This window comes from Saimiri boliviensis, chromosome 3 (genome assembly GCF_048565385.1).
Source record: "Saimiri boliviensis isolate mSaiBol1 chromosome 3, mSaiBol1.pri, whole genome shotgun sequence".
Lineage (NCBI taxonomy): Eukaryota > Metazoa > Chordata > Mammalia > Primates > Cebidae > Saimiri > Saimiri boliviensis.
Genome location: NC_133451.1, coordinates 1,696,749 through 1,818,945, shown reverse-complemented (window position 1 = coordinate 1,818,945; position 122,197 = coordinate 1,696,749). Strand labels below are relative to the sequence as shown.

At 57.2% G+C, this 122,197-nt stretch overlaps 3 protein-coding genes, 1 long non-coding RNA gene and 1 other non-coding gene across 6 annotated transcripts; 3 read left to right on the top strand and 2 right to left on the bottom strand.

Moving 5' to 3' along the window:
• Positions 1-44,709: 44,709 nt before the first annotated feature.
• Positions 44,710-66,997, bottom strand: TACC3 (transforming acidic coiled-coil containing protein 3). 2 transcript variants are annotated; one of them, XM_039468127.2, is made up of 16 exons: positions 66,690-66,997; positions 64,917-65,079; positions 64,632-64,774; positions 58,160-59,161; positions 57,302-57,377; positions 56,976-57,105; positions 52,657-52,709; positions 52,212-52,315; positions 50,745-50,832; positions 50,413-50,517; positions 49,226-49,302; positions 49,095-49,138; positions 48,450-48,610; positions 45,224-45,330; positions 45,005-45,125; positions 44,710-44,921 (listed from the first exon to the last, which is right to left on the bottom strand). In XM_039468127.2, exons 2-16 carry the CDS (start codon positions 65,076-65,078, stop codon positions 44,856-44,858), a joined length of 2,439 nt encoding a protein of 812 aa, XP_039324061.2. In that variant the 5' UTR covers position 65,079; positions 66,690-66,997; the 3' UTR covers positions 44,710-44,855. The 2 variants fall into 2 exon arrangements, with proteins under 2 accessions (XP_039324061.2, XP_074251872.1); XM_074395771.1 differs by lacking the exon at positions 66,690-66,997 and having other exon boundaries at positions 64,917-65,743.
• Positions 46,972-47,078, bottom strand: LOC120363735 (U6 spliceosomal RNA). The gene has a single exon (XR_005579188.1). It is a non-coding gene; the product is annotated as a U6 spliceosomal RNA (small nuclear RNA).
• Positions 66,961-71,927, top strand: TMEM129 (transmembrane protein 129, E3 ubiquitin ligase). Its single transcript, XM_039468129.2, has 4 exons — positions 66,961-67,594; positions 69,310-69,784; positions 70,230-70,389; positions 70,469-71,927. The coding sequence occupies exons 1-4, from the start codon at positions 67,054-67,056 to the stop codon at positions 70,715-70,717; spliced, it is 1,425 nt and encodes a 474-aa protein (XP_039324063.2). The 5' UTR covers positions 66,961-67,053; the 3' UTR covers positions 70,718-71,927.
• A 2,531-nt stretch (positions 71,928-74,458) lies between these two features.
• On the top strand, positions 74,459-95,395 carry SLBP (stem-loop histone mRNA binding protein). Its single transcript, XM_039468131.2, has 8 exons — positions 74,459-74,614; positions 74,723-74,839; positions 81,684-81,788; positions 85,597-85,656; positions 85,962-86,099; positions 89,012-89,161; positions 90,459-90,525; positions 94,476-95,395. Exons 1-8 carry the CDS (start codon positions 74,556-74,558, stop codon positions 94,590-94,592), a joined length of 813 nt encoding a protein of 270 aa, XP_039324065.2. The 5' UTR covers positions 74,459-74,555; the 3' UTR covers positions 94,593-95,395.
• An 8,665-nt stretch (positions 95,396-104,060) lies between these two features.
• On the top strand, positions 104,061-110,626 carry LOC141583965 (uncharacterized). The gene is made up of 3 exons (XR_012516792.1): positions 104,061-104,392; positions 105,690-105,756; positions 109,707-110,626. It is a non-coding gene; the product is annotated as an uncharacterized LOC141583965 (long non-coding RNA).
• Positions 110,627-122,197: the final 11,571 nt, after the last annotated feature.

The window sequence follows — 122,197 nt, the reverse complement described above, 5'->3', positions numbered from 1 at the left end:
TCAGAGGGGAGGTCTCGGCGGGGGTCGGGATGCCAGGAGGGTGAACCCTGCGGCCTGAGCTGGAATTCCGCCGGTGGAGGAGGCAGGACCGCATTCCAGGCCCAGCCTCCGGTGTTCGCCAGGCCCGGGGCAGCCCGGGCGGCCCTGCCTACCTGACGAGGTGCAGAAGCTGCGTCGACTGACCTGGGCCTCCAGCAGCTGAGCCGCCTGAGTTCCCCGCCCGTGGGGCCCCTTTTCCCACCCCCAAGGAGGACACGGGCCTAGGGCTGCCCTTCCGGCCGGCCTAGAATGCAGAGCAGGGGCCGGGGACCCGTGGCTCGGGGAGCACAGCCCGGCTCTGAGGCAGGATGACGGGGAGCTGCTGGTTGAGCCTGAGCTGGCCAGAGGTTCTGGGCTCCAGAGGAAGGGCGCGGAGTCCAGCTGAGGAGTGTTGGGACTTGGGACAGGAGGGGAAGTGCTGCCCTGCGGGGCACGCTGGGGTTGTGTGGGCCCCCTCATCCCACGTGACTGTGGTCCACCTTCACAAGGAAAAAGCCATCTGCTCCCACCTCCAGGCAAGCCTAAGGAGGTTCAGGGCCCATGGGAGCCAGTGAGGGGCAGGGAGGGCCGGCTGGGTCTGCTGCCCTGCCCGGCTTGTGGCATCCAGGACTCACTGTGCTTGTGAGGAAAAAGGGTGCTGAAAGCCCCCCAGTGAGTGGCTGCTTGCGGACCCCACCCAGCCCATGCACAGCCCCACCCTGCAGCTCCCAGAGGCCAAGGTGTCCCCGGGCTTACCTCGGGGCCTTAAAAGGGCCCACTTCCAGAGAGCCCTCATGCCCACCCCTCTGTGCCCATTTGTGGCACAACACCTGTCCTCAGCCACCCTTGATTCCTGCTCTGGCCAAGCCCGTGTCCCCAGATCATCTTGGTGCCTAGGCTCCCCAAGGTGCACTGTCCAGCCCCTCAGGTGCCCAGCGCCAGGCTGCTGCCAGCCAGGCCCCCCCAGGACACCATTACCTGGGCACAGCAGTACATTTGCCCTGCTAGCTCTTTCTCTCTTTTGGAGACAGAGTCTTGCTCTGTTACCCAGACTGGAGTGCAGTGGGGCAGTCTTGGCTCGCGCACCCTCCATCTCCGTGTTTGAAGCGGTTCTCCTGCCTTAGCCTTCCAAGTAGCTGGGATTACAGGTGCGCCCCCACCACGCTTAGCTAATTTTTATATGGTTAATAGAGATGGGGTTTCGCCATCCTGGCCAGGCTGGTCTTGAACTCCTGACCTCAAGTAATCTGCCTACCTTGGCTTCCCCAAGCTCTGGGATTGCAGGTGTGAGCCACCACACCTGGCCTTAGCTCTCTTAACCAGCTAAGTCATCAGGTTCTGAAAGTACCAGGATGAGTGTGGGCCCAGACCGTCTTGCCTCTTCCCCTGGGGGGCTGGATGGGATTGTGGGAAGGAGCTGGTGGCTGGGGCAGGTCCCCCTCAGGGGCCAGCTGCTGAACAGGGTTCCTCCTGTGGACAGAAGGCCTCAGTGCACCTCTAGGCTCTTTTCCCGGTACCTTCAAGGACTGACTCTCTCTGCACGCACGGTCACTGATTTCCGGGAGGGGAGCATCTGGGCATCTGTGGGCACAGAGTTTTCTTCTTCCTTCCTCGCCACGATCCTCTCCTTGGCCGAGATGCCCAGTTGGGGGGCTGTTCCCATGTGTCCCTGAAAGCCTGACTCTGCAGACCACACCTCTCAGGGGCCCTTGCTCTTCAGCTTCTGGGTGGGTTTGGCCCGTGGGCAGCACTGGCAGGAGGAAGGACTGGGGACGGGGCACTTTCAAGACATGCTCCCTCCCTTCGGCCCTGCAGCCTTGGCCCCGGCCCAGCCCCCTCTCCTTCCAGTAGCAGCCCGGGACTCCTTCGTTCAGTAGCACCCTGTATCTCCAGGCTGCTCTCACAAATCACTGCACACTGGTTGACTTAAATTTACTTTCTCTTAGTCTGGAAGACCCGATGTCTGGAATCAAAGTGTGGGCAGGGCTGCACTCCCTCCCAAGGCCCTCAGGAGGCTCTTTCCTGCCGTGTCCAGCTCCTGGGGGCTCCTGGTGTCCCTGGGCTCGTGGCCGCATGGCTCCGGCCTCTGCTTCCCGCTCCGCCATCTTGCCTTCCGTCTCTTATAAGGATACGTGTTGTCGTGTATAGGACCCACGTGGATAACCCAGATGATCTCCCCATCTCAGGATCCTTACCTTAATTACACCTGCAGAGACCGTTTCTCCAGATACGGTCACATTCACAGGTTGCAGGGGAAGGATGTCACCATGTGCTTTAGGGGTCACCGTTCTGCCCGCTACGCCCTGCGTGGCCAATGCCTCCTCTAGCGCCTTCACATTCTGAGTGGCTTCTCCAGTGGCGCTGTCTGGGAGCAGTTAGGTCAAAGGGCAGGAGCATTTCTGGGCTCTGCTCATTTTGCCAAATTGTTTCCCAAGGGTCCTAGAGCCGCCCGTGGCCACCAGCAAGAAGTTGCTGCCCACTCTGCCCCAGGGCCGCCAGGGCCAGGGGAGGCTTGCCCGAAAGCCAGGTTTATTATTATTAGAATAATTGTGTTGTTCAGATGGATCGTTTCCAAGCCCACAGGTGCAGGTGGCATTCCTCCGACACTCGGGTGAGGCCAGGCCTGCTGCTCTGCTCCTGAGTCTCAGCGACAGCCTGCACGTCAGTGTCCCTAGCCACTGTTTTATCACAGCGCCCTTGTCCAGGCATTCATTTCCACGGACAGACACTTTGCAATATTACCCGGCTTCATCCTCCTGGCACCTGATTAGGTGGGCCCTTCTGGGGCCCTTGGGGCCAGGGGGCAGGCAAGGACTGGGAGAGCCTGCTGAGGGTCTCATTCACCTCCAAGCAGGTGCCAGGCAGACAGGAACGTCCCATCTGCTGGCCTCATGTTGACACTTACCTCCCACTCCCGCTGCACCCCCACCCAGCTCCTGAGGCCCACACCCAGGGGTCCTCCCGAAGGTGAATGTGGGAAGCAGGGGCCAAGGCAAGCGCCGTGTGGGGCTGACAGCCCGGCCCAGCCCAGCCCTGGCGGTGACTCAGAGCTGGGCGGCCTGGCTTGCTGGGGCCTGTGTGGGTGAGCGGCAGAGGGTGCCTGGGAGGGAGGCCCATCCTGGGTGCGGGGCCTGGGCAGGCTGCCCATGGCCCAGCTCACACCTGCCTCTCCTGTGCCTCCCCTGAAAATGCCAGGAAAATGGCAAAAGAGCTTTCGGCCGAGGCCACGCTCCAGGCACAGACTCCACACCACCTGCTCGGCACAGTGCTCGGGGGCAGGCAGCTGCCGCCGTTCCCAACAGGGAGGCAGGCAGGGAGTCCGAGGCGTGGGGACCTGGAACCCAGGGCAGGGAAGCCCCAGAGATAGCCTCCTGCCCAGCTCGCCTCTGCGATCAGAGCCTGGCCTAGGTCTGGGGCTGCTCGGGGGAGCTTCCCTCCGCTCTGCCATGAGGCCGAGTGGAAGGACGGGACACGGACTCCCGAGGGGACATGTCTTCTGCCCGTGGGATCCCCTGGAAGCTCCCCACCTCCTACCACCTTTCCCAGAACCACCACTGCCCCTGAACACTGGCAGGGCACAGGGCGGGGTGCCAGGGGTCAGAACTGGCCACCGTGGGGTGGAGGAAGTGGGGCCCTTGGGTGTCCCTGTGAGCTGGGCTGGGCTGGGAGTGGGGCCACAGCTGCCATAGTTTAGGGGTAGTTACTGGCTTCTATTTTGTTTTTGAGACAAGTTCTTGTGATCTCGGCTCGCGTTCACACTTAGCTCTTAGGCTGGTCTTAAACTCCTGGGCTCAAGCACTCTTCCCACCTCAGCCTCCCCAGTGAGGTATGGGCACCATGCCTCACTGCCCTTCAGATTTATTCTCAGAGAATTTAAAGAGTGTTAAAATAAAAACAAAAAAAACGTTGAAATCCTCATTATAACAAATGGAATTTTAAAGAACATGAAGAAGAAAAAATATTCCAGAATCCCTCAGCCAACACTAGCTACTGTGCAAGATCCTTAATTTTAGCTCTGAGCTTCCTGGCAGGCTGAGGAAAAAGGGTAACACCATGAATCATGAGCTGCTGGGAGCCTGCCGTCTTGGATATGCTGGGACAGTCCCAGTTCAAACACTTTGGCCTTTTTGCCATTTGGTTCACTCAGACCACTAGACCTCAAGTTCTGACTTTGGTTTGGAAAACGTGGCTGCTCCCAGATGAGCAAAGAAAGGAAACCAGAGCTGTCTGCAGACACAGGAGAGAGGTGTCAAGTTGGGGGGTGGACACTCAGGCTCCCGCAGGCTCCTGCCCAGCCTGGGGGTGTGGGGCCCCAGTTCCCTGCCTGTAGTCTGCACAGGAGGGCTCCCCAAACAGTGCAGAAGTAGCAGGAGATGGTGGTGAAGTCCCCCATGGGGGTGGGTGGGGCGGGCAGCAGAGTGCTGGCCAGGGAGGGGTTAAGACTGAGAAGCTCCCAGGATGGCGGGGGCCAGGCCGGTAGCCGCTGAGCAGCTCTGAATCTATTTTCCTAAGCACTTGGCATTTGCTTGAAACCTCAAGTGTATTTTCCCTAAGTTTTATTTTTTCTTTGACCCCAAACTCTGGTAAATTTAAGGGAAATTTAATCATGGTGTTTTGGGTCCATTTACACTTAAACCCTCTCAGCATTTTTTCCAAGGCCCTTTTGGAGTTCAGCACGCCTTGGGAGCCTTCTAAATGAGCGTTTTTATTATTATTATTTTTTGTAAAGGCCTCACTCCCCACTTCTGCCCCCCCAGCACCAGCCTTTCTGCCAAGAATAAACAGGCCCCGACTCCACAGGCTCCGGCTGAATTAGGAATCCAGGCCTCGGGGCCGCTGGGCCAACCCCACGTCACACCCTCCTTCCTCCCCACAGCCTCCGCCCGCCTCAGGATGCCCCTTCCTCTCAGCCCTGCCTGCCACTCTGGGTGTCACCAGGGCCGTCCTCGGCCAGAGCGCCCCTTCTCAGGGCCTCACCCAGCCACCCGCTGCCCGCCCCTCCCCGAACCATGGACAACGTCAGTCATGCTTCCGGCCAGGGCCCGAGAGTCCGGGGTGGCCAGCTGGGCCCAGCAGGCAGCTGCTCATGAGAGGCTAGAGACCCCATCCAGCCCAACCAGGGCATGGGGATGACCCCCCACCCCCACAGATGGCTTGGCTTGGGGCAACCCACACCCTGTGTGGCTGGGAATGACTGGATGGCGAGGTGCGGGGTGCCGGTGGCTCCCGACGGGATCTTCACGCCAGCCACAACCTCCACTTGACAGGAGGGGAAACTGAGGCACAGAGCCGCAGGCAGCGGGAGGCGCTCAGTGACCTGATGCGACAGCCCCGCTCCAGGGAGGTTTCAGCTGAGCTTGGGAAGGGTGGGGTGTTCGCCACAGTATTCAGGGAGACCCGAGAGTGGGCCAGACCCCCACCCCAGGCCAGGGGCCCAGCAGCCTGAGGGGGAGGGCAGCCGCGCTCCACCCCCAGCTGCTGCAGAACCCTGGCCCCCAAGGGCTGCGTGGGGCTGATTAGAGGAGGCAGCTGTTTGGCTGCGGCTCTCAGGGTGGCCTCGGGGGCCTCCAGGTGCAGCCTCCAGCCAGGTCCCCACGCGGCACGTTCAGCAGGGGCGCAGGGCCCTGACACTAGGCCCTGGAACCCAGCAAATGGTGGCAGAGGCTGCGGCCAGAGGCCCTTGGCCTGGGAGTGGGAAGTGGAGGCTCAGATTGAAAATGCAAAGCCTGATGTCTGAGGCCAGTCCTGGTGGCCCCAGTGCCTCACCCCTTTCCGAGGTCTTGGGTAAGCGGCACCTACTGGGGCCCCCTCAGTCTCCCAAGATATGCGGGGCTTTATCTGCGCCTGCTCAGAGGGCAGCGGGGAGAGCAGGGGCAGACTCCACAGGTGCCCCTAAGGGCCCCGGAGGAGGTGGCCCGGGTGCCTGCGCTTGCCAGGGTCGGGGAAGTGGCCCTAGGGACTCCAACTCTGGGGGAATCTGGGAGAGGTGGCCTTGCCGGGCCCTGCTGATCCCAGACCCCAGCCCCTGTCGCCAGCCTGCTCCAGCCCCCAGGAAGTAGGGCACGGCTGGTTGCCGGAGACCCCCCTAGCCCAACTGTTGGCCTTTCTGTCAGAAGCAGAGCAGGGGCTGCCTCTTATCCAGGAGAGGGCCCCTTGCTGGGGTTTGTGTGGGGCCCTGTCTGCCCGGATCTGGCAGGGCAGGCGGGCTGATGGCCGAAACCTAGGCTCCTGCAAGAAGCCTGCCCTGGCCTCAGCCTCCCAGGGACGAGGGGCTTCTGTGGGTCCCCCAGCCCTTGTGCTTCATGCCACCTGCTCCCACAGAAGCCCTCCTGCCACCCCAGCTCAGCCGAGGGCATGGGGGAGGGGGGCCTGCTGAAACCACAGGGCTGCCCATTGTACAACTGGGAAACTGAGGCACCGTGTTGCAAAGCACACCGTGAAGCACTGCTGAGGGGCTGAGCAGTGTCCCCAGCGCTTTCCCTCAGCTGGGAGATGCCACGGGTGCCTTAGGAGGCCGGAAGGCCCGGATGCCAGCGCCCGCGACACCTCATCCCTGCACAGCCCCCAGCCATGCTCCAACCCTCCCTGACCACCCGTGGCCAGCCCCATGCTCTGGGATCCTCCACCCACGGGCCCGCTCTTCCAGGGACCCAGCCCCAAGACTGATGGGGCCCTGATGGACAGCCCACCCCTTTCTGCCCCGAGCCAGGGCCACCTCTGCCTCCAGCTCCCGAGGCCACCGGGCTGGCCGGGACAGTGGAAGCAAGGTCTGCAGCCCCTAATGAAGACATCTCCGCCTCCTGAGGCCTCCACCCCTGCCACGCCTGCCTGCCTCCCCACTCCGGGCTGCTGACAGCTTCATTGTCCTCTGACCTGGGCAGGGAGGGACGGAGAGCATGGGGTGCTCACAGGCACCAGGCAGAGGTGGGCACCAGGGAGAAGGTGCCTGGGCAGGGCACACCCACCCCAAATGTAACTGGTGCCCATACCTGTGCCCACACCTGGGACACATTAGAGCCCTGGTCAGACAGGGCTGCCCAAAGGGCCTCGAACCTGGTGAGCCCCAGCTGGGGAGTGGTGGCCGCAGGGGGCCTCCCAGGGCAGGGTGAAGGGGGTGGGAACTGCGGGGCGGGGGAGGTGCCCCTCCCAACCAGAGGGACCAGAGAGCTGGACACAGAGGCCGGGGCTGGGGGAGCTTTGAGGGCAGAGTGAGGACCGGCAGGTCCTGGGGTGGGGGCACATGGAGTGCCCGCCAGGCCTGGGCTCAGACCGCACCCACCCAGCTTGCAGCTGAGTGAGGACCAGTCACTGTCAGGGCCAGTGTCCGCCCAGGCCTGGAGGGCAGGGCCGGGCACACTCGGGAAGGCCGGTTGGCCAGAGCCCCAGTCCCGGGGCCAGGGTTCTCTCAGGAAGGGGGTCTGTGTTGCCTCAGTGCAGATCAAAGGGGCGGCTTATCGGGCTGGCCAGGCCAGGGCTGGCTTCCCACGGCCGCCCTTCCGCCCGCCCGGCTCCCTCCCTGCTCCCAGCAGCCTCTGCTCCCCGCGCCTCCCTGCCCGTGGGGACCTTCCACCCTCCCTCCTCTGGGAGGCTTCTGAGGCCTGCCCCGGCCCTGTGGCTCTGAGGCTTAGCTCCAAATCCAGCCCTGAAGGAGCTGGCCCCAAGACTGGCCCTCAGGAGTGGGCAGGGAAGCAGCCTGCAGGTCTGTGGTGGAGGACCACGAGGATGGGTCCCCAGATGACAGGTCCGTCCGTCTGCAGACAGAAGGCAGGGCAGGCAGAGCGCATTCAGGCAGCAGCAGCTGTGTGCCCGTGAGCATGGGGCAACTTCTCTCTTTGTCCTGGCTTCCAGGCAGCTCAGACCAAGCCAAGGTGCCCACGAGTGGGCACCTCCCTCCACAGAAGTTCTTCCTTACCCACTTCCTCTCTGGACCACCTGTAGAAGGCAGGGGGCCTGACACTGTCTCCAGGGTGTGAATCTGCTGGGGCTGGGTGGTCACATCCAGGGAGGGGCACCCACCCTTCAGAGGACATACCCAGGGCACATGGAGCCAGCCAGGTGCCCCCACGGAGCTGCTTTGGGCTCAGGGCACCGGGGTTGCCAAAGAGAAGCTCTGGAGCCCCCACTCCAGTGCCGCCCGCCTGCCTGGGCATGGAAAACTGGGTCAGAGCAAGGCTGGGCAGGCTCCCTGTGCCAAGGCCACCGCCTTGCCGCACCCAGCCAAATGGGCGTCCACAGCCAGGGCAGGGGCTTCAGATGGCAGTACGGCCTGGGGCCCAGACCGTGCCTGCATGCGCACATGGTCACATGTGCGTGTGGCCTCACGTGTGACTGTCCCAGGGGCACAGGACGAGTCAGAGGCTTCGGCTGATAGCCTCTGCTCACGGCTCTCCCCAGCCCCACGTACCCCAACCTGGCTCCTGACAACCTGTTGCCAGTCTGGTGTCCAGGATAACCCAGTTCCAGGCTAGCCCACAAAGGCCGTGTGCCCCAAGTACCCTGGCCAGCTCTGGCCAGCCCAGGAAAGGGCCCCTCCCTGAGATCCTTGTATCTCCGGGGCTCAGGGAGATGAGTGGGTCAGAAGCCAGGTGAAGCAGCTCAGCGCCATGAGGGCAGCCCCTGCCCTGGGCGCACAGCAAATCGAGCAGAGCCCCTCCCTGGCAGACCACCTCAGAACTGCCCATCAAGTGCTCTCCCTTGAGTCAAGCTCATCCTCCCTCCCAAGCAATTCCCGCTTGCTGTACCAGGACACATTGCTGCCTCTGAGAAGCTGCCAGGGTTGCACAAGGGCTGTGCCTGTGGCCTTGGGGCTGGCCCCAGCCACACAGGGCTCATTAGGTCTCGAGGCTCACCCTCCTGGCCGTGCAGGGACTGTAGGCCATTGCCACGGGCACTTCTGGACTGAAGCCTACGTCCCCAGACTCCTGCCCAGCCTCTAACCTGGTTCCTGGAGGGTAGGGGCTGCAGAGAGGGACAGGCTGCAGGTGCCCCCGACCCTAGATGCCAAGGGTAGAGGCCGAGCCCTCCCTCTGCCCGTAGAACGCCGCTGCACAGTCTCTCCTGAGCACGGGGTACCTTCTTTCTTTCTTTGCTCTGGCTTCCAGGCAGCTCAGACCAAGCCAAGGGTCCAAGGGCGGGCACCTCCCTCCACAGAGGCTCCTTCTTCCCCACTTCCTCCCTGGTTCCACAGAGGCCTGGGTTCACCTGGGCTTCCAGCCCATCTGTGCCTGCTGGGCAGGGTCAGTCCACCAGCCGCTGCTGGCTCCCCAGTCCTCCCCGATCCTTCCCACTCACGGGCAGGGGGAGGGGGCGAATCTCCAAAACCAGTGGCTGGTGAGTCTCAAAGAGACCCCATCCCACCCCATCCCACCGCCCCTCACTGCTGGGAGACCCTTAGCTTCCACCAGGACAAAATGGTTCTGCCCAGGGGTCACAGAGAGGCGGCCGGACCTCCCCACCCTGCCACAGTGACACGGCAGGCCCCACCACAGCATGGCAGGACCCTTAGCAGCCCCACAGCCTTCGCCTAAGGACGGCCCTTCACTCAAGATGCCCGGCTGGCTCATGAAAGCCTGAGAAGGGTGCAGACATGGCACTCAGCCCGGAGATCTTAAAGGACCCACTGCTTGCTGCTGTGGAGCTCACGGAACTTGTAGTGCCAGAAATTGGCTCGGGCAGGTGGAGACTCGACGGCCAGCCTGTTCCCTGGGGACTCTCTGTTCAGCCTCTCCCCAGCCGCCACGTGCCCCCCAACCTGTCTCCACTGCCTTCAGATGAGGGGCTGGAGGCACCTGCCTTCAAGGCCACATCTGTGGTATAGCACTGGACACCTGCTGGCCCCGTGTCCCCTGACAGACCCAGCAGGTCCTCTGGCCCGCTTTCCTGGGTCCCCTACGCTCTGCTCTGAACGTCGTGGGCTTCTGGCTCCCTCCCAGGGCCCTGCTGTCAGCCCGACCCCACCCTAACCTGGCTCTGAATGCCACGCCGGCCCTCTCCTCAGCCCTCCCCTTGGCCACTGCCCACCTCCTGGCCACGCATCCCAGCTCTAGCCAGTCCTGGCTGGAGGCCTGGGCTCCCTGCGTGTCGTGGGCTCGTCCCTGCAGCCATTCCTGGAGTGGGGACAATAAGGCTGCGACTGGCCCTGCTACGAGAGGCCTCAGTGTCTGCAGACTTCTGGAAGGCAGTGGGCCGATATTGCTTGGCCATTGCCTCGGGCTGCCCTCAGCTCCTGGAGCCGCGGCCCAGCAGGCAGACATGTGGGGCCCCAGGCTCAGGCGAGGCGGCAGGAAGCCCCGGGCCTGCTGTGTGGCTCTCGGGCAGTAGAGGGCACCCAGGCTTGACCGGGGACTGTGACAGCCAGAGCTGCTCCAGTCCAACAGCGGACAGCTGCTCTCCATGAGCACAGGGGCCCAGCTCAGGGCTGCCCCACCCCCAGTCCAGCCCTGCAGGGCAGATCTGGGCGGTGGCTCCTCGGGGCTGGGGCTGCAGTGGAGAGGGGGAGGGGGAGGGAGAGGGGGTGCTGGATGGGCGCTGAGTCCTCTCCTGCTAGCCAGGCCGCGGGGCTGGGACAGCCACATGTGCCCTGCACAGCTTTGGCACAGTTGGAGCTTTGGGCTTCTGTTTTTCCTTTTTTTTACTTTCTTCTCGAGACAGGATCAGGCTCGGTCGCTCAGGCTGGAGTGTAGTAGTGCGATCTCAGCTCACTGCAGCCTCCTGAGTAGCTGGGACTACAGGTGAGTGCCACCGCACCCAGCTACTTTTTGCATTTTTTGTAGAGATGGGGTTTTGCTATGTTGCCCAGGCTGGACTCAAACTCCTGAGCTCAAGCCATCTGCCCATCTTGGCCTCTCAAAATGTGAGCCACCATCCCCAGCTGGAGCTTTAAGTTTCTGAGAAGACACAGCTCTTTTTTTTTTTTTTTTTTTTTTTTTTTTTTAAGAGATGGGGTTTCACCATGTTGGCCAGGCTGGTCTTGAACCCCCGACCTCAGGTGATCCGCGTGCCTCAGCCTCCCAAAGTGCTGGGATTACAGGTGTGAGCCACTGCACCCGGCCGACACAGCTTTTATACATCAGATTTATTTAGGTCAAGAAAATAAAAATATTTCAGAATCTGGGGAGGGAGAATTACTGCCCTTGGGCCCTTGGCTTGGTCTGAGCTGCCTGGCAGGCAGGGCAAAGAGAGAAAGAAGGTGCCCCATGCTTAGGAGAGAGCAGTGCTTCCACCCTTGGCATCTGTGCCCATGTTCCCTTCCAGGACTGAGACTCTGGCCTCCACCCTGCAGGTGTGCCCATAACCAGCTCTGGGCCAGATGCCACACCAGCCAAGGGACTCCAGAGCTGAGGAACCTTGAGCAGGGCCACCTGGCCTGGAGGAGCTGGCACAGCCCAGGCCCCAGGGAGTGCAGCGAGGCTGTGGTGGGTCCAGCCCTGCTCACAGCGCGCCTAGAGCTGTGTTTCTTCAAAAGCCCCTTGAGGCCAGGACCCTGCCACTCGACACTGGACATCCGATGCCCTCTCGCACAGCCTCACCATGGTGTCTGTTCCTCGGTCCCTTCTCCCAGGCCGTCCATAGCCTGTGGAAACCTGCTCGGGACTTTTTTTGAGATGGAGCCTCACCCTGCTGCCCAGGCTGGAGTGCAGCGCCACCATCTTGGCTCACTGCGACCTCCAACTCCTGGGTTCAAGCAATTCTCCCACCTCAACCTCCTGCCTGCTCGGGGCTCAGGAATCCCGGGCTCCCGGCCAGCTCGGCACAGTGAGGGCTTCCTAGGGACCTCTCTGACCACCTGGCTCCCCATCCTCCCCGGGCCACTCCTAGACCTGCTGTGCACCGGCCCCCAAAGCTGAACCTCACCCTTCAGGGCTCTTCTGTCCACTCTCCCTGTCCACTCTCTGGCCAGAGGGCACAGCCCTCACACAGGCCTGGAGGCATCAATGACCCCGTGGGCTTGGGGAGGAGGCGGAAAGGCAGCAGCCGCTTGGGGCACTTGAGCTCCAAGGGCGGGACCCGGGCCTGAGTTCCCAGAGGAGCCTCCACAGCTGTCCTTGACCCTGGGGCCTGGCCACGGGCCCTGCCCCACCGCAAACCCAGCCATGAGATATGGAGACTGAGGTGGACAGAGGGCCTGCCCCAGGCCTGTGTCCCCAAACCCTGGGCAGTGAGGGCCAGGCTTGGGGACCTCACAGGTCTGTACTGTGGGCCCCTGCCCAGGACGGATTCTTGGGACTCAGGAGCCTGCCTTTCCTTCTTCACGAATTCATTCAGTCCACAGCCTCCCAGCAAGCCCGTCCTAGGTGTCTGTGCTGCCCTCGCCGGCCGGCCACATGGTGGCTAGGTCCTGGGGTGGGGATCTCCTGAGGGCTTTGTGCAGGGGGGCTGGTGCCTCCGGCCTGCAGGGGGCCTGCTCACGAGGGGGGGCAGGCTGGGCCTGGGCTGGTCGGTATAGCTGCAGCCTGGGTGGCGCTGCCCAAGCCCGTGCCCCATTCCCTGGGAGCACTCGGAAGCCCGGCCCTGCCCCTCAGCCCATCACCCGGCCTGTCTTCGGTTCCTGCCACCTGTCGGGGGAGGTGGCAGGGCCGGCAGGCTGCCCATTCCAGTCGTGGGTGCCTCCATCTCCCCGTGCCAGCACACCCTCCACCGAGGTGGTCAGGGGACAGGGCAGGAGCCCCTTTCCCAGCGGAGTGGAAGGCGGTGGTCAGGTGCCCCCTCCACGCTTGTCCCTCGGGCGTGGTGCCAGCCTCCCCCAGCTCCAAGCTCTCCCCCAGGCAAGGCCTTTGTGCTTCCTCGTCACCCGCCGGCCCGGGGACTGCCCCATCCCAGGCCAGGCTCCCTGGCATCTTCCTGACATGCACCTGCCCAGGCACAGCGAGGACGGAGCAAAGCGTGCTGGGCCGGCCGAGCTCGGGGCTGGCAGGGACCCTGTCTGGGTGGGGGATGGATACATGGGCCCTGGTCTGTGGCAGGCATCTCGGAACCGAGGAGAGAGGGAGACCCAGGCGCAAAGGTGGGGTGCAGGCGCCGGGGGCCTGGGCTGGCCTCTTGGCATGAGCCTCCGACCACAGAGCTCAGCGTGTCAGGACCAGTGGCCAGGGGCCACTGCTACGCCTCCTTCACCCTCAGCTCCAACAGGCTGCCTGAGGGCATGACGCCCTGAGGTCTTGGGTCAAGATGCACGAAAACCTTGACTCCTCAAATCCCCAAACCCCGGCAGGTGTCTCCGAGTGCCAGGCTCGAGACAGGCCCTGGACAGAGCAGGGAAAGGGGTCTTTTCCTCTGGGGCTGGCAAGGGTGGGCGGCGGCTGGGCAAAGCCTCTTGGGTGCCACAGGACAGGGCTGGGCGGGAGGAAGGCCAAGCAGGGCAGGGGACTGTGGCCTCTGACACCTGTGGGCATCGGGGAACCCAGAGGCTTTAGGGGGGAGAGAGGTGTGACTCAGCGAAGGCTTTCGGGGGAGCCCCTCTGCTGCCAGGTGGTGAGGGCACCCGAGGTGGAGGCCAGTGGTCGGTCAGACAGCTCCAGGCCCGCGCTTGCTCAGGGCCCAGCCCAGGAGGGTATCAGCAGGGTCCCGGAGCAGCTGACACCAGGAACGCGGTGGGGGGGGAGGGGCGGGGACAGAAGAGGGGTCCGGAGTTGGGGGCTCTGACGGCTCAATCCTGCCCGTCACCGCTCAATGGGCCCTTGTCCCAAGCCATTGAGCGCCGCATTCCCGGCCCCCTGGCGACGGCCCTGGCCACGGCCATCTCCGGGGAGGCAGGAATGTGGCGGGCGGGGCTCGGGCTGGGGGTGGGGGCTCCCGTTCTCACGCCCGCGGCCACTCTGGCTGACTCAATTGGAATTTAAATGCCGGCCATTGTTGTCCCCAGAATGGCCAGGAGTCAGCGCTGCCCTGGGGGCTTGGCCGGGCGGGACTGGAGTGGCCAACCCAGCTTCTCATCAGGCCCAGCCCCTCTCTAGGCCTTTTCCCCAGCCCCTGCTTCCAGGCAGTCCTCCTGGATCTCGCCAGCCCGCTTTCCTGGCTGCCCAGCTCACATTCTTTCTGGTGATTTCTTTCCTGGAGAAAAAGACGGTGGCTCGCCCCTACGTGGTCCCTGCATGCGCTAGGACCTGACTGGGGAGCCACACACATGGCCTGCCGTCTCCCAGACCAGCTGGTCCTGTCCCATCTGAGGGGAGCAGCCCTCACCCTCCCAGGGGCTGTGCTACAGCCACCAAGGGCCCAGGGCGGGCGGGAGCAGAAGGAGCTCAGGGCTGCAGTCAAGGTTTCTGGGTACCCTGACCCCCTTGGTGGAGGAGGCTGGGGTAGGACGCTGGGCCCACCCTGGGGCATCCTCAGGCCCAGGCTGAGGGCAGCACAGGGTTCTAAAGGGGCCTGACCCAGGCAGGGCTGGGAGGAGCCTCCTGGGGCACGTGTCCCCCTGAACTCTGGCCTTGTAGAGTTGGGGGATCCCAGGAAGAGAGGTGAAACTCTAGCCTCCCACGTGGAAGGCAGCTCATGGGAGCCCCCAAATTCAGATCACATACTGTGGAGCTCAGATGCACTGGTTGGATTACTCCCCCGGACTAAGGGTGGTCCCTGGGTCTGAGTCCAAGCAGAAACCCCAGGAAGGGGAATGTAGAGATGTACCCAGCTTCTAGGACACACGGGGACCTGCCACCCCACCGTTGCCTGGCCCGGGCCTGAAGCCTCTGAGTCTATCCTCCCACAGAGGCCAGGATGTGTCACGGGGCACCCCAACTCCATGTAGGGCCTGCCTCACCTTTGCAGGAGCATTCGAAACCCCCATCTCCCATTCTCATACCCCAAACCCCCCAAACACAGCTCCAGCCCCAGGTAGGGCCCATCCCTTGATGCCCTGGGCTGTCTGCCCAGCTCAGGCGCCCTCTGAGGGCCAGGCCAGCCGCAGGAGGTACCGGCCTTCTCCCCAGTCTACCCCACACCCCTTCCTCCGCCAGGGCTTCATTCATTTATTTATTTGCTGAACCTCTGACATGTCTGAAAGGGGCCTTTGTCTTCGCAGACAATCAATGGCACAAATGGAAATGGATTCGTGTTTGGGGAGAGTCTGGTGTGTGTGTTTGTGGGTGGGGGGCCGGGCCGGAGACCCACGGAGTGGACTGTAGGCACTGCCGCCCACCCTGCCACACCGCCCAGGCCCAAGCTGTGTGCCCTCCAGGAGTGGCAGATGCCCGTGAGCAGGCATCAGCCCGGCCCAGCCCGGACGAGCGCGGTGCTCACGTGGCAGCCAGGCCCAGGCCACCTGCACCGTGGCCAGTGAGGGCGGGGCTGAGAGACACCCAGTGACAGCTAGGCTGCGCCACGCGGGCCCAGGGGACAGCTGGCAAGGGCCCTGAGGCCAGGGTAGAGATTGAGGACCGCAGGGCGAGCTCCCAGCCGAGTTGACCCTCAGATGGGAGGAGGCCACTGTGAGCTGCCACTGAGACTTTTATTGGAGTGAGATGGGGGCCCAGGGGGCTGGTGGAGGAAGCCTGTGATCTACGTAAGGTTTTCAAAAGGCTGTTTGTCGGCAGGGGCTCTGATACTGGGAGGAGGTGGGCACAGGTCCCAGACAGAGGAGACCACCTTGACCTGAGCAGGTGTGGCCAGAGCCCAGGCGTGGCTGGAAGGTGTAGCCACACGGATTTGCCGACTGATGAGCTTTTGAAGCCGAGGCAGGTTCATGAGAACCGCCACCCCTCACTGCAGCCCTCCCCAGGCACACTGAGGGCCGAACTCCCTGCAGGCAGGACCGCCCTGCCTGGCCTCTGCACTTGCACTCCAACTCAGGCAGAGCCTGGGGCTACCGGGCCTGACGTAGCTGGCAGGCAGGGACTGTCTTTTTCCTGGAGGAGGCGTGCTGCAGCTGGAGGCCTGAAGCACAGCTGACAGACCGGGCGTGTGGTGAGGCCTGGTGCCACGCCCTGGGCCCTTGGCCTGGTGGAGGTTGGGAGGGAGTCTGTGGGAGGCTTCTGCCTGTCCCGGCAGCCAGCGGCGCTGACCTAGCACCGTCCACGGCGTCCCAGCTCCTGCCAGCGCCCAGTGTCCGCCCAGACAGACACGGCCCATTCATGGGCCACAGAGGCACAGCCGAGGACATGTCAGTGGCCTGGCTGGCCCGGCTGCCGCACAGGGCCTGTGGCTGTTTGTCTAGTGTCCACTCATCCACGCCGATGGGCTTCATCGGCTGGCTCAGGGCAGCCGGACTCCCAGCTGGTTCTCAGTCACTGACACTGTGGTCTCTGCAGCAAGGGTGCCAGTGAGGGCAGGAAGCTTGGGGACACTGTGGGAGGGGCAGGTGGAGGGAGGTGGTAGCCCCGCTGTCCAGGATATGAGATGCAGGGAGCTCAGGACCCCAGATCTATAGCTGGGGGCTGTCCCTGCGGGTGCTGGCAGCTGTGGGCCTAGGCAGAGCTCAGGACTCAGGGGCCCCCTGGGTGGTTTATTTATTTATTTATTTTTGAGACGGAGTTTCGCTCTTGTTACCCAGGCTGGAGTGCAATGGCGCGATCTCGGCTCACCGCAACCTCCGCCTCCTGGGTTCAGGCAATTCTCCTGCCTCAGCCTCCTGAGTAGCTGGGATTACAGGCACGCGCCACCATGCCCAGCTAATTTTTTGTATTTTTAGTAGAGACGGGGTTTCACCACGTTGACCAGGGTGGTTTCGATCTCTCGACCTCGTGATCCACCTACCTCGGCCTCCCAAAGTGCTGGGATTACAGGCGTGAGCCACCGCGCCCGGCTGGTTTATTTGTTTTAGAGATGGGGTCTTGCTCTGTGTCCCAGGCTAGTCTTGAACTCCTGGCCTCAAACGATACTCCCACCTTGGCCTCCCAGAGTGCCAGGATTACCCGTGTGAGCCACCACATCAGAGTCCCCCTTGGGCTGACCCTGCTAGTGCCCAGGAGCTCCTAATTAAGCCCTTTGAGGCAGCTTCCTCTGGGGATATTGCCCTTGGTCCTTGCCTTTGTCTGGAGATCCACCGCTCCAATGCCCTCAGGGCAACCTGCTGCTGTGGGGTCCAGTCTCCCCTCGTACCAGTCCACCCTTGGCCTGCAGTGTTAGGGGCATCCCTGTGCCTTGGGTGACCTGTGTTGGGTACCAGGCAACCCTGTTCTGCCATGACCTCTACCCTCCATATCGCCACACTGGGCCACAGAGGTGGGCTAGCAAGGCTCACCTCTGCTTAGAAGTGGTCCACCTTCACGTAGCCTGACACCCCAGGGCTGCAGCCTCCACCCTGCCCGGACCCCACGGCTCACCCCGACAGCACGGGCAGCCTCAGCCCCATCCTCTGACCTGGCCCGAGACGCACCTGCATAAAACCGAAGCTCTGTCCCTCTGTCTCTGTGTGCTCGGGCCAGCATCTGCGGGTGGCCCGGGGAGGGTGGGGTTGTCCAGAATGTCAGCCCACCCTGCGCCTCTTCTGGGCAGAATGACAACCCCACCCTCATTCTGGGCCTGGGTTCCTTTGTAGTGGCTGGAAAGGCCAACGGTAGCCAGTGGGCTCACGGTGTGGACACCTGGCCAAGAGGCTGCACTGAGCCGGGGGGTGAGCCTGGGAGAGGCGGCCTGACTGCGGACACGTGGCTTCGGAGATGGACGCTCTTATCGCTTCAGCTGCTTCGGTCCAGCCCCCTCGTGCACACCGCTGGGTGGGAGGAAAAGGCAGGCAGGTGAGGGCCTGGGGGCTTCTGGGCAAATCCCCAGGGTCTGGGGCTAGAGATGGGGCCACAGAGCAGCAGCTCCCGCAGAGCCTCACGCAACTGGGGCAAAGACCTTCATCGGGGGCAACCCGGACCCCCGGGAGCCAGGGCACTGCCAAGGCCTCTCTCCGAGGGAAGTAAGCCATCATCAGACGTGGGGTTCAGGAAGCAGCCCAGGCCGAGAGGAGGAGAAAGGAGGCAGGAAGGCCAGGAAGAAGCCAAAGCTGCCTTCCAGGCGACAGGCGAGGCTGGGGGCCGCGGGTGAGTCCCGTCAGAGGACAATACAGGGCCTGGGGGTGTCTACCTCGGTGCAGAGGAGGCGAGGGCCACAAGCACAGCCTCGAGCTCAGGACCCTGCAGCTCAGGGCCGCTGTCCCAGGCCCAAGCTGAGCACACACTGGGATCTGTGCCTGCTGGAATGCTCGCTCCTCAGGTCCCCTGCGCTCCCACCCCGGGCCTGCCACCCCATCACCCACAATTGGCCAAAGGGGTCAGAACAGACTCGGGCTCTGCTCCAGCAGCTGCCCATACCCCCATGAGCAAAGCCTCGGGGCAGAGGGGAGCCTCCATCTGGGCCAACGGGGCCCATCCCAGGCAGTGAGGACCAGGAGGAGATGTGGGGCTGAGGGCTCGGGAAAGAGCTCCCCAGAGCAGCCGAAGCTGAGTCGGTCTGTGGGCAGAAGGGAAGTGGGTGGCAGGTGGGGAGTGAAGGCCCCTAGGTGGAGGCCATGGCGGGCGGAGGCCAGCAGCCAATTCAAGAGCTGGCTGCTCATAGTCACCCGCTGGGGACCGTCTGGGCTTGGCAGGCCCAGAGGGAGGCGGTGTGAGAACAGCCAGATGAGCCGACCTGAACCCGCCTCCCTCCCGGCCCCCACCCTGACCCAGATCCTGCTGCCATCTGAGCAGGAAGGGAGCTGGGATCTGAGACTGGGCCCCCACAGACTCAGATGCTGCTACCTGGCAGATGGGAGACCAACACCAGAAAGCCACCAGCCCCCTCTGCCCTGACCCAACCTCCAGAGCCCATGTCTTTCCGGAGGCAGCTCCAGGCCCACCATGGTGGCCCCTGCCCATATCTGGGGCAGATCAGCTGGGGAGGGACAGGGACAAGAGTCGTGCTGATCTCCGCGTCTCCTGGGACGGCCCCGCCAGGTTTGCAGCGGGTGGGGGATGTCAGTCAGGGTTGAGTTTCCCCTTGGCCCCATCCCAGGCGCCGACACCTGCTTTGGGCGCGACATGTCCATTCTGCTCCCGTCAGAGATAACACCTTCAGCGCTCACCGGCTGTCCAGGGAACAAGGGCTGGCACCGGCTCGAGCCGGGCGGAGAGGTGGGCACAGTGGGCCAGGGCCCAGGGGAGGGCCGGTTGGAAGTGAAATTCCCCCTTCCTGCCTTCCATCAGGGGGCCCAGCGGGAGGGAGGCTTCCTGGGGTGGCCATGGGGTGGGAGTGGAGCAGGCTTGGGGGACCCGAGAGGTCCCTCCCTCTCCAGAGCACAAGCCACCTTGGACCCAACTGGCCCCTCATACCCCAGTCAAACAGGGTGGCCAGAGAGGACGTGTGCCAACCCTCATTGCCCTGGGTCCTCCTGTCGCCATGGCCAGGCCTCACCCCTGAGCCCAAGTCCTTGCTCAGGTCAGAAGGAGGTGGAGGCCTGGGCCAGCTTCCCAGTCCCCAGCCCCCGCCTGACTCCCAGCCATTGTCATCTTCAAAGCCCTGGGAGGAGGGGCCACAGGCATCTTTGGGTGATGCCATAGATGCTCCAGTGGTAGCCTGAGCTCCCCATGCTTTGAGATGGGGTGGTGGGGAAGGGAGGAGCTGTCCCAGGTCTCTCCATCTCTAGATCTTTGGGCACAGGTGAGTGGGTACCCATGCCTCTGCATGCCATTGAGCTGGCTTTGGGCAGTGCCCCTATCCCTGTCGCCCAGTCTGAGACCTGGCTGGTGACAGCCACCCCTGACCCCTGCCTCAGAGACCTTGGCTCTCCCAATGCACCGGGCCACCATCACACAGCCTGCAGGCCTCTGCACACTGCTGGCCTCCACGACTGCCAGGTGCCACAAACGCCCACTGAGCCCAGACCCTGCTGGGGCCAGGCCCGGGACCCCTCATAGGGACCCCTCCCGGGGCTGGGGCCTATGTTTTCCCAGGGGCCGGGTATTCATGGCTGTGCCCCACGCCCGAGGCATGTGCACACGTGTGCCTGTGTGTCCGAGTGCACAGAGGGGCCAGGGCAGAGTCCCTGGAAGTGCCCTGCTGAGCAGGCCCCAGGCCCCCTGCAAGCCCCAGGTCAGGAAGGTTAGGCACCAGGACACACGTTGCTGGCTCCGGGAAGCCGAGGCCCATGCTCCCGGGCCTCCCATGCCTGCCCCCGAGCCCCCCCGTAGACTGCCAGTGGCTCCTCTCTGGGCCTCTGTGGGCTGAGCCGGGGCCTCTGCCTGCCAAGGCCCCCGTTCACCCCCCTTCGGAGTCTGGGGCCCCGAGCTGCGGTGCAGAACTGGAGGGCGGGGGCGGGGCTGCGTCACAAGCCAGACCCAGAGGCCCCAGCAAAACCGCGAGCACCGGCCCGCTGGGGTGGGGGGAGGGGTCCCAGCCCACACTTCTAGCCCCTCAGGGTCCCCATACACCCGGCCTGTCCTCCAGACAGGCAACCAGACCCAGAGAGGGGTGGCTACTCCCAGGCCTCACACAGCACACCAGATGGGGCCAGCAGAGGGGTGTGCCCGGCCATGAGGCGCCACCAGACACGGGGCCCTGCTCAGCCCCACCCGCCATCCTCATGGCCTCTGGACACTCAGTCTGGCCGGGGACCCTCCCCTGGATCCCCCAATCCCTCACCCTGGAGAGTCCTGTGTGCTGTGCCAACCCCCACTGCCCTGGATCCTCCTGTCACCATGGCCAGGCCTCACCCCTGAACCCGAGTCCTTGCTCAGGTCACAGCTCCTGAGCGATCTGAAGGCCCTGGGCAGGGAGAGGTCTGCCAAGGCGCAGAGCCCCCCAGGGACATCACAGGGCTGCCTGTGCAGTCAGGCCAGGCACGCGGGTGGGCCTGAGATGTCCCCTGCCTCCTCTGCAACCCAGAACCGCCGAGCCTGCAGCCCCCGGGCTGTAGAGACCAAGGCCCTCACCTGCCCTTTGCCTCCCAGTCCCCAGGGTCAGGGTTGGGGTTAGGTTTCCTCCACGTGAAAAGCCCAGGGACCCCAGCTCCATGTCCCACAGGAGTCAAGCCCCCGGTGGATGCCAGAACATGTCCCGAATGGCCTTTGTCCCCAGGCCACCGATGCCCACGACCATCACTGTCCGGTGGAGAGGAAGCCCTCAGGGAGCTGAGGCCATGGGCAGACTCCACCCCATCCCACCCCGAGCCAGTGTCCCTCACCCAGCCTCACTGCCCTCCGGGAAGCTGCACCCCGCCAGCCTCTGTCCCATGGTAGGGGTCCCGACTTCTGGGACGAGTCCTGCAGACCCCGTTGGACTTTTCCCTGTCAGGGGCTTCTCCTGGGGGTAGGGGACAGAGTGGGGGAGTCTTTGGGGCTTTTTCCCAGGAATGGTCCCGAGTCACCCTCTCGGAGCCAGCTCCACCCCCACCCACTCTGCACCCCCGGCACAGAGCCCAGAGGCCCACAGAGCTCATTAGCACAGCAGCGGCCCCGCCGAGCTCGCTTTAATTGGGGCCGGCGGGACGTGAGAACCCGGGGACCCCGTGCCCGGGCCGCAGGGGGAGGGGGCACCCGCCTGGGCTGCCCGAGGCGGCGGCCCGGATTAGCACGAGGCTCAATGGGCCCAGCAAGCGGTAATTAAAGCTGCCCGCCCGGGCTGCCTCAGGGCCCAGGGAGGCTCTGGCGCCCGCCCGGGTTCCACCCCAGAGCCCTCCCGCCTCAACCTGCAGAGGAGCCTGAGCCCACGAGTGCTGGGAGCTGTATTCACATCCTCACCAGCCCTGGCCCTTCCTGCCAGGGGGACCAAGGTAGTCACTGCATGCCGGTGTCTGCCTCGGTTTCCCCTTCAGAGAGCTGGGCGAACGCAGTCCTGCTAGGAAGTGTCTTGGGAGGTGGGAAAGGGTTGTGGGTGGATCCTAGTGTACCGGTGGGTGCAGGGGTGTGGCCAGGCACCACAGAACCCTCCAGAACTCCTGCAGGTCCGCCTCTGCACTGGGCTTCCTGGGAGCTGCCCAAAGGCCTGGCCAGGTACTAGAAATGAGGCCTGAGGGGTCCAGCGCAGACCCTGAATGGGGCAGCCCCTCGGTGCTCTGGGAGGCCCAGCTGAGCCAAGCCTCAGGGGCTGAAGGGCTGCCAGCCCCTGGGGACCATGGTTGCTTCTCAGTGCACCTGATATCCCTGCTGTCCCAGCCCTCGCCTGGGACCTGGGCCTGGAGGTGGCTCAGGGAGGAGACAGAGGCCAGGCTGCTGAAACGTGGGGCGCAGCTTCCCCTCGGCCTGACACCCCTCCTGGGGCTGACTCCAGAAGAGCAGGCCCAACTGACCCAGAAGCTGCGGAAAGTTCCAGGGTCGAAGGTACAGGGATGGGCCTGGCCAGCCGTCTGCTGTCGGTGGGAGGCGGAGGGTGTGGGATCTCCATGGTGGAACGGTGGGAGTCGCCCTTGGCCAGTCGCCCCCACACCAACCCTGTCATTACTTGATCGGGTTTCCCGCTGCAAACCCCAGGCTCCTGTGGTTTCTTCAGTCACAGGATCCAACCAGGCCTGTCCTCGTCCTGGCTAGGAGAGCGGAAGCCATGGGGGACTCGGAGGACTCTGCCTTTCCAGAGGCAAGGGGGTCAGAGCTGGCCCAAAACTCCTCCAACCAGCAAAGATAGGGCTTCTGGGCTCAGGGTCATGACTGTGGGGGTTGGGACAGAGGACTCTGGCAGGCAGGACCCACTGAGCCTCTGCCTTGGGCACGGTAGACTCCAATGGGTGCCCCTTACTCCAGGGCTGCCCCCTGGAGCCCCACAGGCCCACACCTGCCTGCAGCGGGTCCTGAACTTTCTGGGGACCTCAGGAGACACGGTGCTGTGGGCATTCGGGGGGCAGAGGGAGCCCGCCAATCCCACCCTCCAGGGACTGGCTGCAGCCCATCTGCACGTGTGCTGGGGCAACAGCACCTGTAGGTGCCTGCCTGGTGCCCACCTGGCCAGGCCTGCTTGCCCGCTTGGCCCCATGCTCCTCCTGGACCACCACCTGTGTGGGTGCCAGGCCTGCAGGTGGGAGGCAGGGACTGTCAATGTTTTACCACCAAACTTCAGAGCCCAACGTGACTCTGGGTGGCAGCAGGAATGGGGCCCCTAGCCAGCCCCCCATGGGCCTGCCTGGGTCAGGTTTGGCCACATTTTTTCTCTTGGGAGAGAGCTTGGTGCTTCCTCTGGTGAAGATGTTTACTCTCCTGGGGCCGGGGCGCCTGCTGGGGTGCCTGTACCTGCGTGTGCCTGCTTGTGTGCACCAATCCCTGTGGCTGGGTTGCTGGAGGCGGGTCCCCGGCGGCAGCAAGGGGTCGAGCTGCACTCAGGCCAGCATGAGCACGAACAGACGGGGGATTAGAGGGGAGGAGCCCCGCCCAGGACATCCCCTGGGGACAGCAGGGCCAGTCACGCGTGTGGTCCAGCCCGAGACCCCAACACTAGAACCCTGTGGGGCTGGGCAGATGTGCAGAACCCCTGGGCTCCTGGGCCGGCAGTGATCCTGAACGGGAGACTGCGGGTCCAGGTGAGAACTGGCAAGGACACCCTGGGTGCTGGGGCTGAGGCCAAGTTCCCGCTCCACACCTGCTGTGGGGTGACCCCGGGCCGCCTCCCTGCACTTCGTTTTCTCACCTGTAAAACGAGGGTAATAACAACACCTCCTTTTTGTAACGTAATCTGGGTCAGGTGTCCCAGGGCTGGGCGAATGCGAGCCCCCCGAGCTCTGTCGGAGGTCCGTGACCTCTCAGGAGCAGCCTCCCCTGTGGCCGCAGAGCCCAGAAATTACTTTCAGAGAAAGGGTGAGGCCAGAGGGCGGCCGGGGAAGGGGTGCTAACCTGCCTAAGGAACCCGGAGCCGGGGCTTCCAGGACGGGAGGGTGCAGGGACCCAGACACCCAGGGCTGAGCTCAGGAAACTCCCACAGGCTGCCGGGAGGAGGCGGTGCTGGGGCTGCGGGGGGAGGGCTGGGAGTCGGGGTGGGGTGCGGTGGGGGTGGAAGGTGGAGGGCTGGGGGACGGCGGCAGTGGCCTAGCGGGGGCCACCCCTCCCACCTGGAAAACACCCTTGGGTCCCCCCGAAGGGCACGAGGGCACGGGCCGCCCCGCTCTGCACAGAGGGAGCTCCCGGCCGCCGCGGGCGGAGCGGGGTCGGGAGCGGGGCGCGGGGCGCGGGGCGGGGGGCGGGGGGCTCCGGCCGGCGCGGGCGTGGCGGGCGGAAGGGGCGCCCCGGGCGCCGCTCAAAGGCCGCTAATGTTCGCTAATCCCGGCCTTTCAGGCGGCCGCGGCCCGAGCTGTTGGCCCAACAACAGGCGGCTGAAAGGGGAGCGCGGGGCGCGGGGGGCCGCTGCCCCCGCCGGCCCCGCCTCCGACCCGGCGGCCTCGCGCCCGGGACCCCAGCCCTCGGCGCCCGGAGGGTCCGCGCGCGCCGCCCCGTGGGGACCCCGAGGCCGGGAGCCGCCGGGCGGGCGGGGGCGGGGCGAAGGGAGGGAGTGGGGAGCGGCGAGGAGGGGGGAGGCTGGGGGAGGAGGGGGGAGGGGGGAGGCCGGGGAGGAGGGGGGAGGCTGGAGAGGGGGAGGAGAGGCGAGGAGGGGGGAGGAGGGGGAGGAGGGGGGAGGAGAGGGGAGGAGGGGGGAGGAGAGGAGGGGGGACGAGGAGGAGGGGGGAAGGAGGGGGGAGGCCCGCCCCCTCCGGCTCCTCCGCGGTTCCCAGGCCGGGAGGGGCGCGGGGGCCCCGGGCCCCCGGTCGCAGACGGGCTGGGCCCCTCCGGAGCGTGACCCCGGCTTTCAGCGCCGCCCCTGGCCCGGCCCCAGCGCCTCGTTAGGGATTTAATTAAGGAGCCGCCGGGGATTTGCATAATCTCCGAGGCGCGCGGGGAGCCCCGGAGGCGGGCGGGAGGGCGGAGGGGGCGGAGGGGGCGGAGGGGGCGGCGGGGCGGGCGCGCCTCCGGGATCGGGTCTCTCAGTCGGGGCCGCCGGGGCCGGAGCAGGCCGGGGACCGCCGCGGGCAGGAAGCACCTTTTGCGCCGCCGCCGGCCCTGGAATTCCCCGTCGTAGCCGAGGGTCCCCTCCCCAGGCGACCGGCCTCGAGGACCCAGCTGGGCGAGACAGGCCTCCCGGGGGCCGCGCTCACAGCCCCCCCTTCCCCGGCAAACAGCGAAGGCAAACATTCCAGCCGCGCCGCCTGAGCCGGGGGTGAGGGCGGGAGGCCGACCCCTGCCAGGGCAGGGCATCGCCCCACAGCGCTGGCCTGAAGAGGGCAGGGACCCGGCTCTGGCTGGAGCCTCTGTGCTGACCCCTAAGGTGGGGATGGCTGGAGACCGGTCCTTGGACCCTGGACCTGAAGGTCCGCCCTGTCGATTTCTTCCAGGGCCCTGTGGCTGTGGCCGAGCCCAGGTTACTCGGGTGAAGCCTGCTTTCGCACCCCACACCCGGCTCCTGCCTCTAGAGTCAGTCCAGATGGGAGACAGGGTCCCAGGTCTAGGAGGGGGTCCCTCCTGGCCCCTTCCATGCCCTTGTCTGCTGGCACCTCAGAGCAGGAAAATGCATGACAATATGGCCTAGGGAGGCTGGCCAGGCTCAGCCAGGAGGCGGTGCAGGCCTGGGCAGCACTCTGGGCCTCTGCCATGGCCCCAACAGCACCCTCACGCCTGGCACTCGCCTGCCCTGCGGGCATTCCCACAGCCTTCAAAGGGCATGTGGGCCCTGAGAAGGGCCGGGCCTTTCATCTCCTGGGTGGCAGTCTTGGGGCTGGGTGATTCCAGGGTACGACCTCCCAGGCCCTTCCCCTTAATACCCTAGTAGGAGCCGGCACCCCAGCCAGCCTGGGCTCTGCCCACCATGTCAGGAAGGGGCCCCAGGGCAGGGCGGGAGGTTAGGAGGGTATCAGCCTGCATCAGGCCCAAGGCCGGCTACAGAGGCCTGAAATTCTACCTTCCCCATGTTTGACCTCAACCCCAACCCCTACAGGGACCTTGCTGTCGTGGGTGGCCTCCTGTCCCATGTGCCCATGGCAGTCAGGGGGTCCCCCACATTCTGCACCACCCCACACCTCCAGTGACCTCCGGGTCAGAACCAAAGCTCCCTGGTTTCCACTGGGCTGGAGCGCTGGTGCCCTGTGCTCCCGCTCCCGCTCCTTCCTCCTCCCTCCGTGCTCCTTCCCGCTCTGTGCTCCGTTGCTGGAACCCAGGTGCCTTGCTATCTGCACCCCTCAGAGCCTGGGTTCTTCATCTCCCCCAGGGCACAGGTATGTGTCAGCGGGGTCCGAAGTGGGGCCAGGCCTGTGGTGGTGCAGGAAGGCCTGGATGGAGGGTGGTCCACACCCAGGCCCGCCACTGGCTTTGCCTGCAGGGCACCTGCGCCCTGCAGACTCAGGCCAGGGGACAGCCTGAGTCAGGGGAGCTGCCTCTGGCTGGGTCTTGAGGGGTGAATAGGAGCTTGCTGGGATGGAGAAGGAGGTAGAAGCGCCCAGCAGACCCCAGGGATGCAGGGCTGGTGGTGTGAACTGGGCTGGGCAGGAGGCCTAGGCGTTGGGGACTCTGGATTGACTCTGGAGCTTTTCGTGGCCCAGGGACCCTGGGGACCAGAAACTGTCCCTGAACATGGAGCTCCCGTCTCTGGCAGTCTCTGCCTGCACTGGGCCTCAGCATCGCCCCACTCTTTGTGCCCCCGGGAGGCTCCACTTGTTGGAGAGCCAGGGCTAGGGGAAAGGCGTGTCCTAGCTGCAAGGGCAGTGGGGAACTACCGCACTGAGGCCAGGGACAAGGCAGCCCAGCGGGGAGAAGCAGGCAGAGGGGCCTCTGCAGAGAGGTGGGCTTCAGCGCCAGAGACGCACCGTGTGAACCCAGCCCCGGCCACCCAGCCCCGTTCTCAGCTGAGGGGTCTGGGCCCAGCGCCAGCTGCACCTTCAAAGCCAGCAAGTGTCCAGCCCCACAGCAGCTGCCGCTGCCTGCCTCAGCACCTGGATCCCAGGCCACCGTGTCCTGCTGGCCTCCTCTCCGGAGCCAGGCACCCATCTTGCCCTCACCCCTCGAAGGGTTGGAGGTGGGGGCTCAGGCCTGTCCTGGGGAGAGGAGGCGGGAGGGGAGGATGGACGCCTTATGGGGTGGGACCAGCCTCAGGTGGGTGGTCTGTGGTCTGTGGGGCAGAGGAGGTCTGGGGAGGCTGGGGTTCGAGGGCAGAGGGCTCTGCTCAGGGAGGCCCCCAGGAGCAGGAACAGGGGTGGAGGATCCCCTGTGGGGGCGACACCTGGGGTCTTGTCTTAGGTAGGAGACATGGGTGGGAGAAGGCTCAGGACACACACCCCGCCCCCAGCTCTCACCCCCCTGCCCTTGGGCTCTGCAGGCCCCAGTGTCCATGGCCGCGACAGGGACAGCGGTGAGCCGCCTGCTTTTCATTGCGTTTCACTTAAGTTGTCTGAACACTGTTCTAGGCCGCCCTGGACACACTCCTCCTTCCAGCACGCGGTGGCCCCCGGGCTGCCCCTGAGGGCTGGCCTGTGTTTTCGGCCCCCTGCGCCCAGTGCCTGCTCTGCTCTGCCCATCGGACAAGCCCTAGGCCTGGGGCTCCCTTGTTTCTCCTCTGCCCCCAGCCGTCCTGGCACCTGGCCCAGCCCCTGAAGGGACAGGAGGTGGCCGTGGAGGTGGCCGGCCCGGACACTCTCTCCAGGCCCCCAGCCTCCTGGAGGAGCAGAGGCCAGCTCGTGTTGTGGGGTCTGGGGGCAAGGACGAGGCCGCCGGGGGCTCTGGGGCTAGGGTCGGGTGGGCCTGTGGGGCGGGGGTGCCGCATCGAGCCCCCAGCCCGGCCCCGAGGCCAGAGACAGCCGCTCCTGAAGGGGCCTTTCTCCCCACCGGGTGCGGCAGGAGCCCCCGCCCGCCCAGCCAGGCTGCCGGCGCCTCTCGGCCGGCGGCCACAGCCCTGATGTTGCTTTAATAAAACAAAGTTTTTCTTTCGTGCGCGGCCTGCAGTGGTGAAAGGGCCGATTTACGGAGCCCAAGCCCCCTCCCGGCGCCCCACCCGCCTGCCCTGCGGTGGCGCTGGCCTGGCCGCGGGTAATTTATAGCCTCAACTTAGCGCACTCGCAGGGGCCAGGGCGGCATGACTGGGGCCCTTTATCCGGCCTCGGGCCCAGGGCCGCTCAAGGCTCCATTCACGGCGGCCGCACGCTCCCGCCCGGCCACGTCCCTCATGCAGGCATTTGGGAGCCCCGCGGCACCCGGGGGGGTGAAGACAAGCTGCGCTGTTTGTGCCCTGGCGGCCGCTCTCCGGCCCCTCCCCGGCCAGCCGCCCATCGGCAGGCGAGGAGACCGAGGCCGGGCAGAGGCTGTGGCGTTCGCGTCTCTCCGCTCAGTCAGACCCAGGTTTCCTCCAAGGACGCCGTGGCTTAGTTGGGCCCAGGAGACAGCCCCAGGTGTGTGCCCCAGGCTGGGCATCTCTGCCCTCTGAGCGGCAGCTTACGTGCTCTTTCAGTGGCCAGTGCATGTGGGGTCCTGTTGAGGCCACCTCACTCCAGGACCCCCACCGGAGGAGAAAGGGGTGAGGTGCCCGAACAGGAGCAGCCCTCCTGGGAGTGGAAGAGACCCTCACCAGAGGATAGGGGCTGGGGTCCTAGTGACCACAGCTCGGGGATCGGGACGCCTGTTCTGTGGCCAGCAGTGACGCTTCAGAGGGCTGTCACTCTGGGGCAGGCCTGAGTGCCAGCGCCCCTCAGAGGCCCACCCGCTCTGCGTGGGTTCTTGCAGGCTCCCCGGCTCCCAGGCGGGCACACACACAGCTGCCCGCACTCAGGCGCACCTCACACCATATACTCGCAGTGCACTCACTCAGCATGTGTGCTTGGGCAGGGCGGCAGGCATCCTGACCCGGCTTCCTGAACGCAGCATCCCGCCCTCCCTGCCTCAGGGGCCTGCAGCTCTGTCTGTCCTTCCAGCCACCCAGGCCTGGCCTCTGCGGGACTCCTGGTCCCCAGTCCAGCTGCCAGAGCACCCCGCAGGACCAGGCCTCCTCTCCATACTCCCGGGCCTGGCAGGGGCTCCCCTCCGGCCGGTCTAGACCCCTGCAGTCCTGGGTGGGGCACACTGTGCTCTGTTCGGCACCCACCCTGGCTTGAGCTCCCAAGGGAAGGGGCAGAGGAACAGGGCAGAGGAACAGGGAAGCTCTGCCCCCTGCCCCCTGCCCTGGCTCAAGATGGGTGCCTCTGGTGTTCTGGAGTCTGTGCCCCTCCCTGGCCCTGTGCTGCACCTGCCGGGGTGCAGGCAGAGGAGGTGGGTCCTGAACGGGAGCCGGGCGCCTCAGGGGCACTCGCAGGAGCCCTCTCCGGGTCTCCATTTCTTGGGCACTGACCTTGAAGTCTGCTGTGAGCTGGCACTTCCCCAGTCTCCCCAGCGTGGACACCCCAGCCTGCTTGCCTCCTGGTAGAGGCTGTTGGCTCCCAGACCCCCGCTTTGAGTGCCTCTTGTGGATGGCCCAGGGGCTCTGACTGGACCCTTCTACCTGCTCCCAATTTCTGCACGGGGATCCCTGGACATCTGGCCCCTCGGCAAACAAGGACCAGTGGACTGCTGAGGTCCCAGGAGAGCCTGAGGTCTTGAGGCAGGGTGAGGGGTAAAGGGTCAGGGGATCGGGGCGCTCCCCTGGAGTTCCTTTCACTCAAGATGCCACCCCCTTCTTCCTGGGCCACCCAGCTCCAGACGCGGGGTTGACCGCTTGTGCCAAGGAGCCTGAGACCCCTGCGCAAGCCCAGCCAGTCAGAGGTCAGGAAACAGAGGCGGAGGGGGATGCCCGTGGGGCATCTGGGCTGCCCCTGAACCTTAGGGAATGAGCAGGTGGCTGGGTCTGGAGGGTCTCCACCTCAGTTCTGTGGCCCCCAAGGCTCCAAGCTCCCCCACCTCTGCATGCCCTCTGTGAGGGGCAGGGTACAGAGCCCTGCTGGGTGGGCACCCTGGGGCTCCCACGTGGAGGAGGGCAGGGTCCACACTGTAGACAGCTGGCCAGGCCAGAGTTGGGCTCCTTCTCCAGGGTCAGGAATCTGGAAGGTTGAGAGGGCAGAGGGAAGGGATGGTGCACAGGTGGACAGAGTGGAGGGGTGTGTGGGCAGTGCCCAGCCAGCATGCTGCCCAGCATCTCAGGAGGACTGGGGGACCGGCTGCCCAGGTGGGGCGCTGGGGACCCAGAACACCCTGCTTGCATCTCTTTGGAGCAAGATTTTCACTTGTTCCAGTGTCTCTGGGGGTCAGTGGCAGGGGGATAGGGGTGAGGAGGGGCAGCTGCATGGCAGGAGGGGCCCGGCTGGCATCGGGTGGGCCCAGTGCAAGGGATGGACAGGGTTAACGAGCCGCCTCCGCTCCCCATTATAGCTCCGTCATTAAAACTCCATCTCCTGCCTGTGTCCTGGCCCTCCCGGGGCCTCCCGGAGCCTTTGTCTCACTTTCTAAGGCTCTGACAGGATCAGGGAGGGTGCGGGCCCTAGGAAGAGAGGGGGGCCTGCAGCATACAAAGCCCCCAGCCCCCTGGCCCCCAGCCTTGGCGCCTCCTCTGCCAGGATGCCAGCCTGGAGCCACTCCCAGGATGCCCTCCTTGGGGGCTGGCAGGGGCCAGGCTGGGCGGGCGTCCCCCGAGCCCAACCCAGGATGGATCCGCCCTGGCCGCACCCCACGGCCACCCACCTCCTAGCCGTTCCCAGGCCCTGTGAGGGTGCAGAGCCGCCCCCAACCCTCCTCGGTTCCTCCTGCAAGGCTGCAGGCTGCTAGGAGCTGGGTGGGGGTGGGGGGCGCACGGCCAGGCGGAGGATGCGGGCAGGGGGCGGGTGCCCGGGGACAAAGCCCGCCTGTGATTAAGTCATCTGCCTGACGCACCCAGCACAGCCAACCGCGGGCAGGCAAGAGCCCTGCCTGCCCACACCGCGGGCTACTGCCGTCAGCCTGGCCTCCTGGCCCCAAAGCAGGGCTCGGCCCACCCCACCATCATTGGGGTATCTGCCTCCCCCTGCCTTGCCGTGGCCTCCACTGCCCAGGTGCCCATGATGCCTCCCAGGGTCTGTCATCCTCTCGCCCCTCCCAGGACGCTCTGCTTCTGTGTACCCGTCTGTTCTAGGGACCACTCACTGGAGAAGCATCCAACTGTCTGCTGGCCTCCCCCGGGCCTGAGGCTGGCGCCCACGCTTATGGGCGTGGGAAGTCCCTGTGCTCCAGCTGCCTTTCCTGCTGCTCCTGACTCTTCTGGGGGCCTCTGCTGATCTGGTCCTGCCTGTCCCACCGCCCACACAGCCCCCATCACTGGGAGGGAAGATTCCAGCCCAGTGGGGATCCTAGGGGCACCAGTGTTGCGGGCTGTCGGGGCATCTGGGGACCTGGAGAAACATGCTCTGTGACAGTGCCTAACGCCAGGCCCCATGCTCTCCACCAGGCACTCGGGGGCCCAGCCCCAGCCACAGAAGGGCTTCCCAGCTCGGTGTCGCAGGGGCTCTCCACTTGTTTAGAGCAAATGCGGAATGGAGAGGTCCCCGTGGGCAGGGTCAGCTCCCGGCCCCTTGGTCTACTCGTCCCTAGCGTGGGGGCACGACCCCCTCCAGCGGGGAAGGCTGGGCTGCGGCGGGAGGCCGTGGTGGCTGCAGGCCCAGGCCCGGCCCGGATGGGTGACTTGGTGGGATTACAGCTGTCGGGCCGCGGAGATGGGGTTTCAGGATGGGGCGGAAACTTCCTGGGATTTGTCGCTAATCAGGGCCTGGGGCAGCCACAGTTTATCTCTGCCTTGGTCACACGGTCTGGGAGCTGGGGAAGGGTGGGACGGCATCGTGGCAGGGGGCAGGGGCCCTGCAAACCCTTCCCAGCAGGGCTGGGTGGGCCGCTGAGAGGTGGGGCTGGGCCTGGGCAGACCCTTCCTTCTCAGGGAGAGGGCTGGGGTCCTGCAGGCCGTGGGCAGTCCGAGGTCAGCTCTGGAGAGCCTGGCTATCGGGTGGAAACTGGCCTGAGCTCCCCCTCCCAGGGTCCTGGGTCCCTCTTCTCCCAGTGAGCTGCTCTGTGGCCTGGGGAACAGGTAGGCACCAATGAGACACACAGAGTGGGTACCAGGGAGGGAGGGCCCTTCCCTCCACCCCCTTCTGTGCCTACCCGGAGGGAGGGGGATGGGTGGTGGGACCGTTCTGCCCAGAATCTCGCCAGGACCCCACTTCCCATCCCAGGAGTCTGCTGGTCCCCGACCCTTGCCAGGGACTCAGGCCAGGTCCTGGCTGCTTGGTTTAAACTTGTGTTTTTCCAATTACATTTCAGCTGGCCAGGACTACAGGGGGCCTGCCCCGCCTCACACCCCCCATGTATCCCTCTGCCCAGACCCCAGCAAAGGAGGGCACAGGGCGGGCCTGGAGTGGACACTGCCCTTCCTGGCCTGCGCAGCCTCTGGGCACTGCTTCCGCTGGCCCTGGGCCCTGGGCCCTGGAGGGCCCCACACGGGCAGGGGTCTGGCAGCCGAGGGGAGGGGCTTTCTGAGGCAGTGCCCTCGGGATGTGCAGGGAAGAGGCTGTCACGTCATGCTGAGGTCACGCGGAGTCTCCCTTCCCCGCCAGGCAGGAGCGGCCTCCCGGATGGTGGCTTTCGACTGAGGGCACAGGCAGCCTGAGCTCTCAGGGATGGCTGGGGCCCTGTGGTGCCCGCTGTGGCTGGATGCTGCCGGGCAATGGTGGGCATCAGCGGGGCAGTCGCTGGAGCCGTGAAGATGTCAGTCCGCCTCCATCCACCTGTCCGGACGGTCTGGGCTGGGCGTCCCCCGCGCCCCAGGCTGAGACACCATGGCTGTGCTGTTCCCCTCCCCACCCCGGCCGAGGCCTGCCTTATACCCTCTGTCCCAGGGGTGCTCTGAGACCTGCCAGCCCCAACAGAGGGGAGCACTGTCCCCTCCTGCAGCCCTACGCCCAGTGGCCGCAGGTGGGCCTCAGCTTCCTCTTCCTGCTCTCAGGCCAGTGCCGCCTGTGGCAGCGCCCAGGAGGTGGGACGGGGCCCCCCGCCTGCTTTCTGTCTTCACCCTGCCACCCACTGTCTCCACTGTCGCTTTCCTATCCTATTCCCCCCACCCCCTGCACCGACATCACCCCTCCCCACCATTTAATCAGAAGGCCCATCACCCCTGGCTGCCTGCCGGCCCGCCTGTAATTCCTGTCCTCGAAGGGCGGGTGGGAGGTTGCTCAGAATACAGCTTCGTCCTTGAATGCCTGGGACAGTGCACATGGTCAGTAAACGTTTGCTGATGGCTGGACAGACTGAGGGACAGGAGGAGTGGCCAGAGGGGCCCGGTGAGCAGAACAGGGCAGACGCTGTGGTCCGGGGCACGGGGGAATGGGAGTTGTGGGGATGGGGGCAATTGCTGGTGGTGGGTGGGAGGGTGCGGAGGTGATGAGATGGTGGCCGGGGCCTGGAGGGCAGCTCAGTGTGTGGAGGGTGGAATCCTTGTGGCAGGAGGAGGGGAGGGCTGGGGTGGGGGTAGGGGCGGGTGGGGGATGGGGGATTCTGGGAGCATGGAAAGGGTGGGTGTATGGAGGCTGGAGGGAGGTGGGTGGATGGAAAGTGGGGGAGCTGGCGGGAGGCGGGGATGTGGAGAGGGAGGAGAAGTGGAAGTCAGCATCTCCCTGAGTCCTGGGAGCAGCGTCCGGAAGGCAAGTGCGGTTTTCTGAGCGCCTTCGGTCAATGAAGCCCTAAGGGCAGGCAGCAGGTGTCGGGGGGACCCACCCAGGGGATCCATTGTACCACCGCCTGTGCTGCTGGCATTAGCGATTTTTGGGGCCCTGGGGGGGCATGCAGGGCTAGAGCCCAGCCCCCAGGGTCCTGGCCCCGGCGGTGTGCTGCCGCCTCCCCCTGCCTGGAGCATTGCTGGGGCCGTCTCAGGCGGGTGGAGCTGTTCACCAGTCCTGGGGAGCCCAGGGTGAACGAGTACCCACACACACCTCCAGGGGCCCTGTGGCACCCCTGCACCCCCACCCCGACTCAAGTAGGCTGAAGGCCCAGGGATGAGGTCACGTCTGCTGTGGGTGCCCCGGGCCAGCGGCACAGAGCCCAGGGCATCGCAGGTCTTTGCTCTGCCTACCTCAACTCTCCTGGGTCATCTTGGGGTCGCCAGATGGGCACCAAGAGGAAGGAGGATGGCAGAGACACGTCTCTGGCCTACCTGCCCGGCCCTCAGTGACCCCTCAGACAGCCTGGTCAGCACCTGGGGTATCCCAGCGCCCTCACACTGGCCTCATGGGGGCCGGGCTTTCCCCAGGGCCACGTTCTTCTCACACCTTCAGTCCCTGGTTGGGGGGGCTTGCAAGGCCAGGGCTGGGGTCACCTCTGGGTCTTTGGCTGTGGCAAGAGGTGGGAGTGTGCGGTGGGTCATCCCCCCAAGAGCAGGGTCAGGAGGGTCAGCAGGGCCTCAGTGCCCAGTGAGCAGAGCTGCCATCCTGGGTGTGCCGTACGGTTGCCCGGCTTCCGCTCTGCTGCGTGCCCGTCTCACTGTGGGGGCGCGGAGGCAGGCAGCGGGTGGGCTGGGGCTGCTGGGGTATGGACTCCGGAGCCCTGAGCCCATGCCCAGGCACCTCCATCCCAGGTCAGGGCCAGAGGCTGAGCTGCCGCCCAGGGTGGTGCAGAGGAGTGGAGTCTGGGCCCCACGCAGGGTGGGGGCCTCCGCAGGACTCTCGCTCCATCATTAGCCCCTGCTGGGGTGGGGCTGCAGCTTCGCTGGGGAAGGGAGGGGTTCGGGGCAGACGCCAGGCCTGCCACCAACGCAGGAAGAGCCGGGAAGGCCGAGTGGGCAAATCTTATTAGCCAGCGGACTTCCGAAGGCTCCGCTGCTGACCGCGCGGCGACCTTCCCTCTCTGCCTGGCTGTGGGTGGGAGCCAGGAGCTGCCACCTCTGTGCCTGTACCACACCCCTCCGGGGCCAGGTCTTCCCTGAGCGGGTCGGGAAGCCCCCGCTGGGTCCTCACCTGGCTGTTTTCACTCCGGCTGAGAAGGCTCTGCGGGGTCCGGGCAGTCTCCCGGCTTGGATGGAGCTGAAGCCTGGGTGTTGGGGGTCCTGTCCAGGGGCACAGCGGCTTGGCCTATCCGTAGGCATGGCATGGTCCAGGTTGTCCCGCCCCTGCTCTCCAGGGCCTGGGTGTGTGACCTACCATCCCGACACCCTGGGCTCTAGCTGGCCCCTGTCCTAGGGCCTGGGTGAGGCCACCCCTGAGGTCTCCCAGCCTGGAAGGGCCTCCTGTTTCGACACCAGCCTCTCTGCTCTGTGGGTACCATCCTAACAAGTCGGCCTCTCCTAGCTGGCCTCCCCAAGCCTCAGTTTCCCCATCTGTAGATGGAAAGCGTGACCAAACAGCCCCCTCACAGCACTGACCCTGCAGCGGGCGCTGGGTAGGAGCCTCGTCTGGGGCCACCGTGGCCTCGTGGGCTGTGGCCTGTGCTCCCGTCCTCCTCTGGCCCAGGCCCTGCGGGCAGCGAGGCCTTTAGCGGGCCCCCATCTGGAAACGATTGTGCTCATGGCCCTCAAAGATATAATTAAAATATATTGGGTTTTATGCTCCTTCCTCAGCTGGGGCAGAATCCAGGCTGGTTATGAAATCGGATCCTGCTGATCGGGCCTGGGGGCCGAGGACTTGGAGGGCGTCCGACCCCCGCCCAGGCTGCCTCCGTGGCTTCCCCGAAAGCTGGTGGCAGAGAGGCAGTGGGGGCGAGCGCCGGGGGCTCTGTTGTGTCCACTGCCCCGTGTCCTCTAGGGGTGTCGTTACGTGGTGGGGGGCAAGGGTTGCAGCCAGAGCTGCCCAGGAGGTGACCAGAGCTGTCCCCACGCCTGCCCTTGCCCAGTTCCGAGGACATGCCGCAGCTGGCAGCAGAGCCGTGGCGACCCCCCTGCTTCGTGCCAGCGTGGCCTCTGCTGTTGCTTCATCCTCCAGGCCCCGCCTCCCCCAGGAAGCCTCCTTGGGGGATGCCCCCCAAATCTCCCGTCCAAGATCCATCACGCTGGCCCCCGGGGCGTGTGAGGGCCCAGAGCCGGTTTGGAGGTCAAGGGCGCCCTGGAGGAGTACCTCATTGGCCGCGGCTGGCTCCTGCCCGGCCCCTGCCCCAGCTCAGGTGCCTCTGCTGAGCCTCAGGCTTCAGCGGCTGATGAAAACCACACCCCAGCCTTGGGAACTGGTGGCTGCTCACAGTGGACAGGTGTGGGGCAGGTGCTGGGGCAGGGACAGGGCCAGGCCAGCCGTGGAGCAGTCCTCCGCAGCTCCCTCTCCCGTCTGTGCCCGGCCTGGCTGTCTGCTGCCTGGAGGCCGCCCATACCTGCTCTGAGGGCCTCTCAGCTTGAACACCTCCTCCAGGGAGCCCTCTACCCCTGCCTTACCCTTCATTGTCCTGCCCTCATCCTGTCCTAAAAACTCAGGCTCCAAGGCAGCCACGTCCCCCTCTCTGGCCTCAGGCTGCAATCCCCTTCCCTGCCCCCAGCACAGGGCTGTCTGTGGCCTCTCCCTGGCCTGAGGGGAGACTGTGCTGCCCGGTGTTGTCCCTGAGCCTGAGGTTTTCCCATCACTGCCCCTGTCCCCCTTCAGGTCCCAGGGCCTCAAGTGGCCCCAGTAAAGACCTGAGGCCCAGCTCTCTGGCCTGAGGAGATGGCAGCTCCTGCTGTGAGCCTGGCTGGGCCCTTCTGGGAGCTGGGTGCTGAGCGCAGGGCTTAGAGTCCCCCAGCCCTCCTCCCCAGGAACCTGGCTGTGGCTAGGGACCTTCAGCACATGCCCCCAGGATGGGTGGCCCTCCGCTCTGCAGCTGCCTGTCCCACCCCAGGACTGGTGACAGATCCTCACTGGCCACCCCACCCCCGACTGGCAGCAGGGCCCGAAGCCTCCAGAGGACTCCAGGTGCCAGGTTCTCCCAGGGAAGGAGCAAGCAGGTGGCTGGGACACCCACCTCCCCATGGCATCAGGCTGGGGCAGCACTCGGGACCTGGAAGTGGCCGTGGGGCTGGTTTGGTGTGGCCAGGGCTGGGCTCAGCCTGTCTTATCTGTGGAGGCTCAGAGACCAGTGGCCATTTCCCTGGGCCCTGGCGGGTATCTGATGGCCATGCCCAGGGGTCCCTGGACCCCTTGCATGGCCCACAGCCCAGGCCCCAAAGACCACTGTCCATGGCCACCCCAAGTGCCCCTTGCCCCATGCCTGGGCCCCTCCCGGGCTGGAGGCTCATTACTTCTGACTCAGGTCCCAGGGCAGGGCACAGCACCCGTCTGGCTCCCAGTGCCTGAGGGCTGCTGCCCACATGCTGAGCCCCTGACCCTGGAGTTTCAGGTCCCAGCTGGAAGGCAGGGAGGGTGCCTGTCTCAGGCTGCTGCGGGCGGCCATGGGCCCATGAGCAGGAAGTTCTTGAAGGGACTCCCAGTGGGGGCCAGCATGGCTCTGCGGGCTTTTCCTGGGATCTGAGGCTCTCTAACATCCCCAGCCCCAGCCCCCAGCAGGTAGGGACCCTGGCACGATTCCCTCTGAGGTCTCCACAGGAATGGGTGTGGCGCTGTGGTTTTGCTGGAGGTAGGGCTGGGGCCTCCTGTAGCCCCAGGTCATGGGCTCCATAACTGTCTCTATCAGGTGGTGGCAGGTCTGGAGAGTGTCTCCTTTCACAGGCGGGGTCAGGGGCCTGGCTTTTGGGTTTAGGGCTTGGAGGCTTCAGTGGGAAGACAGGCCGGGGCCTGGCCATGGAAGGGGGAACAGCCGGGGCCCCAGAGCCCCCTGCCTGTCTCCCATCTTCTCTGCCTTCTCCCCTTTGCCAAGAGGCCTCACCACCAGCACCCGACGTCCCCATGGGCTGGCACCCTGCGAGGCCCCAGGCACTTCCTCCAGGAAGTCTTCTGCGATCCCTGCAGCTCAGCCACACCCAGCAGCCCCCAGCCAGAGGAGGGGCACCTGGGCCAGACAAGCCTGGGCTCGGAGCAGAGGTGCCTTCCTGCTTTCTGGGTGGGTGGGGAGGGGGTTCCCAGAAATGCCGAGGCCTGGCGGGCAGCCTGCGGGCAGAACCCCTGGCACTTCCTGCTTGGCTAGAAGACAGGCCTCTGCAGCCTGAGCTGGGAGAAGTGGGAGAAGCCAGTCAACAGCAGCAACAACCATCACGGCCCTCCCTCCTCTGCAGGCCACAGTGGAGGAGGGCGCTCTCCCGGGACCTGATCTCCCGAGGCCTGGCCCCTGGCAGGCGGGCAGAGCAGGCGGTCTGTGTTGCCCCTGAGCCTGTGCCTGCACCATGCTCATCTGGCTGCCCGGCAGGGCTCTGCCTGCTGTCCTGGGCTCCTGGACCAGAGCCCCTCTGGGTGGAGGGGGCTCCCCGCTCCCCGGCTTCGTGGATCACCTGGGGCAGGGCGGGGAGGCACGTCGCCTGTGGGTTAGGGTCTGCCTTGCCCTGCCCTGCCTGAGAGGGAGAAATGAGCTCATGTTCCTGGCAGAGGAGCCAGCACCTGGTGTAGAGGGAAGTGAGCTGTGTCGTGGGCCCATTGGGGCGGGGGAGATCCAGCCTGAACCTGCCCAGCTTGGGCTGCCCTCTGGCCGGAGGCAGCCTCCAGGGGAACACCGTGGACTCTCTCGACAGCTGAGAGGGAGGCAGGTCGGGCACTGACCAGAATTCCAGGCCTCCTCTGGCAGAGGGCCCAGCCTGGCCACGCTGCCTCCAGCTCGGGGCCCAGGTCAGGAGCTGCCGCCTCCAGGAAGGCCCTCCGTGCTGTCCTGGGCTGTCCAGAGTGCTGAACCCACAGAGGTGGGTGAGCAGCATGGCTTTGTCTGGGTCCTGTGCCTCATTACCAGCGCTGGGAGTGACAGAGGCCCTTGAGCTCTGGGGTGTGGACATCGGGGAGGCCGGGTTTCTCCAGGCCACAGGTTGCGGGTGGGGAAAGGGAACTCACCTGGGAGCAGTTCCCTGCTTGGCGGATGCACAGGCCTGGAGAGCCAGGGAGCCTGGCACAGTAGGGGGATACAGATGGGCATCCCCAGCAAGGATGGCGCTGGGTGGAGGGAGGAACGCCCGGTGGAGGGGGGGTCCCTGCAGTCTGGGGTCTGCTCTGGGGTGGCTGTGGGTGTGCGCTTGTCGGCCGGTGGCTTGGCACGGACGGCTCAACCGCGTTTCTCATTCCTCGCGGCCTTCCTAGCGCGGTGCGTGTGCGAGGTGCTCTCACCATGGGCCCACTCAGTGCCCGGGCTGCCTGGCCTGGCGCAGGACCAGCCACCAGACAGCTCCTGTCCATCTGGGGTGGGGGTCGTGGGTGGGCCCTAGGGGTAATGAGGCCTTCCTCCTGGTCCAGAAGAGCCTGAAGATTGGTGGGCCCAGGACAGAGAGGGCACAGGGCCACTTTGAGTCCTGGAGCGGGCACGGAGCTGGGCCTAGCCACTGTGAAGAGCGGATGCAGCTCCTGTCTGCTCCTGTGAGCTGAGCCGGTTCCGACGAAGCCCTGAACCATGGGAACTTGGGGCTGTGCAGGCTTGGGACCGGCTCCACCTGGCCGAGCACCCTGTTGCTCCAGCCTTGAACTTGTCAGGGGCCCTGGTGCAGAGAAGGACAGAGCTGGGTGAGCCCTCAGGTGTCGGGGCAACGCTGGCGGGAACAGCAGGACCCTGCTGGCCACAGGGCAGCACCTGGAACCCACGCCAGCCCCCCACTCCCTCTTCTCACCCTCCAAGACCCCGTGGCCTTGTCACCAGCCGACAGGCTCCACGGAGTGTGTGTGCCTGCACCTGTGTGTTTTCTGATTTCTTCTCCCTGCCGCTCCCCTCCCCACCCCAAGCCAGAAGATTCTCACCACAAGCTGCTGTGACCGGTCGGTCCCGCCATGCCCAGGACCTGGAACAGTGCAGGGAACAGAGACGGCACTCAGCACACATTTGATGTGTGAACGAATGACTATGTGTGGGGAAACCTTTGAATCTCAGGGCTCTTCCCCCTCCACTCTCTCTCTATCCCCACCTTGGCAGATGGAGACAGGGCTCCAGGGTGGGCATGGGGGGTCGGGGTGAGGATCTACCCAGGGCCAGCTGTATGGCCCCTACCCCACCCCGGCCGGGACTGCCTGGCACCGAGTGGGCCCTGCTGTCAGGACGCTCTAGGTGAGGTGCGGCCTCAGCTGCTGGGCATGCAGGAACAGGGGTGGGTCCCGGGCACAAGTCCAGGCATTGGCACTCCCCTCTGCTGCTGGGCCCTATAGCATGCTGGCAGCTCGACCGCCTCAGCACCGCCCTGGACCCATCCCCAGGCTGGGAAGAAACTCCCTCTGGGAACCCCTTGGGCTCATGGCCACCCCGGCTCTGCCCACACCGGTGGACCTCTGCAGACACCCCCTTGAGGACGGTGCCCACACCGCCCACACCGTGGCTCTGCCCAAGCGCCTTTCACATTCCCAGTCTCTTAAGTGTGGATGGACGTGGGACCTTTGCATCCCAGTGGTCGGGCCAACACTCCGGAGCTGAGGTAGCCCCTGACCCACACAGGAGCCCTTTCTTTGAGGGTCCAGAGCACCCCGGGCTGAGCGCCTCACTGACAGCCTTGCTCTGCCCGCTCTCCCTCAGAAGCAAACACAAGTGCACCCCCTGCCCCCTCCTCTCTCTCTGCAGAGTGGGCTCCGGAGCCCCTGTAAGCTCAGCCAGGTGGGGCCTTAGGTGCAGTGGGGTTTGGGGAGATGGGGGCCAATGGACACCAAAGGACAGAGGAGACACAGGGCAGTGGCCCCACCACCCCTGATGCCAGCAGGGACTCTAAGCCCTCACCCCCTGTCCTGCAGTCCACCTACCAGGCTAGGCCAGACCCTCAGCCAGTGAGAGCACCTGGTGTGCTGCCTCCAGCCCTGCTTGGCCTGAAACCTCCCAGTCCCCAGCCCTGCCCTCCACAAACCTCCAGGGGCCTGATGAGTGCACAGGGTCCAGGGGACAGAGGGGAGGTAAAGCAGCAGGGAGAGCTGGTGGGAGGGGGCTGGTGGGGAGGGGGACAGGTGGGGAGGGGGCAGGTGGGGAGGGGGCTGGTGGGGAGGGGGACAGGTGGGGAGGGGGCAGGTGGGGAGGGGGTAGGTGGGGAAGGGCACAGTGGGGAGGGGTGTGGTGGGGAGGGAGCAGGTGGGGAAGGGCACAGTGGGGAGGGGCGTGGTGGGGAGGGAGGAGGTGGGCAGGGGCACAGTGGGGAGGGGCAGGTGGGGAAGGGCACAGTGGGGAGGGTGCAGGTGGGGAGGGGGAAGGTGGGGAGGGGCAGGTGGGGAAGGGCACAGTGGGGAGGGGCAGGTGGGGAGGGGGAAGGTGGGGAAGGGCACAGTGGGGAGGGGCAGGTGGGGAGGGGGAAGGTGGGGAGGGGGAAGGTGGGGAGGGGCAGGTGGGGAAGGGCACAGTGGGGAGGGGCAGGTGGGGAGGGGGAAGGTGGGGAGGGGCAGGTGGGGAAGGGGCAGGTGGGGAGGCCCTGTGGGGAGGCCCTGTGGGGAGGCCTGGTGGAGGCCCAGGTGGCTCCTCATCGCGCCAGGGTGGGGGTCCCTCCTGGAGGCCGGTGGTGGGGCGGCGGGGATGGCTGGGCCTGAGCGCAGTGGTGCCGGGTCCACAGGAGGGGTTCCGGCGGCCCAATGGCGCCCCCTGCAGGCTGCTGGGGCCCAGAGGCTCAGGCAGAAGCCCCAGGAGTTGGGCTCCCCAGAGCACTGGGGCAGCCAGGGCACACAGGTTCGACCCCTCCGATCCACCGCACAGGCGATGCGCACCCTGCTGCTTGAGTGCGCCTCAAAGAAGGCCCGGGCTCAGGCAGAAGCCCTCCTCCGGCTTCGTCCAGCCCCAGCCCTGTGGGGACAGGGCTTTTCGCCAAAGTGCACCTGCCCCGCAGACCTCCCTGAGAGACAAAGGACATTTGCTCAGCCCAGGAGGGCAGCCTGGAGCCTGGGCTTGAGTGCCGACCCCGGGGGTCCTTCGCAGAAGGTGGAGTGATGGGTTGGAGCAGGGACCTCTGGCACCCACTTGGGCTTGTAGCAACCCTCACTGGCGTGCACCTTGGGGGACCTAGCCTAGAGGGGTCTGGGGTTCAGCTGGGCTGGGGACAGCCCCTGAGCCCATGGGAGGGTGATCTGAGCCTGCCTGGGGGCCGGGTGTACTCACTCTGGCTCGGGTTGGCCAGGGCAGGGGGATGGCCGCAGCGAGCACCGGACCAGGAACGCTCAGCTGTGCTCAGCCTGTCCCGGCCTGTCTCCTTCCCCGCCCACCCTCTCTTCCATCCAGCCCCGTGGCCTGCGAGCCCTGGAGAGGGAGCATGGGAGTCAGCTTGGAGGCGTGGCTCCACCGACCCTGTTGAAAGGATCTTGACCAGCCCAGGGAGGTAGCTGTGGACCCCACTCCTAGGGATAGAGGGGCGGGGATGCTTCATAGACCTGGCTTTTCTAAGTGGGGCTGAACCCTGCACTGCCCTTGGGATTCAGATGTTGGCTGCAGGGGCAGCTGGGCAGTGGGTGGGCATCAGGCTGGGCAGCCCTTGGATGGTGGGGTCTCGTCCTGCCTGAGACCAGCCGGCTTGCACCATAGACACGCGTTTCTCCGGGTTCTGGAGGTGCCAGGTCCGGATTGGGGTGCTGGTACGTCAGTGTCTCCAAAGTGCTGTCCCAACCTGCCTCCTTCCCGAAAGGACACGAATCCCAGCAGACCAGGGCCTCATCCTCACATCGTCATCTAACCCTCGCCCCTCCCTTCCGTGGGGCACATTGGGGGTGATTCTGAGCCCTGCCCTGAGCTGCGGGAAGGGCAGAGCCCGCTGAGCGCTGCCTCCAGGACTGTGCATGAAGACTCCCACGGAGGCGACCCCAGGGCAGCTCCTGTTTCCCTGAGCCCTGTCCTGCGGGAGGCCCACAGGGCGACTGCGTGGCCGTGCAGGGGTCCGGGCTGCGGAAGTCCAGGCCACGGCTGCATGCCCAGCTCAGGTCATGTTTACCAGGCAGGCCACTGCCAGGGCCCCCACCCGGCCTCGCAGCCCTGAGTTAACTCAGGCTCCAGGATAAACACCCATTCAGCCACACAAGGCCCCTTTGTCCTGGGAGAGAGGCTCCCAGCCCGGGACGCTGCCTGGTGGCCGGTGTGCTCGGCGCAGCCCCAGGCCCGGCCGGCTGCCCCGACACGTCCAGCCGCCCTGCATGGCCTTCAGGGCAGGCTTCAGCCTTGGCTCAGAGAGGCCCCAGTGGGGGACAGGGCCCTGGGCAGCTGTCGGAGGAGCCAGGAGGCCAGAGCGGCAGGGCTGAGGAAGATCTGGCCGCTGCCTTGTGTCCTGAGACCTTGGCAGAGCAGACCTGACCCTGCAGAGGGAGCTGGGAGCCCTGAGGCCGGACGTGCCTGTGGCAGTGGGGAGGCAGAGGCGGCCGTGTTGCCCAGGAGGCAGCTGGCGAGCTCTGGAGGCTCCAGGACCCTGCTGCTCCCCGGTATCCTCAGCCCTGAGCAGGAGAGGGAGCCTCACACCCTGTGCTTGGCCTACGTCCCGCAGCCAGTGGTCACTGGCCTGTGCCTCAGTGTCTTGTCTGTGCAGTGGCCGTGGCAGGCCCTCAGAGGTCCTCAGCCAGGGGCTGCCACCTATCATCACCCAGGCTCAGGGCTGAGATTGGGGGCGGGGGTCCCTTCTTGGGGGGAGGGGTGCGATGGTCCCAGGAGGCTATCAGGAGGTGCTGCAGGAGCATGGGTGGGCCGTGGCAGGGGAGAGGAGCCCAGAGCCCCCTGAGGCCCATCCAGTCTGTGCCCCAGCCACGCCTGGCCATGGGTGCTGTGGCCATCCGTCCTGTGCCAGGGTCCCTCCTCCAAATATGCAAAGAACAGACCCACCTCCCCACCTGTGGGGACACCCCAGTGGCCACCCAGGCTGAAGCCCTGCCTGCTCCTCAGCCTCTCTGGCGGTCCACGTGGCTTCCCAGCACCCCAGCCCCACCCCTCCAGGGTGTCACTCACCTGGCCCGGTCCCTGCATGGTCCGTGGTGGCAGCGACCCCTGGCGGTGGCTGGGCTTGCTGTTGTGCTCACCTGAGGGCCAGTCCTGGGCTGCTGTTCACCAGTCCCACGGGGCAGCTTACAGAGCCTCGGGAACAGGTCCTGGGACTGTGACCCCCAGGCTCAGCCACTCCTGGGGGCACATGACTGCAGCCGGGTGTAGGCCCGAGTCCCTGTGTGTGGGGATCCCCTCTCCACTGACGGGAGAAAATGGCTTTTCTGACAGCAGCAGCACCAGCCCCCTTACAGCGTTACCCTCAGTCCCGCCCAGCCCTAGGAGGCCCTGGCCCTCTGGTTCATGCTGGGGTCCTAGGTGCCATGGCTGAACCCGGCAGCCAGCATCTCTCAGCTCTGTGCCCAGCGTTCCTGGGATGCCCCAGCTAGGTGGAGACTCTGCCAGGGCTCCTGGAAGTGGCCTGAGATCCAGTGCACCTGCCCACATGTGAGACCTGCGGGACGGGGCTGGGGGCTGGGGATGAAACCCTGCCATCTGGAGACAGGCCTTCCTCAGGGAAGCCGGGTTTGCTCTGAAGCCTCCACGTTCCCGAGGCTGATGGGAGCTGAGCAGCCTCACTGCAGGGGCCTCCATCCGCCCCCACCCCCACCCCCAGGTAAGGGTCAGTTAGCTGGGGCTGAGGCTCTCCAGGTTGCACCAGGATCAGCACCATCACACACGCCTGGCTGTTCACGGTTTTTGTTCTACATGAAAACTCGAGTCCATCTGACTGATGTGTGTACTTGAGGTCAGAACCGTGTGGCTGACCCAAGGTGGCGAGGGTAGACTGGGCAGGCCTGAGCCCCCTCCAGTGACTGGCTGTCCCTGCGGGTTGGCCCAGCCTCAGGCCAGAGCAGAGAAATCTTTGCTTCACTGAGACCAGAGCAGCTTCAGAGTTTACATTGAAAGGAAACTTTATTTAGTCATCTTTTCAAAGCAATCTAGTTTTAAGACAGAAAAAAGAAAATGACACCTAGAAGAATTGGACAATACAGCTGGACAGACGCACACAGGAGGAGGGGCTGCAGGTCTGGGTCAGATCTTCGCCATCTTGGAGATGAGGTCGTCACAGATCCTGGTCAGTTCCTCATTCTCTTTAGTCTGGAGGAGGAAGATGAGTTTTGGAGTGAGCAGCAGGCCCAGGGGCCTTCCAAAAGCTGCTGCCACAGGGCCCCTGGGCCCACCTTCTCCTCCACGGTCCTCTCCAGCGACTGGATCCGCATCTGCTCCTTCCTCAGGCTGGCCTGGAGGGCCAGTGCTTCCGCCTGGGCCTTGCTCCGGACCTGGGCGATCTCCTCGTTTGCCCTGGAGGGGCAGGGGCAGGGGCAGGGCAGAAGCTGAGCTGGGGCCCAGGTGCCCAGGTGCCCAGACTCTCCCTCTGGGGGCCCTCGCTCAGCACTCACAGCTGCAGCTTCTCCTCGGCATGGGCCTTCAGGGCCTGGTACCTCTGGCCTGCCTGGGTGATCCTCGCCAGGTAATCCTCCACACACTTCTTGAGTGACTCTTCATTCTAGGAAGGGGCAGGCATTAGCTGTGGGCACACGATCTGCCAGCACCCAGGCTCGGCGCCCCACCTGTGGGGCCTGGGGGTCATCAGTCATGACGAAGCACCTCCAGTTGTCCTTTTGGAAAAAATCCCCTCTACACAGGTCCCCAGCTCACCCCCTCTGGAGTTTCAGAGACGCCAGGCCTAACCCTGGTACCCTCACAGCTGCACCCGGGACCACTGACCACCCAGCCTGTCTCCCTCTAGGGCTGAACCCTGTGCTTTGGGGGCAGGCAGGGGAGACCGACTGGAGCCACATGGTCCCCAGACACATCCGCTCCCCAGAGCCCTGGGGTTCCTCACCCCCAAGTGGCCTCTGCTCGCTCGTCCCACCTGCCCTCTTCCTTCTGTGACCTCACAGCCCAGCCTCCATCCTCTGTTGCAGCCCTATCTCCCGAGAGCACCCTCAGCACTGTGGCCTCTCCCCGGGCCCAGACCTAGTACACAGCCCACGACATCCTGTGGAGGCCATGCCTCCCCTAAACCCACAGCCCCGTGCATCTCTGCAGTGGAAAGTTCCCAATGGCATCTCTCCAGGAGGTGGCGACCAGAAGCTCTTGGGTGTCCGCAGGTCAAGCATCCCACCACGGCACGGCCTCTCCCTCTGGCTCCCAACTTAACCACTGCTTCCCTCCTCCGACCCATGCCCTCTGAATTGCTCACTGTGTACCTGTTAGGAATTTCCATTTGTTTTTTTTTTTTTTTTGAGATGGAGTCACACTCTGTCACCCAGGCTTGAGTGAAGTGGCACAATCTTGGGTCACTGCAACGTCCACCTCCTGGGTGCAAGCGATTCTCCTGCCTCAGCCTCGGTGTGGCTGGGACTACAGGCCTGCGCCACCATGCCCGGCTAATTTATTGGAGACAGAGTTTGCTCTGTTGCCCAGGCTGGAGTGCAATGGCATGAACTTGGCTCACTGCAACCTCTGCCTCTTGGGTCCAAGCGATTCTCCCGTCTCAGCCTCTTGAGTAGCTGGGATTACATGTGCACGCCATGCCTGGCTGATGTTTGCATTTTCAGTAGAGGTGGGATTTCACCATATTGGCGAGGCTGCTCTGAAACTCTTGACCTCAGGTGATTCACCTGCCTCAGCCTCCCGAAGTGCTGGGATTACAGGTGCGAGCCACCGTGCCTGGCCTTTTGTCTTTTTAGTAGAGACAGGGATTTTCTGTATTGGCCAGGCTAGTCTTGAACTCCTGGCTTCATGCAACCTGCCCATCTTGTCCTCCCAAAGTGGATTCTTTTCTAGTTTCCAGGTCTCTACTGAGGTAATACTTTTTGTTTTGTTTGTTTTTTTTTTTTGAGACGGAGTTTCGCTCTTGTTACCCAGGCTGGAGTGCAATGGCGTGATCTCGGCTCACCACAACCTCCACCTCCTGGGTTCAGGCAATTCTCCTGCCTCAGCCTCCTGAGTAGCTGGGATTACAGGCACGCGCCACCATGCCCAGTTGATTTTTTTGTATTTTTAGTAGAGACGGGGTTTCACCACGTTGACCAGGATGGTCTCGATCTCTTGACCTCGTGATCCACCCGCCTCGGCCTCCCAAAGTGCTGGGATTACAGGCTTGAGCCACCACGCCCGGCCCTTTTTTTTTAAAAAATATAAAAATATGGAACGCTTCACGAATTTGCATGTCATCCTTGCGCAGGGGCCATGCTGGTCTTCTCTGCATCATTCCGATTTTCTTGTACGTGCTGCCAAAGCGAGCACGGCAATACTGTTTGGAACACAGAAGACAATGACCTTCAAGTTTGAGTCTGCAGCGGGTCCTCCATGATGGGGCTGGATGTACAAAGAAGCCTCCATGAGAAAGTGGGAAGGTGGCTGGTGGGAACGGAGGCGCAGGCCTGCCCCGGCGAGAGGCGAGGCCAGGACAGCAGCTCGGACCACAGCCCAAGCGGAGGGAAGGCCAGCAAAGTTGCTGCATCCTCAAGCCAGCGGCACCACGTGAGGGGTCCCGCCGTTGCGGTGGGCATTCTGCTGCTGCCAGCTCCAGCGGCTGGGAATCCCGTGGGTCTAAACATTTTTTTTTTTTTTTTAATTTTAGAGATGGGGGTCTGGGTCTATTGTCCAGGCTGGAGTGAAGGGATACAATACAGCTCACTGCAGCCTCGACCTCCTGGGCTCAAGTGGTCCTCCCATCTCAGCCTCCTGAGTCGCTGGGACCACAGGCATGCATCGCCATGCCTCACCCTAATAACTGGTTCTGATTTTCAATCATGTTTCCTGTTTCTTTCATACTTAGTTATTCTGTGCCAGACACTAATTTAAAACTCTGTAGCAGCAATTGAAGGTGGAAGATACGGACTTCTGTAGATTCTTCAGGCTTCTTCTCTTAGGCAGCTGTGCCCTGGCCACTGATGCCTACCTGACATCAGGACTGAGAGGTGTGGCTCCTGTTCTGAGTCCGACTCCCAGGCCCCCATCTTGCATCCCCAACCCCTTGCAGCCCGTGTCAGCCCCTCTTCCAGGTGTGCCCACAGGCCCAGCTCCTGGACAGCAGGCGGTGAGCACCTCCGTTCCAACTCTGCTGCTGCGGGCAGAAGCGTCTGGTGGCCTCACAGCCCCTCCCAGGTCTGCTCTGGGCAGATGGTGGCCCGGACATCCCTCCTTCCAGCAAGCCTGCGGGCTTTGTTCAGCACAGAAGGCAGAGGGGGTTCGGGCCTGTGGCCGGGACACTAGGGCAGCCTGGCACAGCCGTGCCCACCTTTTTGCGGGCCTCCTGCCTTGGATCCTACATACCCCAGGTCGCACTCTAACAGCCCAGGCTTGACCCTGTTTCCGAGCCGCCCCATGCCCTGGTGCACCCATGCAGGCTCGAATCTCACAGGCACTGGGTCAGAGCCAAGTCACCCTTCACACGGCGGCAGGAGCTCAGACGGCCTCCCGCAACCCTCCGTGCTTCGCAAACCAGCTGTGCTGTGACTCCTGCACCTGTCTCTTCACAAGTCGCCCAGGCCCGAGTGGCAAGGGGAGGCTTGGCCAAGGACGGAGGTGCAAAGGCATCAGCTGGCAGCCATGCTGGCCAGGCCCGTGAGCCTGCCAGCCTCCGGGGGAGGACACTGGGTGGTGGGGACTTACCTTGCGGTAGCCCTCAATCACCTCCTTCTGTTTCTCAAAGCGTTTGAAGAGGTCAGAGAAGGACTTTTCCATGGAGTTCAGATCTGCAGTCAGCTGGTCTTTTTCTTTTAGAACTTTCTGGATGTCAGCTTTGGCAAGTTCCTTCTGTTTCTGAACCTCCTCTTGAGAAATGAAAAGCAAATGTTCAGGATGAGGAGGTGACTGAAACGCAGAGTGCCAAAACAGCCCCAGAAATTCAGTGAGGGGCTCCAGTGCCAGGAGAGGACGAGGGAGGAGGGAGGTGGTGTGAGCCTCCAGGAGAGGAGGAGGGAGGTGGGTGTGAGCAGGTATGGGGTGGCATGGGCAGGTTGGCACGGCTTGGGGAGGGCCTCGGCATGATGGCATCTGCCCCCACCCCAGCCCTGCCGCTAGCTCAGCATCTGCACAGCTCCGGGGCTGAGGAGGGCTGGCTCTGTGGATCCACCAGCTGCACTGACTGCCAGCTTCCCCCCAGCTCGCCTCAGTGGTTCCATGGCTGGGCCATGTTGAAGGGCCTCGTGGGTGAGGAAGAGTTGCCTCCGGAGAGTAGGGCCCTAGGCAGTGTGTGGGGCGGGGCCAGACTGAGGTGCAGGCAGCCCCCCGTGTCCTCGGCGGCCCGGCATTTACCCATGACCTGGTATGTGACCTCCTCGAACCTGTCCATGATCATCCTGTGGGAGGAGAGCAGACATGTCCACGGCTTCAGATGCCCCGCAGCCGCAGGCCAGGTGGGGACAGGGCAGGTGAGGCCTCCTTACCCCAGCTCCAGGTTCGTGCTGTGGAGCTCCTCACACCTTGTCCTCAGCTCCTGGTTCTCCTCCTGAGCCGCCTTTACCTGCTCAGGCCACACCTGACTCAGCAGACAGGCGGGCTGGACAGCCCCTCCTAGGACCTCCCCACAGGACGGGGCCAGCCCACCCCGAGGTCCCTGGAGCGATGTCCAGAGCCGCAGTTCCAGCGGGACCCTGGGAGCCCCGCTGAGGCCAAGGCTGCCCGCTCCACATGCGCTAGGTTGCCAGGGTGCCAGGGGGCAGGAGGCGTGGGGCTGCTGACCGTGCTCCTGGGTGGAACTAGCAGGCGCCCAACGGGTGTGTGTCCCTGCGTCCACCCCCCAGGGGTGGGTACCAGGGGTCCTAGTTACACGCAGGGGCCACCTGCCTGCGGAGCCCAGGCCTGCAGAGGGGAGGGCTGGCCACGCTGTGGTTCTCAAGCCTGCTCTGGGGTTATGGCATGGGCTTGGACACCGGGAAGTGGGTGTTGGGGAACCGGGTCAGGACTGTGTCACAGACCCCTGAGATGACACCTGGGGTTGCTGTGACTGACACTGGTCCAGATGTGGGGGCTCGTGCCCAGCCTTGCAGCTGGCGTCTGGAGCCAGCCTGTCCCCACCTCCCCAGGGACTATCTGGCTCACAGTGGTAACCACAGACACCCAGCCCCTCCATGTGCCTACAGCTCTCGTAGGGACAACTTAGACCTGGAGTTAGGACGGGCTGGAGCCTGTCGTGTGTGGGAGGATGGAGGGAGACGGGCAGGGGACTCTCAGATGTGGGCAGGTGGAGATGGAGCTTCCTAAGCTGCCCAGAGATGTGTCTGGACTTGTGGAAGGGCAGCAGGAAGGGGCAACACTCAGGTTTACAGCAGCGAGAGCCACACTCACTGCTGCGAGGTTGCCAGAGGCGAATGCCACGCTTAGGCTGGAGAGCCTTGGGGAGGCAGCCGGTGGGCAGCTGGCTGTGGGGACACTGGGTGGAAGCTTGGAGCCTCAGCGAGCTCAGCAGCAGTGACAGGCCAGGGGCCAGCAGCTCTCTGCAATGCCACCCCGACCAGTGGGGCGAGGATGGCAGGGACAGCTGGTCAGGCCACTGGACCCCACCTGTGCCTGCTGTCGGCCAAGCCCGAGCGGCCTGCAGGTTCTGTGGAGCAGCCACCACCTGTGTCCTTACCGCCGCGTCCAGGTCCTTCTGGCTGTACTGCAGCAGGTCCACTATAGGCCCGGTGGACAGGGGTGGGCCGCCAGGCGCGGGGACACCTGGGGGTGGGTCTGGCACCTGTGGGAGATGGGGATGAACCATGATCCCATTTGACCCTCGCCTCTCGTACCTCTGATCTGGCGTGAGGGAGGGAAGGCCCACGAAGCCCAGGAGCCTCGGACAGTGCGGTGATGGACCCGTGACAGAGCCAAAGCTTCAGACTCCCAGGAATAGAAAATATAGGCCCTTAAAACAATCTGCCTCCTCAGACCACAAGATGGTTCAGGAGGGACTGAAGTACTTACCGGAGCATCCAGTGCTCCCAAGAAATCCAACTCCACAAGCGTGGCTTCCCGCGGACTTCCTGAGGGAGGCTCCTCCACACCACGCGTGCTGCCGCCAAGCAGAGGAGCCTCGGTCACTCAGGCCCTCCCAGTGTTGCGTAGGACACAGAGGACCACGTGGACAAGCTAACCAGGCTCTTTGCTTTTTAGTTTAAAACCACTCAAGTCAGGATGGGGGTAGGAAACACAGGCCCACATCCAGCAGGCCCGGCCTCTCTGCTGCCCCGAGCCCCCTTTCCTCACGTCCCCATCCCATGAGGCGGACCATCCTTCTGGAGAGCTGCGATGCCTCCTTACCCACTGCAGGCTGAGCGGAGCCGCTGATGCCTCACCTGGGGGCCCTCACAGCTTGGAGGCTCACTTTCTTTTTGTTTGAGATAGGGTCTCACTCTGTTGCCCAGACGGGAGAGCAGTGGCATGATCTCGGCTCACCGCAACCTCCACCTTCCAGGCTCAAGCAATTCTCCTGCCTCAGCCTCCCGAGTAGCTGGGACTACAGGTGCCCATCACCATGCTCAGCTAATTTTTGTATTTTTAGTAGAGATGGGGTTTCACCATGTTGGCCAGGCTGGTCCTGAAATCCTGACCTTGTGACCCACCTGCCTCGGCCTCCCGAAGTGCTGGGATTACAGGTGTGAGCCCCTGCGCCCGGCCACGTTAGGCATCTGTCACACTACCTGGTTCTGCCCTTGTAGCGTGAAAGTTGCCACAATTTTCAAAGGAATGGGCATGGTTCTGTGCCAATAACTTTATTTACACAAACAGGTAGTGGCCAAGTCTGGCCTACAGGTCATAGTTTGCTGACCTCTGTTTTAGAGGAACTACTTTAAAAAAATTTAAGTTGGCCGGGCGCGGTGGCTCAAGCCTGTAATCCCAGCACTTTGGGAGGCCGAGGCGGGTGGATCACGAGGTCGAGAGATCAAGACCATCCTGGTCAACATGGTGAAACCCCGTCTCTACTAAAAATACAAAAAAAAAAAAACTACCTGGGCGTGGTGGTGCGTGCCTGTAATCCCAGCTACTCAGGAAGCTGAGGCAGGAGAATTGCCTGAACCCAGGAGGCGGAGGTTGCGGTGAGCCGAGATCGCGCCATTGCACTCCAGCCTGGGCAACAGGAGCGAAACTCCGTCTCAAAAAAAAAATAAATAAATAAAAAATTTAAGTTTAGCTCTTTAATCCACCTAGCATGTGGCTGTAACCAGCAAGGCAGCAGCTCTGACTGTCGCTCCCACTGGGCTGACGACGTGGCCCCTGCCACAGGAGGCTGCCACTCTGGGCTTGCCGCCCTGCCCACTCCGCATGACGCCTCTTTCCTGGTTCAGGTCATCTCCCCCTGGTCTAGAAGCCTCTGCAGATGGCACACCCAGGAACAGCCTCCCGTCCCCCTACACCCAAGACTTCATGCCTGGGGAGGGCTGGCTCGCGTACCTGCTGGTCTCCGTGGCCACCGGCCCTGGTCTTTGAGGACTGTCCTTCAGGAGAGGGTCGAACTTGAGGTACAAGGACTGCTTCCTCAAGGCCGACTCCTTAAACTGGGGACAAGAGGGCAACTGAGCAGGGCAGACTGCCGTCCCTAGCACACACGTCAGGGCCAGGGCCAGGGGGGTCACACACACTCCCACCTCTGGTCACCGCAACCCCGCCCGAGGCCCTGCATTCCCAGCAGCACGGTATCAGAGTTCATCCCAGGCAAGTGCTGGGTGAGGGCCTGGCCACGACCATAGGACACCACTTAGAGATGCAGCAGAAGGGCCAGGGCCCGTGTGCAGCTGGGGGGACATGGGCACCAAGGGACGTTCCGGGGTGAAGAGCTGTCGAGGCTGCCCTCAGTACACCCTGCAGGGGAGGCTTTGCAGAGGTGCCCAGTACCTACCGAGGAAGCTCCAAACTGCTCCAGGTAATCCACCTCCGCCCCTGTGCCTAGAACTGAGAGGGCGCAAGTCATGGCACTGCCACCGCCCCACACCAGGGCCCCAAGGGCTAAGGGCTGGCATCTCCGTCAGGACTGAGCGAGGTAGGACCATGGTTCCTTATCGAATAAAGCAGCATTCCAGGAAAACAGGGTCTCACCGAGACCCAGGCCGAGGCCCTCTGCAGCACAGCAGGATTTCCACCTGGGAGGTGTCCATGTTCCAGGCCTGACTGCTCACTGGCAGGTGTGTCTTGGGCGGCGCCCCAGCCCCCACCCACTCCCTGCCGGCAGCACCCCCAGGGATGACAACCAAAACATCTAGGGGAAGGAGGGGGCAAAAGTGCTCTGGTTGAAACAATTATAGTCTTTAAGATTACCCTAGACAAATCTTTAAATTTTTGATAATATAACCTTTGGTTAAAAAAATCTAAGAGTGGGCCAGGCGCAGTGGCTCATGCCTGTAATCCCAGCACTTTGGGAGGCTGAGGCAGGCAGATTACCTGAGGTCGGGAGTTCAAGACCAGCCTGGGCAACGTGGTGAAACCCTGTCTCTATTAAAAATACAAAAATTAGCCGGGCGCGGTGGCTCAAGCCTGTAATCCTAGCACTTTGGGAGGCCGAGGCGGGTGGATCACGAGGTCAAGAGATCGAGACCATCCTGGTCAACATGGTGAAACCCCGTCTCTACTAAAAGTGCAAAAAATTAGCTGGGCGTGGTGGCACGTGCCTGTAATCCCAGCTACTCAGGAAGCTGAGGCAGGAGAATTGCCTGAGCCCAGGAGGAGGAGGTTGCGGTGAGCCGAGATTGCGCCATTGCACTCCAGCCTGGGTAACAAGAGCGAAACTCCGTCTCAAAAAAAAAAAACAAAACAAAAAACAAAAATTAGGCTAGGTGTGGTGGCTCACGCCTGTAGCCCCAGCTGCTTGGGAGGCTGAGGCAGGGGAATTGCTTGAACCCGGAAGGCAGATGTTGCAGTGAGCTGAGACTGCACTACTGCACTCCAGCCTGGTGACAGAGCAAGACTCTGTTTAAAAAAGCAAAACAACAGGCCGGGCGCGGTGGCTCAAGCCTGTAATCCCAGCACTTTGGGAGGCTGAGGTGGGTGGATCACGAGGTCAAGAGATCGAGACCATCCTGGTCAACAAGGTGAAACCCCGTCTCTACTAAATATACAAAAAATTAGCTGGGCGTGGTGGCGCGTGCCTGTAATCCCAGCTACTGAGAAGGCTGAGACAGGAGAATTGCCTGAACCCAGGAAGCGGAGGTTGCGGTGAGCCGAGATCACGCCATTGCACTCCAGCCTGGGTAACAAGAGTGAAACTCCGTATCAAAAAAAAAAAAAAAAAAGCAAAACCACAACAAAATCCCCTAAGGGCAGAGGCTGAGGCGGGCAGATCACTTGAGCCTAGCAGTCCAACAGGGCAAAACCCTGTCTCCACAAAAAAATACAAAAATTAGCCAGGCGAGGTGGTGCACACGCCTGTAATCCCGGCTACTCAGGAGGCCAAGGCAGGAGAATTGCTTGAGTCTGGGAGGTGGAGGCTGCAGTGAGCTGAGATTATGCCACTGCACTCCAGCCTGGGCAACAGAGGGAAAAACCGTTTCAAAAAAAAAAAAAAAAAAAAAAAAGGAAAAAGAGTGTTGGCGCGGTGGCTCACGCCTGTAATCCCAGCACTTTGGGAGGCTGAGGTGGGTGGATCACCTGAGGTTGGTGGGAGTTCAAGATCAGCCTGACCAACATGGAGAAATCCCATCTCTACTAAAAATACAAAAAATTAGCTGGGTGTGGTGGTACATGCCTGTAATCCCAGCTACTTGGGAGGCTGAGGCAGGAGAATCCCTTGAACCTGGGAGGCGGAGGTCACAGCGACAAGCAGTACCACTGCACTCCAGCCTGGGCAACGGGACAAACTCCGTCTCAAAAAAAAAAAATTAACTCAAAACTGAATAAAAAACCTGAGAGTTAAAACTATCTTATACATATTAATTTTTCTGGTAGTGGAGGAGTCTTGCTACACTGCCAGGGCTGGTCTTGACTTGGCTTCAAGCAATCCTCCAGTATCAGCCTCTAAAACTATTTTTTTTTTTTTTTTGAGACGGAGTTTCGCTCTTGTTACCCAGGCTGGAGTGCAATGGCGCGATCTCGGCTCACCGCAACCTCCGCCTCCTGGGTTCAGGCAATTCTCCTGTCTCAGCCTCCCGAGTAGCTGGGATTACAGGCACGCGCCACCATGCCCAGCTAATGTTTTGTATTTTTAGTAGAGACGGGGTTTCACCATGTTGACCAGGATGGTCTCGATCTCTCGACCTCGTGATCCACCCGCCTCGGCCTCCCAAAGTGCTGGGATTACAGGCTTGAGCCACCGAGAAATTTTCTTTTTTTTTTTTTTTTTGAGACGGAGTTTCGCTCTTGTTACCCAGGCTGGAGTGCAATGGCGCGATCTCGGCTCACCGCAACCTCCGCCTCCTGGGTTCAGGCAATTCTCCTGCCTCAGCCTCCTGAGTAGCTGGGATTACAGGCACGCGCCACCACGCCCAGCTAGTTTTTTGTATTTTTAGTAGAGACGGGGTTTCACCATGTTGACCAGGATGGTCTCGATCTCTCGACCTCGTGATCCACCCGCCTCGGCCTCCCAAAGTGCTGGGATTACAGGCTTGAGCCACCGCGCCCGGCCGAGAAATTTATTTCTTAAAACTCAGTAATGAAAAGAGAAGTGGCCCAATGGGCAAGGAATCTCAGCAGACATTTTCTCAAAGAAGATATCCAACAGCACGCAAAGAGATGCTTGGATGTCGTGAGCCACCTGGAAACCGCAGATTAAAACCACCACTAGGCCTGCTTCCTACCCACGAGGAGGTCTAGGGGTCCACAAGACACAACACGCAGCGCTGCTGAGGCTGCGGAGAAGGACCCTCCTCCATGGCTGGCGGAACGCGAAACGCTGTGGCCACTCTGGTAAGCCACCCGGCAGCTAAGAGGCAAGCAGAGTTCCTGTGAACAGCGACTCCACTTCTAGCCACGTATCCAGCAGAAACGGAAGTACGTGTCCACACAGAACTTACACCTGAACGTTCATGGCAGCGCTACTCCTGACAGCTAAGAGGCAGAAACCACCAAATCCATGAATGAATGGATAAAGACGACGGGAAGTCTGCAGCCACAGCAAGGACGGGAGCACCAATACCTGTTCCAGCAAGGCTGGGTCATGAAAACACACCGCCCAGAGGGTGACACCAGACAGGGAAGGCCACACTGATTCCAGGGATCCCACGCGAGGGTGGCAGGCCCAACCCAGCCAAGCCAATATCCCCCCTTGGCGGGGCCCACAACTATCCCTACACGCTACTTCAGTTTTCTGCGTGCCTGGGCTTTTTGAGACGGAGTCTTGCTCTGTTGCCAGGCGGGATTACAGGGCTGAGCCACCGTGCCCAGCGTGCATGCCTGGGTTTTAGGCTCTCCAATTGAGATTGATTGATTGATGTTTGAGATGGAGTCTTGCTCTGTGGCCAGGCTGGAGTGCAGTGGCACAATCTCGCACCACTGCAACCTCTGACTCCCTGGTTCAAGCTTGCCTGTCTCCCAAGTAGCTGGGATTACAGGCACACATCATAATCCCCAGCTAATGTTTCACCATTTCTTTGGGAGGCTGAGGTGGGTGGGGTGGCTCATGCTTGCAATCCCAGCACTTTGGGAGGCCAAGGTGGGTGGGTCACTTGAGGCCAGAAGTCTTGAGACCAGCCTGGCTGACATGGTGAAACCCCGTCTCTACTAAAAACACAAAAATTAGCTGGATGTGGTGGTACGTGCCTATAATTCCAGCTACTCAGGAGGCTGAGCAGGAGAATCTCTTGAACCTGGGAAGTGGAGGTCGCAGTGAACTGAGATTTCACCACTGCACTCCAGCCTGGGTGACAGAGCAAGACACTTTCTCAAAAAAAAAAAAAAAAAAAAAAAAAAAAAAAAAATTTTAGAAAGACTTTTGTTTCCGGCAGTATTTCTGATGATCAGAAGGTCCCAGTTGTTGATTCTGCATTTGTATCTCACCTGTGCACTGCCTTGTTCACATTTTCTGCTCGTTTTCCTGAGTCTACAATTTCCGTTCCTACAAGTCTCTTATGTTAAGGCATCAGCCCTGTTCTCCTAATGGTGCCTAACTTTTGAGAAACCAAAAGTTTGTGTTTGAGTCATTCAAAGTTGGGGGATGGAACCACCTGGAATGACCACCTGTTGATGATACAGGTGACTCAATGCGTGTGACATCTGTGCCAGGTAACATACCCTCAGCGGGGTCTCTGAAGCTCTCCTCTCTCAGCTCCAAGGCAGGCTGCCCCTGCTGATAGATGGGCACTGGCTCACTGTCCGGACGGCCTGCGGGAAGCGAGGTGCCAGCAGAGTTCGAGGCTCTCTCCTGGAGGAAAGCAGAGAGTCACCCTGCGCAGTGCAGTCAAGGTACCGGGGTGTGGCTCTGCCTCTCCTACGAGCCTGTGGAAGCAGACCTGTGGGCGAGGGCAGCGGGACATCCCACCCACCACCCAAGATCGCTGGGGCCTTCCACTGCTTGCTGCTCTTCCCCAGAAGCAGGCCAGGCGCACAGGCACCCATACCTTGCTCTCTGTTCTTGGGGTCTCAGCTGCCAACTGCACCACAGGTGTGTCCTCTGCTAAGGCTGAAAGCAGCTGCCTGGGGAGAGAGAGTTGGCAGAGGCCTGTCCCCCCACCACATAAACCCCGGTATCCCCTACACCTGCCTTCCCCTGCACTGCTGTGCCAGTCACGGGAACACTCAGCCAGAGTGCACCAGGCATGGGGCTGCCCCCGGCCACAAAGCTGCCTCACCACCCTTTTCCCAGCAGGAAGACACACACCTGCCAGCTCTAGGAGCAGGCAGGGAGCTCTAAAGTCAGCGCAATGCAGCCAAAGGGAGCCACAGGATGAGCACATCCCTTTTACTATGAAATTGACAGAGGCTTCGGGTGGGGAGGTCGGGGCAGGAAGACCCTGAACTGAGCAACTCTTCCGCCAGGAGGCAGCCGACCTGAGGCCAAGACCCCAGTGAGCAGGGGACGCCACCCCAGGCGGGAACGGGCTCTGCCCGGCTGCTGGAATGACGCACCAAGTCAAGTTTATTGGAGGAGGGGCTGTGGCTGGGGGACTGGGTCCTGTCTGGGGTTCGTGCATTTGGCTTCTGGCCTGAGCCCGCCCTTATTGGATTCCCTCCTTAGGCCAGAAGCACTAAAGACTCATGGAGGCCAAGGCAAGACCGAGCACCCTCAGGGGGGCCCCCGGCAGCTGTGCCCCTCAGCTTAGATGCACCTCAGCCGTTTTTACCCAGAGGCCCCTCCTCAGGGGGAGCCTACCCAGGCTCAAAGGAGTCTCTGATGATGCCTCTGGCCTGAGGCTGGGGACCACACGCGGGGCAGGGCAGCTGCCCCTGCCATGCTCCCCACCCCATCCCACACTCACTGGCTCAGATGGGAGCCTGGCTCCTCTGTGGGACTCCATGGTTCAGCCACTGGCTGGCCCAGCCTGGTCTTGGGGCTTTCCGGGGGCTGGGCCTCTCTGCAACAGGACTTTATGCCACCTCCGAGCGGGGTGAAGTTTGGGTACTCCAGCCTGTCCCAGTCGAGGTGGAGAGAGCCCTGCGAAGCCAGCGCTGGGGGCTCCGCTCCTGCCCTGCTCCCACCACCCTCTTCTGACACCCGCGTGGCCTGCTGCTGCCTTGCTGCCGCTCTCCTCAAGGGAGGCTCCAGGCCGGACCTCTCTCCCCGTCTCTTTGGTGCGGGTGCCCTTTTGCTGGTGGCGCCATCGGAGAAGTCAAATTCAAGTTTTATGGGTCCAGCCCTCGAGGAGCTGGCCATCTGACCCGAAGCTGCTTCCTCCAGAGGACTCAGGGTCGGGGCTGTGCTCTCGGGAGCAGAGGTGTGTGCATAGGTGAGGGTCTGCGTGCCATCTGCTGGCATGGGGGCGCCCACACTCACGGGGCAGGCTGGGGCCTCGCCAGGCAGATCCCCTAGGGGCATTCCTCCGTGTGCTTCCTCAGGGATCACACCGGGAGGCCAAGTGGCTACTGCTGTGGGCGCAGAGACCCCGCCAGGACTGCATTCTTCCTCGGCTCTGTGCAGAGGCTCCGCTCTATGCTGGGACTCTGTCCTGGGAGGGTCTTCTAGGAGCTCAGAGGTGGGTGTCATTCTCTTGTCTAAGGAATAAGAACTAACATTTTCTTCCAAGGCTTGCTCAGAGCTGCCAGACAGTTTTCCTGGAGATGCCATTTGGTTTTCAGAACTTCCTGGGTTCTGGGGAGAGCTTGAGCAGTCCAGATCAGCCAGGGCGCCCAGGCCAGGTTCGCCGGAGCTGCCACCCCCAAAGGCTTGGCCTGCATCCCCCAGGGGGTTGGTGTCAGCCTCCACTGGTTTCTGGATAATTCCATGAGTAGTTTTGACATCCACTGCCTTGATGAGCTGTTGGCTTTTAAAAACAGAGTCAACATGAAGCAGTGAGTACGCGTGAGGTTAGGCGGCCTTGGCATCCAATCTGAACACAGGTTTAAGTCGCTCACACCGGAAGCAGGACTGAGTCACCCTCGGGACAGCTTCCAGTTCTCCACTTCCCACCCCAGTTCCTCAATGTGGTTCCCTCCTGCCCTCCCAGGGACCACTCCCTGTGGAATGGCTGGACACAGCCGCGTGACTTCCCCGCTGACCCCTGCCAGAGGGCTGGGTGGCTAGACACAGGGTTCCAAATTGCAGGGGTGCCTTTGGGCTGCCTGTCTGTTCAACCGTGCTCATCACACCCTGCCAGGTGCTGGACCCAGACTCCTCCAGCAGCCTCTGCCACCCAAACAGTGCTCCCGACCACACACACGGTCTGCACCAGGTGCCACAGCACAGATGCAGCACTGGGGCCGGACAGCTGCTGCCTGGGGGTCAGATGTGGGACACGGCACCCGACTGCCTCAAGCTGATGCCAGAGAGAGAAGCTTGGAGGCACCTTTCCCACCTGGTAAACTGCTCCCCAATTTCCCACCACTTCCTTCATTTTAAAACTTTTTTTTGGAATGGAGTGTCACTCTTGTTGCCCAGGTTGGAGTGCAGTGTCGTGATCTTGGCTCACTGCAACCTCCACCTCCAGGGTTCAAGCAATTCTCCTGCCTCAGCCTCCCAAGCAGCTGGGATTACAGGCGCCTGCCCCTACTACCAGCTAATTTTTTTGGTATTTTTACTAGAGATGGAGTTTCACCATGTTGGCCAGTCTGTTCTCAAACTCCTGACCTTAGGTGATCCGCCTGCCTCAGCCTCCCAAAGTGCTGGGATTACAGGCCGGAGCCACCGCGCCCAGCATCCACCACTTCCAGTAAAGACCCGCCGAGCATCTGACCACCAGTGTCCAGTGACCTCACCCTACTCCTCGACAGACAAGACTGCCCGCCACGCTCTCAGCTGTGGCCAGCACTCTGCGCATGGCCTCCGGCCTGCTGTCAGCCTGTGAAGTCATAGAATCATTATCTCCGCCTGTGTTTCCCGCCACGCTCTCAGCTGTGGCCAGCCCTCTGCGCATGGCCTCCAGCCTGCTGTCAGCCTGTGAAGTCATAGAATCATTATCTCCGCCTGTGTTTCTCCCCATCACTGAAGAGTGTGCACCATCTTAAAAACCCTGAATTCTAACACGAAGGGACCCGAGAGCATTCCAGTAACACTTCAGTCCTCATGAAAACAGCTACAAGCAGAAATGAGCATGCTCAGTCAGCCCTGTCCTCTGGCTTACACCTCACCCAAGGACGTGCCCAACCTGGAGGCCAGCAGGGGTGTGGTGAACAAAGGTTTTTCTGCACTAATCTGCTTTCCCCTTCGAGTCGGGGACTGGCAGTGCTGTGGCCAGGGACAGTTAAACCTCTGAAGGGCAAGGCTGAGGTGCAGGATGCCACCTTCAGGCACAGAAAGGCCTGAATGGCCTCTGCAATGCCTCCCTGGGATGTGGGCACGCTGGCCCAGCACCCGCCTGCTACAGGGGAGTGCCACAGGTGCAGAGAACTTCTTCCCAGGGACCACCATCCCTGCGGTACTCACTGCTTACCATGTGCGGCAGCTGCTGCGACAGCTGGGGCTGGACTACAACACAGAGGGCACAATGGCGTGGCACCTGCTCCCCAGCCTTCAGGTCCCTCAGAAGACGGAGAGTCATACACCACTGCATGTTACCCGCCCTTCTCTTCCAACTCTAAGTTTGATGACGTCAAAACTGAGAAACTGAGGGTGAGGGACCTACCAGACTGCTCACAACTGCTCTCCTGCCCAGCTGCTAGCTGGGCCACCGGACCCTCCAGGCCACTCAGCTGTCTCGGAATGATACGTGGTCAGTTGTGCCCAGCGGCTATTCCTGGTCTCATCCCACTAACGTGGGAGCGCCACAACCACCACCACCTGGGTCTCAGCAGTTTCAGAAAGGAGATGACAGCCATATGGCGGGACACCGAAGCCCCAGCCACAAGCCCAGAGTCACTCTAGCTGGAGCCCCTCAGGGCCGCCCTCCCAAGCCTCTCCTGGCTCCTCCACACCCTCTGCCCTGCACAGGCTGCTGGGTGGCCTGGAAGCCATAGGGCAGAGGCAAGGGCATCCTCCACCCTGGGATGGGTCAGATTCGTGGCAGCTGGGAGGCGACTTCCCTGCTGCTGGGTCTCCCTTCCTCCTTGGGGTCATTGTAAATCAGTGTAGGATTCATTCTCACCTCGTTTGACCAAATTTCAAAACGGGCAGAAAACAAAGTTGAAAAGTATCTGGCAGGCATGGAAAAAAACTGCAGATTCAGGCTGGAAAGGAGACAGACCCAGAGCCCAGAAAAGGATGCAGGAAAGGCTGCCTGCAACTATTGGTGATGTTTTACGTCACTTAGGTGGTGACAAGCATTAGCGGTATTCTGTTCCTTATACTTTTCTCTGCACATCTAAAATCTGTTTATATATATATATATATATATATGTGTATATTTTTAAAGGCCAGTCACATGAAGCAGTGGGAGTGGAGAAGGAACAAAGAAATCTGTAACTGGTTGTGATCAACTCGTAAACACCACTGCACTCGGACCAGCCCTAAAATCTGTTTTAAAGTTTTGGGCCAGCTGGGCGTGGTGGCTCATGCCTGTAATCCCAGCACTTTGGAAGGCCGAGGTGGGCAGGTCACCTGAGGTCAGGAGTTTGAGACCAGCCTGACCAACATAGAGAAACCCCGTCTCTACTAAAAATACAAAAAATTAGCCGAGCGTGGTGGCACATACTTGTAATCCCAGCTACTTGGGAGGCTGAGGCAGGGGAATGGCTTGAACCTGGGAGGCGGAGGTTGCAGTGAGCTAAGATTGCACCATTGCACTCCAGCCTGGGCGAAAGAGTGAAACTCCGTCTTAAAAAATGGAAAATTGGCCGGGCGCGGTGGCTCACCCCTGTAATCCCAGCACTTTGGGAGGCCGAGGCAGGTGGATCACGAGGTCAAGAGATCGAGACCACCCTGGTCAATATGGTGAAACCCCGTCTCTACTAAAAATACAAAAAATTAGCTGGGCATGGTGGCGCATGCCTGTAATCCCAGCTACTCAGGAGGCTGAGGCAGGAGAATTGCCTGAACCCAGGAGGTGGAGGTTGCGGTGAGCCGAGATCGAGCCATTGCACTCCAGCCTGGGTAACAAGAGCGAAACTCCGTCTCAAAAAAAAAAAAAAATGGAAAATTGCCGGGCACGCTGGCTCAAGCCTGTGATCCCAGCACTTTGGGAGGCTGAGGCGGGTGGATCACAAGGTGAAGAGATCGAGACCATCCTGGTCAACATGGTGAAACCCTGTCTCTACTAAAAATACAAAAAATTGGCTGGGCGTGGTGGTGCGTGTCTGTGATCCCAGCTACTCAGGAGTCTGAGGCAGGAGAATTGCCTGAACCCAGGAGGCGGAGGTTGCGGTGAGCCGAGATCGCGCCATTGCACTCTAGCCTGGGTAGCAAGAGCAAAACTCCGCCAAAAAAAAAAAAAAAAGGAAAATTCAAATTAAAACTTGGCCGGGTATGGTGGCTCAGAACTGTAGTGCCAGATACTTAGGAGGCCAAGCAGGGAGGACTGCTTGGGCCCAGGAGGCTGAGACTAGAGTGAGCTGAGACGGTGCCACGGCACTCCAGCCTGGGGGACAGAGCAAGACCCCATTGCAAAACAGCAGCAACAGTTTTAAATGCTTACAGCAGCAAAAAAACCCAGCAGACATGCCTCTGGGGTCCCTTCCCAGCCTCGATGCAGATGAGGTATTCCTGGTTGCCCAGACAGATGAGTTCAGCCACAGGGTCAAGAGCTGCCTCCAGGCTCCTCCCTTTCCAGGCACACACAGAAGCTGCACACACACTTATCTGCTTGCAGATAAGATCACAACCGGTTACAGATCACAAACACAGAGTGGTTTCTTTGCCCACAAGTGTATCTGCTTTTTCCAAGGCCTAAGGTGCATGGAATTCAAGAGAAATTAAACTATGGAATGCCCTTCCTGGAGATGGAGTCAAGACATTTCATCAAATTACACAGGCAAAGATCGAGGCCAATCAGTTGGCAGAGGGACAGCAAAAATGTAAAGTACGGGCCGGGCGGGGCGGCTCACACTTGTAATCCCAGCACTCTGGGAGGCCGAGGCAGGTGGATCACCTGAGGTCAGGATTCAAGACCAGCCTGGCCAACATGGTGAAACCCCATCTCTACTAAAAATACAAAACTTAGCTGGAGGGCCGGGTGCGGTGGCTCAAGCCTGTAATCCCAGCACTTTGGGAGGCCGAGGCAGGTGGATCACGAGGTCAAGAGACGGAGACCATCCTGGTCAACATGGTGAAACCCCATCTCTACTAAAAATACAAAACGTTAGCCGGGCATGGTGGCACGTGCCTGTAATCCCAGCTACTCAGGAGGCTGAGGAAGGAGAATTGCCTGAACCCAGGAGGCGGAGGTTGAGGTGAGCCGAGATTGCTCCATCGCACTCCAGCCTGGGTAACAAGAGCGAAACTCCGTCTCAAAAAAAACAAAAAAAACAAAAAAAACCTTAGCTGGGCATGGTTGTGTGCACCTATAGTCCCAATTACTCAGGCTGAGGCAGAAGAATCTCTTGAACCCAGGAGGTAGAGGTTACAGTGAGCCGAGATTGTGCCATTGCACTCCAGCAGCCTCGGCAACAAAGTGAGACCGTCTCCCCCGCTTCCCCCGAAAAAAACACAGAACAACAACAAAAGAAAACACACACAAAAAAACATACAAATTAGCCGGGCATTGTGGGTGCCTGTGATCTCAGCTACTGGGGAGGTTGGGGAAGGAGAATCACTTGAACCCAGGAGATGGAGGTTGCAGTAAGCAGAGATCACACCACCGCAGTCCAGTCTGGGTGACAAGAGCAAAACTCCGTCTCAAAGAAAGAAAAGAAAAGGGAAGTTAAAACTTATTCCAGGCCGGGCGCGGTGGCTCAAGCCTGTAATCCCAGCACTTTGGGAGGCCGAGGTGGGTGGATCACGAGGTCAAGAGATCGAGACCATCCTGGTCAACATGGTGAAACCCTGTCTCTACTAAAAATACAAAAAATGAGCTGGGCGTGGTGGCGCGTGCCTGTAATCCCAGCTACTCAGGAGGCTGAGGCAGGAGAATTGCCTGAACCCAGGAGGCGGAGGTTGCGGTGAGCCGAGATCGCGCCATTGCACTCCAGCCTGGGTAACAAGAGCGAAACTCCGTCTCAAAAAAAAAAAACAAAAAAAAAACAAAAAAAACTTATTCCAAGTATTTGATGATCGACTTTTCTGTTAGTGAACTGGCCACATGCTGCACACACACTGCAGATTTCAGAAGAAATCCAGCCAAGACTGGACAACGGGACAGAGCGTGCCTGCAAGAGCCGCTGGACAGAGCGGTGAACTGCACTACGCCCAGAAGTGCCAACACTTACTTCTCCTCCTGTGTCCATCCTAGGTGAGAGTTTTCCAGTCCCAGGGTGTCACCCTGAGCCAAAGGAGCCTCGAGTTTGCTGGCCATGCTAGGACTTAGAATCCTGTGCGTCTGTGGATCCCGCAGAGGCGTCTGAAAAGTCACCTATGGGGAGTAAGGGGGAGGGCACCCGTTCATTAGTTTAGCTGTCACAGCCACACTGGCAGTGTCCGGCAGCTCAGAGGTCAACAGGAAAGCAGGCCCTAGGGCGACCTGGCCAGCCACACATGGCAGAGGTCGCACTTACCTTCATAGCTTTGGCCAGGTTCTTGGGTGGCACATTTTCTTTCTGTGACTCACAAAGAACAGACAATCTTCCGGTAACTTCCAGTGGTGAAAACAGGAAGTCGCAGTTTTCTGTACTTTTTTCACTGCTGACATTTTTGTTGTTTAAGACTTGCAGACTCATTCTGGAAAAGCAGAACATGTTCATGTCAGTGTGAGAACAACACTACCACGTTCTCCGGACAGACACCCCATATGCCCTGCAGTGCCGTGGGGGCACAAGCCCTTCCTTCGCAGGCATGCTCATCACTCTGGAGGTGATACCTCCCCCAGGTGTCCTGTGCAAAGTGAGGCTGAGAAAGCCTCAGACTGAGACTCACTCTCCAGCCTGGCAGGGAAAGTCCTGGGCAGCACTGCTGCCTTCTGGGACCGAGAGCTAAGGGGCCTTCGGGCTGAGATGGTAAGAAAGAAAAACCAAGCTTGCAGAACCCCCACTGCCATATTACTTTGTCAGGCAGAGGTCAGGAGACAGGAAAGTCCTGGCCTATAAGAAACCCAGAAGATCCAGAAGCCGTGTTCTCCCCACAGGCCTCTGCATGCGGCGTGAGGCACCACCAGGCAGCAGAGGGCAGGACAGCAGGACCAGACCAGGCTGAGAGGGTGAAGGCCCAGAGGAGCTGGGAGAGGTGTGTGGACAAGAGAAGTCCAGAGCTGAGCAGCAGGTACCAAGGAGCACCTACGTCAGGCCTCTGGTCAGGCCCAGCCTCCAGGGCCTCATGCCGGGCACCTACACACCTGCAACCCTTTCTGCCTACAGCGTTCCCAGTCTAGGAGAAAACGTAGGCAGAAAGGCTTCCAGAGAGAACCGAGTGTCGACCTGGGCAGGGACCCCACGGGCACCTGGTGATGATGGACACCTGGGAGGCTGTGATTTGAAAAGCAAAGCTGGGGAGGGTCCGGGAGAAGGAGGGGCCGCCGGGGCAGGTCGGTGCTGTGGCTTGAGAAGCCCACTGTGGTGCTCTGTGTGGGTGGGGAGGGAAGCGAGGAAACCACGGGCTTCTGCAGCCCGAGGAGGAGAGGCCTGACCAGACCCGAGCCTGGCCACTGGCACAAATGAAACTTCCAGACGACGCTTAGGTTTTTGGCCCGAACCACTGGGTACAGGGCAGGGGAAGGGGTGCTGGATCGCTGGGGGACCCGCAAGCCTGGAACTCGGGGAGAAAGTGACTCGGAGGAGGCCTTTCGACGGCCTGGAGGCGCGCGGGAGAGCGGCAGGCCCAGCCTTGGTCTGGCGGGGCTTTTACTGACTGCGGAGCCGCGGGGGGGCTCTGGGCAGACGGGGGACCGGCCCCAGGCTGCTGCTTTCACTCTACTCCGGAGCACGGAGGGCTGCGGCTGCGGGGAAGCGGTCGGGGCCCAGGTGTCGACCGCAGGTGGCCCCGCTGGAGTCGGCCCCAGGACGGAGGCCGGAAGGGACCAAAGACAGCGAGGGGCTCCGCGAGCTGGGAGCCAACAAAGAGCCAGAGTGCGCGGCCCAGAGGCAGGAGAGGGTCGAGGAGAACAAAGGGGCTCGGGGCGCTCGCTCCGCCCGGCCACCGTCCAGGGGCCCAGCCCGACAGGGCGCGGGACGGGCTCCGGCGGCGGCCCCGGGAGGAGCCGAGGGGGACGCTTCCCGGGGAAAGCCGCGGCGAGGGCGGGAGTGCGGGAGGGCGAGGGCCGCGGGCGGGGCGGGACAGCCTCGCGGCCCCCCGCCCCGGAACCCCAGCTTCCCAGCGCCGCACGGCCGCTCGTCTACCTGCCCGCCTGCCCGTTGCCGGGCTCTGAACCGCGCCGCCGCCGCCGCCAGGAAGGAGAGGTCCGCGCCTGCTCCGCGCGAGGGACCCAGTCTGGCTGCCGCCGCCGCCGTCGCCGCTGCCGCAGCCCTTGATGGCCGCCAGCGCGCCCGAGTTTCAAACGCGACGGTTGCCTCTACGCAGCCAATCGGCACGCAGCCGGGGGCGGGACCGCAGCAGCGCGGACGCCCAATAGGAGCCGTGTCTCGCCGGCCCCGCCCCCTCGTGCGCCGACGGTTTCGTTTCCGGAGCGGAGGGCAAGTTAGGAGCGTCTGAAGCTGGGACCGCTGCTCGCAGTCGCCCGCTGAACCTCGGGCTCTGCAGCGTATGCTGCTGGGCGGGGCGTCATGGCCAGGGCCTGAGAGCCGCTCGCTCAGGCCTAAGTTTCCTCAGCTGTGCATTGGGACCAGGTGCGGCGCCGCCGCCAGGGTCGGCCCTGAAGAGAGGCCGCACCCTCACGGGGACTGCATCTCCCAGAGTGCCCTGCGGACGGCCGGACGCCATCTCCCAGAGCGCCCCGCGGGCGGGCGGCGGCGGGACTCCACCTCCCGCAGTGCCTCTCGGGCGGCCGGGCGGCGGCTGCCGCAGCCGGGCCTGGGCGCAGTGGCGTCTTCCCCGCGTCGGGGCGGCGGCCTCGCCGGACAGCTTCCCGGCGGCGGCGCGATGTACAGCCCCGAGGTGACCTTCACTCTCGCCTATCTGGTCTTCGCCGTGTGCTTTGTGTTCACGCCCAACGAGTTCCACGCGGCGGGGCTCACGGTGCAGAACCTGCTGTCGGGCTGGCTGGGCAGCGAGGACGCCGCCTTCGTGCCCTTCCACCTGCGCCGCACGGCCGCCACGCTGCTGTGCCACTCGCTGCTGCCGCTCGGTGAGGCTGCCCGCGCCGGCCAGCCGCGTCCTCTCCCGCGCGGGGCTTGCTGGGAGGCCAGGAGGCGGCCTCCGGCGGCTCCCCGAGGCCCCGAAAGCGCCTGGGCGCAGCTGGGGAGAGGCGCCGGTACCCCAGTCCAGAGGGACCGCGGCGTCGGCTGAGCGCGCTCGGGGGCGCCGCTGGCGCTGGCTTGCAGGTGACGGGAGTCCAAATTCAGAACCTTGGGCAGGTGATGCTCCGGTCCACCTGGACTGCCACACGCCTGGGGGTCACAAGATGGAGCAGCCTTTGCTTATCGTGGTTGGGGGCAGCGGTCAGGAGAAGGAAACTTGATTGATTCCAACAGAAGGGGTCGGAGAGGCTGTGTTGAGGGTGGCACTGCTTTAGGCCTTGGAAAGTGGGTGTTGGGAGAACAGGCAAATTTGGAGGCAGTTCCAGTTTGGGGGCACCCCAGGGGCAGAGGCTAGGGAGGGCCTCTGTGTGCAGGTGGGACGCTCGGAGTTGTTTGGGGCAGCGCTGGGCTGGACCCAGGTGCACCTGACTGACGGAGTCCCGACAGCTGCTAGCTTGGCCTCTAGAAGGTCCCTCTCTCAGCAGGTTGGATGATGGAAAGGTGAGAGCTCGGGGGAGCAGTGGCTGGAGGGGGATTCCAAGGAGGACACGGGCAGACGCAGCTCTGGGAGGACCGGTGGCCAGTGGCCGGCCAGGTCTGCTGCTCTGCGGACACAAGACGGGTAACCGTTCATCCTGGTATGAGGATGCAGCCGCCATGACCCAGGAGAGCTGGAGGCAGGTGTGAGGTGGAGGCGCCCAGGCCTGCCTCATGGAGAGGATGGGCTGGGGGCCCACCTGAGAGATGGATGGGGCCGAGTGGGGCTGGGGCCCTGACCAAGCCATTCAAGGGTACTGGGTGCTTTTCTGTAGCCCTTCCAGCTGCACCCTACCCAGAGGCCTTTGAGGGGCTGGGCGCCCCACTTCACCTACGAGGGACCAAAAGTGACTCATGGTGGCCCCACCTGCAGCAGACAGCCCAACTGGCCTCATAGCTGGATATCAAGCTCCTTTCATTTTTAACTTAGTTGGAAAGTTTTCAAGCCTTGTTAGGCATTAGTTACCTATCGTTATGTATCACATTACCTTGAAACACTGCGACTGGGCCTACTCCAGATGTGGATATTGTGATTTGCCAACGGGAGCCTGCTGCAGCTCCTCACCAGCTCCAGCGCTCATTGGGACCTTCACATTGTCCCCGTCCAGCTAGCAGGGCCCTGAAGCAGGCTCCGTGTCCTCTGGACGTGCCCCTCATTCCTTCCCGCACACAGCTTCTCAGTCTGGGATGGGCCATGTTTCTCAGCAGGTCCTGGCAGGCCAGGGGTCAGGTCTGCGTGAGGGCAACTGATTGTTGTGTTTATTTCTCCGAAAGGCTTTTGTAGTTCTTCAGTGCTTAAATATGGTGTGAACCTAAAGCAGCAAATTAGAAACCTTTCCGCCTAACATACCCTGACGTTGCCATAGGCAGGGACAGAGCGGGCCAGCTGTGGGTAAAGCACACTCACCCGGGGAGCTGACCAGGCCCTGGAACCCGGGCAGAGGGTCAGGCCCAGGGCTGGGGACGAGAGAGGGATGCACGGTGGCCCTCAGATGGGTTCGCTGTGGGGGTGTGGACAGTGGCCTGGCCCTCCACTTGCCCCTGAGGCTCGCCCCGTCCTTTGCAGGCTATTACGTGGGCATGGGCCTCGCGGCTTCAGAAAAGCAGCTCCACTCCCCCAGCCAGGCCCCTGAGGCCTGGCGGCTCTTCCTGCTGCTGGCTGTGACCCTCCCCTCCGTCACCTGCATCCTCATCTACTACTGGTCCCGTGACCGGTGGACCTGCCACCCACTGGCACGCACCCTGGCGCTCTACGCCCTCCCACAATCGGGCTGGCAGGCTGTCGCCTCCTCCGTCAACACCGAGTTCCGGCGGATTGACAAGTTTGCCACCGGCGCACCGGGTGCCCGTGTGATTGTGACAGACACGTGGGTGATGAAGGTGACCACCTACCGAGTGCATGTGGCGCAGCAGCAGGACGTGCACCTGACTGTGACGGAGTCCCGACAGCACGAGCTTTCGCCAGACTCCAACCTGCCCGTGCAGCTCCTCACCATCCGAGTGGCCAGTGCCAACCCTGCAGTACAGGCCTTTGACATCCGGTAAGTGTGGTGCCGGAGCGGCTGTGGGGTGCAGAGGGGACACGTCAGGCCAGCACCACGACCCCTGGGAGGTGCTGGCCTCGCGGCTGTGGACTCGGCACTCCTGGGCCTGCGTGACACCAGTCACTGAGCCCTCCCACCTGGCCCTCCCTCAGGCCCCCTTGCACTCTTGGTCTTCCCTTCCACTCTCCCCAGAGCCACCTCCCTCAGATTCTCGGGGAGCACTCGGGACAGTGCAGCCCGCAGACTGGACAGCTGCTTTGCTCCCTGGTCTGCTCCCTGCCCAGGCTGGGCCATCTGGCACTGGGTCCCTGGGCTCTGGCCTTGGGGCCGTCTCTCCCGGATGGTCCTGGTGCAACAGCTGCCTTGTCATTCCTTGGGGGGCGGCCTCCATCTCCCTTCCGCCTTTGCCCTGCGGAGGGCCCAGCAGCTCTCCTCCCTGCAGGCTAAACTCCACTGAGTACGGGGAGCTGTGTGAGAAGCTCCGGGCACCCATCCGCAGTGCAGCCCATGTGGTCATCCACCAGAGCCTAGGTGACCTGTTCCTGGAGACATTTGCCTCCCTGGTAGAGGTCAACCCCACCTACTCAATGCCCAGCAGCCAGGTAGGGGCCAGGGCCGGGCAGATGGGTGGGTGCCCATGGGCATCTGCTTGGGCTCCTGTGATGCTCCGCCTGCCCGCAGGAGCTGGAGGCCTGCATAGGCTGTATGCAGACTCGTGCCAGCGTGAAGCTGGTGAAGACCTGCCAGGAGGCAGCGGTGGGCGAGTGCCAGCAGTGCTACTGCCGCCCCATGTGGTGCCTCACGTGCATGGGCAGGTGGTTTGCCAGTCGCCAGGACCCCCTGCGCCCCGACACCTGGCTAGCCAGCCGCGTGCCCTGCCCCACCTGCCGCGCACGCTTCTGTATCCTGGATGTGTGCACCATACGCTGAGCGGGCTGGGCCTTGAGGAGCCTGGTGACTCTGTTCCCCCGGCCACAGGGTGGGGAGGGGGTGGCCGGGCCTCCGAGCTGGCAAAGGGTACTACCTAAAGCACTTGATCTGTAGCAACTCGCCTCTGCGCTGGTCTGCAGAAGGCTGAGGACTTCTGGTTAAAAGCAGTCCTGATGAACACCCCCCACCCTGCTTGGCAGCCAGGAGACAAGTCCTTGGCACCTCCTCTTTGCCTCCCTCCCATCCCTTCCTGCAGGTAGGGCCAGATACTGCACACACACAGCACAGCATTGGTCGCCGAGGCCATTCCCTGGAGACCCCGGGTCTGCTCCAGTGGTCCTCACCTGGGCCACTTGCCTTAATTCTCTGGAGCAAACCCGCCCTCATTTATGTGCCAGGCCCAGATCAGCCTTCTCCCGCCCTATCCTGGAGCTGCTCCTGGCTGCCTGGAGAGCTCTGGGTATGTCCCGACGGTGGGGTAGAGAACAGGGCATGGCTCTGGTGTGGGAGCAGTCCTGGGGCTTCCTGGTGGCTTTGGCATTGGGGGGCAATTCCTGGGTGGCATGGCGGGCCAGGCCAGAGTGCCCTCATTGGGGGAGCTGTCCCCCCAGGGGTTCTCACCCTGTCCTTGGTGCCTCCTGCTGCCCCCAGAAGTCCAGGGAAGGTGGAGGCCTCAGAGTCCTGGGTAGGGGTGGGGGTTTGAACTGAGGACCATAGTGTCACAGTGACATCCAGAACACAAGCCCACAAAGCATCCTGCACAGGCTGCCCACTCCCCTAGGACCTGCCGGGCTCAGAAGGGTATGCATGCCTGCTGTGGTTGAGGCTCTGGTGAGCGTCTTGCCTGGTTCCTGATGGTTCAAGGGGAGGGGGAGGCGTTGTCCAGGACCCAGGGCACAGCCCTGACAGGTGTGGCTACTGGAGTGGCTCTCACACCTGCAGCCCTGGGCATGGCTGATTCCAGCCGAGGTGATGGACTCAGGTGGCCTGACCCCCTGGATTTGGGAGGCTTCCTGAGGCAGCAGGGGCCATGGCCAGGAGCCGGGCCATGGCCAGGAGCCGGACCTAGCCGTGGTCCTGAGTTTTAAGGGCTGCCAAAGAGGGTCAGTGGGTTGGGGTGGTTTTTACTACAAAAGAAGTGAGTTTTATAAAGACAAACCTATTGTAGCCAAATGACAGTGTATTTAATAAAATTTGGTCTGAAGTGATACACTGTGTTATGTGTGGCCTGATACTAAAACCATGCTTTTGTGATAGTTAAGAGAGTGGCCTGGGGTGTTGGAGAAGCCAACTTAAAGGTGGAATTGTGCGCGCGCCCTGCTTTGTTCAGAATAAAGAGGAAAAAGCCCATTGGTTGGGAGGCAGGTGCAGCAGGAACTTCCCCTTTGATTCCTAGTTGGGGACTCTGGGGTCTCGGGAACCCCCACCCAGGGTCATGTGCAGAAGCAGGGCGGAAGGGGCACTGACCGATTGATCCCTCCAGGTCCAAGGTCTCTTGCAAGGACACATCCTGGGGGGACATCACTGTGTGGCTGCTGCTGTGGCCACTTCCAGATTCAGGATGTGATGTGGGGACGCGTGGGTAGCCGAGGAGTGAACAGCACTTTGGGTTCACTTTGCTTGCAGCTGCGTCTGTAGGGACACCAGGCTGTGTCTGACCTCACTGTGTATCAGGTGGCCCAGGAATTGCCAGCCAAGCTCCCGGGGTTCCCGACAGCACTGGGCCGGCAGGGGAGCACCCCAGCAACTGGAATGGTGAATGCTGGCCGCTGCTTCCCACTCTGCTTCTCGACCCACAGGACGCTTTTTGGGGAAGTAGTATGCCCAATCCTGCTCAAAGATATGATGAGTGGACTTGGGCTCTCTGTGCTGAGTGGCTTCCGACTCTTTCCAGTGTGGCGCTTTCACTGGCATTCTGTTGCTATTTTTTTTGAGAGAAGAGTTGCCCTGTCGCCGAGGCTTCAGTGCAATGGCCTGATCTCAGCTCAGTGCAACCTCTGCCTACCGGGTTCAGGCGATTCTTTGCCTTAGCCTCCTGAGTAGCTGGGATTACAGGTGTGCACCACCACACCCGGCTAATTCTTGTATTTTCAATAGAGACAGGGTTTCACCGCATTAGCCAGGCTATCAGGTACTGCTCAAGGCTGGTGCGTTTGAGGCTAACCTGACCAACAATGGAGAAACTCCATTTCTACTAAAAATACAAAACATTAACCTGGTATGGTGGCGCATGGCTGTAATCCCAGCTACTTGGGAGGCTGAGGTAGGAGAATCACTTGAACTAGGAGGCGGAGATTGCAGTGAGCCGAGTTCGTGCCACTGCACTCCAGCCTGGGCAACAGGGCTAGACTCTGTCTTAAAAAGAAAAAAAAAAAAAACGGAGTGGCAGAATACAGTTTAAGTGTAGGGCGTGTGACTTAACTCTTGCCCAGCATGAGCTTAGGTGCTATTCATAATTTGGTATCTTACTGCCGCTGGTGTCCCCTTGGCCACAGTGGGGTCCATTCAGTTGTTGGGGGCTTAGGATTTTTAGTTGAGTGTTGAGGGTTATGGGATGCCGGGGGAGGCAGGGGACAGGGTGTTCTGTCCTAGCCTGAGGACGAACTTTCGAGTTCAAAAGGAAGGGGGCGGTGGGCGCACCAAAGGCACAGTTCTGAGGGCAGCAGGTGGAAGAGCTGCGCCCTGCCAGAGGTGTCGGGCCTTGGAGGGATCCCAAGCATCCCTGCGGCTCAGCCTCCTGGACCTGCCCCCGCCGCCCTCTTTTGGCTGGTTCCACTTTGCGCTGCATCCCTCGCGTTTGCCCCAGCAGGAATCTGTGGGAACCTGTTCCCAGGTGTGTGTGAATCCCTGTTGGGGTTCTCTCTGGCCAGATCCGCGAGGCCGTCGGCTGCAACCGTGACGGCGGGGAGGCGGGACGCGACGGTGCGGATCAGCAGGGCCTCGCCCCCCGTGGCGCCTCCTTGCTGAGCCAGGGATTCTTCAGGATGCGTCCGGCGCGGTCAACTCCAGGCAGAGAAGGGGAGCGCCAGGCGGGCAGGGAGGCGGCGGCCACAGAGCCTAGCGTGCGGCCAACGACCGGGGCAGCGGTACCGGGAAGACTCAGCCACCTATCGCTGCCTAAAAGGTTACTCCAAAACTTTAAGCGGCTCAAAACAATACTCCGCGCGCACGGGGCCCGCAGCGGCCACGGGACCCCAGGGAGCAGCCAGTACCGGCCACAGGCCGCGCCTTCCGGGTTCCGTGTTCACGGTTCCCGCCAGCGCGGAGACACGCCCCCACCTGTGTATGGACCAATCGGAGACGCGCTCCACCCAGGCCGGGACCAATGGGAGATGGGCCACGACCCAGGCCGAGAAACGCGCCGCGTGCCCTTCCCCGCGACCTGCGCCGCGTAGCGCCCGGCGGAATCTCCCGCCAAAGCTGCCCCGCCCGCCAAGGCCCGACCTATCTGCGTCGCAGGGGCCCGCGGCGGGCCGGCCGCCTCAATGCCAGGGGTGGGGGGGCAACCTTTTCCTCAGGGCTCTCATTCTGCGGCGCCCATCCGCCTCCCGAGCCGAGCGCCGGGCAGTCGGGCCTCGCGGCGGCCCTCGATCCTAAGGCCTCGGCCCAGCTCCAGTCGGGCCGCGAGGCGCGCGCAGCCGAGTGGACCCCTGCGGCGCGGCCCGATGGTCTCGCCCGACCCGGCGCGCGCGGGAGGCCGAGGGGCGGGGCCGGGCCTGGCGCCCACATAAAGGCGGTTGGGGGCGGGGCGCGGAGAGCCCGTGAGCGCCGGCGCGGGCGCAGCGTTCGCCGTGTCTGCCCCGGGCCCGTCCTACCTGCGCGCCCGGCCCGCGCCGCCATGGCCTGCCGCCCGCGTAGCCCGCCCAGGTACCAGAGACGCTGCGACGGCGACGCCAGGTGAGGCCGGGGCTGCGAGGGGGGCGAGGGAGCGCGCGCCCCGCGGGGTGGGCGGCGTGCGGCGGGCCTGGACCTCCCGGGCCGCGCCGACCGCCTCCCTCCCCGCAGCCCGCCGTCCCACGCGCGGTGGAGCCTCGGACGGAAGCGCAGAGCCGACAGCCGGCGCTGGAGGCCCGAGGACGCCGAGGAGGCCGAGCGCTGCGGCGCCGAGCGCAGACCCGAGAGGTGGGCGCGGGGCCCGGGGGTCGGGGCGCGGTGGGGCCCTTGACGAGGCCGCGGGCTCCGGGGGCCGCGTCGCGCTCTCGCGAGGCGGGGCTTGGTCAGGTCGGCGCCGCGCGTCCGTTTCCCTTTGTTTCCGCGCGGCCCGGCGTGGGGGGCGGCGGAACCGGCGGCGGCCCACCTGCGTGGCGCCCCGGGGGAGGTCGGCGCCTCCGACGAGCCTCTCGGGAGCACGTGGCGGTCGGGACCCCGGGGTGCCGAGGGGGAGCGAGCCGGCAGGCGGACCCGCCCGCGCGTCTTCCGGGCGGGCCGGGGTGCGGGCGGCGGGAGGGCTCGGGGCTCGTGCTGGCGGCTGGATTCGGGGGGACCGGCGGTCGCAGTGCCGGGGCTTTTCGGGGCTGCGGCTGGAGGAAGCCTCTCCGGGGGCTTGGTGTGCGGACGGGGCGGAAGGGAGGCGACCCGCCCGCCGAGGCCCCACCCTCGTGTGCGGACGCGGGGGGCCCGTCCCGTCCCGCGTCGGGGCTCGCGGCTGCCGTTCCCTGAAAGGGCGCGGTGATCGGTGCCGGGGACTGCGTGGTTCGGGGTGGACTTGGGAAGGCGGGGCCCGGGAAGCCTGCCGAAGCGTTGGGGATGGGAGGCCGAAAGGAAGGTGAAAACCGGGACCCAAATGCGCTGTGCCAACAGGAAGAGCGAAGCTGAAAGGCGAGTCATGCAAGAAGCTGCCTTTGCTTTTCTTCTCGTTCCTAAGCAGTTAGCTACAGATGAAACGTTAAGTATCTCGGGTGAAGTCTCCACCTTCAGTGCCGGTTTACGGAAATACGTAATTGACTATTCCCCGAGCTGCTGCTTTTCTCTTGGAACACGTGATTACTGTGCTCGCCTCCTTTCTCCTTCAACCTACTTTTATTTTTATTTTCTTTTTGAGATGGACTCTTGCTCTGTCCCGCAGACCGGAGTGCAATGGTGAGGTCTTGGCTTACTGCAACCTCCGCCTCCCGGATTCAAGTAATTCTTCTGCCTCGGCTTCCCGAGTAGCTGGGATTACAGGTGTGCGCCACCAGCCCTGGCTGATTTTTGTATTTTTAGTAGAGACGGCGTTTAACCGTGTTGGCCAGGCTGGTCTCAAACTTCTGACCTTGTGATCTGCCTGCCTCGGCCTCCCAGAGTGCTGGGATTACAGGCGTGGGCCACTGTGCCCGGCCTACTTTTGTCTTCTAAATATTGAAGTCCTCACTGTCCTCTGGAGAAAAGCAAAGACTATAAACTGTTTCTGTGATTTTGTGTTCTTCTAGACACATCCTTAACTTTATTAAAATGAGACTTGCCTCAGGCACTTTTTGGTTCACAAAGGAAAGAGGCAATCAAGAATAACTGAAGCCTGTAGGTCTGAACACTGTTGATTGTGGGACCATTTGCCAAGATAGAGATGGGCTGGAGCCTCCAGACCTGGGAAGTCGGGAGGTGTGAGAAGGTGCTTAGAGAAGCAAAGGGAGCTATCAGGAAGGTTAATAAGCGTAGGAGTCCACATGGGGAGGCATCGTCAGGCACAGTGGCTTACCAGCATGTGTAGATGATCTTTAAAGACTCTAGGGCTGGGTACAGAAGAGGTCCAAGGGCCATATGTGAAGAGAAGGTAGTCAGACCTTACTGAGGTGGAGCTCTGAGCTCTCTAGTGCTCTCAGCTGAAGATAAAAAGGTTAAATCCTGGTCGGCCGCGGTGGCTCACGCCTGTAATCCCAGCACTTTGGGAGGCCAAGATGGCGGCAACATGAGGTCGGGAATTCAAGACCAGCCTGGCCAACATGGTGAATCCCCATTTCTGCTAAAAAAATAAAAATAAAAAAATTAGCCGAATGTGGTGGCAGGCACCTGTAATCCCAGCTACTCTAGAGGCTGATGCAGAGAATTCTATGAACCAGGGAGGCAGAGGTTGCAGTGAGCTGAGAACATGCCACTGCACTCCAGCCTCGGCGACAGAGCGAGACTTTTTCTCAAAAAAAAAAAAAAAAAAAAGAAAAGTTAACTCCTTACAATGCTCTAGAGTTACGGAAGTTCTTGGTATCCTCATTCCTCCAGCGGTAGGAATGCTTCTGTCCTAGAGCCTTTGCACTTGGTGTTTGCGCTTGGAGAGTGCTTGGAGGCACTGACGAATAGAGCCAGCTCATTGATGGGTAAGATACAGAGGAAGGTGTCAGCGTAGTGTGTAAAACAGGCTTTGCTGTCCTGAGATAGGGTAGATTGTGACTCTATCGACGTCATTCACATACACACTGTTTAAATTATCCCCGGAGTTCAGGAATTTGTTACGCTGAGAGACCCAGACTTGAACCTGTTGATACTAGTGAGGGTGCTTGTGTGTTTTCAATTCTGGATGAGCCTCAATTGAGTCAGTTTAATTTTCGGTTAACTACCTAATTTGATCTCATACCTTTCTGTCAGTTTTAGAATCTGGAAATTTACATTTAGAAATCCAATTTAAGTTGCTTTGAGTTGTGTGACTATAAGGGAAGAAATGATAAGAACATAAGATTTGTTACTGCAATTGCATTTTCAAAGCTCAGCATTTGGTTTGTAGCTAAAATATGTTGCTTACTTGTATTGTAGTTAAAGTTAGTATCTAGTTTTATTCATTTTATTTATTTTATTTTATTTTTTTCCAGTCCCTCCCCTCCCAACTCATTTTATTTTTTTGAGATGAAGTCTGACTCTTTCACCCAGGCTGGAGTGCAGTGGCGTGATCTCGGCTCACTGCAACCTCGGCCTTCCAAGTTCAGGCAGTTCTACCTCAGCCTCGAGTAGCTGGCACTGTAGGCATGTGCCACCATGCCTGGCTAATTTTTTGTATTTTTACTGGAGATGGGGTTTCACTGTGTTAGCCAGGATGGTCTCAATCTCCTGACCTTGTGATCCGCCTACTTCAGCGTCCAAAGTGCTGGGATTATAGGTGTGAGCCGCTGCACCAGGCCCAGTATCTAGTTTTAATATCAGTAGTAATCAGCAGAAAAATGAGGTGGAAAAATAAGAATGTGAGTTTATGTATGATGTATAGATAACAGATAACATCAATTCGAACTGCCAGAATTTGGGGCATCAAGCCTTAGGCTTTCAGATTTCCTGATTATATCTACTTACTTATTACTTTATTTATTTATTTTTGAGGCGGAGTCTTGCCCTGACACCTGGGCTGGAGTGCAGTGGCGTAATCTTGGCTCACTGCAACCTCCGCCTTCCGCGTTCAAGCAGTTCTCTGTCTCCGCCTCCTGTGTAGCTGGGATTATAGTTGGCCACCACCACATCCAGCTAATTTTTGTGTTTTTAGTGGCAATGGAGTTTCACCATGTTGGCCATACTGGTCTTGAACTCCTGACCAGGTGATCCATCTACCTCTGCTTCCCAAAGTGCTGGCATTACAGGCGTGAGCCACCATGTCCAGACTATTATTTATCTGTTTAATTTTTTTTTTAGGGGTCTTGCTCTGTCCCCAGGCTGGAGTGCAGTGCTCAATCTCAGCTCACTGCAACTTCCTCCTGGGTCCAAGCGATTCTCCCTCCTCAGCCTCCCCAGTAGCAGGGATTACAGATGCGCTATCACTTCTGGCAAATTTTTTGTATTTTAGTAGAGATGGGGTTTCACCATTTTGCCCTGGCTGGTCTCGAACTCCTGAGCTCAGGCAGGTTGCTGGCCTCGGCCTCCCAAAGTGCTAGGATTACAGGCGTGAGCCACTGTACCTGGCCATAAATTTCCTGATCTTGACTGAGGACTTCCTTGAGCTTGAGATGGAATTGAGCTTCTGGATTTGGTTTAACCCAAGCGTAGGGGGTACTTTGCCAGTAGTCGGAGTCCTAATGCAGCAAGGACTCCTACATACACGCTGTACACATTGTAATTGTAGTGTAAATAACATTCTGAATTACTGCATACACCTAAGAGCTAAATGTGTATGTTAGCTATTCTGTTATTTATTATTCATTTTATTTAGTTTTTTTGAGACGGAGTCTTTCTCGCTCTTGTGCAGGCTGGAGTGCAGTGGTACATTGCAGCCTCTGCCTCTGGGGTTCAAGCAGTTCTCCTGTCTCAGCCTCCCAAGTAGCTGAAACTCCTTACCTGAGGTGATCCACCCACCTCAGCCTCCCGAAGTGCTGCCATTACAAGAATGAGCCACCATCCCCTGCAACTATGTATATGTATTTTGAGATAAGGTTTTACGCTGTTGCCCAGACTGGAGTGCAGTGCCAGGATCGTGGCTCATCTAGCCTTGACCTCCTGGCTAGAGTGACCCTGCTGCCCGGGCCTCCCACATAGCTGGGACTACAGCCATGCCCTACCTTGCCTGGCTATTCGTTTTATTTTGGAGATGAAGTTTCAGCCTTTATTCAAAACTGCTTGTCACAATGTTTAAATACCACATATTAGCACACATTAAAAATACAACTTCTAAGGCACCCAGAAGCGTGTTCATACACGTTACAGGACCATTCACAAAGAGAATATACAATTTGCTCTAGACAGTCAGCATTGGATAAATCAGGAGAGTGTTATCCCTCAGTACTGTACCCAATCTCAGTAAATATTTGCAACATGGTGAGAAGGAGTAAGCCGTACCTGCTTTATAATTCTATGAAGTACTCAGACTTATAAATAATTCAGAACGAGTTAAAGACTCTTCCATGATATCTGGCAAAATAAAACGAGTAGCTTAATTTTGCAAAAGTCTTCGTGATTTTGGTGTGTGCTACATCCGTGGTCAAATCAAAACATTCCTGGGGTGGCCTGGAGAAGTTTCTGGTGGCTTGCTTCATTATCAGACATTTGGTAATAAGCCTTACCAATAAAATACCATTTTTTCAGCATCAGTCATTTCTCAACTAGTCAGTGGTTCAGTAATCCATCATGAATGATAATGGAGAGAGAACTGAAGATAATTCTCACACTTAACAGGAATTAGAATGGGTTAATGCAGGCTGGGTGTGGTGGCCCTTGCCTGTAATCCCAGCACTTTGGGAGGCTGAGGCGGACGGATCCCCTGAGGTCAGGAGTTCGAGACCAGCCTGACCAACATGGAGAAACCCTGTCTGTACTAAAAATATAAAATTAGCCAGGCATGGTGGCACATGCCTGTAATCCCAGCTACTCTGGAGGCTGAGGCAGGAGGCAACCCTGGAGGCAAAGGTTGTGGTGAACCGAGATTGTGCCATTGCACTCCAGCCTGGGGAATAAGAAATAAGAGTGAAACTCCATTTAAAAAAAAAAAAAAAAAAGGGATCAGTGCAGAACAGGAGGAGGCAGACATTTGGCAAGTGCAGGATCCTACTGTTCAGCATAGACGTGTCTGCAAAATTCTTACCCTGAAGGTTCATTTGCAGCCTCCGCCTCCCAGGTTCAAGCAGTTCTCTGCCTCAGCCTCCCTTCATATGGAGGAGTCTACACTGGCGAGATAACCCGGAAGAATGCCAGACTCCACTTTTATGATATGGATACAGGCTTGGGACTACACAACAGATATACCCACCTGAGATAGTGAGCTTCAATTAGCAGTTCATCTTGCAGAGCCTTCTCAATATGACAGCAAATCCCTCTGTATGGCCAGCCAGGGGGAGCATGAGGTTGGTGGAAATGAGTAGTTTCTCTGCACCATCAAGTATGCACATACCTCTGTCTAGACGTGCCCACAATCTATGAAACTCAGGCTTTGTTGGAATGGTGGAATTCTTTGGTCCTCAGTTTTATGAAAGGCAATATTGTCACAATCTTGTCGACATTGACATTGGTAATGACTTCAAACTGGGACTAACCGCATAGGGACAAATTAAATGCTAGATGGGAAACTATACTCTCCAGACTTCTGAGGTAAATTCATGAGCTCCAGCATCAGGCCAGATGTTGGATCAATCAGATAAGGTTGACCCATAGAAATGCCAGAGCTGAAGCTGAAAACTAGATGGGGGTGTTCTGACTGCCACACACACTGCAGAAATTGGAAGCAAATCTCCATCTTGGCCGGGCATGGTGGCTCACGCCTGTAATCCCAGTACTTTGGGAGGCTGAGGTGGATGGATCACCGGGTCAGGAGTTTGAGACCAGCCAGGTTCAGATGGTGAAACCTTGTCTTTACTGAAAAAAATACAAAAGTTAGCTGGGCGCAGTGGCAACTGCACCTGTAATCCCAGCTACTCAAGAGGCTGAGGCAGGAGAATTGCATGAACCTGGGAAGCAGAGGTTGCGGTGAACCAAGATTGCACTGCTGCACTCTAGCCTGGGTGACAGAGCAAGACTCCATCTCAAAAAAAAAAAAAAAAAAAAAAATCCATTTTAATGGCTGATGAGTTGACTTTATAAACATCTACCACAGATGAACCAAATAACTTGATTTTAGCCATATGATAGCCCTGGACTACAGAAGTGGAGACACTCAAGAGGAATTATAATTTCTTTATAAGTCTAAATTTTAATTGGTTTTATTACACCCCAAACACAGTGGACACACTGCCGAGGGACTCCATGACTTACACTCTATTCAGACAGCCCTGGGTAGACAGATTCAGCTGATACGTTAGTTCTCCATCTAGTTTGCCTTTCTCCTGCTAAAGTCTAGTTTCGTATGGCTTGATGCACATAGTTCATTGATATCTTTGAATTTTTTGTGTCTGGGGTAGAGATGAGGTCTCACTATGTTACCCATGCTGATCTTGAACTCCTGGGCTCAAATGATCCTCCTACCTCAGTTTTTCAAAGTGATGGTATTACAGGCATCAGCCACTGTTCCTGACCAGCCTTTGAATATTTCTTGACGTACAGTTTGGAAGAAAACAAAGTTGTGTCATGGTTCAGTAGCATTTTTGTTTTGTTGCAGCTTTACCACTCCTGAAGGTCCTAAACCCCGGTCTAGATGTTCTGACTGGGCAAGTGCTGTTGAAGAAGATGAAATGAGGACCAGAGTTAACAAAGAAATTGCAAGGTACACATTTTGGACCACTTTGAAGTGTTAATCTGTGGTGTTTTCTGTCACACATTAAATTTTATATATGTCTTAGAATAGTGGTTCTCAAAGGTCTGGGCTCCAGACCAAAGACATCAGTATTTCCTGGGAAATTGTTAGAAATACAGGTTCTCAGACCCTTCCCTGGGCCTGCGATGGGGTGTGGCCCGGCCATCCTGTGAAAAGCCCTCCAGGTGAGTCTACTCTCAAGTTTGAAGACGACTGTCTTAGGTGGTAATCCTTCTGAGAGTGGAGGTAGGTATACAGTGGTGGTATTGCAGGCTGGAGGACTGTAAGGAACTTTTTACAGTCTTTTGTTACCACCCACCTTCTGTGTGCTGTGCTGACACAACCCAGCACAGGCGATGGCGTGCTCTCTCCAGATGGAGGAATGTGCTGACTGACATCTGGCTCAGGTTGCACAACTCAGAAGTGCCAGCATTCCAGTAGAGTCTCGAGCGTGGATTCTGCGAACCTCTTGCGGTTGTACACAAGACTGTTGTGTGTATCCAAGTTCTCACTAACTGTAAGTTACTTCCTAATTCAGATAATGCATCCTTAACCATTGTTTAATCTCCCTTGACTGTATTATCAGTCCTTTCTCTCTTGATGAGTTGTATAACTGAAACCTAGTTGCATGGACTGGGTGTATTCAAACCCAGTTTAAAAATGTGGCTCATAATTAGTTGAAGTTTGTTCTGTTTTGTTTTGTTTTTTGTTTGTTTTTTGAGGTGGAGTCTTGCTCTCTTGCCAGGCTGGAGTGCAGGGAGATCTCTGCTCGCTGCAACCTCCGCCTCCCAGGCTCAAGCGATTGATTCTCCTGCCCCAGCCAGCAGAGTAGCTGGGACTGCAGGCCTGTGCCACCATTTCCAGCTGATTTTCATATTTTTAGTAGAGATGGGGTTTGACATGTTGTCCAGGATGGTCTTGACCTCGTGATCAACCCGCCTTGCCCTCCCAAAGTACTGGGATTGTAGGGCAAGCCACCATGCCCTGCCTAGTTGAAGTATTTTACAAGATAATTTTAGTTGACAAGTGGCTGATGAACAAACAGGGTCTCGTGAGAAAAATGTGTCGAGTGTCAGCCGTGGGATCATAACTAGACTACCCGTTCTCATCTTGGTAGCCAGCGATGGTATTTATGGCTGTCTCCTTTGACAAGGGACAGGAATATATGGGAATTGGTTATTTAACATTTGGGGAAATTATTCGTAATTTCTTCTGGTATCAAAATGTGTGGGTGGGCAGAAAAAAATGAACTAGGAGTTCACAGATGTGAGTACCAATATTTTTAGTTGTGTTTACATAGGTCTTGTTGAATTGCTGTATTTATGTAGCTCTTGACTTCTCAGCTGTAAAGTTAGAATGATTGACTTAACCTGTGTAATTTGTGTTGCATTCACAAGTCTTAGAAGAGTTCTTGCAGACCTGTGTTCCCTCACATCACCCGCTGTCGGGGAATATCTGCAGCTCGTATGCAGGCAGATTCCACCTGTCTAGACTGTCCTGTGGGTGGACCAGTATTTGTTCCTCAGAAAGCTCATGGGCCTGTGCCTGAAAATTGTCCTGTTCTGGAAAATAGCACTGTTTGGACTGCTCTGCTGATCATAACCCTTTGTGGTGGAAAGCTGCGGCTTTTATTTTTATTTATTTATTTTTTTGAGACAGTCTTGCTTTGTTGCCCACGCTGAGGTGCAGTGGTGCAATCTCAGCTCGATTCTCCTGCCTCAGCCTCCCGAGTTACAGGCGCATGCCACCATGTCAGCTAATTTTTTTTTTTTTTTTTTTTTGAGGCGGAGTTTCACTCTTGTTACCCAGGCTGGAGTGCAGTGGCGCGATCTCGGCTCACCGCAACCTCCGCCTCCTGGGTTCAGGCAATTCTCCTGCCTCAGCCTCCTGAGTAGCTGGGATTACAGGCACATGCCACCATGCCCAGCTAATTTTTTGTATTTTTAGTAGAGACAGGGTTTCACCGTGTTGACCAGGATGGTCTCGATCTCTTGACCTCGTGATCCACCCGCCTCGGCCAAAGTGCTGGGATTACAGGCGTGAGCCACCGCGCCCGGCCAATTTTTGTATTTTTAATAGAGGCGGGGTTTCACCATGTCAGCCAGGCTGGTTTCAAACTCCTGACCTGGGGTGATCCACCTGCCTCGGCCTCCAAAGTGCTGGGATTACAGGAGTGAGCCACTGGACCCAGCCAAAGCTGTGGATTTAGTGTGACCTGTGTGATTTAACCTCCTGGCCTTTGGTGAGCCATCACAGAGGAGACCAGCTTACTTCCCGACAGCAAGAGGGGTATGAGAAAAGTCAGCTTACTATAGTTAAAGGGGAGTAACAGACTACAAACTGGCAGTGTGAGAGTTTTTAAAATGGATTTTCATCATACCTGAAACCAGTCTTTCTCATCTGGGGTACTAGAGGGAATCAGGCCTCACAGAAAATGATTTGTAGGACTAATGTCTGAATTGTGCAAGGATGGTGTATATAGCCAGGGCTACTCTAGAAACACAGGAGATAAATTAATTTGTTATCTTCTGATGTTCTCACTGCACTGAACAACTCAGCAAACTTGGGTGGATTTTAGACTTTGAAGGGAGGGCACAGTGATACATGACATAATTTAGATACCTGCATGACAGGCCAGGTGTGGTGGCTCACTCCTGATCTCAGTACTCTTGTTCTGTTGCCCAGGCTGGAGTGCAATGGCATGGTCTAGGCCCACTGCAACCTCCGCCTCCCAGGTTCAAGCAATTCTCCTGCTTCAGTCTCCCAGGTAACTGGGATTACAGGTGTCCGCCACCATGCCCAGCTAATTTTTGTAATTTTAGTAGAGATGAGGTTTCACCAGGTTGGCCAGGCTAGTTTTGAACTCCTGACCTCGTGAGCCACTGTGCCTGGCCTGATCTGAGTCAGTACTTTTGAGAGGCTGAGGCAGGAGGATCGCTGGCGCTCAGGAGTTCAAGAGCAGCCTGGGCAGCATAGTGAGACGTCCTCTCCAAAAAAATTTTTTTTTCTCCAAAAAGACTTGGTGATCTTAATTGCAGGGCTTATTCTGTTAATCTGTTGTTTTTTCAGTCTGTTTAAAAAAAATTTTTTTTGGAGATGGGTATGGCGGCATGTACGTGGAGTCCTTAGCTGCTTGGGAGGCTGAAGTGGGATGATTGCATCAGCCCGGGAGTACCAGGCTGTTGTGAGCCATGATCCTGCTACTATACTCTTGCATGGGTGAGGGAGTGAGACTCCATCTCAAAAAAAAAAAAAAAAAAAAGATAACTGCATGAACTTTTGTAGCTCAAGGTAGTTGGTGGTTTCAACATTAGATTGCACTAGACTCCTTTTGGAGACGTCATGGTTTTTTTTGTTTTTGTTTTTTTGTTTTTTTATTGCAACGCTGTATTCTGGTAATGACTGCAAATGCTTCATGAAGTTCATGGGGAACAAGACAAAAAGGTGGCACGCTTGGTCTCCAAGATTGGAGAAGATGTGCAGTGCCCAGTAGGCATACGGGTCCCATTAGTAACTGGTGTTTTTAAAATAAAAACTTATTTGAATTTATGTTTTCTTTTTCTTTCTTTTTTTAAGGCTGTCAAGTTATGGGGATACAATTTTTTGTTGTGTGGATCCCAGTACTTAAACTGAACCTAACAAAGACTTCTTTTGGTCCAGGGAGCTTCTGCATTACAGAGGATGGTGTGCCTGAGGGTACCGGGGTAGCGCTTCCTCAGACCTGGCTGCTTTATTTTAATACCTTTTTAAAAAACAGCAATATTTATTTTACTCTCAGATATAAAAGGAAACTCCTCATAAATGACTTTGGAAGAGAGAGAAAATCATCATCAGGAAGGTAAAGGCTGTGTAAATATTTCTTTTCTAATTTGACAGACCTGTAATTTGTTTTTAAAAAAAAAAAATTGTGACTGTCAGAAATACTGATTGTTGCAGTAGAATTTAATACATTCTTCACTGATTTGAAATACTGTGTCTGTTGTGTACTAAATTCCCATAGATACAAAGTCTCTGGACTGTTTGGGATTAATATGGTTGGGAATGGGGAGTGAATCCTCCATTATTGCGTTTTGACATTTTTTTGACTTACCTTATGTGGGGATCTTAATTACAGGGCTTATTCTGTTTATCTTGTTTTTTCAGTTCTGATTCAAAGGAGTCTATGTCTACTGTGCCGGCTGACTTTGAGACAGATGAAAGTGTCCTGATGAGGAGACAGAAGCAGATCAACTATGGGAAGAACACAATTGCCTACGATCGTTATATTAAAGAAGTCCCGAGGTAGTCTTGTCTCAGTGGCACGTCTTGAACCAGCCACGTGGTGTGGCATTGCATTTCTTAAAGAGTTGCTTAGATTGGGTAGAACAGATGATGCCGGGGATAGTTCACGCCTGCTAAGAGCTATTTATGAGAGACTTACTGGGGCTTATGACATAAAGAATGGATGGCCACTGAAAAACTAAAAACAGGAAGATTTAAAAATCCTTTTGATAATTTTGAACATTAGATAACATTTTATTTCTTAGGGGTCAGCAGTCTCATAGACATAAATTATTAAAATACTTGTTGGGAAAAATGAAGTTCACGTTAAAGATTGTGAAGTTCTAATTGGATGAAAAAGAAAATGGCCTTGCCCTATTCACTTATAAGTAGCACCCTGCTCCCTCAAACACAGACACAAAAGGATACAAAGAAAGCGTTAGTGTTTCTCTGAACTTTTTGGTAGGATTGGGTTAAAATTTACTCCTCTGGGCCGGGCGCAGTGGCTCACGCCTTTAATCCAAGCACTTTGGAGGCCAAGGCGGGCGGATCACTTGAGGTCGGGAGTTCAAGACCAGCTTGACCAACATGGTGAAACCCTGTCTTAAAAAAAAAAAGGCCGGGCGCGGTGGCTCAAACCTGTAATCTCAGCACTTTGGGAGGCCGAGGCGGGTAGAGATCCAGACCATCCTGGTCAACATGGTAAAACCCTGTCTCTCCTAAAAATACAAAAAAAATTAGCTGGGCATAGTGGCGTGTGCCTGTAACCCCAGCTACTCAGGAGGCTGAGGCAGGAGAATTGCCTCAACCCAGGAGATGGAGGTTGCGGTGAGCTGAGATCGCACCATTGCACTCCAGCCTGGGTAACAAGAGCGAAACTCCGTCTAAAAAAAAAAAAAAAAAAAAAAAAAAAAAGGTTACATACAGTGAACCATTAATCGCACCACTACTCTCTCATCACACTACTGCTCTAGCCTGTGCTGCAGAGTTTGAGAGCTTGTCTCTTTTTTACTTTTATAGATGGCAAAGGGATAGTAAGATTCAGTGTGATGGTACTTTTTTTTCCCCCTCCTGACTGAGTCTGGCTCTGTTACCCAGGCTGAAGTGCAGTGGCATGTCATGACTCACTGTATATTTTATTTTATTGAGATGGAGTTTCACTCTTTCACCCAGGCTGGGGTGCCATGGCATGATGTTGGCTTACTGCCACCTCTGCCTCACAGGTTAAAGCGATTCTCCTGTCTCAGCCCCCTGTGTAGCTTGGACTACAGGCATGCACCACCATGCCAGACTAATTTTTGTATTATTTATTTATTTAAAAAATAGAGATGGGGTTTCACCATGTTGGCCAGGCTGGTCTTGATCTCCTGACTTTGTGATCCACCCATCTTGGCCTCCCAGAGTGCTGGGATTACAGGCGTGAGCCGCTGCGCCTGGCCTAATTCTTGTATTTTTAGTAAAGATGGGTTTCACCATATTAGCCGGGCTGGTCTTGAACTCCTGACTTCATGATCTGCCTGTCTCACCCTCCCAAAATGCAGGGATTACAGGCATTAGCCACCACACCCAGCCATCATGGCTCACTACAGTTTTAAACTCCTGGCCTCAAGCAATCCTCTTACCTCAGCCTCCTGAGTAGCTGACACTACTCGTGCATGCCACCACACCTGGCTAAATTTTTAATTTTATGTAGAGATGGAGTCTCCCTATGTTGCCCAGGCTGGTCTTAAATTCCTGGCCTTGAGTAGTCTTCCAAAAGTACTGGGTTTGCAAGCGGGAGCCACTGTTCTTGGTGGATAGTGCTTTTTTAATATATTACTTTGCTCATTTTGGAGAATTTCATTTAATTTTATTTATTTTTTTTTAAGTTTTTTGTTTTTGAGACCAAGTCTCTGTCACCCAGGCCGGAATGCAGTGTTGTAATCACAGCCCACTGCAACTTCCGCCTCCCCAGTTCAAGTGATCTTCCTGCCTCAGCATCCCGAGTAGCTGGAACTGCAGGTGAGCACCACCATGCTTGGCTAATTTTTGTATTTTTAGTAGAGACCGGGCTTTGCCATATTGGCCAGGCTGGTCTCAAACTCTTGACCTCAAATGAGCCAACATGTTTGGCCTGTTTGTTTGTTTTTTTGTTTTTGTTTTGAGATGGAGTTTCACTCTGTTGCCGAGACTGGAGTGCAGTGGCATGATCTCAGCTCACCACAGCCTCTGCCTCCCGGGTTCAAGCAGTTATCCTGCCTCAGCCTCCTGAGTAGCTGGGACTCCAGGCATGAGCCACCATGCCTAGCTAATTTTTGATTTTTTTTTTTTTTTTTGAGACGGAGTTTTGCTCTTGTTACCCAGGCTGGAGTGCAATGGCGCGATCTCAGCTCACCGCAGCCTCCGCCTCCTGGGTTCAGGCAATTCTCCTGCCTCAGCCTCCCGAGTAGCTGGGATTACAGGCACGCGCCACCATGCCCAGCTTATTTTTTGTATTTTTAGTAGAGATGGGGTTTCACCATGTTGACCAGGATGGTCTCGATCTCTTGACCTCGTGATCCACCGGCCTTGGCCTCGCAAAGTGCTGGGATCACAGGCTTGAGCCACTGCTCCTGGCTCAATTTTTGATATTTTTAGTAGAGTCGAGGTTTCATCGTGTTGGCCAGGCTGGTCTCAGATTCTTGAGCCCAAGTGATTTGCTGGGCTCTGCTGGGCTTTTTTTTTTTTTTTTTTTTTAATGGAGAAGAGGTCTGAGTGTGTTACCCAGGGCATTTTCAAACTCCGGAGCTCAAGTGATCTTGGTGTGACCTCCTAAAATGCTAGGATTATAGCTGTGAGCAACAACGCCTGGTGATCTCTAATTTTTAAAATAATACTAATCTCAAAGTTTGGTTAATCTTCAAGCTAATGTGGAAATGTGAGTGGCATGTGCTGGAATGATCTTTCTCCCATAGACATCTTCGACAACCTGGCATTCATCCCAAGACCCCTAATAAATTTAAGAAGTATAGTCGGCGTTCATGGGACCAACAAATCAAACTCTGGAAGGTGGCTCTGCATTTCTGGGACCCTCCTGCTGACGAAGGGTGTGATTTGCAAGAAATGTATGTCTTTGCTGCATTCTTATTCTGTGTTTCTCTGATTGGTGACCGAAGTGACCGAAGCAGCTGTGTATCACTTGGACAGGAGGTTCTGACACCAGGCCCCCCAGCAGCTGTTGGGGAGCCGAGCAGCTGCTGCAGCTTAGTGCTGAGTTCTGTGCTGGGGTGGGGGCAGCCGGGGGCGGGGGGGAGTTTGCTTCCTGGATCGAATTAATGCTTTTGAGCACGGTCAATCTCGGAATACACAGTTTTTGTTTGTTGTTGTAGTTGTTTTTCCCCTAAATTACAACGTCTGGAATTTGGTTTTCTCAAATATAAATATACTTAAAAGTATCTGAATCATTTTTGTTCAACCATGAAAATAAAAGGTCTTAAGAAAGGTTTTCTTTCCCTGTTGGCTTTTTTTTTTTTTTTTTTTTGGAGACAGAGTTTCGCTCTTGTTACCCAGGCTGGAGTGCAATGGCGCGATCTCACCTCACCGCAACCTCCGCCTCCTGGGTTCAGGCAATTCTCCTGCCTCAGCCTCCCGAGTAGCTGGGACTACAGGCACGTGCCACCACGCCCAGCTAATTTTTTTGTATTTTTAGTAGAGATGGGGTTTCACCATGTTGACCCAGGATGGTCTCGATCTCTTGACCTCATGATCCACCCGCCTTGGCCTCCCAAAGTGCTGGGATTACAGGCTTGAGCCACCGCGCCCAGCCTTCCCTGTTGGCTTTTAAACTTGTGCCTAGTAGAAATGTCTCAGGCCTGACTTCCCCTTTATCATGGGAATATGGGCTGACCGGGGAGATAGAGTGATCTTATACCTCCCATTGTCTGTGTGGGGTTTCTTCTCAGCTCCCCTAGACTAGCATGTTAAAAATGCTTTGTAACATGGCTTTACTGATTTGGCCTGACAGAAGTGATTTGGGTTTTTTCCCAGTGTGACACCATTGTCCCATTCTCTGAATAGAAACTTGAAAAAATTAGTGATAATGCATATATGTTTCATCACAGTGCTTGTTTATCCCCATCAAAAATTGGGCTTATGAGTGCTTCTGTTTCAAAGGATGCTTGTGTGGTGAGCCCAGCAGATCTTTTTGCTGCTTCTCATTGCCATTGACTTTCTCTCTGCTGGATTGACTGGGCTGGGGTTGAGTCTGGGAAATAGTCACTGAAAGCTGACCTCTCAGGGAGCCTAGGGGACACTGTCAGTGTGTTGTGGCTGTATCACATGGGTGGGATTTGTCTGTAGAGAATTCATCTCCTGGCTTTGTTAAATTAGTGCCTGACACACCTGTTGGATTTCATTTCACAGACACCCTGTAGACCTTGAATCTGCAGAAAGCAGCTCCGAGCCCCAGACAAGCTCTCAGGATGACTTTGTAAGTACTTTCTTTGGATAAGTCAGTTGGGATTTGCGGGTGAATTGTTAACACATACTGTCATAAACTGAAGTTTGGGCTGGGTGTGGTGGTGCATGCCTGTAATCCCAGCACTTCAGGAGGCTGAGGTCTTGGCCAGGCTGCTGTTCTTGAATTCCTGACCTCAGGGCGGATCACCTGAGGTCAGGAATTCAAGACCGCCCTGGCCCACATGGTGAAACCCTGTCTCTACAAAAATACAGATAATAGCTGAGTGCCATTACGGGTGCCTGTAGTTTGACTACTCAGGAGGCTGAGGTGGGAGAATTGACTGAACCTGAGAGGTGGGGATTGCAGTGAGCTGAGATCCCGCCATTGCAGTCCAGCCTGGGCAACAGAGTGAGACTCTTTCTCAAAAGCAAACAGAAAAACTGAAGTTTGGGCCGGGTGCGGTGGCTCACGTCTGTAATCCCAGCACTTTCGGAGGCCCAGGCGGGCGGATCACCTGAGGTCAGGAATTCAAGACCATCCTGGCCAACATAGTGAAACACCATCTCTACTAAAAATACAAAAATTAGCTGGACGTGGTGGCAAGTGCCTGTAATGCCACCTACTTGGGAGGCAGGATAATCACTTGAACCTGGGAGGCAGAGGTTCCGGTGAGCTGAGATCATGCCATTGCACTGAAGCCTGGGCAACAAGAGCAAAACTGTCTAAAAAAAAAAAAAACAAAAAAACTGCGTTTGATTCTGATGCTCACAGGAAAGGACTTCTATCTTTGATGACTCCCATCATCAAAATGTCAAGGATCATAAAATTGAATTCTGAGGTAATGACCTTAAAGGTTTTCAGTTCAGTCTAACAAGTCAGTTTCACAGTTTTCATTTATTTGAAGTCAAAGGAGCCAGCTGTGGTGGCACATGTCTGCATGCAGTCTCATCTACTCTGGATGCTGAAGGAGGAGGATTGCTTGAGCTCAGAGGTTCAGGATCAGGGCTACAGTGTCCTTAGATTGTGCCACTGCACTCCAGCCTGGGTGACAGAGTGAGACTGTCACCCAGGTTGGAGTGCAGTGGCACAATCTCATCTTACTACAGCCTCCATTGCCCGGGTTTAAGCGGTTCTCCTGCCTCATCCTCCTGAGTAGCTGGGAACACGGGTGTGTGCCACCACACCTGGCTAAGTTTTGTATTTTTAGTAGAGATGGGGGGGCGGGTTCTCACCATGTTGGCCAGTCTGGTCTGCAACTCCTGACCTCAAATGATCCACCCACCTTGGCCTCCCAAAGTGCTGGATTACAGGTGGGAGCCTTGTACCTGACCTGGACGCTCCACAAAAAGAGAGAGGCTGGGTATGGTGGTGCGTTCCTATAGTCTCACCTACTTAAGCTGACATAGGAAGATTGCTTTAGCCCAGAAGGTCAAGGATGCAGTGAGCTGTGATCACACCACTGCACTCCAGCCTGGGTGACAAAGCAAGACCCTCTCTCAAAAAATGAATACTTACAGTACATTAAAATAAGAAAAGAAAAGCTTTTTCCTCCGAGTCTAGGATCTACGTATGCCCTGTCACTAGTATTCAAGTGCAGGCCATGTAGTTTGTGCTGGCATAGGAATTACCTGCTAATTGTTATCAAATAAGGGAGGAATGCTTTGTACATAGGGATTTTCTTTACATTTACCAGTTTTGAAAAAAATACGTTTGTTCAAAGTAGTGTACAAAATTGGCTCATGTCTAATTCTGTAGTTAATGATTGGGAGCATGTTCTTCTAGACCTTGCATGTGTACCAGTGTACAGTTAAAAGATACTTTAGTGGTGTATGGGTTTTTTTTGTTTTTGTTTTCGAGACGGAGTCTTGCTCAGGTGCCCAGGCTGGAGTGCTCTAGTGGCATGATCTCGGCTCACTGCAACCACTGTCTCTCAGGTTCAAGTGATTCTGTCACCTCAGCCTCCCGAGTAGCTGGGATCACAGGCACCTGCCGTCGTGCCCAGCTAATTTTTGTATTTTAGTAGAGATGGGGTTTCACCATGTTGGCCAGGCTGGTCTTGAACTCCTGGCCTTGGGTGATCTGCCCACCTCTACCTTCCAAAGCGCTGGGATCATAGGCATTGAGCCACTGTGCCCTGCCAAACTTTAGTATTTTTATAAAGAAGACTGTCCTAATTGCATATGAAAACACCCAGCATATTAAGTGAAAAAGCAAGTTAAAAGCTAGAAAAGGGGCTGGGCGTGGTGGCTCAGTCCTGTAATTCCAGCACTTTGGGAGGCCAAGTCAGGTGGATCACAAGGTCAGGAGTTCAAGACCATCCTGGTCAGGATGGTGAAATCCCGTCTTTACAAAAAAACAAAAACTAGAAAAATGTAAACATTTGTTAGAAAATTCTCATGCTTTCTATAAGATCCTGTACTGTATTTGAACTTAGAAAGGAAGATGCAGTTATGGCCGGTGCAGTGGCGCACGCCTGTAATCCCAGCATTTTGGGAGGCTGAGGTGGGCAGATCACAAGGTCAGGAGATTGAGGTGATCCTGGCCAACATGGTGAAACTGCCTCTACTAAAATACAAAAAATTGGCCGGGTGTGGTGGCGCACACCTGTAGTCCCAGCTGCTGGGGAGGCTGAGGCAGGAGAATCACTTGAACCCGGGAGGCAGAGGTTGTGGTGGCCCACGGCTGTAATTTCAACACTTGGGGCAGCTGAGGCGGGCAGATCGCTTGAGGTCAGGGGTTTGAAAACCAGCCTGGCAATGTGATGAAAACTCACCTCTACTAAAAATGCAAAAATTTGCTTAGTGTGGTGGTGCACCTGTAATCCCAGCTACTCGGGAGGCTCAGGCAGGGGAATCATTTGAACCTAGGAAGCAGAGGTTCCACTGAGCCCAGATCACACCGCTGTACTCCAGCCTGGGCAACAGAGCGAGGCTGTGTCTCAAAAACGAAAGAAAACTTCTGGGTGCAGTGGCTCATGCCTGAAATCCCAGCACTTTGGGAGGCCAAGGCCAGTGGATCACCTGAGGGTCAGATTCAAGACCAGCCTGGCTAAGATGGAGAAACTCCGTCTCTACTAAAGATAAAAAACTAGCTGGGTGTGGTGGCTCAGGCCTGTAATCCCAGCCACTCAGGAGGCTGAGGCAGGAGAATCGCTTGAACTCGGGAGTCGGAGGTGGCAGAGCTGACATGGAGCCACTGCCCTCCAGCCTGGGTGACACAGCAGGTTAATTTAAAAAAAAAAAAAAGAAAACCATCTTAAAATCTATCGCCTTAAACAGTCTCCTCCTGTCCTGAGACAGCCACTATTTGTGGTTTTTCGGCTTTTAGATTTTTTTTTTGAGACGGAGTTTTGCTCTTGTTACCCAGGCTGGAGTGCAATGGCGCGATCTCAGCTCACCGCAACCTCCGCCTCCTGGGTTCAGGCAATTCTCCTGCCTCAGCCTCCTGAGTAGCTGGGATTACAGGCACATGCCACCATGCCCAGCTAATTTTTTGTATTTTTAGTAGAGACGGGGTTTCACCATGTTGACCAGGATGGTCTCGATCTCTTGACCTCGTGATCCACCCGCCTCGGCCTCCCAAAGTGCTGGGATCACAGGCTTGAGTCACCGCGCCCGGCCTTAGAATTCTTTCTGTATTCGTAAAATGTGTCATGGCCAGGTGTAGTGACTAGTGACTCCTGCCTATAATCCCAGCACATTGGTAGGCCGAGGCGGGAAGATTGCTTGAGCCTGGGAGTTCAACATAGACTCCGTCTCTGCAAAAGAAAAATAAAATGTGTGTATACCTAACTTCAGTGTCTTGTAAATAGTACGTGTGGTTTCTCTTCGCAGTGTCATAAAATCTGTTTTGGTTGCATATGAGATGTACATGCTGTGCATTAAATCACATGATTCACCACACAAGCTATGGGGTGTAGGAAGTGGCCCCTGTTTTCAGGGTGAGGTGAAAGTCAGCTGACCCATGCTTCTGTTTTCCAGGACATGTACTCTGGCACACCCACCAAAGTTAGACACGTGGACAGTCAAGCGGAGGACGAGTTCGATTTGGAAGCTTGTTTAACTGAACCCTTGAGAGACCTCTCGGCCATGAGCTAACTGCCACCTGGCGGCCGGGAAGAGAAGCAGTTCCTCCCAGGCCAGGCGGACGGGCGGCCCGGCGCCAAGCATGTGTGTGCACTTGGGCCTGGGGGTTTCTCTGTTCAGTAGTCCGTTAGTTCATGATGAATTCTTATTTTTGCCTTACTTTCTTAAGAAACATTAATATTATGTATAGTGAGTGTATTTTGCATGTTTTAAAATTGTAAATGGAGCTAAATCCAAGCAAGGTTATACTTAAAGCAATCTTCCGGCAAGCGTCATTGCTAAATTCCTATTGTCCTCCAAGTTGAGCAGACAAGTATACTTAACTAGTTTTCCACAGGCATCTTAAGTTGCTGCTTGTGAGATGAATTGTTTTGGATTTAACCATGTAGTCCGTGGGACCACTTGAGAGTCAGCTACTTTTATAGGCACCAGACAAAGTATTCTCAGTCAGACACCTTTAATATCTTCATGGAGACTTAATTTTTGGCCTTTTATCAGTATGTCACAGCAGAGCTCTGAAGTCAGACCATTCTTAAATTCAGCTGTTAAACTAATGGGTTTTATGTAAATTATACAGTCTTAATTTGGTACTTGTAAATAGCACTAGTCAGGCTCTTTATAATACTCTAAGAGTTGGGGCAGCAGAGCGATTCAGAAAGAACATTTTTAAACAATCAGTTAAGTTACCTGTAAAATTGCTGTAAATGATAATGTGTACAGATTTTCTGTTTATTCATTTGTAAACTTCTTGTTAAGACTGTTATGTTTCTATTGCTTTTGTATGGGATATTGCAAAAATAAAAACCTTTAACTGATTTAGGGTGTTGCTGGGTGGGCCAGCTGCCATCAGCTGGCATGTTTGGAGGGTCAGAGTTGGTGTCTGTCTTGTGTCTGAAGGGAGCGGCACTTGGTGAGGTGGTGTACAGCTGGAAAGAGAATTGTGACCAGCCCTGCACACACACACACACACACGGTAAGGGGCCTTCTTTATTTTTATTTTATTTTATTTTTTTTTTGAGGTGGGGTTTCGCTCTTGTTACCCAGGCTGGAGTGCAATGGCGCGATCTCGGCTCACCACAACCTCCGCCTCCTGGGTTCAGGCAATTCTCCTGCCTCAGCCTCCTGAGTAGCTGGGATTACAGGCACGAGCCACCATGCCCAGCTAATGTTTTGTATTTTTAGTAGAGACGGGGTTTCACCATGTTGACCAGGATGGTCTCGATCTCTCGACCTTGTGATCCACACGCCTTGGCCTCCCAAAGTGCTGGGATTACAGGCTTGAGCCACTGTGCCCGGCTATTTTTATTTTTTATTTATTTTTGAGATGGAGTTTCACCGTTGCCCAGGCTGGAGTGCAGTGGCACAATCTTGGCTCACCACAACCTCCCTCCGCCTCCTGGGTTCAAGTGATTCTCCTGCCTCAGTCTCCCGAGTAGCTGGGGTTAGAGGCATCCGTCACCAGGCCTGGCTAATTTTGTATTTTTGGTAGAGCCGGTTTCTCCATGTTGGCCAGGCTGGTCTCAAACTCCCAGCCTCAGGTGATCAGCTTGCCTCAGCTTCCCAAAGTGCTGGGATTACAGTGTGAGCCACTGTGCCCGGCTAACGTGTGTGTTTAGTAGAGATGGGATTTCACTATGTTGGCCAGGCTGGTCTCAAACTGACCTCAGATGATCTACCCATCTCAGCCTCCCAAAGTGCTAGGATTACAGATTTGAGCCACCGTGCCCGGCTGTTAGAACCTTTCTTTCCAGCAACAGGGCTTCTTGCTCCTCTGCAGAAGCCCAAAACAGTTACTCTAAAAAGCCCTGCTGGTATGGCTTCTAATGAACTGAACCCTATTAAGAGTCGCAGAATTATATGGGCGGAAGGCGCTCCCAGGTTGGACTGAAAGGGCCAGGCAATACAAATTGAAGAGGCCTTGAACCCTCAAGTTCTACCAGCAGGAAGCAGGGAGATGAAACTACAGCTGCAAACACAGGCCACGTTTCGTGAAAAGGATAATCAAAGGTGGAGCCACGAGCTGGGAGGCCTGGAGGGGTGAGGCCGGGCGGAGTGGGGTGCAGTTGGGGGACCGCCAGGTGACGTGTGCTCAGTGGGAGTTCAGACTTCCTGTGGGGGGACTCCTGGGAATGTCTGGCAGGTATCCTAGCTCTGTTGCCACCGTTTGGTGTGGGGGTGTGTGCGCGTGTGCTCGCAGGGCGGCCAGGGTGGGGACAGTCTTTAAATGGAAAGAGGTTCAACATGGGAGCTGTCTGAGGAGCCTCGTCCACAAGGGAGCGGATTCAGATGAGATTCAGGACTTTGGGCTGATGCTGTGGTGGACGAACCTGGAGGCCTGGCAGGGGCTGAGTGTATCTTGCGTCCTTGGGCCTCCCAAAGTGCTGGGATGCCGGGTGAGCCACTGCACCTGGCTAGAATTCTTGGAATGCTCTTAAGGACCGAGGAAATCAATCATCAGACTTGAGCTCTTGCCCCTTCACTGCTGTTAACGTAATCTGGTGTTTTCCGTATGAGTGTTACAAATAACCAATGGGCTAGGATTGAGTTGTCTATTCTTGACTCTTGTACATTGAACCAAGAAGTGTCAGAACTAAAATTAAGTTTGCCCAGCATGATGAATTCTTCACAATCCCACACTGATTGCCATCTCGTCCCCGTCAGGGAGTCGTTCTCTTGTCTTTCCACACACGGCTGGGGTCAGCTTATCAGGGCTGTCATCCCACCTCCCTGAGGTTTCCATGTGCTGTGAAGCTGTTGTTTCCTGCTGGCCTGTCGGGAACCTGTCCTTCGGGTTCTCTTTCAGCAGTTCTGCCACCAGGCTGCGGACTCCTCCATCCCTGTCGTAGGAAGATGTCAGTAGGGTTTCCCAGGCGTCAGCCTCTGCCTGAGCCCAAGGCCCGGCCACTTGGCTTTCTGAACCTGTGGGGGTGGCTCTTATGATTCATTGATGGATTTCAGGACCTTTTGTTTATTTAATTAAATGGTTTTTTAAAAAATTTGAGACGGAGTTTGACTCTTCACCCAGGCCTGAGTGCAGTGGCACGATCCTGGCTTACTGCTACCTCTGTCTTCTGGTGTCAAGGGATTCTGCTGCCTCAGCTTCCCGAGTGTCTGGGATTACAGATGCCGGTGAACATGCCCCGCTAATTTTTGTGTTTTTACAAAATTTAAAATACGTTTTGTAAATGGACTGGGTTTTCACTGTGTTGGCCAGGCTAGTCTCAAACTCTTGACTTCATGATCTGCCTACCTCGTCCTCCCAAAGTGCTGTGATTAACAAGTGTGAGCCACTGCACCTGACAAATTTTTATATATATATTTTTTTAGTGGAGACAGGTGTCACCATGTTGGCCAGGTTGGTCTCGAACTCCTGATCTGGGGATCTGCCCACCTTGGCCTCCCGGAGTGCCGGGATTACAGGCATGAGCCACCATGCCCAGCCTAATTTTTTTTTTTTTTTGAGATGGAGCCTTGTTCTGTTGCCCAGGCTGGAACTCAGCAGTGTAATCTCGGCTCACTGCAGCCTCCGCCTCCTGGGTTCAAGTGATTCTCCTGCCTCAGCCTCCTGAGTAGCTGGGACTACAGGTGCTTGCCACCACATCTGGCTAATGTATTTTTAGTAGAGACAGGATTTCACCATGTTGGCCAGGCTGGTCTCAAACTTCTTCTTTTTTTTTTTTTTTTTGAGACGGAGTTTCGCTCTTGTTACCCAGGCTGGAGTGCAATGGCGCCATCTCGGCTCACCGCAACCTCTGCCTCCTGGGTTCAGGCAATTCTCCTGCCTCAGCCTCCTGAGTGGCTGGGATTACAGGCACGCGCCACCACGCCCAGCTAATTTTTTGTATCTTTAGTAGAGACGGGGTTTCACCATGTTGACCAGGATGGTCTCGATCTCTTGACCTCGTGATCCACCTGCCTCGGCCTCCCAAAGTGCTGGGATTACAGGCTTGAGCCACCGCGCCCGGCTGGTCTCAAACTTCTTACCTCAAATGATACACCCACCTCAGCCTCCCAAAGTGCTGGGTTTATAGGCGTGAGTCACCTGCCTGGCTAGATTGCAGGATCTTTTGTTTTCCACGGAGACAAATTTGAAAGGTCTGCTAGGAGAAGTCACATTTCAGTACCCAGCAAACCAAAGGTACTTGGCATACTGGTGTGTTGGCTTCTACTTTGAACCTTGGTTGTTTTCGGGGGAATAGCATGCCTATTTAATCACCCGTCACCATATACTTGTACATTTAAGGATCCTGCCTGTAGTCCCAACATTCTGGGAGGCCGAGGCAGGTGGATCACTTGAGGCCAGGAGTTCAAGACCAGCCTGGCCAATATGGGGAAATCTCATCTCTACTACAAATACAAAAATTAGCCAGGTGTGGTGGTGCATGCCTGTAGTCCCAGCTACTCAGAAGGCTGAGGCATGAGAGTCACTTGAACCCAGGAAGCGAAGGTTGTAATAAGCCGAGATTACACCACTGAACTCCAGCCAGGGCAACCCTGTCTCAAAAAAAAAAACCACATTTTTTTTGCATTTTAGTGTGTAGATGGGACCCCAAGCCACTTGGTAACAAACACACTTCATCAAGTTTTCAGGAAAAGCCACCCTCAGACTCCATAGCTGAGCTTCCAGCAGAGACGCTGACTGTGTGGGGTGTTCTGGCGCCTGCTGCCTGGCCTGGGACTTTCTGTGTGGTGGGATGTGGAAGGCAGACCTGTCATCCCGTCCCAGTTCTGCTGCTTCATAGCTGCATGATGGCCTTCATGTTCCCCTGTGAAATGGGCATAGCAGCATCTACCGCAGAGGAAGTCTCCAGGGATTAAAGGAGGAGGAGTGGGAGGCCCACGGCGTAATAATAACAATGTAAGACAAATGGAGCTGTTGTTGCTCAGGGCCCGGCTCATCCCTGCTCATCCCTTCACTCCTTGGGCTGCACTGATGGGCTGGGGAGGGTCTTCAGGCAAGGATATTGACAGCAGGCACCGAGGAAGTGTGGTGCCCACACCAGGGGATCCTCGCTGCTTCGTGGAGGCTGAGGGGACAGTTCTGCCCAAGGGGGTCCTGGTCACCCCCGCCAGGCCTCTGGAACCCAGTCCTTGTGGCGAACATGAACATGAGGGCGTGCGGCATTCCCCAGATGCGGTTTTGAGAGGGGTGATGGCTGACAGCTCTGGCCGCGCTCCTCAGAGAAAACTCGGACTGAGTTTCCAGGGGACCCCACTCCTCGGGCCGAAGTGCTGACGTAGGGGTCTGTCACAGACTCGGGCAGGCAGGGTGGGCCTACGTGAGTCAGTAACTCCGTTCACCCTAAAGCCTCATTGTGTACGGGAACAGTCTTGATTACCTCACAGTTTCTGGAGCCAGGAACGTGGGCGTGGCTTAGCAGGGTCCTTCCAGCTCCCACAGGGCTCCACTCAAGCTGCTGGCTGAGGCCAAGCCCTCATCTCAAGGCGGGGCCAGGGCGATCCACCTTCAAGCTCACACGTGTGGGTCCTGGCCTGAACTGGCCCTAGGTTTCTGGCTAGGTGGGCTTCTCCATATGGCAGCTATGTCATCATTCTGTGCAGAGGGCACAGGATGGTGCAGCACGATGAGGCTGGTCCTGGCCTTGCACAGCATGATTTGGTGGTGATGGCCTGTCTCTGCTGTTGGTTAGAAGCTTGTCACCTGCCAGGCTGCTGTCACGGGGAGGGGATTACACCAGGGATTGAATCCTAGGAGGTGGATTGCTGGAGGGCCTCTTATAGGTCAGTCTCCCAGGCTGGGCTCGTCGCTCATGATGGTAATTCTAGCACTTTGGGAGACTGAGGTGGGCGGATCACATGAGGTCAGGAGTTCAGGACCGGCCTGGCCAACATGGTGAAACCACATCTCTACTAGAAAGACAAAAATTAGCTGGGCATGCTGGCACGCACCTGTAGTCCCAGCTACTTGGGAGGCTGAGGCAGGAGAATTGCTTGAACCCAGGAGGTGGAGGTTGCTGTGAGCTGAGATGGCTCCAGCCGGGGCGACCAGAGCAAGATACCATCTCAAAAAAAATAAAACAGAACGAAAAGAAGGTAGCCTCCCACAGAGACCCTTGTGCTGCTACCAGACACCTTGGCCTCCTGAAATCTCCCTGCTTCCAGCCTTTGGAGGGCCCCTGGAGCACCTTAAGGGGATGGGGACAGCAGCCCTGGACCCGGAGGGACAGGGTGGGCCTTCTCTGCCATCCAGCTTGGAGCTGGCGAGGGCCAGTCTCACTCTGGCTGGGGGCTGGGGGCTGCTCATCTCTCCTGCTAGGACTTCTCACCCCAAAACTCCAAGACACGCCCCTGCATAATCCTCTCCTGGGTCTCAAACTTACTGATCCAGCTGCAGGCGGCCAGCCCTGCTTTGGGGAGGGCAGGCACTGGGAATGCACAGAGCGGGCCTGCTCCGTGCCCGACCCCCTGTCCAATCTAACCGGGCTGCTGTCAGCTGCACCTCCAAAGCTCACCCAAACCTGGGGATTTGGGCGAGGCACCAGCTTCTAGCTCTCTCCAAATCCCCACAGAAAAACAGAAGCAGGGTGGCAAGAACCAGGCTCCCGTGGACAACAGTGATGACCAAGCCATGTGACAAGATCTGTTCACAAAACCCAAATGCAAGTGGTAGAGCAAACCCTTGACAGCCCGACGACCTGGGTGGCAGCGGAAACTGGCAGGGTAGGGGGAGAAGGTGACTGAGAGCTGAGGCCCCAAGGACAGGGGAGCCCAGAGGAGCTGTCTGTCTCTGGAAGCCCCTCGGGTGGTGTGAGAGGAGCAGCCATGTCTTCGTCCTCTCCATAGGGTGAGGGAGACACACGGGCTGGAGCGGTCCAAATCCTGGGAGATCCCAAAAGTGACCACCAGGGAGGAGACAGCGCTGAGTGCACAAGAGGGCCAGAGGAACAGCCCAGTCTAGGAAGCTTTACAAACGCAAAGGACAGGGGGCTTGGGGCAGGTGAGACCCGTATGGTCCTAAAGGTTAAGAAACATGAGCAAGAAAAAAAGTCCTGGTCAGCTGGGCATGGTGGTTCACGCTAGTAATCCCAGCACTCTGGGAGGCCGAGGCGGGTGGATCACCTGAGGTTGGGAGTTCAAGGCCAGCCTGACCAACATGGTGAAACCCTGTCTCTACTTAAATCAGCCAGGCGTGGTGGCACGTGCCTGTAATCCCAGCTACTCGGGAGGCTGAGGCAGGAGAAGGGCTTGCGCCCGGGAGGCGGATCCAGCCTGAGCAACAGGAGCAAAGCTCCGTCTCAAAAAAAGGAAAAGAAGAGTCCTGGTCAGATTGCATGCAGGGTGCCTACAGAGAAGACTGCAGGGCCGGGCGGGGTGGCTCACACCTGTAATCCCAGCACTTTGGGAGGTCGAGGCGGGCGGATCACCTGAGGTCAGGAGTTTGCGACCAGCTTGGCCAACACAGTGAAACTCTGTCTCTACTAAAAACACAGAAATTATCCAGGTGTGGTGGCGGGCACCTGTAATCCCAGCTACTTGGGAGGCTGAGGCATGAGAATTGCTTGAACCTGGGAAGTGGAGGTTGCAGTGAGCCTAGATTGTGCTACTGCATTCCAGCCTGGGTGACAGAGTGAGACTCTGCCTCAAAAAATGTGTATGTGTGTGTATTTAAACTAGAATACTTAGTTTCAAATCTAACAAAACATGTATGGGATCTGTATACTGAAAACTGTACAACTCGGATGAAATAAATCAAAAGATTCAATAAATGGAGAAATGTACCATGTTCATGGATTAGAAGACTCAATAAAGATGTCAATTCTTGCCAAGCACAGTGGCTCACACCTGTAATCCCAGCACTTTGGGAGGCTGAGGCGGGTAGATCACCTGAGGTCAGGAGTTCGAGACCAGTCTGGCCAACATGGTGAAACCCCATCTCTACTAAAAATACAAACAAGTAGCCAAGTGTGGTGGTGTGCATCTGTAGTCCAAGCTACTCAGGAAGCTGAGGCAGAAAAATCACTTCAACCCAGGAGGCAGAGGTTGCAGTGAGCTGAGATTGCACCACTGCACTCCAACTTGGGTGACAAAGTGAGACTCTGTCTCAAAAAAAAAAAAAAAAGATGTCAATACAGTTATAATGGAATTCCTATTTAAAAATCTCAGCAATAATTTTTTGTAGATGATTATTCTAAAATTTATGTGAATGTAAAGGAACAATTTTGAAAAATAAGGTGAAGAGAATGAGCCTATCTTATTTTAGGTTTAGGCTGGGTGCAGTGGCTCACGCCTGTAGTCCCAGCACTTTGGGAGGCCAAGGTAGGCAGACGGCGAGGTCAACAGATCAAGACCATCCTGGCCAACATGGTGAAAACCTGTCTCTACTAAAAATACAAAAAAATAGCTGGGCCTGCACACCTGTAGTGACAGCTACTCAGGAGGCTGAGGCAGGAGAATCGCTTGAACCCCGGAGATGGATGTTGCAGTGAGCTGAGATTGTGCCACTGCACTTCAGCCTGGCAACAGAGGGAGACCCTGTCCTTAAAAAAAAAAAAAAAAAAAAAAGTCTGCGGTGTCAGTGGAGGCATAGACACTTAGATCAATGGAGCAGGACAGGGAATCCAGAAATAGACCCTCAAAAGTCTGAACTGATTTTTGCAAAGGTACAAAGGAAATTCGGTGGAGGATGGTATTTTCAACAAATGTGCAAGTGGCTGGAACAAAATCCAGGAGCCAAAGTGCAAGCCTCAACCTGAGTCACACCTTACAGAAAAACGAACTCAAAATGGATCACAGGCTTAAATGTAAAGGGTAAAGTATAAAACTTGCAGAAAGTTGTTGGGATCTGGGGTAGGCAGTTTATCAACTGGACAGCAAAATCACAATCCATAAAAGGAAAAATGGACAAATTGAACTTCATCAAAATTAAAAACCTTCGGCTAGGCATGGTGGCTCATGCCTGTAATCCCAGCACTTTGGGAGGCTGAAGCAGGAGGATGGCTTAAGGCCATGAGTTTGAGGTCCGCCCTGGCAACATGGCAAGACCCCATCTCTACATAGAACAAAATTTTTTTTTTTTTTTTTTTTGAGGCGGAGTTTCGCTCTTGTTACCCAGGCTGGAGTGCAATGGCGCGATCTCGGCTCACCGCAACCTCCGCCTCCTGGGTTCAGGCAATTCTCCTGCCTCAGCCTCCCGAGTAGCTGGGATTACAGGCACGCGCCACCATGCCCAGCTTATTTTTTGTATTTTTAGTAGAGATGGGGTTTCACCATGTTGACCAGGATGGTCTCGATCTCTTGACCTCGTGATCCACCGGCCTTGGCCTCGCAAAGTGCTGGGATCACAGGCTTGAGCCACTGCTCCTGGCTCAATTTTTGATATTTTTAGTAGAGTCGAGGTTTCATCGTGTTGGCCAGGCTGGTCTCAGATTCTTGAGCCCAAGTGATTTGCTGGGCTCTGCTGGGCTTTTTTTTTTTTTTTTTTTTAATGGAGAAGAGGTCTGAGTGTGTTACCCAGGGCATTTTCAAACTCCGGAGCTCAAGTGATCTTGGTGTGACCTCCTAAAATGCTAGGATTATAGCTGTGAGCAACAACGCCTGGTGATCTCTAATTTTTAAAATAATACTAATCTCAAAGTTTGGTTAATCTTCAAGCTAATGTGGAAATGTGAGTGGCATGTGCTGGAATGATCTTTCTCCCATAGACATCTTCGACAACCTGGCATTCATCCCAAGACCCCTAATAAATTTAAGAAGTATAGTCGGCGTTCATGGGACCAACAAATCAAACTCTGGAAGGTGGCTCTGCATTTCTGGGACCCTCCTGCTGACGAAGGGTGTGATTTGCAAGAAATGTATGTCTTTGCTGCATTCTTATTCTGTGTTTCTCTGATTGGTGACCGAAGTGACCGAAGCAGCTGTGTATCACTTGGACAGGAGGTTCTGACACCAGGCCCCCCAGCAGCTGTTGGGGAGCCGAGCAGCTGCTGCAGCTTAGTGCTGAGTTCTGTGCTGGGGTGGGGGCAGCCGGGGGCGGGGGGGAGTTTGCTTCCTGGATCGAATTAATGCTTTTGAGCACGGTCAATCTCGGAATACACAGTTTTTGTTTGTTGTTGTAGTTGTTTTTCCCCTAAATTACAACGTCTGGAATTTGGTTTTCTCAAATATAAATATACTTAAAAGTATCTGAATCATTTTTGTTCAACCATGAAAATAAAAGGTCTTAAGAAAGGTTTTCTTTCCCTGTTGGCTTTTTTTTTTTTTTTTTTTTGGAGACAGAGTTTCGCTCTTGTTACCCAGGCTGGAGTGCAATGGCGCGATCTCACCTCACCGCAACCTCCGCCTCCTGGGTTCAGGCAATTCTCCTGCCTCAGCCTCCCGAGTAGCTGGGACTACAGGCACGTGCCACCACGCCCAGCTAATTTTTTTGTATTTTTAGTAGAGATGGGGTTTCACCATGTTGACCCAGGATGGTCTCGATCTCTTGACCTCATGATCCACCCGCCTTGGCCTCCCAAAGTGCTGGGATTACAGGCTTGAGCCACCGCGCCCAGCCTTCCCTGTTGGCTTTTAAACTTGTGCCTAGTAGAAATGTCTCAGGCCTGACTTCCCCTTTATCATGGGAATATGGGCTGACCGGGGAGATAGAGTGATCTTATACCTCCCATTGTCTGTGTGGGGTTTCTTCTCAGCTCCCCTAGACTAGCATGTTAAAAATGCTTTGTAACATGGCTTTACTGATTTGGCCTGACAGAAGTGATTTGGGTTTTTTCCCAGTGTGACACCATTGTCCCATTCTCTGAATAGAAACTTGAAAAAATTAGTGATAATGCATATATGTTTCATCACAGTGCTTGTTTATCCCCATCAAAAATTGGGCTTATGAGTGCTTCTGTTTCAAAGGATGCTTGTGTGGTGAGCCCAGCAGATCTTTTTGCTGCTTCTCATTGCCATTGACTTTCTCTCTGCTGGATTGACTGGGCTGGGGTTGAGTCTGGGAAATAGTCACTGAAAGCTGACCTCTCAGGGAGCCTAGGGGACACTGTCAGTGTGTTGTGGCTGTATCACATGGGTGGGATTTGTCTGTAGAGAATTCATCTCCTGGCTTTGTTAAATTAGTGCCTGACACACCTGTTGGATTTCATTTCACAGACACCCTGTAGACCTTGAATCTGCAGAAAGCAGCTCCGAGCCCCAGACAAGCTCTCAGGATGACTTTGTAAGTACTTTCTTTGGATAAGTCAGTTGGGATTTGCGGGTGAATTGTTAACACATACTGTCATAAACTGAAGTTTGGGCTGGGTGTGGTGGTGCATGCCTGTAATCCCAGCACTTCAGGAGGCTGAGGTCTTGGCCAGGCTGCTGTTCTTGAATTCCTGACCTCAGGGCGGATCACCTGAGGTCAGGAATTCAAGACCGCCCTGGCCCACATGGTGAAACCCTGTCTCTACAAAAATACAGATAATAGCTGAGTGCCATTACGGGTGCCTGTAGTTTGACTACTCAGGAGGCTGAGGTGGGAGAATTGACTGAACCTGAGAGGTGGGGATTGCAGTGAGCTGAGATCCCGCCATTGCAGTCCAGCCTGGGCAACAGAGTGAGACTCTTTCTCAAAAGCAAACAGAAAAACTGAAGTTTGGGCCGGGTGCGGTGGCTCACGTCTGTAATCCCAGCACTTTCGGAGGCCCAGGCGGGCGGATCACCTGAGGTCAGGAATTCAAGACCATCCTGGCCAACATAGTGAAACACCATCTCTACTAAAAATACAAAAATTAGCTGGACGTGGTGGCAAGTGCCTGTAATGCCACCTACTTGGGAGGCAGGATAATCACTTGAACCTGGGAGGCAGAGGTTCCGGTGAGCTGAGATCATGCCATTGCACTGAAGCCTGGGCAACAAGAGCAAAACTGTCTAAAAAAAAAAAAAACAAAAAAACTGCGTTTGATTCTGATGCTCACAGGAAAGGACTTCTATCTTTGATGACTCCCATCATCAAAATGTCAAGGATCATAAAATTGAATTCTGAGGTAATGACCTTAAAGGTTTTCAGTTCAGTCTAACAAGTCAGTTTCACAGTTTTCATTTATTTGAAGTCAAAGGAGCCAGCTGTGGTGGCACATGTCTGCATGCAGTCTCATCTACTCTGGATGCTGAAGGAGGAGGATTGCTTGAGCTCAGAGGTTCAGGATCAGGGCTACAGTGTCCTTAGATTGTGCCACTGCACTCCAGCCTGGGTGACAGAGTGAGACTGTCACCCAGGTTGGAGTGCAGTGGCACAATCTCATCTTACTACAGCCTCCATTGCCCGGGTTTAAGCGGTTCTCCTGCCTCATCCTCCTGAGTAGCTGGGAACACGGGTGTGTGCCACCACACCTGGCTAAGTTTTGTATTTTTAGTAGAGATGGGGGGGCGGGTTCTCACCATGTTGGCCAGTCTGGTCTGCAACTCCTGACCTCAAATGATCCACCCACCTTGGCCTCCCAAAGTGCTGGATTACAGGTGGGAGCCTTGTACCTGACCTGGACGCTCCACAAAAAGAGAGAGGCTGGGTATGGTGGTGCGTTCCTATAGTCTCACCTACTTAAGCTGACATAGGAAGATTGCTTTAGCCCAGAAGGTCAAGGATGCAGTGAGCTGTGATCACACCACTGCACTCCAGCCTGGGTGACAAAGCAAGACCCTCTCTCAAAAAATGAATACTTACAGTACATTAAAATAAGAAAAGAAAAGCTTTTTCCTCCGAGTCTAGGATCTACGTATGCCCTGTCACTAGTATTCAAGTGCAGGCCATGTAGTTTGTGCTGGCATAGGAATTACCTGCTAATTGTTATCAAATAAGGGAGGAATGCTTTGTACATAGGGATTTTCTTTACATTTACCAGTTTTGAAAAAAATACGTTTGTTCAAAGTAGTGTACAAAATTGGCTCATGTCTAATTCTGTAGTTAATGATTGGGAGCATGTTCTTCTAGACCTTGCATGTGTACCAGTGTACAGTTAAAAGATACTTTAGTGGTGTATGGGTTTTTTTTGTTTTTGTTTTCGAGACGGAGTCTTGCTCAGGTGCCCAGGCTGGAGTGCTCTAGTGGCATGATCTCGGCTCACTGCAACCACTGTCTCTCAGGTTCAAGTGATTCTGTCACCTCAGCCTCCCGAGTAGCTGGGATCACAGGCACCTGCCGTCGTGCCCAGCTAATTTTTGTATTTTAGTAGAGATGGGGTTTCACCATGTTGGCCAGGCTGGTCTTGAACTCCTGGCCTTGGGTGATCTGCCCACCTCTACCTTCCAAAGCGCTGGGATCATAGGCATTGAGCCACTGTGCCCTGCCAAACTTTAGTATTTTTATAAAGAAGACTGTCCTAATTGCATATGAAAACACCCAGCATATTAAGTGAAAAAGCAAGTTAAAAGCTAGAAAAGGGGCTGGGCGTGGTGGCTCAGTCCTGTAATTCCAGCACTTTGGGAGGCCAAGTCAGGTGGATCACAAGGTCAGGAGTTCAAGACCATCCTGGTCAGGATGGTGAAATCCCGTCTTTACAAAAAAACAAAAACTAGAAAAATGTAAACATTTGTTAGAAAATTCTCATGCTTTCTATAAGATCCTGTACTGTATTTGAACTTAGAAAGGAAGATGCAGTTATGGCCGGTGCAGTGGCGCACGCCTGTAATCCCAGCATTTTGGGAGGCTGAGGTGGGCAGATCACAAGGTCAGGAGATTGAGGTGATCCTGGCCAACATGGTGAAACTGCCTCTACTAAAATACAAAAAATTGGCCGGGTGTGGTGGCGCACACCTGTAGTCCCAGCTGCTGGGGAGGCTGAGGCAGGAGAATCACTTGAACCCGGGAGGCAGAGGTTGTGGTGGCCCACGGCTGTAATTTCAACACTTGGGGCAGCTGAGGCGGGCAGATCGCTTGAGGTCAGGGGTTTGAAAACCAGCCTGGCAATGTGATGAAAACTCACCTCTACTAAAAATGCAAAAATTTGCTTAGTGTGGTGGTGCACCTGTAATCCCAGCTACTCGGGAGGCTCAGGCAGGGGAATCATTTGAACCTAGGAAGCAGAGGTTCCACTGAGCCCAGATCACACCGCTGTACTCCAGCCTGGGCAACAGAGCGAGGCTGTGTCTCAAAAACGAAAGAAAACTTCTGGGTGCAGTGGCTCATGCCTGAAATCCCAGCACTTTGGGAGGCCAAGGCCAGTGGATCACCTGAGGGTCAGATTCAAGACCAGCCTGGCTAAGATGGAGAAACTCCGTCTCTACTAAAGATAAAAAACTAGCTGGGTGTGGTGGCTCAGGCCTGTAATCCCAGCCACTCAGGAGGCTGAGGCAGGAGAATCGCTTGAACTCGGGAGTCGGAGGTGGCAGAGCTGACATGGAGCCACTGCCCTCCAGCCTGGGTGACACAGCAGGTTAATTTAAAAAAAAAAAAAAGAAAACCATCTTAAAATCTATCGCCTTAAACAGTCTCCTCCTGTCCTGAGACAGCCACTATTTGTGGTTTTTCGGCTTTTAGATTTTTTTTTTGAGACGGAGTTTTGCTCTTGTTACCCAGGCTGGAGTGCAATGGCGCGATCTCAGCTCACCGCAACCTCCGCCTCCTGGGTTCAGGCAATTCTCCTGCCTCAGCCTCCTGAGTAGCTGGGATTACAGGCACATGCCACCATGCCCAGCTAATTTTTTGTATTTTTAGTAGAGACGGGGTTTCACCATGTTGACCAGGATGGTCTCGATCTCTTGACCTCGTGATCCACCCGCCTCGGCCTCCCAAAGTGCTGGGATCACAGGCTTGAGTCACCGCGCCCGGCCTTAGAATTCTTTCTGTATTCGTAAAATGTGTCATGGCCAGGTGTAGTGACTAGTGACTCCTGCCTATAATCCCAGCACATTGGTAGGCCGAGGCGGGAAGATTGCTTGAGCCTGGGAGTTCAACATAGACTCCGTCTCTGCAAAAGAAAAATAAAATGTGTGTATACCTAACTTCAGTGTCTTGTAAATAGTACGTGTGGTTTCTCTTCGCAGTGTCATAAAATCTGTTTTGGTTGCATATGAGATGTACATGCTGTGCATTAAATCACATGATTCACCACACAAGCTATGGGGTGTAGGAAGTGGCCCCTGTTTTCAGGGTGAGGTGAAAGTCAGCTGACCCATGCTTCTGTTTTCCAGGACATGTACTCTGGCACACCCACCAAAGTTAGACACGTGGACAGTCAAGCGGAGGACGAGTTCGATTTGGAAGCTTGTTTAACTGAACCCTTGAGAGACCTCTCGGCCATGAGCTAACTGCCACCTGGCGGCCGGGAAGAGAAGCAGTTCCTCCCAGGCCAGGCGGACGGGCGGCCCGGCGCCAAGCATGTGTGTGCACTTGGGCCTGGGGGTTTCTCTGTTCAGTAGTCCGTTAGTTCATGATGAATTCTTATTTTTGCCTTACTTTCTTAAGAAACATTAATATTATGTATAGTGAGTGTATTTTGCATGTTTTAAAATTGTAAATGGAGCTAAATCCAAGCAAGGTTATACTTAAAGCAATCTTCCGGCAAGCGTCATTGCTAAATTCCTATTGTCCTCCAAGTTGAGCAGACAAGTATACTTAACTAGTTTTCCACAGGCATCTTAAGTTGCTGCTTGTGAGATGAATTGTTTTGGATTTAACCATGTAGTCCGTGGGACCACTTGAGAGTCAGCTACTTTTATAGGCACCAGACAAAGTATTCTCAGTCAGACACCTTTAATATCTTCATGGAGACTTAATTTTTGGCCTTTTATCAGTATGTCACAGCAGAGCTCTGAAGTCAGACCATTCTTAAATTCAGCTGTTAAACTAATGGGTTTTATGTAAATTATACAGTCTTAATTTGGTACTTGTAAATAGCACTAGTCAGGCTCTTTATAATACTCTAAGAGTTGGGGCAGCAGAGCGATTCAGAAAGAACATTTTTAAACAATCAGTTAAGTTACCTGTAAAATTGCTGTAAATGATAATGTGTACAGATTTTCTGTTTATTCATTTGTAAACTTCTTGTTAAGACTGTTATGTTTCTATTGCTTTTGTATGGGATATTGCAAAAATAAAAACCTTTAACTGATTTAGGGTGTTGCTGGGTGGGCCAGCTGCCATCAGCTGGCATGTTTGGAGGGTCAGAGTTGGTGTCTGTCTTGTGTCTGAAGGGAGCGGCACTTGGTGAGGTGGTGTACAGCTGGAAAGAGAATTGTGACCAGCCCTGCACACACACACACACACACGGTAAGGGGCCTTCTTTATTTTTATTTTATTTTATTTTTTTTTTGAGGTGGGGTTTCGCTCTTGTTACCCAGGCTGGAGTGCAATGGCGCGATCTCGGCTCACCACAACCTCCGCCTCCTGGGTTCAGGCAATTCTCCTGCCTCAGCCTCCTGAGTAGCTGGGATTACAGGCACGAGCCACCATGCCCAGCTAATGTTTTGTATTTTTAGTAGAGACGGGGTTTCACCATGTTGACCAGGATGGTCTCGATCTCTCGACCTTGTGATCCACACGCCTTGGCCTCCCAAAGTGCTGGGATTACAGGCTTGAGCCACTGTGCCCGGCTATTTTTATTTTTTATTTATTTTTGAGATGGAGTTTCACCGTTGCCCAGGCTGGAGTGCAGTGGCACAATCTTGGCTCACCACAACCTCCCTCCGCCTCCTGGGTTCAAGTGATTCTCCTGCCTCAGTCTCCCGAGTAGCTGGGGTTAGAGGCATCCGTCACCAGGCCTGGCTAATTTTGTATTTTTGGTAGAGCCGGTTTCTCCATGTTGGCCAGGCTGGTCTCAAACTCCCAGCCTCAGGTGATCAGCTTGCCTCAGCTTCCCAAAGTGCTGGGATTACAGTGTGAGCCACTGTGCCCGGCTAACGTGTGTGTTTAGTAGAGATGGGATTTCACTATGTTGGCCAGGCTGGTCTCAAACTGACCTCAGATGATCTACCCATCTCAGCCTCCCAAAGTGCTAGGATTACAGATTTGAGCCACCGTGCCCGGCTGTTAGAACCTTTCTTTCCAGCAACAGGGCTTCTTGCTCCTCTGCAGAAGCCCAAAACAGTTACTCTAAAAAGCCCTGCTGGTATGGCTTCTAATGAACTGAACCCTATTAAGAGTCGCAGAATTATATGGGCGGAAGGCGCTCCCAGGTTGGACTGAAAGGGCCAGGCAATACAAATTGAAGAGGCCTTGAACCCTCAAGTTCTACCAGCAGGAAGCAGGGAGATGAAACTACAGCTGCAAACACAGGCCACGTTTCGTGAAAAGGATAATCAAAGGTGGAGCCACGAGCTGGGAGGCCTGGAGGGGTGAGGCCGGGCGGAGTGGGGTGCAGTTGGGGGACCGCCAGGTGACGTGTGCTCAGTGGGAGTTCAGACTTCCTGTGGGGGGACTCCTGGGAATGTCTGGCAGGTATCCTAGCTCTGTTGCCACCGTTTGGTGTGGGGGTGTGTGCGCGTGTGCTCGCAGGGCGGCCAGGGTGGGGACAGTCTTTAAATGGAAAGAGGTTCAACATGGGAGCTGTCTGAGGAGCCTCGTCCACAAGGGAGCGGATTCAGATGAGATTCAGGACTTTGGGCTGATGCTGTGGTGGACGAACCTGGAGGCCTGGCAGGGGCTGAGTGTATCTTGCGTCCTTGGGCCTCCCAAAGTGCTGGGATGCCGGGTGAGCCACTGCACCTGGCTAGAATTCTTGGAATGCTCTTAAGGACCGAGGAAATCAATCATCAGACTTGAGCTCTTGCCCCTTCACTGCTGTTAACGTAATCTGGTGTTTTCCGTATGAGTGTTACAAATAACCAATGGGCTAGGATTGAGTTGTCTATTCTTGACTCTTGTACATTGAACCAAGAAGTGTCAGAACTAAAATTAAGTTTGCCCAGCATGATGAATTCTTCACAATCCCACACTGATTGCCATCTCGTCCCCGTCAGGGAGTCGTTCTCTTGTCTTTCCACACACGGCTGGGGTCAGCTTATCAGGGCTGTCATCCCACCTCCCTGAGGTTTCCATGTGCTGTGAAGCTGTTGTTTCCTGCTGGCCTGTCGGGAACCTGTCCTTCGGGTTCTCTTTCAGCAGTTCTGCCACCAGGCTGCGGACTCCTCCATCCCTGTCGTAGGAAGATGTCAGTAGGGTTTCCCAGGCGTCAGCCTCTGCCTGAGCCCAAGGCCCGGCCACTTGGCTTTCTGAACCTGTGGGGGTGGCTCTTATGATTCATTGATGGATTTCAGGACCTTTTGTTTATTTAATTAAATGGTTTTTTAAAAAATTTGAGACGGAGTTTGACTCTTCACCCAGGCCTGAGTGCAGTGGCACGATCCTGGCTTACTGCTACCTCTGTCTTCTGGTGTCAAGGGATTCTGCTGCCTCAGCTTCCCGAGTGTCTGGGATTACAGATGCCGGTGAACATGCCCCGCTAATTTTTGTGTTTTTACAAAATTTAAAATACGTTTTGTAAATGGACTGGGTTTTCACTGTGTTGGCCAGGCTAGTCTCAAACTCTTGACTTCATGATCTGCCTACCTCGTCCTCCCAAAGTGCTGTGATTAACAAGTGTGAGCCACTGCACCTGACAAATTTTTATATATATATTTTTTTAGTGGAGACAGGTGTCACCATGTTGGCCAGGTTGGTCTCGAACTCCTGATCTGGGGATCTGCCCACCTTGGCCTCCCGGAGTGCCGGGATTACAGGCATGAGCCACCATGCCCAGCCTAATTTTTTTTTTTTTTTGAGATGGAGCCTTGTTCTGTTGCCCAGGCTGGAACTCAGCAGTGTAATCTCGGCTCACTGCAGCCTCCGCCTCCTGGGTTCAAGTGATTCTCCTGCCTCAGCCTCCTGAGTAGCTGGGACTACAGGTGCTTGCCACCACATCTGGCTAATGTATTTTTAGTAGAGACAGGATTTCACCATGTTGGCCAGGCTGGTCTCAAACTTCTTCTTTTTTTTTTTTTTTTTGAGACGGAGTTTCGCTCTTGTTACCCAGGCTGGAGTGCAATGGTGCGATCTCGGCTCACCGCAACCTCTGCCTCCTGGGTTCAGGCAATTCTCCTGCCTCAGCCTCCTGAGTGGCTGGGATTACAGGCACGCGCCACCACGCCCAGCTAATTTTTTGTATCTTTAGTAGAGACGGGGTTTCACCATGTTGACCAGGATGGTCTCGATCTCTTGACCTCGTGATCCACCTGCCTCGGCCTCCCAAAGTGCTGGGATTACAGGCTTGAGCCACCGCGCCCGGCTGGTCTCAAACTTCTTACCTCAAATGATACACCCACCTCAGCCTCCCAAAGTGCTGGGTTTATAGGCGTGAGTCACCTGCCTGGCTAGATTGCAGGATCTTTTGTTTTCCACGGAGACAAATTTGAAAGGTCTGCTAGGAGAAGTCACATTTCAGTACCCAGCAAACCAAAGGTACTTGGCATACTGGTGTGTTGGCTTCTACTTTGAACCTTGGTTGTTTTCGGGGGAATAGCATGCCTATTTAATCACCCGTCACCATATACTTGTACATTTAAGGATCCTGCCTGTAGTCCCAACATTCTGGGAGGCCGAGGCAGGTGGATCACTTGAGGCCAGGAGTTCAAGACCAGCCTGGCCAATATGGGGAAATCTCATCTCTACTACAAATACAAAAATTAGCCAGGTGTGGTGGTGCATGCCTGTAGTCCCAGCTACTCAGAAGGCTGAGGCATGAGAGTCACTTGAACCCAGGAAGCGAAGGTTGTAATAAGCCGAGATTACACCACTGAACTCCAGCCAGGGCAACCCTGTCTCAAAAAAAAAAACCACATTTTTTTTGCATTTTAGTGTGTAGATGGGACCCCAAGCCACTTGGTAACAAACACACTTCATCAAGTTTTCAGGAAAAGCCACCCTCAGACTCCATAGCTGAGCTTCCAGCAGAGACGCTGACTGTGTGGGGTGTTCTGGCGCCTGCTGCCTGGCCTGGGACTTTCTGTGTGGTGGGATGTGGAAGGCAGACCTGTCATCCCGTCCCAGTTCTGCTGCTTCATAGCTGCATGATGGCCTTCATGTTCCCCTGTGAAATGGGCATAGCAGCATCTACCGCAGAGGAAGTCTCCAGGGATTAAAGGAGGAGGAGTGGGAGGCCCACGGCGTAATAATAACAATGTAAGACAAATGGAGCTGTTGTTGCTCAGGGCCCGGCTCATCCCTGCTCATCCCTTCACTCCTTGGGCTGCACTGATGGGCTGGGGAGGGTCTTCAGGCAAGGATATTGACAGCAGGCACCGAGGAAGTGTGGTGCCCACACCAGGGGATCCTCGCTGCTTCGTGGAGGCTGAGGGGACAGTTCTGCCCAAGGGGGTCCTGGTCACCCCCGCCAGGCCTCTGGAACCCAGTCCTTGTGGCGAACATGAACATGAGGGCGTGCGGCATTCCCCAGATGCGGTTTTGAGAGGGGTGATGGCTGACAGCTCTGGCCGCGCTCCTCAGAGAAAACTCGGACTGAGTTTCCAGGGGACCCCACTCCTCGGGCCGAAGTGCTGACGTAGGGGTCTGTCACAGACTCGGGCAGGCAGGGTGGGCCTACGTGAGTCAGTAACTCCGTTCACCCTAAAGCCTCATTGTGTACGGGAACAGTCTTGATTACCTCACAGTTTCTGGAGCCAGGAACGTGGGCGTGGCTTAGCAGGGTCCTTCCAGCTCCCACAGGGCTCCACTCAAGCTGCTGGCTGAGGCCAAGCCCTCATCTCAAGGCGGGGCCAGGGCGATCCACCTTCAAGCTCACACGTGTGGGTCCTGGCCTGAACTGGCCCTAGGTTTCTGGCTAGGTGGGCTTCTCCATATGGCAGCTATGTCATCATTCTGTGCAGAGGGCACAGGATGGTGCAGCACGATGAGGCTGGTCCTGGCCTTGCACAGCATGATTTGGTGGTGATGGCCTGTCTCTGCTGTTGGTTAGAAGCTTGTCACCTGCCAGGCTGCTGTCACGGGGAGGGGATTACACCAGGGATTGAATCCTAGGAGGTGGATTGCTGGAGGGCCTCTTATAGGTCAGTCTCCCAGGCTGGGCTCGTCGCTCATGATGGTAATTCTAGCACTTTGGGAGACTGAGGTGGGCGGATCACATGAGGTCAGGAGTTCAGGACCGGCCTGGCCAACATGGTGAAACCACATCTCTACTAGAAAGACAAAAATTAGCTGGGCATGCTGGCACGCACCTGTAGTCCCAGCTACTTGGGAGGCTGAGGCAGGAGAATTGCTTGAACCCAGGAGGTGGAGGTTGCTGTGAGCTGAGATGGCTCCAGCCGGGGCGACCAGAGCAAGATACCATCTCAAAAAAAATAAAACAGAACGAAAAGAAGGTAGCCTCCCACAGAGACCCTTGTGCTGCTACCAGACACCTTGGCCTCCTGAAATCTCCCTGCTTCCAGCCTTTGGAGGGCCCCTGGAGCACCTTAAGGGGATGGGGACAGCAGCCCTGGACCCGGAGGGACAGGGTGGGCCTTCTCTGCCATCCAGCTTGGAGCTGGCGAGGGCCAGTCTCACTCTGGCTGGGGGCTGGGGGCTGCTCATCTCTCCTGCTAGGACTTCTCACCCCAAAACTCCAAGACACGCCCCTGCATAATCCTCTCCTGGGTCTCAAACTTACTGATCCAGCTGCAGGCGGCCAGCCCTGCTTTGGGGAGGGCAGGCACTGGGAATGCACAGAGCGGGCCTGCTCCGTGCCCGACCCCCTGTCCAATCTAACCGGGCTGCTGTCAGCTGCACCTCCAAAGCTCACCCAAACCTGGGGATTTGGGCGAGGCACCAGCTTCTAGCTCTCTCCAAATCCCCACAGAAAAACAGAAGCAGGGTGGCAAGAACCAGGCTCCCGTGGACAACAGTGATGACCAAGCCATGTGACAAGATCTGTTCACAAAACCCAAATGCAAGTGGTAGAGCAAACCCTTGACAGCCCGACGACCTGGGTGGCAGCGGAAACTGGCAGGGTAGGGGGAGAAGGTGACTGAGAGCTGAGGCCCCAAGGACAGGGGAGCCCAGAGGAGCTGTCTGTCTCTGGAAGCCCCTCGGGTGGTGTGAGAGGAGCAGCCATGTCTTCGTCCTCTCCATAGGGTGAGGGAGACACACGGGCTGGAGCGGTCCAAATCCTGGGAGATCCCAAAAGTGACCACCAGGGAGGAGACAGCGCTGAGTGCACAAGAGGGCCAGAGGAACAGCCCAGTCTAGGAAGCTTTACAAACGCAAAGGACAGGGGGCTTGGGGCAGGTGAGACCCGTATGGTCCTAAAGGTTAAGAAACATGAGCAAGAAAAAAAGTCCTGGTCAGCTGGGCATGGTGGTTCACGCTAGTAATCCCAGCACTCTGGGAGGCCGAGGCGGGTGGATCACCTGAGGTTGGGAGTTCAAGGCCAGCCTGACCAACATGGTGAAACCCTGTCTCTACTTAAATCAGCCAGGCGTGGTGGCACGTGCCTGTAATCCCAGCTACTCGGGAGGCTGAGGCAGGAGAAGGGCTTGCGCCCGGGAGGCGGATCCAGCCTGAGCAACAGGAGCAAAGCTCCGTCTCAAAAAAAGGAAAAGAAGAGTCCTGGTCAGATTGCATGCAGGGTGCCTACAGAGAAGACTGCAGGGCCGGGCGGGGTGGCTCACACCTGTAATCCCAGCACTTTGGGAGGTCGAGGCGGGCGGATCACCTGAGGTCAGGAGTTTGCGACCAGCTTGGCCAACACAGTGAAACTCTGTCTCTACTAAAAACACAGAAATTATCCAGGTGTGGTGGCGGGCACCTGTAATCCCAGCTACTTGGGAGGCTGAGGCATGAGAATTGCTTGAACCTGGGAAGTGGAGGTTGCAGTGAGCCTAGATTGTGCTACTGCATTCCAGCCTGGGTGACAGAGTGAGACTCTGCCTCAAAAAATGTGTATGTGTGTGTATTTAAACTAGAATACTTAGTTTCAAATCTAACAAAACATGTATGGGATCTGTATACTGAAAACTGTACAACTCGGATGAAATAAATCAAAAGATTCAATAAATGGAGAAATGTACCATGTTCATGGATTAGAAGACTCAATAAAGATGTCAATTCTTGCCAAGCACAGTGGCTCACACCTGTAATCCCAGCACTTTGGGAGGCTGAGGCGGGTAGATCACCTGAGGTCAGGAGTTCGAGACCAGTCTGGCCAACATGGTGAAACCCCATCTCTACTAAAAATACAAACAAGTAGCCAAGTGTGGTGGTGTGCATCTGTAGTCCAAGCTACTCAGGAAGCTGAGGCAGAAAAATCACTTCAACCCAGGAGGCAGAGGTTGCAGTGAGCTGAGATTGCACCACTGCACTCCAACTTGGGTGACAAAGTGAGACTCTGTCTCAAAAAAAAAAAAAAAAGATGTCAATACAGTTATAATGGAATTCCTATTTAAAAATCTCAGCAATAATTTTTTGTAGATGATTATTCTAAAATTTATGTGAATGTAAAGGAACAATTTTGAAAAATAAGGTGAAGAGAATGAGCCTATCTTATTTTAGGTTTAGGCTGGGTGCAGTGGCTCACGCCTGTAGTCCCAGCACTTTGGGAGGCCAAGGTAGGCAGACGGCGAGGTCAACAGATCAAGACCATCCTGGCCAACATGGTGAAAACCTGTCTCTACTAAAAATACAAAAAAATAGCTGGGCCTGCACACCTGTAGTGACAGCTACTCAGGAGGCTGAGGCAGGAGAATCGCTTGAACCCCGGAGATGGATGTTGCAGTGAGCTGAGATTGTGCCACTGCACTTCAGCCTGGCAACAGAGGGAGACCCTGTCCTTAAAAAAAAAAAAAAAAAAAAAAGTCTGCGGTGTCAGTGGAGGCATAGACACTTAGATCAATGGAGCAGGACAGGGAATCCAGAAATAGACCCTCAAAAGTCTGAACTGATTTTTGCAAAGGTACAAAGGAAATTCGGTGGAGGATGGTATTTTCAACAAATGTGCAAGTGGCTGGAACAAAATCCAGGAGCCAAAGTGCAAGCCTCAACCTGAGTCACACCTTACAGAAAAACGAACTCAAAATGGATCACAGGCTTAAATGTAAAGGGTAAAGTATAAAACTTGCAGAAAGTTGTTGGGATCTGGGGTAGGCAGTTTATCAACTGGACAGCAAAATCACAATCCATAAAAGGAAAAATGGACAAATTGAACTTCATCAAAATTAAAAACCTTCGGCTAGGCATGGTGGCTCATGCCTGTAATCCCAGCACTTTGGGAGGCTGAAGCAGGAGGATGGCTTAAGGCCATGAGTTTGAGGTCCGCCCTGGCAACATGGCAAGACCCCATCTCTACATAGAACAAAATTTTTTTTTTTTTTTTTTTTGAGGCGGAGTTTCGCTCTTGTTACCCAGGCTGGAGTGCAATGGCGCGATCTCGGCTCACCGCAACCTCCGCCTCCTGGGTTCAGGCAATTCTCCTGCCTCAGCCTCCTGAGTAGCTGGGATTACAGGCACGTGCCAGCCACCATGCCCAGCTAATTTTTTGTATTTTTAGTAGAGACGGGGTTTCACCATGTTGACCAGGATGGTCTTGATCTCTTAACCTCATGATCTACCTACCTCGGCCTCCCAAAGTGCTGGGATTACAGGCTTGAGCCACCGCGCCCGGCAAGAAAAAATTTTTTAAATTTGCCAGGCATAGTGGCACAGACCTGTAGTCCCAGCTACTCTGGAGGCTGAGGGGAGGATCCCTTGAGCTTAAGAGTTTGAGGCCCAAGTGAACTATGATCACACCACTGCAACCCAGTCTGAGTGACAGAGTGAGAAAAAAAAATAAAAGCTTTTGTTCTGCCCAATTCCCTGTTAAAAGAATGAAAAGACAAGTTACAGGTTAGAGGAGAGTATGTGTAGCCACAGGTGCTCAACCCCTGGGCTGCCACAGCAGGAGGGGAGTGGTGGGTGAGTGAGCATTCCTGCCCGAGCTCCGCCTCCTGCGTTAGATTCTCCGCTCCACAGGAGCCTCAGCCTACTGTGAACTGCACATGTGAGGGATCTGGACTGCGTGCTCCTTACGACTGTTCCATGTTTGATGATCTGAGGTGGAACAGTTTCATGCAGAATCCACCCCACTCTGTCCGTGGAAAACCAGTCTTCCAAGAAACCGGTCTCTGGTGCCAAAAAGGTTCGGGACTGCTGGTGTAAACCACACATCAAATAAAGGACGTGTATCTTTATGAGAATAAATAACTTTTTTTTTTTTTGAGAAGGGTCTCACTGACCACAGGTCTGCCCCGCTGCAGCCAGCTATCTTATCATTTTACAGGGTACAGTTCAGTGCCATTAAGTCCACTCACACTGTTGTATAACCATTATCACCACCTACCTCCAGAACTTTCTATCTTGCAAAACCAAAACTCAGTACCCATTAGACATTCATTCCTTATCTCTCCCTTCCCCCAGCTTCTGGCATCCTTCATTCTACTTTCTGAATTTGACTATTCTGGGTACCTCATATAAGTTAATTCATATTGTATTTGTCGTTTTGTGTTTGGCCTAATTCACTTAGAATAATGTCTTTGAAGTTCACCTGTGCTGGGAAGTATTTCTCACTTTCTGTCACAGCAAAATGCTCCAGGCTCATTTTATACTTACCATCCCTTCTCTGGAATCAGCAATTTCTTTAAGAAGCCCTGATTCCTTCAGTGAGGAATGGTATTCAGAAATCAGCATCTGGGCACCAGGTGTGTTGATTGCTACTCGGTTATTATTGCTTCTAGGTTCTTTCAGTGGACAAAGGAAGAAAAGTGTGTGTGTGTGTGTGTGTGTGTGTGTGTGTGTGTGTGTTTGTATGATGTGTGCATAAAATATTCCAGAGTTTAAATGATACTTCCAACTTCAATATCACACTCAAAAAGACATATAACTAATGTTCCAGTAGTGAGAAATACAATTAGGCCTGGCGTGGCAGCTCACACCTGTAATCCCAGCACTTTGGGAGGCCAAGGTGGACTGATTGAGGTCAGGAGTTCCAGACCAGCCTGGTCAACATGGCGAAGCCTAAATACAAAAAAAAAAAAAAAAAAAAAATTCATGAAAGTACAAAAAAGCTAAAATACAAACAAACGAATGAACAAAGAAAGCCAGGCGTGGTGGCACATGCCTGTAATCCCAGCTACTCAGGAGGCTGAGGCACAAGAATCATTTGAACCTGGGAGGCAGAGGTTGCACTGAGCTGAGATTGTGCCACTGCATTCCAGCCTGGGTGTCTGAGAGAAACTCTGTCTCAAAAAAACCAAAACAAAACAATCCAGAACACTGGAAACAAGTAAACAAGGGACAAAGAAGAGATAGGATACATAGAAAAAGAGAAAACAGAAAGGTGGGGCCGGGCGCGGTGGCTCACGCCTGTAATCCCAGCACTTTGGGAGGCCGAGGCGGGTGGATCACAAGGTCGAGAGTTCGAGACCATCCTGGTCGACATGGTGAAACCCCGTCTCTACTAAAAATACAAAAAATCAGCTGGGCATGGTGGCGTGTGCCTGTAATCCCAGCTACTCAGGAGGCTGAGGCAGGAGAATTGCCTGAACCCAGGAGGCGGAGGTTGCGGTGAGCTGAGATCGCGCCATTGCACTCCAGCCTGGGTAACAAGAGCGAAACTCCGTCTCAAAAAAAAAAAAAAAAAAACTCTAATTAAGAGTCAGAGATTGGGCCGGGCACGGTGGCTCACGCCTGTAATCCCAGCACTTTGGGAGGCCGAGGCGGGTGGATCACGAGGTCAAGAGATTGAGACCATCTTGGTCAACAAGGTGAAACCCCGTCTCTACTAAAAATACAAAAAATTAGCTGGGCATGGTGGCGCGTGCCTGTAATCCCAGCTACTCAGGAGGCTGAGGCAGGAGAATTGCCTGAACCCAGGAGGCGCAGGTTGCGGTGAGCTGAGATCGTGCCATTGCACTCCAGCCTGGGTAACAAGAGCGAAACTCTGTCTCCAAAAAAAAAAAAAAAAAAAGAGTCAGAGATTGTCCGACTGGATAAAAAAAGAAAGACCCATTCCCCTTTTCTTCTTTTTTTTTTTTGAGATGGATTTTCGCTCATTTCCCAGGCTGGAGTGCAATGGCACTATCTCAGCTCACCACAACCTCCACCTCCTGGGATCAAGCGATTCTCCTGCATCAGCCTCCCAAGTAGCTGGGATTATAGGCATGTGTCACCACACCTGGCTAATTTTGTATTTTTAGTAGAGACAGGGTTTCTCCATGTTGGTCAGGCTGGTCTCAAACTCCCAACTTCAGGTGATCCACCCGACTCGGCCTTCCAAAGTTCTGGGATTACAGGTGTGAGCCACTGCTCCTGGCCATGAAATCCATTTTATTTAATTTTATTTTTCTGAGATGGAGTCTCACTCTGTCACCCAGGCTGGAGTGCAGCAGCTTGATCTTGGCTCACTGCAACCTCTGCCTCCCAGGTTCAAGTGATTCTCCTGCCTCAGCCTCCCAGTTTGCTGGGATTACAGGCATGCACCACCATGCCTGGCTAATTTTTGTATTTTTAGTAGAGACGAAGTTTCACCACGTTGGTCAGGCTGGTCTCCAACTGCTGACCTCATGATCCGCCTGCCTCAACCTCCCAAAGTACCAGCATTACAGGTGCGAGCCACCGTGCCCTGTCATTTTTGTATTTTTAGTAGAGACGGTGTTTTGCTATGTTGGCTAGGCTGGTCTTGAAC

What these genes read in the sequence shown, in the direction of transcription:
- TMEM129 (XM_039468129.2), top strand. Translation starts at nt 67,054, where the DNA reads ATGCTGCTGGGCGGGGCGTCATGGCCAGGGCCTGAGAGCCGCTCGCTC. An exon ending in CCACTCGCTGCTGCCGCTCG is followed by an intron (nt 67,595 to 69,309) that starts GTGAGGCTGCCC and finishes CGTCCTTTGCAG; the next exon opens with GCTATTACGTGGGCATGGGC. An exon ending in GTACAGGCCTTTGACATCCG is followed by an intron (nt 69,785 to 70,229) that starts GTAAGTGTGGTG and finishes TCCTCCCTGCAG; the next exon opens with GCTAAACTCCACTGAGTACG.
- TACC3 (XM_074395771.1), bottom strand. Translation starts at nt 65,102, where the DNA reads ATGAACATGTTCTGCTTTTCCAGAATGAGTCTGCAAGTCTTAAACAAC. An exon ending in GTGGCCACGGAGACCAGCAG is followed by an intron (nt 50,833 to 52,211) that starts GTACGCGAGCCA and finishes GCTTGGCGGCAG; the next exon opens with CACGCGTGGTGTGGAGGAGC. An exon ending in AGAAGGACCTGGACGCGGCG is followed by an intron (nt 49,303 to 50,412) that starts GTAAGGACACAG and finishes TGGCCTGAGCAG; the next exon opens with GTAAAGGCGGCTCAGGAGGA.
- SLBP (XM_039468131.2), top strand. Translation starts at nt 74,556, where the DNA reads ATGGCCTGCCGCCCGCGTAGCCCGCCCAGGTACCAGAGACGCTGCGAC. An exon ending in GCCGAGCGCAGACCCGAGAG is followed by an intron (nt 74,840 to 81,683) that starts GTGGGCGCGGGG and finishes GTTTTGTTGCAG; the next exon opens with CTTTACCACTCCTGAAGGTC. An exon ending in CAAGCTCTCAGGATGACTTT is followed by an intron (nt 90,526 to 94,475) that starts GTAAGTACTTTC and finishes TCTGTTTTCCAG; the next exon opens with GACATGTACTCTGGCACACC.